The 143,654-nt window shown below is 48.0% G+C and overlaps 4 protein-coding genes across 4 annotated transcripts; 1 reads left to right on the top strand and 3 right to left on the bottom strand.

The window, feature by feature from the left end:
* Positions 1–28,457: 28,457 nt before the first annotated feature.
* On the bottom strand, positions 28,458–68,472 carry REPIN1 (replication initiator 1). Its single transcript, XM_070944816.1, has 12 exons — positions 68,393–68,472; positions 66,016–66,122; positions 61,211–61,325; positions 60,578–60,688; positions 59,698–59,811; positions 57,565–59,122; positions 46,802–46,888; positions 45,773–45,947; positions 43,718–43,972; positions 32,334–32,460; positions 31,962–32,063; positions 28,458–30,979 (listed from the first exon to the last, which is right to left on the bottom strand). The coding sequence occupies exons 3-12, from the start codon at positions 61,239–61,241 to the stop codon at positions 29,541–29,543; spliced, it is 3,999 nt and encodes a 1,332-aa protein (XP_070800917.1). The 5' UTR covers positions 61,242–61,325; positions 66,016–66,122; positions 68,393–68,472; the 3' UTR covers positions 28,458–29,540.
* A 4,379-nt stretch (positions 68,473–72,851) lies between these two features.
* On the top strand, positions 72,852–77,690 carry RARRES2 (retinoic acid receptor responder 2). The gene is given in 5 exon segments (XM_070944591.1): positions 72,852–72,950; positions 72,952–73,164; positions 74,821–74,925; positions 75,996–76,100; positions 76,941–77,690. Coding segments are annotated over 5 exon segments (627 nt in total). The 3' UTR covers positions 77,046–77,690.
* Positions 77,691–79,423: 1,733 nt separating this feature from the next.
* On the bottom strand, positions 79,424–80,212 carry LRRC61 (leucine rich repeat containing 61). Its single transcript, XM_070944589.1, has one exon. It carries the CDS (start codon positions 80,210–80,212, stop codon positions 79,424–79,426), a length of 789 nt encoding a protein of 262 aa, XP_070800690.1.
* Positions 80,213–92,021: 11,809 nt separating this feature from the next.
* ZNF467 (zinc finger protein 467) lies at positions 92,022–103,204 on the bottom strand. The gene is given in 6 exon segments (XM_070944590.1): positions 92,022–94,687; positions 95,141–95,254; positions 99,940–99,955; positions 99,957–100,024; positions 100,154–100,265; positions 103,146–103,204. Coding segments are annotated over 6 exon segments (2,178 nt in total). The 5' UTR covers positions 103,149–103,204; the 3' UTR covers positions 92,022–92,822.
* Between the last annotated feature and the right edge of the window lie 40,450 nt (positions 103,205–143,654).

Below are 143,654 nucleotides of genomic sequence, written 5' to 3'. Positions count from 1 at the left end.
GAAGACAAGGCCAGGGTGCCCGCCTGGATTGTTGCAACTAGTAGCTGAGCCAACAAGACCATGGGAGGAGATTGCAATGGACTTTATAGTAGACCTACCGAGGAGCAGTGGAAATACAGTGATCTGGACTGTAATAGACTTATTCTCCAAACAGGCACACTTCATTCCTTGTAGTGGACTGCCTTCAGCCCGTCAGTTATCCAAACTGTTCCTGAAACACATTTACCGCCTACATGGAGTCCCCAGGAGAATCATTTCCGACAGAGGGGTCCAGTTCACAGCAAAGTTCTGGAGGGAGTTCCTACGATCCATAGGTTCATCCCAAGGGCTCAGCTCAGCATTTCACCCGAGCACCAATGGGGGGGCAGAAAGACTGAACGCTATGATAGAACAGTATTTAAGATGCTACGTCGACTACCAGCAGTCCAATTGGGCAGACCTCCTATCTTTTGCGGAGGTTGCATATAATAATGCTGTCCACAGCAGCACGGGGCTAACCCCGTTCAAAATAGTGAGTGGCATGGATTTTGTTCCCATGCCAGAATACCTGAGGGAGCCCCCTTCCTCAGTCAGTTTGACCGACTGGATGGCAATGTTGAGACAAACTTGGGAAAATGTTAAGAGGGCGCTGGCAAAGGCGGCTCAATCTTATAAGGAACAAGCAGACAAGCACCGAACTCCCCAAAGACCATTTCAGCTGGGAGAGAAAGTTTACCTCTCCACCAAGTACTTGAGACTTAGACTCCCGAGCAGGAAATTGGGCCCAAAATTTATAGGACCATTTCCTATAATAAAAATAATCAACCCCGTTACAGTGCAATTGCAGTTGCCACGGCTTTTGGGGAAAATTCACCCCGTTTTTCACAGTAGCCTTCTAAAACCTGTAGTAGGGTCTACTTTAAGGCCAACGCCACGTGAACCCCCTGGGCCCCTGGTTGTTGGGGGCCAAACGCACTACGAAGTGCAGCGGATTCTTAATTCAAGATGGCACAGGGGGCGCCTTCAGTACTTAATTAAATGGAAGGGTTACCCATTGTCAGAGGCTTCCTGGGTGAAGAGCGCAAACATTCAAGCTGATCGCCTTATAGCAAAATTCCATGCAGACCACCCGGGAAAGCCAGGAGGGGGGGGTGCACAGCCAGGGAGGGGCTGATGAGACTAATCTTGTTGTGTTTTCCCTATGGGATAGGTGATGTCGCAGAAGTGAAGGGAGAGGGGCCGGATGTCAGCGTTCCAAATTAGGCTTTTTTCCAGCGCTGACATAACAAGATGAACTTTTACCTAGTTTTGTATGTTACAGATAGTGTTTCCTGGGAGACGAGGATGGGGGCTACATTCCTGTGAAAAGAACGTGCCGGGATGTAGAGATGGATCTGTATGATGGCCAATGGGACATTGGGGTTGGAGAGCGGAAGAGGAGGGGGTTGGAAGGAGGGGCCAGTTTGGCTGCAATTTGAATCAGAAATGTCGGATATTGCTATTCTTAAAATAAAAATGATTCATTAGACAGTTTGCACTTGAGAATGAAGTTTATTCAAGATAGCACCGAAACCTGACAGGCATATTAAGACCTACCTAGTGGCGATAAAGACGGCAAAGTTTAATTACTTTTCCGCCTCTATTGCGTCATCAGGGAATCGTCCGGCCGCCCTGTTTAGGGTGACCCACTCCCTGCTCCATCCAGGAGTGCGGGAGGATCCCCTGGAAGGCAGGGCGGAGGATTTCGGACAATACCTGTATGACAAAATTGCTCAGATCCGGGGGGATTTGGACTCTGACTGGGTAGATCAGGGCAGGGTGACGAGGAATAGTCTTGAGAATGTTATCTGGGAGGAGTTTGATGCTGTGACTCCCGATGATGTGGACAGGATTTTGGGGAGACTTAGTACGGCCACATGTTTACTGGACCAGTGTCCCTCCTGGTTGGTACTGGCTTCCTGGGAGGTTACACGAGGCTGGCTCCAGGGTGTTATCAACGCTTCGTTGAGTGAGGGTTACTTCCCCGCTGCCTTGAAAGAGGCGGTGGTGAGGCCTCTCCTCAAGAAGCCATCCCTGGATCCGGCAATATTGGCCAACTATCGTCCTGTCTCCAACCTTCGCTTCATGGCGAAGGTTGTTGAGAGTGTGGTCGCGCGACAGTTTCCACAATTCCTGGAGGAAACATCTTATCTAGATCCGTTCCAGTTGGGTTTCAGGTCTGGGCACAGCACGGAAACGGCATTGGTCGCGTTGGTTGATGATCTCTGGAGGGCTCGGGACAGGGGTTGCTCCTCTGTTCTGGTCCTGTTAGACCTCTCAGCGGTTTTTGATACCATCGACCATGGTATCATGCTGCACCGGCTGGAAGAGTTGGGGGTGGGAGGCACCGTATTGCAGTGGTTCTCCTCCTTTCTCTCCAACCTGTCGCAGTTTGTGTTGGCAGGGGGGCAGAGGTCGACCTCGAGGCCTCTCGTCTGTGGAGTGCCGCAGGGATCGGTCCTCTCGCCCCTTCAGTTCAACATTTATGTGAAGCCGCTGGGCGAGATCATCCGTGGCTTCGGGGTGAGATACCATCAGTACGCTGATGACACCCAGCTGTACATCTCCACCCCAGGCCACCCCAACGATGCCCTTGAAGTGATGTCTCAGTGCCTGGAGGCTGTGCGGATCTGGATGGGGAGGAACAGGCTCAAGCTCAACCCTTCCAAGACTGAGTGGCTGTGGCTCCCGGCATCCCGATATAGTCAGTTGACTCCATCACTGACTATTGGGGGCGAGTCCTTGGCCCCCACTGAAAGGGCTTGCAATCTGGGAGTCATCCTGGATATGCAGCTGTCCTTGGAGGAACATCTGATGGCTGTAACCAGGGGGACCTTTTGTCAGGTTCGCCTGATTCGCCAGTTGCGGCCCTTTCTTGATCGGGATTCCCTGTGCACAGTCACTCACGCCCTCGTCACCTCTCGCCTGGACTACGGCAATGCTCTCTACATGGGGCTCCCCTTGAAGAGCACCCGGAGGCTCCAGCTGGTCCAGAACGCAGCAGCGCGGGTAGTGATGGGAGCAGCATGGCGCTCCCATGTAACACTGCTCCTGCGCGAGCTGCACTGGCTCCCGGTGGTCTTCCGGGTGCGCTTCAAGGTGTTGGTTATCACCTTTAAAGCGCTCCATGGCATAGGGCCTAGCTATCTTCGAGACCGCCTGCTGCTACCGACGACCTCCCAGTGACCCGTGTGCTCCCACAGAGAGGGCCTCCTCAGGGTGCCATCAGCCAAACAATGTAGGCTGGTGACCCCCAGGGGGAGAGCCTTCTCTGTGGGGGCACCTACCCTCTGGAATCAGCTGCCCCCAGAGATAAGGAGAATCCAAGACCTCAGTGCCTTCCGCTGTGCCCTTAAAACCCACTTTTTCCAGCAAGCCGGGCTGGCTTAGGAACAATTTTTTAAAAATTTTTAAATGTTTAATTGGTTTGTGGTTTTTTTAAATTTTGGGCCAAATTTATATAGATTTTAATTGTTTTTAATATTTGTATTTCATGTTTTTAATTCTGGCTGTGCACCGCCCTGAGTCCTCAGGGAGAAGGGCGGTATATAAATTGAAAAATAAAATAAAATAAAATAAAAATAAATATTTCCGCAGATTTACCATCAAGCTGAAAGCAATACCAGGGGGAAAGAACTATTTAGCTGATGCCCTATCGCGCATGCCGCAATTTGAGAGCCAAAAAGAGGAGATAACACAAGCCTTAATACCTTATAAACAGACAGGAAAGCAAGGAAGGGACGTATTCCCACTCCCCACAACCTGGGTAGTGGAGTTGAGGAAAAAATTAGCGACAGACAGTTGGTTGAAGACCAATCCCCAGATAGTGACACAGAAAAGAGGACTAATGTGGAAAGGAGATAAATTATATATCCCCGAAGGATTGAGAGATAAGGTGTTACGACAATGCCACGATGTAAAAACAGCAGGGCATTTCGGTTTCGTGAAAACATTGCATCTAGTGAGGAGACAGTTCTGGTGGCCACGTATGCGAAAACAGGTAGAGACATATGTACAAGGCTGTCCCGTCTGTATAAGAGCTAAACCCTTGTCAGGGAAACCGTCTGGTTTATTACAGTCCGTGGCTGAACCACAGAGGCCTTGGGAAGATATAGCCATGGATTTCATAGTCAAATTGCCTCCCAGCAAAGGACACAATGTAATATGGACTATTATTGACCTGTTTTCCAAACAGGCACATTTTGTCCCCTGTAAAGGACTACCGTCCGCACGGCGTCTAGCAAAACTATTTGTCCAACACGTATATCGACTTCATGGCACACCCAAACGTATAATCTCAGACAGAGGTCCCCAATTTACCGCCCGGTTCTGGAGACGTTTCCTAGGACAATTAGGAACAGAACAGGGACTGAGCTCTGCATTTCACCCAAATACCAATGGAGCCGTTGAAAGAGCCAATGCCATGGTAGAAAGGTATCTACGTTCTTATGTGTCATACCAACAAACAGACTGGTACGAACTCTTGCCTTTCACAGGATCAGCATATAATAACACCGTGCACAGCAGTACAGGTTATACACCCTTCCTAGTAGTTTCTGGAAAAGAGTTCCCGGCCATCCCCGATCTAGATGTACAAATAACTAGTTCCCATAGTCCAAAAGAATGGACAGAGAAGGTTAAACAGAGTTGGCCACACATCAAAAATGCATTAGAAAAAGCTTCTGAAGCGTACAAAACCCAAGTAAACAAACGGAGACGAGATAACCTACCCTTCAAAATAGGAGAAAAAGTGTATTTGTCCACAAAATATATCAATCTGCATATGCCCAGTAAAAAATTAGGTCCAAAGTATATAGGTCCCTTTCCCATCACCAAAATAATAAATCCCGTAACGGTATCCTTACAACTACCCCCCTTACTGAAAAGAATACACCCAGTATTCCACAGTAGTCTCCTAAAACCAGCAGCCAAAATAAGAGAGACAGGAACACGTCCAGGGCCCATGGCAGGAAGCTCATACGAAATTAAAAAGATCCTCGATTCTAAGATATATCATGGGAAGCTTAGGTATTTAGTACATTGGAAGGGATACCCTATATCAGAAGCAACATGGGTGAAAACGAAGGATATAGATGCTCCACGATTACTAAAACAATTCCATGAAACATATCCAAACAAACCAGGTGGACACTTTCCCACTTAATGAGAATAACCTAATGTTTTTATGTCCCTACAGGAAGAGACTTGGTGGGGGGGGGGGGGCGCATGTCGAGTGTCAGCCATTCCCTCGACACATGATCCCGGGGACTGTGACAAGCCAGAAGAACAGAGACACGGTGAAGGGGGGTGTTGTAGCGTTTAGCAGGGCACAGTGATATCAGGTGGTGGACGGTATAGGGAATCTGGGGACAGGGTCAATAAAACGATGTCAAAGGAAACAAACGCCCTTCAATACGAGGGACAGTGAGATCCGGAAGTAACTGGCAATCCACAATGAACCTGAAGGAGTAAATGGGCCAAGAGGGGGGGGGTCCCCCTCGTAAAGATGTGCCCACCAGGTTTCCACGCATTCCATCAGCCAAGGGCCCAGGGCAGGGGTGGGGGGGTGGCGGTCGTTATAAAGGAAGGTCTTGATCCGAGGGAGGCCACTGTACCTCAGATAGCCGGATGTGAGTCTCTCCTGGTGAAGTGGGGCCATGGGATGCAGGTGGGCCTGCTGATCGCGTACCTGGCTCCCTGCCACGTGACAGCGACCCTGCCCGAGCTTCTCAACATTATTGCCGGGGGTGGCGGTTGATACCCCCAGACTTTTGGTCATGGGGGATTTCAACCTGCCATCTGCCGGTGAGGTGTCTGGGATGGCTCGGGAGTTTATGGCTTCCATGACAGCCATGGACCTGACACAATTAATTCATGGCCCCACTCATGCGGGAGGACACACTCTGGACTTGGTTTTTATTTATTTATTTATTTATTTTATTTATTTGATTTGTATACCGCCCTACTCCCGAAGGACTCAGGGCGGTGAACAGCCAACTATAAAATACATAAATACACAAAATTTAAAAACCCGATAAAATCAAATTAAACTTTTTGGCCCAGACAAATTAAAATACCCCAATAATTTAAAAACAGATTAAAATTTACATATTTAAAAAGGGAAGAGATCAGGCCAAGCCCGCTTGATGGAATAAAAAGGTCTTCACAGCACGGCGGAAGGAGCGCAGATCCGGGATCCTCCGTATCTCCGGGGGGAGCTCATTCCAGATGGTAGGTGCCCCCACAGAGAAGGCTCTCCCCCTAGGGGCCGCCAGTCGACACTGTTTGGCTGACGGCACCCGGAGGAGTCCCTCTCTATGAGAGCATACTGGCCGGTGGGAGGCTATTGGTGGTAGTAGGTGGTCCCGTAAATAACCAGGCCCTAAGCCATGGAGCGCTTTAAAGGTGGTAACCAAAACCTTGAAGCGCACCCGGAAGACCACCGGGAGCCAGTGCAGCTCGCGCAGGAGAGGTGTTACATGGGAGCGCCATGTCGCTCCCATTACCACCCGCGCGGCCGCACTCTGCGCCAGTTGGAGCCTCCGGGTGCTCCTCAAGGGGAGCCCCATGTAGAGAGCATTACAATAGTCCAGGCGGGAGGTGACGAGGGCATGAGTGACCGTGCGTAACGAGTCCCGATCCAGAAAGGGACGCAACTGGCGAATCAGGCGGACCTGATAAAAAATCCTCCCGGTCACGGCCGTCAAGTGCTCTTCTAAAGACAGCCGTGAATCCAGGAGGACGCCCAAGTTGCGAGCCCTCTCCGTGGGGGCCAATGATTCGCCCCCAATAGTCAGTGATGGCGTCAACTGGCTATATCGGGACGTCGGAAACCACAGCCACTCGGTCTTGGATGGGTTGAGCCTGAGCCTGTTCCTCCCCATCCAGATCCGTACGGCCTCCAGGCACCGGGACATCTCTGGTCAGTGGCGGAGTGGTCTGGATATAGGGGATATAGTTACTGAACCCCTGTCATGGTCGGACCATTCTCTCCTGAGGCTGGACTTTTTGACCGCTGCACCCCACTGCAGGGAGGCGGAACCAACCAGGTGGTTCCGCCCCAGGCGCCTGATGGATCCTGATAGGTTCCAGAGGGAGCTTGGGCCAATTCCTGAAACTCTGGCTCACGACTCGGCTGAAGATCTGGTGACTGCCTGGGATAGGACAGCCACCGGTGCTCTGGACCGAGTCGTGCCTTTGCGGCCTCTGACCCGACGCCGAACCTGCCCGGCCCCTTGGTTTTCCGAGGAGCTGAGGGAGATGAAGCGCTGGAAAAGACGCCTAGAGAGCGGTTGGAGGGCTAGTCACTCCGAATCCGACCGAACACTAGTTAGGTCTCATATTAAGACCTATCTAGTGGCGATAAAAGCGGCAAAGCGTAACCACTTTTCCGCTCTTATTGCATCGGCAGATAACCGCCCAGCCGCCTTGTTTAGGGTGACTCGCTCCCTCCTACATCAGGGAGCGCGGGAAGACCCCTTGGAAGGGCAGGCTGAGGATTTTGCACAGTATCTGCACGATAAAATCGCTCAGATTCGGGAAGGCTTGGACTCTGATTGGGTAGATCCCGGCGGGGTGACTGAGGCTGGTCTTGAGAATTTTACCTGGGATGAGTTCGACCCTGTGACTCCTGAGGACGTGGACAGGATTCTGGGGAGGTTAAACGCAACCACGTTTATTGGACCCATGCCCCTCCTGGCTGGTACTGGCCACCCGGGAGGTAACACGAGGCTGGCTCCAGAGGATTATAAATGCTTCTCTGAGTGAGGGTTTCTTGCCTCCCGCCTTGAAAGAGGCGGTGGTGAGGCCCCTCCTCAAGAAGCCTTCTCTGGACCCGGCCGTTTTGGCAAACTACTGTCCGGTCTCCAACCTTCGCTTTGTTGCGAAGGTTGTGGAGAGTGTGGTTGCGCGACAGCTCCCACAGTACCTGGATGAAACCGTCTATCTAGATCCGTGCCAGGCCTGGGTACAGCATGGAGACGGCATTGGTCGCATTGGTGGATGATCTCTGGAGGGCTCGGGACAGGGGTTGTTCCTCTGTTCTGGTCCTGTTAGACCTCTCAGCGGCTTTTGATACCATCGACCATGGTATCATGCTGCGCCGGCTGGAGGGATTGGGGGTGGGAGGCACCGTGTTGCGGTGGTTCTCCTCCTATCTCTCTGACCGGTCGCAGTCTGTGTTGGCAGGGGGGCAGAGGTCGACCTCGAGGCGCCTTGCTTGCAGGGTGCCGCAAGGGTCGGTCCTCTTGCCGCTCCTGTTCAACATTTATGTGAAGCCGCTGGGTGAGATCATCCGTGGTTTTGGGGTGCTATGCCATCTGTACGCTGATGATACTCAGCTGTAGATCTCCACCCCAGACCACCCCAATGATGCCCTCGAAGTGATGTCCCAGTGTCTGGAGGCCGTGCGGGTCTGGATGGGGAGGAACAGGCTTCGGCTCAACCCTTCCAAGACCGAGTGGCTGTGGATGCCGGCGTCCCGGTATAGCCAGCTGGTGCCATCGCTGGCTATTGGGGGCGAGTCACTGACCCCCACAGAGGGGGCTCGCAACTTGGGCTTCCTCCTGGACACATGGCTGTCTTTAGAAGAGCATATGACGGCCGTGGCCAGGGGGGCTTTTTATCAGGTTTGCCTGATACGCCAGTTGCGCCCCTTTCTGGATCGGGACTCCTTGTGCACAGTCACTCATACCTTGGTCACGTCACGTCACTACTGCAACGCTCTCTACATGGGGCTCCCCCTGAGGAGCACCCGGAGGATCCAGCTGGTGCAGAATGTGGCCGCGTGGGTGATTGTGGGAGCGATGTGGCGCTCCCACGTAACACCTCTCCTGTGCGAGCTGCATTGGCTCCCGGTGGTCTTCCGGGTGCGCTTTAAGGTGTTGGTTCTCATCTTTAAAGCGCTCCATGGCTTAGGGCCAGGGTATTTGCGAGACCGCCTGCTGCTACCGATAACCTCCCACCGGCCAATACGCTCTCACAGAGAGGGCCTCCTCAGGGTGCCGTCGGTCAGGCAATGTCGGCTGGCGGCCCCCAGGGGGAGAGCCTTCTCTGTGGGGGCACCCGCCCTGTGGAATGAGCTGCCTCCTGGAATACGATTGATCCCGGACCTCCGTACCTTCCGTAAAGCCCTGAAGACGTTTTTATTCCATCAAGCCTGCCTAGCCTAAATGGTTTTTAAATTGGGATTTTAAATTTTATGGATTTGGGGGTTTTAAATTGGGAAGCTAGTGATTTAATTCTTTTTAATTATCTTAACTTTTGTATTTGTATGTTTTTTAATTTTGGCTGTTCACCGCCCTGAGTCCCTTCTGGGAGAAGGGCGGTATACAAATTAAATAAATAAATAAATAAATAAATAAATAAATAAATAAATAAATAAATAGCGCGGTCACTTTAAATGCACAATTGAGCAAGGGCGGGGCGCTTGGGGGCGTTCTATAAAGCCAGATAAGCGGAGGAATCGGGCGTCTCCGACTTCGTTTTTCATCAGAAAACTTCAGCGCTTACTGTATGACCACCGTGTAAGCTACGATTAAACCGGATAGCTTCACCTTTGAGTGTGTGCGTGTGGTGTTTGTTCGGCGGAGCACAGGTGGTTCCAGAGGAGGCTGACAACAAGTTCTGGAGCCTGGGGAAGGCTCTGATGGACGCTCTGCATCGGAAACAGAGCTAGAGCCCGGGCCGTCCAACATTTCCCAGCCACCGGAGAGGCAGCTGCCTTTGGAGGCTGAGATGAGTGAAGAGGAACAACAGCTGGGGCCTGTTCCAGACGCACATATGCGCAGAGCAGTTAGGAGAACAACGGAGGACAAGGAGTCAACTCAGGAAGTAAAGCACATGTGGACGCCGAATGGCCCCTCCCTGGCTGGGGAATAAATAGAAGGGGAGTGGTGGTCGTAGGAGACAAGAGTTCGTATTTCTGATGATTTTGCCCATTGTGTTTCGTGCATCAAAAACTGCTTGCCAGAGCTTAATTTGCAGCCTTTCGGCTGGGAGCTCACAGCCTTGAACTTATTGCAAGGAACTGATAAGGTCTGTTGCTGCATTTAACTCCTTGAAGGACTCTTCACCGGACTTTTCGGTGAGTGAATGCCATTAATTCACAAGAGGTAAATAAAGAGGGGCTTTTCGTGACAAGGAGTCTGTTTCTTGCTTCTGCTAAGGCTGGGTCAGAACATGTTCTGAAATTGAAAGAAGCGGGGAAGGGGACTGTTTCCCTCTCGGCTGGATTTGGAGGGTGGGGGTGGGTGAAAGGCCAGCCAGCACAGAGAGGGCTGCCCTACCAATGGTGCATGACCCCCCAAGGCATTTCACACCCTCTGTCCTGTGCCCCATTGGAGCTGCCAGGCAAGCCCCCCCCTCCCCCCCGGATCCAGTCTGCCCACCCATCCATCATCCACGAAGCCGATCCACATTTGACCCTTCTTCCAAATTGAACACTCCTGGCAAATCCCTTGTTTTGGCAGGCTGAGGAACAATCTTTCTCCGTTGTCCTTGAGTTACAACAGTTCACTTAGCGACCGTTAAAAATGACACCTCCCCCCCAAAGTTCTTACAACCCGGTCCCGGAGTTACGCGTTGCACCACCACCACGGTCGTTCGCCTTTACGGCCGACCGCAGAGATGCCACAACATGCCCCCTCTCTATTTCCCCCCTCCCATCCCACCCCACCAAGTCTTCCCTTTCCTCCCGGATCCCACTTGCTCTTCTCCACCCTGTTTCCCATTGCTCGCTTTCCCTTTTCAAAGATCTCCAGAGGAATCTGATCCACGTGGCGGGAAAGTGACCATCTTTTACTCAGATGCTGGTGCCGTCGTTTTCCTTCCCGTTCTTGCCGTTTCTTTTGGCGTCTGAGTATAAGGTTGCCGTGTTTCAGCCACGAGGCAAGCGGAACAACAGGCTTGGTTGGTTCCTGGCCCATGCAGCGGCAGCACCGCAACAGCCTCTTACTGGCTGTTGGGCAGTTGGTTGGAACCAGCAGCTTCAACGGGTGAGTCAACCTGTTCAGGAGTTCTGGAGACTTTCAAAAAGGTAAGTGATTAAGTAAAAGGGTAAAATCAAACAAGGTGGGGAGAAGCAAGTGGAATCCAGGAGGAATGGGACAACTTGCCATCACCAACTCACCGCAGCCATCTCGCTGGAGAACTCACCATGGCCCACTTGCTGGACAACTTGCTATGGGACAATTTAACAATTCTATTTCATGATTGAAAAGAAATCCAAATTATGTTCAGTTTTGTCATTCCCATTTCATTCTGTCCCTCCTTTTGCACCCTTTCTTTAAATCAGGGGTGCCAAACCCAAGGCCCCCTGGGGCCATCCTGGAAAATGTAAGTGGTCAGCCCGTGTCACTTCAACCCAGTTTACCCAATGCAAAGAGGAAACAATCGGGCCAGCGTGACTTCGGCCCAGTCTACCCAAGTGCAAAGAGGAAACATGCCAGCAGTTTGAGGAGTGGCATCAAGCTGGCCACACCCACACAGCCTCCCCTCCCCGAGGTTAACCACAGCCGGACGAGGCCCTCAAATGAAATTTGAGTTTGACACCCCTGCTTTAAATGATTCTATCCAGTTTCTTTGATATTAGGGTAACTCTTGTCCCGCAACGAGTTGTCCTGCGGCAAGTTGGCTGTGTTGAATTGACCACGGCGAATTGTCATGGGCTCGAATCTGGGAGGTTAGCCAAGCAGGCCAAGGGCCTGCAGAGAGCCGGCGGGGCAGGAGGGGGGGAGGGGGAAGCGACTATGGGGACCCCAAGGGATTGTAAGCGAGCATGAGAGAACTCAGTGGGTGCGGCGGAGGCCTTGGGTGGTGGGACTCAGGTGTCCTGTTCCAGCATTAGCCAAACCCCCAATGGTCTTCCCCACCCTGAGATTCCTGATGTGACTTTTACACGATTGTCGAGTGACACCAGCCGGCTCTGACCAAGAGGGAGAACACTCCGTCGGCCTGATCCACCAAAAAGCACCAACGAGGCAATGAACGGAAGGCAAAATACTTTATTCAATGGAGAAAGAGGCTCCAGCCGCTGGGAGGAGGAGGAAGAATTAAGGTGCATCGTCGCCCAAGCACAACCGTTTGCAGCCGGCGCCCCGTGGAGGGGACCCCCCCCCAGTACTTTGCCGCCTCCGTGGAAAGAGGGGGGCGGCTGAATCATCCAGGAGTCTGTCAGTGCAGAGAGAGGCTGTGCAAAGATTTTCAGGAGGGGACGTCCTGGGAGAGTGGGGGCAAGGCCTCGGTAGAGTTGAACAGGAAATAAAACACCCACCCAAAATATCCTTTCACTTGCCGTGAAATTTTCCTTTCTGACGGTAACGCTCCGTTCCCCTAGAAGCGAACGGATACAATTCAGGATTGAGCTGCAGGCCCTGCTGCTCTCGGAACACATACTAAGGACCACGACAGTCCCCAACTGCCTGTTGAACTGGTCCCAGTGACCACCAGTGGCATCCTCTGGGGGCTCCCTTTGGGGGGGCAGGGGACTAGTCCCCGGATGAGACTTGCCCACCCCCCTGAGACAGCAGCCCCGCAGCTGTGACGACTCAAGAGAGAACGCCTCTCTCTCAATATGGCTGGGAGGTGCATCGCACATACGCATGTACTGGTCATCACTATCGCAAGATTTCCTGGGGTGTGAGGGTTGATTCCCTCCTGACAAAAACTGCAGAATTTTGCATATCTCCCTCACCCCAAATTTGACAGGGCGAGGACAGGGTTCCCCCCAATGGGCCACCTGGTGACAGCTGCCCCCAAACTAAGAGAAGAGCCCATTCTCGGCCCCTGTCCTGCTAACCCAGAGGCTGGCCACCTCCTCTCACCAGCCAAATGGCTGGAAGATCAAAGGTCACTGGAGGCATGGGGGGGGGCTTTGCTTCCTCTTGTCCCCCACCCCAGCCAGTAGAGAGAGGGAGAGATGCCAGGCATGGTCCTCACAAATACGCCAAGGGAGAAATGGCTGTGCTAAATTTAACAGGGTTGATCTCTAGTGGTTTGGCCCCTGTACTAATGGCCTTAATGGGGTGTGCCCTCCCTCCCTGAGTGGGGAATGGGTTTATTGATGGCGCAACCATAGGGTGACTTTGGGTGGCCAGAGAGAGAGAGGTTGCCGCTCTCCCGGTGCAGAAATGGAATGGGTTCCCGGGTGAGCCGGGGATGAGGGCGAAGGGGAGAGCATGACGTGGGGACCCCCACATCTGGGCCCAGGGATGGAGGGAGGGGCCTGGATTCTGGGGTGCCACAATTTATAGCAGGGGTGGTCATTTATGGGCCATCGTTATGGTCCCATGGCCAGGATTGACTGGCCAAAATTCAGGTTTGGGGAGGAGGGTGACACAGCAAGGGGGGACCCCAGAAATCGGTTGGCCCCAAGCCTGCCTTGAAGCGGCCACTGGACCAACTCCAAAGAGCCAAAAAAAAATCTCAGGTGGATGACCTCACGTCCCGGGCCCAAAGCCTTACAGAGTGATCACACGTTTCCTCTGGGAAAAACCAACAGGGAAATCCGTATTCCATGGCAGTTTGGTGCAGAAATTCTGCAAGGCGATTTGCTCTGGGGGCTACAGGAATGTTGTGGGTGGCTGGGAGTGCATGAGGGAAGGAGGGAGGAAGATAAAATGAGGGAGGGGGGAACAAAGGAAGAAGAGAGGGAGGGAAGGGATGGGGAGGGAGGGAGGAAAAAGGGGGAGGGAGAGAGGAAGGAAGATGGGAAGGAAAAGGGGGAGGGAGGAAGGGAGGGCAGGAGGGCAGGAAGGAAGGAAGGAAAAGAGTAAAAGTAGAAAGAAAAAGAAAGCAAGAGAGTGAGTGAACCAGAGAGAAAGGAAGGAAGGCAGGAACGGAAAGAGAGGAGAAAAAGAGAAAGGAGGGAAGGAAGCAAAAGAAAAGAGAGAGAAAAAGAGGAAAGGAAGAAAAACAAAAAGGGAAAAAGAGAGGGAGGGAAAAAAAGGAAGGAAAACAGAAAGAGGAGGAAGAGGAGGAAGAGGAAAAAGAGAGAGCGAAGGACAAAGAGCACAGCCCAGCCCTCGTACTGCCCCACCCCACTCCCAGAGCCCCTTCTCTCACCCCTCCACTAGGAGACCTTTGGATATCGCAGCCACGCACCCCAGACAGACCCCCTTGGCAAGGCAGCCCCCTTCTTCCCACTGGGGTGTCCCGGAGCTCAACAACAACAACCCCCCCCTTTGCATGCCAGGAGGTGACACCTCCTTGGTACATCCGCTTCGTCCACGCTTGGATGGCAAAAGCAGCAGGGACCGGTGTGTGTGTGTGTCTTAGTGGTCCCCTGGGTCAGAAATCCAATATGCGGTGACTCCGCCATAGTTCAACAGGTCCAGTTCAACCAGGAGTGCTTGAAAGCCTTTGAAACAGGCCGAACGTGGTAACAATCAACAGGAACAGCAAAACCCGCCAAGCAGTGGGGAGCCCCAAGGCACAACAGCGACAGCCGAGGCCTGGCTGGACAGTGAAGGGAGGCAGAGCAGGGAGGGGTCTTCTCCACAGGCAGAACTCGCAGGGGAAGGGGAGGGGGGTCTTTGGGAACACAGCTCCTCCAAGTTGGGAGTTTCCCTCCCTGCTTCTCCACGGACGCCGATCTTCCAAGAGACCTCTCTTTGCTGGATCCACATCAGTGACGGTACTGTACTGCCACTCCAAGTAGGGAGCGCTCAGGAACTTTTCCGTCGGGCACGGATCTCCAGTGGGTTCCTCCGTTCCTCAGTGGATTCTCACATGATCAAGTGACCCAAAAATGCCGGCATGTTCCAGCTAGTTCCACAATGTAGTTGTCAACTGAAGTATTTATACGGTCCCCAGCATGTCAAGCCGCACGCCTTGGGTTCAAATCCACAGCGAATTACTTCCAAGGAGGCTCGCCGTTGCAAACTCAGAGCCAGCTGATCCAACGGCTATCCCGAGCCTCCTTTCCCTGGGTCCCGGGCTCTTTGGCACAGCTCTAACCCTGCTCTCTCTCGCCAGGTTGGCAGTGCGATTCTACTATGGTTGGCATTCTGTAGATTTGGGAGACACAAGCCAGTTTTCCGTCAGAAAGAGACAAAAACGGAATGCAAAATGTGGAGATGGGGGGATGCAGGACACAATCCAGGACCCGGCGGGAGATTAATGGCTCAAAAAAAAAGAAAAGAAAAAGAAAAAAGAGGTACAAAAATGCAGAAATATGGAAAACACCCTGTGTCTTGTAGTTTTTTGTCAGTTCCAAAGTCCGGATAAGGGACTTGATGGAGAACGTAAAAAGGTCTTTTCCAGTATGTCCCTTGAGTGACCAGATCTGGGATGGGGAGGGGCCTGTACTTTCTCCTTGGCCACCTGCTCTTGGTCCCTTCTCAAGCCCGCTGCCCACCACCGCTCCGAACGCTCAGCCCCTGCAGGACACTCTCTCGTCTTGTCCTCAGCTGAGGGTCTCCCGCTCCCGGTGACTCCGGCGATGGGCCACCAGGTTGCCTTTCTGTGAAAAGTTCTTCCCGCATGTCAGGCACTGGAAGGAGGCGTCCCCCCTGCAGAGCCTTGGCTTCGGGCCTTTGGGGGTCTCCTCCTTGGTTTGCTGGGTCCTCGGGGAGCCAGCAAGGCCGCTTCGGCCTCCCAAGGGTTCCCCGGAACCCCGACGGGCAAAGGCGGCTCGGGTTTGGGGGGGCTTTTCTTGATGTTTGATCCTCAGCCGGCACTGTGTGAAATCTTCCTCGCCCTCCTTGTCGATGTGCACCGCTTGGCCTCCTGGGCTGTCCTGCTGCTGCTGCTGCTGCTGCTGCTCACAGTCTCTTTTTTGGTGAGCAGCGAGCAGCCGTTCTTCCCAGAAGTTCTTCCCACAGACGGGGCAGGCAAAAGGGCGGCGGGCCGGGCCGCTGTGCACCCGTTGGTGGGTGAGCAGGTTCTGCTTGAGGCTGAAGCGTTTCCCGCAGACACTGCAGCCGAAGGGCTTCTCGCCAGTGTGGATGCGCTGGTGGATGATGAGGTTGTGTTTGAGGCTGAAGCCCCGGCCGCACTCAGGACACACGAAGGCCCGTTCGCCGGCATGCTGCTGCTTCTGATGGCGCAGCAGGCCCAGTGGCTGGCTGAAGCTCTCGCCACACATGGTGCATTTATGCTCCTCTTCCTCCATCTGGCTGTGAATGACCAGCCCGTTCTCGTCCCCCGAGCTCTCTTCCCAGGCCGGGAAAGGAAACGGCTTCTCCCCCAGAGGGGAACTCTGGTGGGTCCGCCCCACCACCGGCTCTTGGTCCGCCCCATCCATGGGAAGACCCGTTTCTGCAGAGAAAACAAACAACAGAGCTTCAAAAAGAGGTTGGTAAGAGACACATTGTGACCCTGATTTATGCCAATTCGTTCATTTGCTGCCCGTGTCAAGGTGGCTTGTGAAAAATTAAACCACCATAAAACGACTATACATGATAATAATCTCTTAAGGTCGGGGTATCCCACCTTGGCAACTTTGGAGACTTGGGGACTTGAACGTCAAGCTTTGCGAGCTGGGGAATTCTGAGAGTTGAAGTCCCCAAGTCTTAAAGCTGCCAAGGTTGGACATCCGTGCACTACGGTGGGACCTGGTTCAAACTGCTATTCGTCTCTATTTAATTCTTACTCAGTTTAATTTGATTATCTCTCTCTCTCTCATATCTATTCTCTATCTGTCTCTCTATCCATCCACCCATCTCTATCTTCTATCTGCTAATCTTATACCTCTACTATCTACCTACCTACCTACCTACCTATATAATCTATCATTTGTCTATATATCCATCTATTATCTACGTATATCATCTATCTATCTATCAATCAATCAATCAATCAATCTATCTATCATATCTATCAATCAATCAACCTACCTACCTACCAGTGGTGGGTTGCCCCCAGTTCGGACCAGTTCGCAAGAACCGGTAGTAAAACCGGTGGGAGGCTCCGCCCACTGACGTCATCGTAGTTGATATGCGCATGCGAAAAGCGTGGACAAGCGAAGAGGGCGCGCGGGCATGATGCGAACCGGTAGTAAAGGTAAGTAGAACCCACCCCTGCTACCTACCTATATAATCTATCATCTGTCTATATGTCCATCTATCATCTACCTACCGTACTTTTTGGAGTATAAGACACATTTTTTTGCCCCCAAAAGAGGGTGAAAATTTGGGTGCATCTTGTACACCGAATGTAGCCAAAAACACGAGGCGCGGAGGAGGCAATGGTCTGTGGCAATCCCTGCAGCCTGGAACAGCTGATTGGAGGTATTCTGGGAGCCCTATCCACCTGCCAATCAGCTGCTCGTGCTGAATCAGGCTGCAATAATATGCTGAAGCTGACCTGGCTGTTCAATATTTGCTGCAAGGACTGTCAGAGTTTGCAGCAGCAATCACATCCAGAAAGCACACACAAGTAACTGATTCAGCAAGATTCAATAACTTCTCTTTATATATAACACATGAAGTAAATATACAATACCAAAAGCAGGTTTTCCAACGTGGTAGTAAATACAAGCAAAACACAAGCAGAGGAGTTTCAGTTTCAGATTCAGATATCAGCACAGCATGCAGCTTTGGAACAGTTGAGCTAAGCCACGCCCAGGCTCCTGGCTGTCTCCTTCCATGTTGCTCGCACAGCAAATACTGTTTCAGTTTCCAAACAGCCCTCAACTCTATCACACACTGACAGGAGGCTAGCCAGATGAATATAGTAACAGTTGGAAGGGACCTTGGAGGTCATCTAGTCCAACCCCGTTCACGCAGGAATACCGATGGATGCTGGTATGCAGAGGCAGAATTTTTTTTTTCCTCCCCCAAAACTAAGGTGCGACTTATACTCCAAAAAATACGGTATATCATCTATCTATCTATCTATCTATCTATCTATCTATCTATCTATCTATCTATCTATCATATATCTATATTTCTATCTATCACTATTTGTCTATCTATTTTCTCTTTCTCCATCCATCCATCCCTATGTTCTGTCTGCTAATCTCTCCCATATCTCAGTGACTCGGGGACACTGCAACCGTCATAAATACGAGTCAGTTGCCAAATATGAGTCAGTTGTCAGCTGAATTTTGATCACGTGACCGTGGGGATGCTGCAACAGTCATAAGTATGAAAAATGGTCCAATTGATTGGCCAAAGGATCCCAATTCGAGGAAGAACGTGGCACCCATTTTTGGGATCACACAGGCCCCTCTAAAGAATCCTGCTTGGGGGAAAGAACATGGTGCCCCTCTCCTGGATCACACAGGCCCCCCTAAAGGATCCCACTCTGGGGAAGAACATCACATTGATTTTCTGGATCACCGAGCCGCCCTAAAGGATTCCACTTGGGGAAAACAACATGGCGCCCCTCTCCTGGATCACACAGGCCCCCCTAAAGGATCCCACTTTGGGGAAGTACATGACACCAATTTTCTGGATCACACAGCCCCCTAAAGGAACCCAATTCGGGGAAGAACCTGGCACCCATTTTCTGGATCACCCAGCCCCCTAAAGGATCCCAATTTGGGAAAGAATCTGGCACGTTTCCTGGATCACACAGGCCCCTAAAAGATCCCAATTGAGGGAAGAACATGGCACCCATTTTCTGGATGATACAGACCCCTAAAGGATCCCAATTCGGGGAAGAATGTGGCATCCTTGGTAGTACAGTGGTCTAAAGCACCCTGTTATTAAGACCAGCTGCCTGCAATTACTGCAGGTTCAAATCTCGCCAAGCTCAAGGTTGACTCAGTCTTCCATCCTTTCTAAGGTAGGTAAATTGAGGACCCAGTTGTGGGGGCAATAAGCTGACTTTGTATAAATATACAAAAGGATGAAGGCTATTGCTTAGCACATTGTAAGCCGCCCTGAGTCTCCGGAGAAGGGCGGCATATAAATCAAATTAAAAAAAAAAAAAGGTGGCACCCATTTTCTGGATCACACAGCCTCCCAAAAGATCCAAATTCAGGGAAGAACGTGGCACCCATTTCTGGATCACACAGTCCCCTAAAGGAACCCAATTTGGGAAAGAATCTGGCACGTTTCCTGGATCACACAGCCACCAAAGAATCCCACTTTGGGAAAGTATCTGGCATCCATTTTCTGGATCACCCAGCCCCCTATAAGATCCCAATTCGGGGAAGAATGTGGCATCCATTTCCTGGATCACACAGGCTGCCCAAAAGATCCCAATTCGGGGAAGAACATGGCACGTTTCCTGGATCCCACACAGCCACCCAAAGAATCGCACTTTGGGAAAGAACCTGGCACCCATTTTCTGGATCACCCAGCCACCCAAAGAATCCCAACTCAGGGAAGAACAAAGCACCCTTCTCCTGGATCACACAGCCCCCCCCCCGCCCCCTCCTAAAGGATCCCACCCATTTTCCGGATCACCCAGGCCCCAAAAGCTAATCCTGGGAGGAACCAGCAAGGAAGTAAGCAGAGGGCAGATTGGCAGGCTCTCAATTGGCGTGCACCACACTTGGTTTGCAATTGTTTTTTGGGGGGGAGGCTGGTGGGAGGGGGAGTGCATGGGGTCAGCCACCGCTTTGCCTATGGGGAGCCCCACCCCCCAGCAGGATCCGGCGTCGGGACCCACCCCTAGAGAGCTTGCCACCAAACCCCCTCCTCCCCTCGAGATTGCATCGAAGTCGAGAAGGCGCATCGTGCGCGAAGCTGCCCGGACCGGTTTTTTCGCTCTCTCTGCCCGGGGATTCCGATGACGTCAGCCCTCCCCCCCCTCACCTGGCTCGCTGGAGGCTTCCGGGGCAGGACTACAAACCCCAGCATGCCAAGCAGCGCTTGGAGGGCAGAGAAAAGGTAGGAAGGGGGGGAGGGCTGAAATCTTTTTTTTTTTTTGGCAAAATTGCTTTTGGCAAAATTGCTTGATGGATTGGCAAGGTTGATGGATGGATGGATGGGCAAGGTCTTGGGACCCCCACCCCAAACCTTGCCAATCTAGTCGACTCCCCTTCCTCCTCCCCCAAGGTTACCCCTCCCTCCCCCGCTCGTTGCAAAGCCCCCTCCCCACCCTCCCCAACAGACCCCCTCTTGCAAAGAGGGAGGGTCCCCTCCTCTTCCTCTCCCCCTTTTTTCCTTTTTTTTTTTTTTGCAAGGGGCCGGACCACGTGCCAGCCAGGCCGGAAGGACGGCGTGGGACCCCCACCCCAAACCCCCCACCCGTCTCCACTCACCTGGACCCGTTTCGGGCTCCGTTTCGGGAGCGGGCCGCCCCACGCGGGATTTGCGGCTGTGCATCACGGGTCTGCCTTGCAAGGAGGAGGAGGAGGAGGAAAGGGGAAAGAGCAGAACCCCCTCACCACTCAATTGACCTCCCACCACCACCACCGCTTCCTGCAAGCAGCCGCCTCCTTCGCTTCCACTCTCCCCACGCTGGCCGCGGAAGCCGAGCGGGTGGACCGATGGGGCGGGGCGATCTTCCAAGGGGAGGGGGGTAAAAAGCCCCGCCCCCTTTCTCCACCCCTCACTTTCTCTCTTCCCTGCCCCGCCCTCCCCTTCCCCATGCCGCGTGGCTTCCAGTTCCGCAGGTTCCTCCCCAGCTCTTCCGTCTCCTTTCCTTCGTCAATCAATCGATCGATCGATCAGAAAAGAGCTGGGAGGGACCCGGGAGGTCTTCTAGTCCAGCCCCCTGTTCGAGTTGGAGAGCCTCACAGAATGGTGGAATAATGGAAGGGACCCGGGAGGTCTTCTAGTCCAGCCCCCTGCTCAGACAGGAGACCCGGCCTATACCATTTCATTTTTTTAAAATCAAGTTTTATTGATTCCCCCCCCCCCCACATTCACCCGCATCTTTGTTTGAACAGAGTATTGGCCATTTCTTATCTTATACAATTTTTCAAGTTCAAATACATTTTACTCGATTACAATTTTTGCGAAAATCTTTTTCCCCACTTGGAGCTGAACCCAGAAGGATATTTTTTCTAACACCCCTTTCATTTCTTTCTCCCTTTCTTCTCTTCTATTTTTTTTCTTTTTCCTTCCTCTTCCTTTCTTTTGTGTTGTTGGAAGAAATCTCCTTCTAGGTTCTGCTCCAAGTGGGGAAAAAGACACTGGAAACATGGAGACTGCTTGGAAAGATGGTTTAATGGTGGACAGGATCACATGGCTTGAGTTCCTGAACAGAAAAGGGCGGAATACAGCGAGTCCACGGGTTTTTATGCTCTCTCTGGCTTTACATTTCCTGGGCCCCCGAAAGAGTATCCTGATTGGTTGTCAGACTCCCAGGGGGTGGGGGTCTTAGCTAGCCTTGCTGGTTGATGGTCACATGTGCTTCCCAGGTCACGTGGTGAGTTTTGGTTGCTAGATGGGGCCCATTGTGTTAGTTTCTGTTGCTATTGTGTTGCAAATGTCCTTTGACAAAGGATTGGGTTTCTGCCTCTGGCCCATTGACAAAGGGTGGGGGGCAGGAAGGTGGGAGCTGCTTTGTCTGTAAAATATGCTTCTCCATTTCTCATCCAGGGAAATATAATATTCTGCCTTTTTTCATATTTCCTAAAATATTTCACTCTTCCAGGAAAGGGGTGGGTGCTAACCTCCTACAGTGTTTTAAGATTCTGAGCTCTCCTATTCTGCCCTATATTTCCCATTATTTCTCCTCTCTCTTTCCTTTTTATATTTCCATTGTTAATCCCAGTATGCTTGTTTTGTATTTTAAAATCATAAAATATTTTGTTTTGCCCTTTATTTCCCATTATTTTCCATCTCTTTTCCCTTTCTTGTACTTCCACTGTAAATCCCAGTGTAATCAATGAATCTTTTTAATCTTTTCTATTTGATCCTCTTTTCCTTCCTTGTTTCTTTCCCTTTTTTCTATATTCCCCATTATTAGTCCCACTGTAATCTTGAAGGTTCCCCCTTTTATTATTACAACCTATTTCATTGTTTAATTTTCCATAGTCAGTCTCTTTGTCTTTTTCGTTGTCGATCTCTCCTGTTTTTCATTGGTTATTTCCTTTTCAGCTTCCATGTATTCTAGCTCAGTCTTAGATTCATTAAGTTTCGATTTTCCATGCAAGATTGTAATCATTTCCTTTATTTCCAAGCACATCATCTTCATCATTTCCTTAAATTCCTGCACCATTTTATTCCTTCTGGGTTGATATTGTTCCAGGATTATAATGTGGATATTTAAATCCACATTATAATCCTCCTTTTTTAATAATCAAAGTCTCTGCTTGTAGACACACAAATCCTCCTTAGTTCTCACAGCTTATCATTTTAAAAGTTCAAGGTTTATTTTTTTTTCTCACTGCTTCAAAGTTTTCCCTCAAAACAGAAAGTTTAATGTCATACTCTAATTTCTCGTGGAGATGTCTCTCTACAATCCACAATTCCACTCAGCCGGTTAAAAAATATCCATTTTGTTTGTAATTCAAAAAGGAGAAAAGGAAAGTTTTCCCATTTCTTCTTTAACTTTTATATCCAACCAATCTGTTTATAATCCAATCCAAATCTGAAAAGTCCAAATTCCAATTTAACATTTTCATTCATATTCAAATTTCAATCTTTAGTCGGGCTCTCCTATAGAGCGCTTGTCACTTCCGTATTTTTTCTCTATCAGTTGTCTCCCCACGTCGCTATTTAGCCGCTATTTCCACGCCGGGGTAATTCTAAAATTTTCCAATTTTTCTTTTATTACCTGTGAGTTGGCCAATCACTCACCCGGTACCAGTACTCTGTCCAAATCTTCACTCCTGCACAACGCTTATTCCGGATGCTCTGGCTTCATGGCGATTCGCACTGATCGCCACCCCCCATTGCCCCCCCCCCCCCCCCCGTGACGGTTCGTCTGGCTGGGTTTCGCCAGGCTCATCAGAGCCTGGTATTTTCCCAACCAGTCACGCCGCTCGCTTCCGGAAACTCCCGCCTATACCATGTCAGATGGTAGTTCAATCAATCAGAATAGAGCTGGAAGGGACCCAGGAGGTCTTATAGTCCAGCCCCCTGCTCAGGCAGGAGACCCTGTACCATTCCAGATTCACCAAGTTGGAAGGGACCTTTTAGGTCATGTAGTCCACCACCACCACCCCGTCCAAGCAGGAGACCCTACTACGCCATTTCTGACAAATGGCAGTCCAATCTCTTCTTGAAAGCCTCTTCTACCCCCCCTTTTTTTTTGGTAAAGAGGACTACACCCCCCATGGGCTGTGCCCGCCAGCTGTTCCTGGTTGCAAGAAATCTGGAGTGTGTGTGTCTCGGGGGGGGGGGTCCTTTCCCTCTGAGCTGGAAGAGGATGGGACGGGTCTTCTGGGTTCAGGACTGGGCAGGTGGGTTTGCAAAGCATGCTGCTCCTGCAGCTGGAGGCTCGGGGGAGGTTTTCTCCCGGGATGGGGGGCTGCTTTAGCCCCCTTTCGGGGAACAGTCCCCCTCCCTCTCCCCAAAACGCCCACCCGAGTTCTTGCAGCTCCAGTCTGGAGTGTCTCCCACCGCCCCACCAAATTGGGCGGTGGGCCTGGGTCTCCCCATCTTCCCCCCCACCCGTCCTTTCGCAAGCACCCACCCTACAGCCTTGCCGGGCATCTCTGAGGCATCACGCCTTGGGAAGGACTCCAGGGTCCATGCTTCCCCACCAAGCCCCATCCACTAGCTGCGGGGGGGAGGGAGAGGTTGAGTAAGTGCCGCCGGATCCACAGTGTCAATTCTACCAGGGGTCTGATAAAAAGGACCCTTCCCCAAACCACCCATCGCCCCCGATGCAGCGGGCGCCCGGTTGGGGCTTCTCAGGGCGCCCCTCCCGCAGGATGGGCTGCTCTCCACGTGGTGGAGGGAAGACGGGGGTCTCAGGGAGAGACCCCTCTTCATCCTCCGGGGAGGGGATAGCAGGGGGTTAAATCCCCCCCTTTGAGCACAATGCTGGCAGCGGGTCAGACTAGAAGACCTCCAAGGTCCCGTCTAGCTGTCATTCTGTAAGGGTTTCCTGCTTGAGCAGGGGGTTGGACTAGATGACCTTCAAGGTCCCTTCCAGGACCCTTCTGTTCAGGGGTGGGTTCTAAATTTTTTTACTACCGGTTCTGTGGGCGTGGCTTATTTTGTGGGTGTGGCTTGGAGGTCATGTGACTGGGTGGGCGTGGCTAGCTGGTCATGTGACCGGGTGGCCATGGCTATGTGTATAGGGACTACTCAGAGGGCTGAAAAAAGTCATTTCTGATAGGTTCTCGCACTTTTGACTGGTCCTCACACTTATGACCATCCTCACATTTATGCCGGTGCAGCATTTTTAAGAACCATGTCACTCATTTCACAACTGCTTCTCTTCACCATGGTGATAAGATAGGGCAAAAAACTTAAAATGTGAGGACAGTTGTAAGTTCGAGGACTGGTCAAAAGTGCGAGGACCAGTCAAAAATAACTTTTTCAGCCCTCTGAGTAGTCCATGTGCACAAAAGGACTACCCAGAGGGCTGAAAAAAAGTGATTTCTGACAGGTCCTCGCACTTTTGACTGGTCATCATTTATGCCCATTGTAGCATTCTTAACAACCATGTCACTCATTTCACAACTGCTTCTCTTCACCATGGTGACAAGATAGGGCAAAAACATAAAATGTGAGGACAGTCGTAAGTTCGAGGACTGGTCAAAAGTGCGAGGACCAGTCAAAAATAATTTTTTCAGCCCTCTGAGTAGTCCATATGCATAAAAGGATACAGCAATAGAGAGGGATGAAGGAAGGGAAGGGAAATTAGAGTAGGAGTGAAGGTAAGAGAGGGAGGAAGAGAGGAGGAGAAGGAGAAAGGAAGAGGAAGTAGGGAGAAGAGGAGGGAGGGAAGAGAAAGTAAGAAGGAAAGAAAAGAGAGAGGTGGTAGGTTTGAGGAGAAAGATTGCTGTACAATAAAAAAGATGAAAGGGAAGAAAGGCAACCCCAAACAAATATAAAGATATTAAGATAAAGAATGAATTGTTAAACTTTAAAGAATAAAAGAGAACAAATATGAATAAATAGCAATAATTAGAAACACATGTACAAACATACAATGTATTTTCTTTGAACAGAGTATTTGGCCGGTTCATAAATTTAAACAGTGTTTAGTCATTTCAATTAAATTTAGTTTCTATATTTCCTTTTTGCCATATTTATTCATCTGTTTTTTAAAAAAACCAATATTACCCTTCATCCTCATCTCTAATCTTAATCAAATTCAATTTTTCCCTTCTATATTATACCCCTTCCCATTGTCATCTATTTTTATATCCATCCTCACATTGGTTAATTATGTAATATTACAGTTGTTTAATACAAATTCAACATTTAATATAAATCAGTTATATAACTATCTTTTTTTATATTAATCAATATGAACATGAATATTCCAATTATTTCCATGCCATCCAATTTCTTACAAATCAATTAATTATATTTACCAATAATAATAAACCAAATAATTTCCCCCATATATTCCTCCAAACCACAACTTAACCATTTCTGCTTTCAACACAATATACAATTAATAGTATCTCAATTATTACAATTCCCTAGTTAAATAGAGCTTTTTTTCTTTTGTGTTTTAAAATCTTGAACTCTCTTTTGCCCTAAATTTCCCATTGTTTGCAGTTTTGCACCTACCTTTTTTGGTGAGGAAAAAGAAAAAGAAATCTCTCTCTGCCTCATTTTGTCATGTTGCAGCAAAGACCCTGCTTTACTTTCAGTTTCATTTTTTCAGCATAGCTAGGGGGAAAAGAATCTGCTCCAGCACTCTTTGCAGAGCCCTGCGCAAAACAGCTGAGAGCAAATCAGCTGAGAGGCGGGAGGCCGATTTAATCAACTTGTGCTAATTAACCTATGCTGAAGCTGAAAGGGGCTGGTTTTTTCTATTTTTGCAGGCACCGGTCTACTCATTTTTCTTGTAACACTGATCAGCTGTAGGGTGGCCCTTTGAAGCCCTGCGGCAAGAGTTTAAATAGTTTTTTTCCCTCTAGCCATCAGCTGGGACTCAGGAGGCAGCAATAGATTGGGGGTGGGCGGGGTAAGCGACCGGCGACCGGCCCGGGAACCGGTTCGGGGGCGTGGCCAGCCAATCTTATTACCGGTTCTCCAAACTATTAAAAATTTTTACTACCGGTTCTTGAGAACCGGTGCGAACAGGGAGAAACCCACCACTGCTTCTGTTATTCTGAAATGTTATAGGGTCTCTTGCTCAAGCAGGGGGTCGGACTAGAAGACCTCCAAGGTCCCTTCCAGCTCTGATTTTGTCATCTGGAGGCCTGCTGGCTCTGTTGCAGGGCTCAGGTGTTACTCCTGCGTTACTCCTGGCTTCCATTCTGCGCCTCTGGCGGGTCAGTGCAGGTTTGTTGTGACGCAAACCCTGAACAGTTTGAGAGTTAACCATGTGAGTTAGCTTAACAACAGCATGGATTCACTTAACGACAGTTGCAAAATGGAGCAAAGTTCGCTTAGTGACTGCCTTGCCTTGCGAGGGAAATTGGGGGTCCAGTTGTGGCCGTTAAGTCGAGGACAGTTTGTCTTTCGAGATACCGTAACCCTTTACCTTTCTCGCCACCTTCCTTAAGTGATTCATTGCAGTTGTTAAGTGAGTCACACTGTCATTAAGCGAATCCAGCTTCTCTGTCGACTTTGCCGGTCGGAAGATTGCCAAAGACAATTGCGGGACCCCGGATGCTGCGACTGTCATAACTACGGGTCTGTGGCCAAGCGTCCAAATTTTGATCATGTGACCCCAGGCATGCCATAATGGTCGTTAAGTGAGAAGCAACATACCTAAGCAGACTGTCGTAAGTCGAGGACTGCCTGGGATTCACTTCACCACCCCACCAAACAGGATCATACAGGCTGGTCCTTGATTTACGACAACTGAACCCCAAATTGCTTAGTGACCCAGAGTTGCGCCCCTCTTTTGCCACCATTGTTAAGTGAATTGTGGCTGTCCTTAAGTGAATCAGGTGGGGTTGGGAGGACTTTTGGGAGGAAACAGTAACGAGGGGGCTAGAACCATGGGGGTGGGTCTGCTAAGAAGACCCCACCCCCCAAAAGGAAGGGGTCTAACACCGGAAGCCACTTTTGGTTTGTCACCCGGGGCTCCAGCAAGAATCAGAAGAGTTGGAAGGAGCCTTGGAGGTCATCTAGTCCCCCCATAAATTGTGGGAGTGGGATGTACGCAAGCTTTCCTGGTCCCCAAGGTAGCGAAAAGGGAGGGGGGATGCCCAACGCCGTGCAGCAAAGGGGAAGGCTGGGGGCTCCTTGCTTGAGTAGGGGGCTGGACTAGATGGCCTCCACGGTCCTTTCCATTATTCCATGATTCTGTAAGGGCCTAATACGTGAGCAGGGGGCTGGACTAGATGACCTCCAAAAACCCCTTCCAATTCTGTTATTCTGTGTTCTGTAAAAAGCCTCATCTCCATCTGCTGCACTGCACTCCTAGCACATGCGCAAAGGGGCTCCCCTAATCCTTCCCTCCTCCCGCCCCGGAGATGCAGAGCAACTGTTTTGGCAGGTCGGCTGCAGTGATTGGACACAACTGCCTGCCAATCACCACTCCGAAGGGCGTCACTGGGGTCGCCCGACACTGCCCAAACGAAGGAAACATAAAAGCCTTGTGGCGGTTGTTGTACACTTGCGCCATCAGCATCCCTGGGAAAAAAGACCGGCCAATCCGCAAGCAACAGAAATGCTTTGCCCCTCCAGTTTACTCTCTTTTTAACTCCCGCACTGCCGATGCGGCGCAAAGCCGAAAAAGGGACCAAGGAGAGTAAGAATTGATTGGAAAAGAAAGAAAGAAAGAAAGACTGGGAAACTCTCGAGCACCGAAGCCCAGAATAGAGATGGAAGGGACCTTGAACATCTTCTAGTCCAACCCACCCACCCCCTACTCCGACAGGAGATCCTAGTTTACAGGTAGTCCTCAACTTGCAGCCAACATTTACGTCGCTAAGTGAGGGATGGGTGAAGGGAGTTTTGCCCCCTTTGACGTTCCCTTCATGCAACAGCTGGTCAGTGAATCTCTGCTAGGTAGAATAGAAAAGAGAATATAATAGAATTGAATAGAATTAGAATAAGAATGAGAATAGAATTAAATAAAATAGTAGAATAGGATAGAGTAAATGAGAATATAGAATAGAAGCAAAGTAGAATAGAATGAAATAGCATTAGAATAGAATGAGAAAAAAATAGAATTAAATATAATAGGGTAGTAGAATTAGAATAGAATGAGGCTATAGAAGACAGTAGAATCAGAACAGAATAATTAAATAGGATTAGAATAGAATGAGAAAAGAATTGAGAAGAGAATCAGAATCAGAATAGAATAAAATTAAATAGAATAAAAATAGAATAGAATAGATACTAGAATAGTAGAATTAGAATAGAATATAATTAGAATATTAGAATTAGAAAGAATGAATAGAATAGAACAGAACAGAATAGAATACAGAATAAAACAGAACAGAACATGAATTGTAAGCAAGCGCAGGCCAGGCTTTCAAAAGTAACATCTACCTCTTTATTTATGTTATTTTTTAAAAGAGTATACAGTAGGAAATTGGTGGAAACGCAAACTAACTTGCTGTTTTCCGGCACAGAGCTACCCTCGCGGCTGTCGACCGATGTCGGGAATTGGAAGCAGGCAATCCGGCCTCTTCTCACCTCTTTCCAACAACCCAAATTCTACTCTTTCTATAAATAGAGAAATAACGAGAGCAAGCATGCGGCGCCGCGCAGCCAGCCTTCCTCACGTGCAGGGACTCAAAACGACGCAGCTCTCCAACCAAGAGACCCAGAAGGGTCTCCAGGGGTCTTCGGGGCCTTGGAGACGGACCAGAAGACTCTCCTTGCTCGCCTTTTTAAGCCGTATGTTTTGCCCGTTGTTGTTGGTGTCCCGTAGATCGTGGTGAAACCGAGGTCCCCATACTGATCTCACCGGGGGGGAGGGGCATCATTTGTGGAAACTGCCCTACTCTTTTTTTTTTCCTTTTCCCTCCCTGAGGGACGGCCCTTGGAGACCGGAGAAGGGTTAATGTCGTGAGGGAGGGGATAAGCCAAATCTCTGCCCGCTGTGCACCCCTCTACCTGGGACTCTTTGGGGAACAATTCTGCCTATGGATGTTCACCCCAATTTTGCTCCACCCCTGAAGAGAACAGGACAGCCATCCATCTGGAATCCGATAGGGTCTCCTACTCGGGCAGAGGGTTGGTTTAGAAGACCACTCCAAGGTCCCTTCCAACTCGGTTGTTCTGTATTCTGAATACTTCCCGCACGCCGTGACGTGGCTCCCGAGTTTCTCCCAATGCCAGCAAAATCCTACAAAGCAGTCGTTGTCTCCTTGCCAGCCCCTCCTCAGTTCTCGGAGACCCAAGCCACGGTGCCACAGGTTGGGGTCCCTTTCACACACCCCCAGAAGAAAACTAAGGCACCTTCTGCCAGCCTCCAGGGTGTCAGGGACAGCCCTTGGAGGCAGGAGGGACTTCTCCATAGATTTTGTGGGCACCCTTGTCCAAGGAAAACGTGGAATAGAGGGTGGAGGGAGAGAAGCCGAGACTAGGCGCACAGCTGCAGAAAGACCACCCCCTCCTCTAATTCGGTTGCTGAATCTGTCAGGCTGGGTATCCCGGATGGAGTCCCACCTCCACCTCGGCTCCAGTCATGTTCCTGTGGCTGCGCTGATGTGCCCGCATGTTGGAGCCTTGGCTGAAGACGCGCGGACAGAGCGGGCAGGCGTAAGGCTTCTCACCTGTGTGCAAGCGCTCATGCGAGACTAGGTTTGACTTTTGGGAGAAGCGCTTGGGACAGCGGCTGCAGGCGTACGGCTTCTCCCCAGTGTGGATCCGGATGTGGGCCACCAGGTATGGCTTGCAACGGAATTGCTTTGCGCACACCGGGCAGACGAAGGGACGATCCACCGCTGGCTGGGGCGAGGGTGGAGGAAGGATCCCGGCCAGCTGGGGCAGCGGGGTGGTGCTCCGGGCGCAAGGCAGAAGCACATCGGCAGTGAGGCGGACGGGCTGGAAGGCATCCAGACCTAGAGACTCAGGCGCCGGGTGCTGCTGGCTGGCAAATGCTTCCCCGTTGAAGGCCTCGAGAGGGTGCGGGCTGCCGTGGGCGAGGGGTTCCCGCGAGTGGATTTTCTGGTGGGAGATGAGGTTGGGCTTGTGGCGGAAGCTCTTTCCACACTGGGCGCAGACATACGGCTTCTCGCCGGTGTGGATGTGCTGGTGGGAGGCCAGGTATGCCTTGCTGCCAAAGGACTTGCCGCACTCCTGACACTGGTAACGTCGCTCGCCTGTGTGTACCTGCCGGTGGGCCAGCAGGTTGGGCTTGTGCCGGAAGCTCTTGCCGCACTGCGCACAGGTGTACGGCCGGTCAGTGGCCAGGTGCGCCAACGCCTCTGCCTTAGGCACCGAGCCTGCAATGCCCTCAGCTGCCATGTGGGCCATCTGGTGGGTGACCAGCTCCTCCCAGCCGTGGAAGCTCCACCCGCACTGGTCGCAGATAAACTCCCCGTTGCTCGGCAGGCCAGGTGCCTGGTGGCCGGGTAGCGGCTGCGGCCCATATCCAAGAGCCCAGGGGTTGAAGCTGGCGGCTGGTGGACCCTGCTGATGCAAAGCCATCTCCGGCCAGAAGGGCAGTGTGCCCTCACCCTGGCTACTGGGGAAGGGACTGGCCCCAGTGCCCATCTCGCCTTCCTGGGGCCCAGCCAGCTCTGGGGTGTGCGGGGAGCGTCCGGCTGCCTGGGGGATGACCCGGGGCCACTTATGGACGTGGAGACGCCGGTGGGCAGCCAAGGTGACACGTCCCAGGAAGCTTCTCTGACATTTGGGGCACTTGTAGGGTTTCTCCCGCTTCCGAGGTCTGGGCTTCTGCTCCGGAATGCCCTCTCCTTCGCCCACAGGGGGCCCCTTTCTTCCAGCCTGCAAAACTGGCCGTTTGGGCTTCTTTCTCGGCGTAGAGGGATGGGGGGCGTGGGGCTTCTTCACCTGCTCGGAAGGGCCTTGCAACCCCTCGGTGCTTTTCGCCTCCTGCTCCGGTCTCACAACTGCGAAGAGACAAATTGTACCGGTTGGAGTGGGGGGATTTGAACGCGGGACAGGCTTCGGCACTGGCACCACACACACCCTCCATGGCTGGAGATTCCCCCCCCTCCTCCCCTCTCTGGAGCTGCTTCCAGGATGGGTTTGCACTACAAAATATTCCTGTTGACTTTGGGGAACCCCTCACTCACAAAAGCCAGGGGCGGACATTTCTCCTTGCCTGGGAATTTTTTCCCCTCTTTGGCCACACTGGCTGGCCGGCTTTCTCTTTCTTTCTTTCTTTTTTTCTTTCTTTCTTTCTTTTTCTCTCTCCTTCCTTCCTTCCTTCCTTTTCCTTCCTTTCTCTTCCCTTCTTTCATCTTTTTTCCCTCTATCCTTTCCTGTCTTTCTTTTTCATTCTTTCTCTCTCTCTTTCTTGCTACCTTTCTGTCTTTCCTTTCCTTCCTTCCTCCCTTTCTCTTTCCTTTTTATTTTCTTCCTTTCTATCTCTTCCTTTCTTCTTTCCTTCCTTGCTTGCTTCTTTCCTACCTTCCTTCCTCTTTTCTTTCCTTCCTTTCTCTTCCGTTTCCCTCTCTCTTTTTTCTTCCTTCCTTTCCTTTTCCCTTCTTTCATCTTTCTTGTTTTCTTCCATCCGTCCCTCTTTCTTTCTCTTTCTTTCTCTTTTATTCTTTTTTTCTTTTTCTTTCCCTTTCTTGGTATCTTTCCTTCCTTTCTCTGTCTTTTTTTTCCTTCCTGTCTTTTTTCTTCCCTCCCTCCCTCTTCTCTTTTTATTTCCTTCCTTCCTTCCTTCCCTCTCTCATTATATTTAATATTTTTAAACCACCCCAAAGAGGGAATCTCCCCTAGCAAGCTCCCTCTTTGCCTCTCGGGACCCCGGGAACAATTGACCAGATCCAGGCAGACGGGTACAGAGTCACCACCCAACACCCCAAGCCCATGCAGAGTGGGAGACCCCCAATGCCCTGCCTGGAACCCCCTCCACCTTACCTTGGCACTCCCTGTCTTGCCCTGGAGGTGGCCTGGCACTGATCCGGGACACCTCTCCTCGTGCCAGCTGGGACAGCAGTTCAGGGATGGCCAGTAAGCATTCTGCAAAGGGAAAGAAGGGGATTGGACTAGATGACCTCCAAGCTCCCTTCCAACTCTGTCATTCTGTAAGTGTCTCCTGCTTGAGCAGTGGGTTGGACTAGAAGACCTCCAAGGTCCCTTCCAACTCTATTATTCTCTGTCCCGGTTCCTTGCCCGCTCCTTCTACGGAGCTCAGGCTGAGTGTTGGCACTGGGCATCAAAGGTTCTACCGCTAGAAACCCCCCCCCCCCCCGCCATGGAGAGGTGTTGGGGAAACCCTGCAGGCTTTACCCAGCGAGGAGACCAGTTGGAAGTTCTCGGCCATGACGTCACAATAGAGGTCCTTCTGCCATCCATCCAGCTCTGCCCATTCCTCAGCCGAGAAGCAGATCGCCACATCCATGAAGGCCGCCAACACCTGTCGGGAGGATGGCCAGGTGAGGACGGGAAGGGGCCCCTCTCTGGTTCCATCCCAGCCAGGCGGAGGGAGACCCCCCCCCAAAAGTGCATGGGGGGGGAGAGAATTTCCCTCTTTGTTTTTCTTGTTTCTCTTTCTCCCTCCCTCCCTTCTTTCCTTCCCTCCTTCCTTCTTTCTCCTTCCTTCCTTTTTACTTTCCTTCCTCTGTCCTTTCTTCTCTTTTCCTTCCTTCCTTCTCCCTACCTCTCTTCTCTTTTCCTTCCTTCCCTTTTCCTTCCTTCTCTTCCTCCTTCCTTCCTTCCCCTTTCCTTCCTTGCCTCCCTCTCTCTCTTTTTCTTTCCTCCCTCCCTCCCTCTCTTTCTTTCCTCCCTCCTCCCTTACTTTCCTGAGCCCCACACCAAGGGAAGGACCGGGAAGGGGGTTACTCTTCGAGAGCCCAAAGCCAGCAGGAGGAACCCGGCTGTGCACCCTTCTCCGAGACCCCGCCTGGAAGACAGAAAGCCGAACCCCGCCGCCAGCTTCTTTTCGTGCACGGGTTTCAAACGTGCAACTTTGGCACGGAAACTCTCTTCCAGATGTTTTCCCAGCTGGGACCCTCGGGGGAGGTGGTCTCCTTTGCATCTTCTGCAATTCAGCTGTGCCACCCTCCCCCGGTCCCGGGGTCTCATAAGTGAAGCGCTTGGGTGGGTGAGTGAGTGGGGGGGCGGTTGCCTTGCAAGCCTACCCTTTGCAAGTCCCGGACGGAAAATGCGGGGGGGTGTCCTTTCCTTCCCGCCCCCCACTTCTCAAAAGCCATGCAAGCATTCTTCTGCGCTCCGCCCCGCCGCTCCCGGCCGGCACAGGGAGCGATGGGATCGCGGGTCCTACTACCCACCCGCAAGAGGGAGCAAAGCAATTTTCCTACCCCCACCCCCGTCCCCGTGCAAAAAGGGGAGGGGGCGGCATGCAAGAGAAGGGACTGGGGAGGGGGTCTCAGCCCGGGTCTAAGAGCCGAGCCACCCCAACCCCCGCGCGGGCAGCAGTATGGAGGTGGGATGGGGTCGTTTCTGGGGGTGGGTGGGGGGTTTTCTTTCATCAGAATAAGGGGAGGGGGCAAACCAAGCAGCAGCACCGCCCCCGCAAACAGCAGCGGCAGCGCCGTTCCCACGACTGGAGGAGGAGGGGGCTTGCGGCGTGCAAAGGCGGGGTTGCACCGGTCGGTGGGTGGGTGGGTGAAAGAGAGAGAGAGACCCGGGCCCACTCGGCCTACCTGCGCGGGGGTGCCTCCGGCCATGGCTCTTATTTCCCCGCCCACTCTTCCGCGGGGCGGTCTTGCAAGGATGGAGAAGAGTGCGGCTCCGTATTGCGGACCCCGGGTCGCCGGTCCTGATGGTGCTGCTTGCTTAGCCGGTTGCTCTTTTGTTAGCCTTGCAAGATTTACACTCCGAGGAGGAGGTGGTAACAAACAGCTGCACGCCGGGAAGTGGTTTTTCCACGCCTCCCGGAGCAGGAGGGCGGGGCCAACCCAGACCGACGCCCCCGTACCCACCTTTCTGCCTCCGAAACCAGCCCCCACGCCCAGAGTAGCCTTCCCCCCATGCGCTGCTGCAGACCCCGGCCGTTGCAAGGCAGCGCGAGGATCGGAGTCCCGCGGGGCGGATCGAGGCACCGACCCCCTTGTTTGTACCCCCACCCACCCACCGAAAAGAAACGGTGTGTGTGTGGGGGTGTCTCCCTGGCCCCTCCCCTCTTCTGAGCCCCCCTCCCGGAGCCTGCTTGCTTTTATAAAGCTCTAAATTGGGGAGGGGTGGAGAGAAAGATAGAAGCCCCTCCCTTAGGGAGACCTGGAAGCTTTTCTTAGAGCAAGGGACCCTGCTGGAGGCCCCCCCCATTTCTGCTGAATTCAAGAGAATAGAGTTGGAAGGGACCTTGGAGGTCATCTGTCCAACCCCCTGCTCAGGCAGGAGACCCTTACAGAATTACAGAGCTGGAAGGGACCTTAGAATAACAGAGTTGGACTTCCGGTGGCAGTATCGCAGTGGTGCGGTGGGAAGAGAACGGTCTTTGTTCTCTGATCTCGAATTTTTCACGTTTTGGGGACCCTTCGGGCGCAAAAAGCCTGGAGGGCATTGTGGACTATAGGGGAAGTCTAGAGTGCAGTGAAGTGAAGAAAATAGTACAAGATTACTATGCGGATCTTTATAAACAATAGGAAATACCAAACGACAAAATTGATAATTATTTGCTGGAAGAAGGGATTATACCATTAGAGGAGGAAAAAAGGGAATTGTTAAATAAAGAAATAACATTAGAAGAACTGAGGGGCAATTTCAAGGCTTAAGAATAACAAGACACCAGGGCTGGATGGTCTCCCAGGGGAAGTCTATAAGAAATTGAGTGAAATTATAGAACCAGTGTTATTGGAACTTTGTAATGAAGCATTATATGAAGGGAAAATACCAGAATCGTGGAGGGAGGCATATATCACCTTAATCGTGAAAGAAGGTACAGATAAGAGTCAAATTAGAAATTATAGACCAATATCCCTCTTAAACGCAGATTATAAAATATTTATGAACATAATAGCAGAAAGGCTGAAAAAAGTATTGAACGAGACTATACTAATGTAAATGAAGCGGGCTCTGATAGATGACCACTGGATAACTTTCTATTCACTCTATTCTAAAAAGCAATGCATCCGGTTGGAAAAAGTACAAACTCAGCCAAAATCCTTTTGGTTCCTCTAGGAGGCCTCTAAGTTGTCAGAAGAAAGGAACATTTTAATGACATACAGCTTAAAGGTTGGTTAGGTCAAGGGGATCCACATGAGTTAAAAGTTGTCTATCGTCAGAAGATGATTTGAGTCTATGCTTCAGTAATCTACAAAAAGAATTATAACTGTTTTGCAAAGAAACTCAGTAATTAGGAAATGTCAATTAAAAATGACAAATGTATATGACCATATGAATTGCTGAGTTAACAGAACCCTTTGTCTAGAAGGGTATAAAACCATTGTACCTAATTTCTGTCTTTGTTCAACGCTTCATGTACAGAGCTTTGAACCTATTGCGCAATATATAAATTGTCTCTGATTAATCCAAAAGTTGTGTTTGTCTTATTAAATCCACAACAAGGCAAATTAGACAAATGAAACTGGGAACCAAATTCGAGAATACGATAGAGGCAATTTATAAGTCACAAAAGGCAAGGGTAATAGTAAATGGGGATATTACTAATATATTTCAGATAACTAAAGGGGTACGACAAGGGTGCCCATTGTCACCACTGCTTTTCATTCTAACATTAGAAATATTATTAAATAGAATTAGAGCAAACCAAGATATAAAGGGAATGAAAATTAAAAGAGAAGAGTACAAGGCACAGGCCTTTGCAGAAGATATGGTATTTATTATTGAGGAACCTCTGGAATCTGGCCCCGCCCTAATACGAGAAATAGAAACATATGGGGAAGTATCAGGACTTAAAATTAATAAAGGGAAAACCAAAATGATAGTTAAAAACCTAACAACAACTCAGAAAAATGAATTAGAAAAAGAAATGGACTTACAAATTGTTAAGAAAATTAAATACCTAGGAATATGGTTAACAGCGAGGTGTTCCTTGCTAAAGGAGGATAATTATATTAAGGCAGAACGTAAAGTGAAATTGAATATAAGAGTGAAATAATACGGGGTCAGCCTAGATCAGGGATGGCTAACCTTTTTGCCATCGCGTGCCAAAAGCGGGGGGAGCATGGGGAGGTCACCCACGTGTGTGCCCACACCCATAATTCAATGCACCCCACCCCTGCACATGTGTGCGTGTCCCCCCCGCTTTTAGCACGTGATGGCCCGGTGGGCCCGGTAGGTCTGTTTTTCACCCTCCCCAGGCACCAGACGGTTTCTAGGAGCCTTGGGAGGGCGAAAATGACCTTCCCCACCCCCCTGGAGGCCCTCCGGAGGCCAGAAACAGCCCATTTCCCAACTTCCGGTGGGACCAAAAGGCCCAAAAGGCCCAAAAATCAGCTGGCTGGCACACAGATACATGCTGGAGCTGAGCTACAGCAACGCTCACGTGCCCACTGATATGGCTCCGTGTGCCACCTGTGGCACTCGTGCCATAGGTTCGCCATCACGGGCCTAGATGATCTCTGAAGGGTCCTTTTGATTTCAGAAAGTTGCAGAGTTCAAGAAGTCAAACCGCAGGCAAAGAGACAGTTGCTGGATTCAAAAAGTCAAACTACAAGTATTAGCTAACTTCCTGGTACTATGTTAAAATGCAGAACTAAGTGTTGAGGGTAAAACTGCCCTCTGCAAAGTAGTGCAACGGACCAGACAGCGAATAGATACGATGCTTAGCAAAACACACAGATAGTCACAGACTCTGAACGTTTAAAGAAAAATAAACAGTCTTTACTTGTAGTATAAAAACAAACTTGGCTTCTCAAAACAACTTCTTCAAACAATTCACGGTTTAACACAAAACATAGTTTGCTTACAAATCCAGTTCTCTTCAAACACAGACACAGTTCCTTCAATCAGTTCAACCTTCAATAGCAGGAGCAGGAGCAAGAGAGGAAGCAGAAGTGAACGAACTTCCTACCTTCCTTTATATGTCTGCTTAGCACAGCCAATTAGTCATCTTTGTAGCAGTTAAAGTTACAGAACATAGTTTTCTATATATTATCTACCCAACCGTAGGATAAGCATCCAACACTAAACCACATGGAGCTTCCTGCCTAAAGCAATAGGGGAGGGGGGCTAGCTAAAGAGGCAGATCTAAGATACTTCCTGTTTTTTGTTACTATAAAGATACGTGTCTTAAACAAGGTCTTTGTTCAGAATGTAAAACAGAATGCATGTCTGAATCTTTTGGCCAAAATAAAGCTTTTTCTGATTTCGAAATTCATCTCTTATTTTTCTGCGACATTTTGGCGTGCCAGCCAGGAGATGAAGTGAGATTTCGCTAAGGGATGGAACGGACCAGTCAGTGCCAGGTGACACTTCTTGCCAAACTTCAGGCGCCACTGAGAGTTTTTCTCTGGAAGGAGGCAGACGGCCCCTCTGGGTACTCGATGGCTCCAACCGACCCAAGAACCTTACGAAATCAGAACAAGCTAATAGATAAACGCCGGCTGAGAAAGAAAAAAAAAAGAAGACGCCTGCAGGCAAGTATTGTGGGAATTGTAGGCCCACTCCTTGAGAGTGGAAGAGGGAGCCTGATCACCTCCCTGGGTCCGGGAAACGTCCCTTCCTAACGGAACCGGCGTGTCCTAATGAGACTCTAGAATTGTGTGGGTGGTTAAGCCATTGCAGTTCCTATTGGTGACTGTTGGAAAAGTCCAGCACCGCAGGTCAATGGCAGTGTTTAGAAAATGGGTGGAAAAGAGAGTGTTCCACGAACACCTCTTCAATGTATGTTTAAGAAAGGTCCTTAAAAGAAAAGTGGAGTTCAAACTTGCTCATGAGAGCCCTGGCTAAGTGCAAATGATGTACAGTATAAACAAAAGTCTCTATACATTTTGGATCTTTAAAAATAAGCCAGCGCCTGCTGGGAGATCTGAAATAGATGGAGAAGAGTTTGAGTCTTTAAAAATAGGCCAGCGACTGCTGGGAGATTCAAGCTAGAAAGAGCTAGACAGAGCATCACCAGGGCAGAGACAATCCAGTACTTGAGGAGATGGAACAATGGATGAAACCTTGAGTAAAAAGTGAGAAGTTCACTAAAACAATTAGAAAGAATCCCAAACTGCAAATAGACCTGACTAGTCCTTAAAAAAAAATATTTAGAAGTTGGGGCTGACCAAAAAAGATATGGTTAGTTTATGCTGTTATGTGTGGTAGGAGAAAAGAAATACTGCAGTGTTATAAAGAGTCTGATAATTTACCATTCTTAAAAGAGTCAGAGAACTCTGAAAGAACTAAGAATAGAGAAGAAAATTGTTATTGTTCTTCCCACCCGGGGTTTAGCAGGTAATAAAAAGAAAAGCCTGTCTAAATGGGAAGACTCAGATAATTGAATTGATTAATTTGATATGATTTCTGTTAAAAATTATTTTGTTAAGATCTGTGCATTCCCTTATTCGGCCCGGGAGGTTACACGTGGCTGGATCCAGGCAGTTATTACTGCTTCCTTGGGTGAGGGGAGTTTCCCGGCCACCTTGAAGGAGGCAGTGGTGAGACCCCTCCTTAAGAAACCTGCCTTGGATCCAGCTATTTTGAATAACTTTCGTCCTGTCTCCAACCTTCGCTTTATTGTGAAGGTTGTTGAGGGAGTGGTGGCACATCAGCTCCCGTTGGCCCTGGATGAAACATTATATCTGGACCCGTACCAGTTGGGTTTCAGGCCCGGGTATAGCACGGAGACGGTATTGGTCGCACTGGTGGATGATCTCTGGAGGGCTCGGGACAAGGGACATTCCTCTGTCCTGGTCCTATTAGATCTCTCGGCGGCTTTTGATACCATCGACCATGGTATCCTGCTGCAGCGCCTTGAGGGGTTGGGAGTGGGAGGCACTGTTTTACGGTGGTTCTCCTCCTACCTCTCCGGGCGCTCACAAGCGGTGTTGGCAGGGGGACAGAGGTCTGCCCCGAGGCCCCTTACGTGTGGGGTCCCTCAGGGGTCGGTCCTCTCTCCCCTTCTGTTCAACATTTATATGAAGCCGCTGGGGGAGATCATCCGTGGTTTTGGGGTGGGGTATCATCAGTATGCTGATGATACCCAACTTTTTATATCCACCCCGAATCAGCCCAGTGATGCCCTCAACGTGATGTCCCGGTGCCTGGAAGCGGTGCGGCTCTGGATGGGGAGGAACAGGCTTCAGCTCAACCCCACCAAGACAGAGTGGCTGTGGATACCAGCATCCTGGTTCCAAGGGAATATTCCATCGTTGGTTATAGGGGGTGAGGTGTTGCCCCCTGTTGATAGGGCATGCAACTTAGGCGTCCTCCTGGATTCATGGTTGACTTTTGAAGATCATGTTACGACCGTGACCAGGGGGGCATTTGCCCAGATTCATCTGGTGCGCCAGTTGCACCCCTACCTGGACTGTGATGCCCTACGCACAGTCACCCATGCGCTCGTCACCTCCCCGATCGACTACTGCAATGCTCTCTACATGGGGCTGCCCCTGAAGACCACTCGGAGGCTTCAGCTGGTGCAGAATGCGGCCGCGCGGGTAGTAATGGGAGTGTCCCAACACTCTCATGTTACACCTCTCCTGCGGGACCTGCATTGGCTACCGGTTGCCCTCCGGGTGAGATTCAAGGTGCTGGTAATTACCTATAAAGCCCTACATGGCTTAGGCCCGGGGTATTTGGCGGACCATCTGCGGCCAGCGACAGCTCCCCATCGCCCGGTGCGTTCTCACAGGGAGGGCCTCCTTGGGGTGCCGTCGGCCAGACAATGTCGGCTGGCGACCCCTAGGGAGCGGGCCTTCTCTGTGGGCGCACCTACCCTGTGGAATCAGCTTCCCCTGGAGCTCCGGGTGGCCCCTAACCTTCACTCTTTCTGCCGTGACCTTAAAACATGGTTATTTCGCCTGGCTGGTTTGGACTGAACGGGTTTTAAAGGGGATTTTAACGGTCTTTTTATAATCTTATTGGGTATTTTTAACATTGATTTTGTTTTTATTGTTGTGAGCCGCCCTGAGTCCGTCAGAGATAGGGCAGCATACAAGTTTAAATAATAATTAATAATTCAACTAAAATTTAAGACGGGAATGACTAGTGTGTGTGTCTAAAGTCTTTTGTGTACCTTCAAGGTAACTGCAACTGCCTGATCTCTAGAGATATGAATTTTAAATTGTTAGAAAAGAATTGGGGGTATTGAGAGGAAAAAAAAAACTCACCCAGTTTGGTCTGGCCACCCAGTCGGGGTGACAAACAGAATTTAATTTTTTTTCTTCTCTGTACTTTCAAGATAAACTCAAGTTTATAAGGAAATGTTTTAAGTTCACTAACTACAATACTGATGTGTGGTTGCTGTCCTTCAAACTCCCTTTCTTCTACTTCTGCAATGCCTTTCCTCACCCACAAAGGGGGGAGGGGACCTTGTTCTTATGTCTTTTAGCCCTGCAAGGTTGACTCAGATCTGTAAAAGCAGAACTAGAGAGATTGAGGACTCAACTTTTATTCAGGCATGAAGAATTATCAAAAGTGAAAGATGATTTACAAATAGGACACAAAATAAATATTGAAAATCTTAAAGATAATATGATTATGCAAGCTAAACAGCAATTAGATGATTTGCAAAATGAAATGAACAAGAAAAATTAGAAGCTATGCAATTCGAAAATGATAGCTTAATTAAAAATAATAATAATAATAAATTCAGAATCAACCTACATTAGAAATAGCAAAACTAAAAGATTTACCTACAGTAATTACTATCTCTGAAGAAATGATGCTTCTGGTAAATAACCTCAAGGAAGAGATAGAAGTTCTTAGACAAATTAATAGCTGAAAATGAAAAACTTGTACAACAAGACATCAAAAAAAAAAAAAACTCATTTTCACTTGCTGAAATAAATTTTAATCATAATTACCAAGAACTCCAAGAAAATTATACTTCTCCTTTAAAAGTAAAAATTGGATTAGAAGAAAGCAAGGGCAAGAATAAAACTAAACTCCAGGCTAGCCTCGGAATGCTGTGCTTGTATTGTTCTTGCCTGCTTTCCTATAAACAATAAACTAATTCTGCTCTCAAGCAAGAAAAAAAGGAAGCTCTGCCTTCCAACAATCCTTAAAGGGAAAGGCTTCTTTTTTCCTTCCAACAAGTCATTATAAAGACCCACAATCCTACCTGGCAGGACTTGGAACAGTTGATGACCACTCTCCTTAATGGTGAAGAGAGAGAGAGAGATTAAGTAGTGCCATTGGTAAGATTTTAAAACTCACAGACGGGGGAAACCTCCAGGCTATATTAGACCAATGGTTTCCAAGACAAGACCCACAGTGGGACCCCTATAATGACATGGTTCACCTCCAAGATTATCAGGCATTAATCCTACAAGGTTTAGAACAGGCTGCTAAACCTCCAGTGAACATGTCCATGCCTTCCTTGGTAATACAAAAGACTGAGGAAAACCCTGAAGCTTTCTTTCAAAGGCTTGTTGAGACTTATAAGACATACAGTACACTCCAATCAATCCCCTGGATCCCGAGAATGCCCGCATGTTAGCCCTAGCCTTCATGTCCCAGAGTGCCCCGGACATAAAGCGGAAACTCGAGGCAAGAGGGAGCTTTTTTTTATTTTTATTTTTATTTGATTTATATGCAGCCCTTCTCCGGAGACTCAGGGCGGCTTACAATGTGCTAAGCAATTGGGAATGAGCATTAGTCAATTAATGGAAATAGCACAAAAAGTCTATGTGAATAAAGACAAAGTAGAGGAAAGAAGAAGGAAGTGAGGATGCAACGCAAGGCTGAATTGTTGGCAGTTGCTTTATCAAACAATTCCAAAGCCTGGGAAAGAGACAGGTGTAATTGGTGTAAGGAAAAGGGCCACTGGCAACAAGAATGTCCCAAAAGACTTGAGGTCGAATTAAAAGGAGAACGTGGACCAAATAGAGAAAGAGGACGTGATCAATTGACTCGAGAGGTCAAAATCTATGATTTCAGAGAAGAGGAAGAGGGAGAAGAGTGCGTCCCCGTGGGTTCCAAGGCAGAGGGCAAAGTCGTTTCCAAGAAAGAAAGGAAGCCATAGGCCTGGCTGCAGTAGATGAGAGGCCTGAAGACTGAAGGGGACCAGGGTTCAGTCAAGCCCCCCCTGAATCCTTGGTCTGAATGAAAATAGGGGGAATAATTTAACCTTCTTAGTAGACACAGGGGCATCTAAATCTGTAATTACAAAACTGCTGACTCCCTTTTCTAATGATGTAATAAATTAACCTTAGGCAGCCAACTACCATTTACACCAGCCATGCGATTCAAGGAGTTTTAGAGACAAAGGGCCATTTATGGCTGACAAACCCCAGAAATTACAAGCATCAAGCTCTCCTCACTCAGAAACCACGAGTGACCCTGAAACAAACAAATGCTTTAACCCAGCTACTATTTTGCAAGCATCTGGTCCTGAAATTGAAACAACGTATGCAGGTCAACACAGCAACCAGAGTGGAGCAGACCTTCCCAAGCCTGACTGACCAGCCTGACCAGGACTATAAGAGAAAAGGTGAAAAAGGTGTGCCTTGAAAATCACCTTAAGCGAGTAAATGCATTACCACTAGTATTTTGATCTGTGTGATGTTCTCCAAGTAAAGGAATTAGATTATTTCCTTTTGAAATACTTGAAAATCATAAGGAGACCTAAGCCAGATAGAAACTAAGTGGGTGAATCAGATGGTGGGAGAATTAAATAAGCCAATACAAGAAATCCAACAATATTGTGTGTCCCTTAGCCCACCATTTTTGACCACCTCTAGTTATAATATTCAAATAGTAGTAAGAAATAAATGGGAAAACATGATTGTAAAAATGAAATGAATAACAATTGGAGTATTTGTCTTTGTATTTTTGAAATCTAGACAATGATAAGTTTTTCCTTTTTTTTTAGAAATATGAATAAGTATAAACTGTAACTGTTATGTATGTATCTATTTTGTGCAGGAAATTCAAATGTACAGTGAATCCTGATTGGTTAATGGTCGCCCCTGAAAAGTATATAAAGAGGGCTGTTGCCTGTGTTCCTTTGCTGAAGTCTCACCCTGAATTAAAGAGCTGTTGTTACTAGCCTGCTTGTGCCTCTCGTTATTCCCGTGCTACAACATTGGCGACGAAGGTGGGATCGAGGACACAAGAGGCAACCCAAAAAGAGCTTAGAGTTTTAGCCAGGGTGACTAGCGAACACGGAGACACGGCATGTCTGCCTACGTTCCGCCAAAACCCTTCGACCCGACCCGAGAGAAGTGGGGATCGTATCTGACCAGGTTCGAGTGCTCCCTGGAAGCAAGCGAAATGCAAGGGCTCTCTGCGAACAGAAAAAGGGCTCTGTTCTTAAGCCACTGTGGGCCAGACGTATTCGAGATGGCTGAATCCTTCTGCGAGCCAACCCCAGTCCAGACGGTTCCCTGGGACGTCCTTCAGGCCAACCTGAAAGGCCACTACGCTCCAGTTCCGTCTAAATTCGTTCAGCGCTACGAACTCCGGCAAAGAGTTCAAAAAGAAGGAGAGCCGGTCAGTGCTTATGTGGCTGCGCTTCGAAAAGCCGCAATGCATTGTGACTACAGAGACTTAGACGATGCATTGCTTGAACAACTGATTTGTGGGGTTCGAGATACCCGGTTACAAAGGCGTCTTCTAGCCAAGCCAGACCTAACGCTAGCCGGCGCGCTAGACGAAGCCCGAGCACATGAGGCATCAACAAAAGCTTCGGAAGCGCTGCAGCGTCCCAGCTCAAGCAAGGACGGGCCGAAAATAGCCCCCGTCCACAGAGAAGAGGTGCGAACCAGCACAGAGGAAGAGTCGGACGAGGACGTCTTCCATACCGAAAAGAAATAGAGCGAACAAAGCCGCCGCCACGAGAACTGCCCCAGCTGTGGCGGGGATCACGAGAGACAATCGTGTAAATACAAAGAAGCCATTTGCAGGCGTTGCGACAGGAAAGGCCACCTGGCACGAGTTTGCAGAGCTCAATTTCTGCGTAGTCGAAAGTCACGTGACTACTGCGACCAACCAGAACCAGCTCGTTCAAAACAGCCAATCAAAGATGACGGCGCGAGAAAACGGCACGAACCTCAAAAGCGGGAGACCTACAGCACGAGAATCGGCCAAGCCAGCACAACCGACGATGAGAAAGTCTACACGAAAGTAGAAATCGATGGCAAATCGTGCGAAATGGAGATCGACACCGGGTCTACGTTATCGATCATGTCCTGGTCAACACTCAAGGCACTCCTGCCCAAGCTTCAGAAGAACCAGCTGTACCGTCAGAAAATCCGCCTACTCGACTACCAGGGAAACAGAGTTCCCGTTGAAGGCGTGGGCACATTCCGGGTCACCTACGGCGAGTTCCAGAAAGAGCTGCCCCTGACCGTCGTTAGCAAGTCCCTACCAAGTCTACTGGGCATGAAATGGTTCCGGGCCCTCGGCATGGGCTTCACAGGTGTTCACAGCATCAGCGGATCATCACTCAAAGAAACCCTGCTCCACGAGTTTCGGGACGTTTTCGAAGAGACTCTAGGCAAGTACGTGGGGACCCCTATATCCTTTAATTTAGTCCCCAACGTAGCGCCAATCAGACTGAAAGCAAGACGAGTTCCATTTGCTTTAAAGCCCAAAATCGATGCGGAGCTCGACAAGCTCATTAAGCAAGGGGTGCTCGTTCCCGTAGATCACGCTAAATGGGAAACCCCTATAGTTATGCCAGTCAAGTCGGATGGCTCAATTAGAATTTGCGCTGACTATAAATGTTCGTTAAACAAGGCGTTGCAGCAGAGTGCCTATCCGGTTCCGATAGTCCACCATCTACTACATTCCCTGGGGCCTGGCAAGCTATTCGCAAAACTAGACCTTGCGCAGGCGTACCAGCAACTGCCAGTAGATGACTCTACGGCAGAATCACAGACTATAGTAACTCACAGAGGTGCTTTTAAATGCACCAGGCTTCAGTTTGGGGTCAGCATCGCCCCAGGACTCTTTCAAAGCACAATGGAGCACCTTCTACAAGGCCTCCCAGGTGTCGTCCCGTATTTCAACGATGTTTTGATTAGTGGCCAAAACGAGACTCAGTTAGGCCAGAGAGTTAGACAAGTCCTAACGAGGTTCAGAGAAGTGGGACTTAAACTCAAGCGTACAAAATGCAAGATAGCGGTTCCATCAGTGGAATTCTTAGGCTACAGAATCGACGGCACGGGCATTCACCCCACAGAGAGCAAAGTTAGGGCCATCCGAAGCGCGCCCACCCCCAAATCAAAATCTGAACTGCAGGCCTTCCTGGGCCTTCTCAACTTCTATACGATGTTTCTGAAACACAAAGCCACCATTGCGAAGCCTTTGCACAGGCTCCTTGGAAAAAACGTTCCGTGGGTTTGGGGCAAGCGAGAAGCGGCCGCATTCAACGCAGTAAAGAAACTTTTGTCTGAGGACAGTTTCCTCATCCAATACAATTCCGAACTGCCTCTTGTATTGGTCTGTGACGCTTCCCCCTTTGGCGTAGGCGCTGTTTTAAGCCATAGACTGCCGAACGGGTTAGAGGCGCCCATCGCCCATTACTCTCGCACTTTGTCTAGTGCTGAAAGAAACTATAGCCAGCTAGATAGGGAGGCACTAGCGGCTGTGGCTGGGGTCAAAAAGTTTCACGAGTACTTGTTTGGCCGCACATTTGAACTTGTTACGGACCACCAGCCCCTTTTGGGACTCTTGGCTGGTGATAAACCGACCCCGACTGCTCTTTCCCCCCAGATGACCAGATGGTCCATTTTCTTAGCCGCGTACTCGTACAGACTGCTCCACCGGCCGGGCAAAACCTTAGGACATGCTGACGCCCTCAGCCGATGTCCCTTGCCCGAACTGTTGGACAACCCGACCCCGGAAGCCCCGGTTTTACTGCTTGACATTGTTTCCCCGGGCCCCATTTCTTCTAACGAGGTGGCGAGGGTTTCTGCCAGAGACTCTGTTTTGTGCACTGTAATGGGCTGGGTGACGAGGGGTTGGCCTACCAAGGTGGACGGTGGTGACTTTCAATTGTACTTTAACAAAAAAAATGAACTGTCAATGTTGGGGGGTTGCTTGTTGTGGGGAGACAGGGTGGTCATCCCTTCGCGGTTAAGGCACAGGGTTTTGGAAATGTTGCATGAGGGACACCCTGGTATTGTTCGCATGAAAGGCTTGGCTCGTAGTTATGTTTGGTGGCCACATCTCGACCAAGATGTCACTGAGTGGGTGGGGAAGTGTAGACCCTGCTAGGAGTCCCGCCCAGATCCGCCCATAGCCCCCGTTCGTGAATGGGAAAAACCAAAAGGGCCATGGGGGAGGATTCACATTGATTTCGCTGGCCCGTTCCACGGCCAGAACTTTCTTATTATTGTAGATGCATATTCTAAGTGGCTCGAAATTGCCCTAATGCCATCTACCACTTCTGAGGCCGTAATCAAAGTACTCAGAAAACTATTCGCAACACACGGGTTGCCGGACACCCTGGTATCCGACAATGGGCCCCAATTCACGGCGACTCAATTTGAAGGCTACCTAGCCGAATTAGGCATAAGACATGCATTATCCGCTCCTTTTCATCCGGCTTCTAATGGCCTTGCAGAGAGATTTGTAAGAACGGCCAAAGAAGCTCTGTCCCGGCTCGATGCAGGGGACTGGCAGGCTAGAATAGATGAGTTCTTAGCGGTACAGCACACCACCCCGTGCCCCACCTTGGGCCGCAGCCCAGCCAAGCTCTTAATGGGCTGAAAGCTACGATGCATTCTCGACTGACTGCATCCCAATTACTCCCCCGATAGCTTCAAGGGGGAAGGGGGAGGATTAAGACAATTCCAAATAGGAACACCTGTTTTTGCTAGAAGTTACACCAATGGGCCCTTATGGGTGAAGGGAACCATCGTAGGAATTACCGGCCCAAAGTCATACACAGTCGATATAGGGCATGGTAAAATCTGGAGGAGGCATATCGATCAATTGCGTAAACGTTTACAAAACAAAAACTCATGTCCTAACTTTCAAGGTCTTCCTGACACAGCTACCTCAAGCCCGAGTAAGCCGGAATACTTATCTGGCAACCCTGAGTTCCAGCGCCGCCCCAGCAAGCCGACACTCCCAGCCGGAGATAGCCACACCTCCAGAGAAATCCAGGAGGTTCCATTGGCGGAGCTGGTAGAGACGGGAGGTCCCTCCGACCGGCTCGACGCCTCGCCAACAACTGAACTGCGCAGGTCAACCAGGATTAAGACACACCCTGGTCACCTGCGTGATTTTGTATGTAAATATGTAAATAGATAGGATAAGTGCCTTCTGGGAGTGGAGGGGTGTTATGTATGTATCTATTTTGTGCAGGAAATTCAAATGTACAGTGAATCCTGATTGGTTAATGGTCGCCCCTGAAAAGTATATAAAGAGGGCTGTTGCCTGTGTTCCTTTGCTGAAGTCTCACCCTGAATTAAAGAGCTGTTGTTACTAGCCTGCTTGTGCCTCTCGTTATTCCCGCGCTACAACAGTAACCATTGAAATACCTTAATGGTATATGGTGGTGAAAGTAAAAAGGATTGTTGTAACTTGGATAACAGCAAGAACATTTCTAAATTTAATTAAGGAAATTGTAACGATTGACATATTTTAAAATTTATATTGTGATGAAAGTAGAAATGATTAAATTGTGATTTGGAGGATTGTATGGGTAAAACACTGGAAAGAAAAAAAAGTTTAATGCCTAGGTGGAAGGGCCCGTATACTGTGGTCATGTGTTCCCACTTGCAGTAAAAAAAAGTGTTGAAATCCAAGTCTTGGATTCACTGGACTCGAGTTAAGTCCGCAGCTGAGGAATATTGGGAGGCAGACCAGGCCCAGGCCCAACCCCTAGTAGTACGCTTGAAGAAGCGCCCTCTATAACTGTCCTACCGGCAACGGGCAGGCAACATACGGGGCAGAAGAGGCCTTATTATTATTCACACCGGAAGCTGACCCTCCATGTACGGCTGAAGATTTGGAATGGGAAGTCAAACATATATAGCCATAGCTGTACTATCTCTTATTTTAATAAGTGTGCTTGCTGTTATTGTGATTAGTTGTGATTTGCTGTATATAGTATGCTGGAATCACCTCTTCCCCAAAAAGACAGGTGCTGAATCTAAAATCATTGACTGTGACAAAGAGCAGTACGAAACTCCTGTAGATATTTAAGCTGGGGAGTGAGCTCTCTGTGGAGCTGCTCTAGCTCTAGGAATGTGGATATTGTATTTAACAAATAAGAGGTGGTTCTGTGGGATACCTAAAACTAATATTGCCTTTTCCCAAGTCACATATAACCCTAACCTTCTTCCTGATGTGGTGATTTGTAGATTAAGGGAATTGTGATTGGATAGGTTCTGTGTAGAGGACAATTGTGAGTTTTCTGTGGCTTTGGCTATTATTGGCAAAGGGCCTAATGAGTAATAACACCCTGAACAGTAGTTCCCAATGTTGTGAGAATGCCCGAGTGACCCCCCTTGCCCTTGAGGAAGGATCCAGGGAAGTTGAAAACCCCAAAATATAAAGCAAGAACGGGTCACAAGGTGTGAACTCTTTGGAACAGGTCCACTCCCGCCAACGACGTATCATCAATAGGTGGGGTCGGTACCCTGGACCTAAGCCAACCCCAAGACCTAAAGACAAGCGTTTGACAATCCCAGAACAGAGTGGGGTAGAACAAAGGGAGAATGGGCCCCTGTAACAATTGAGAAAAGGGAACTACATGTTAAGAATACTAGAATTGAGTTAAAGCCTAGTTAATCAGTCTGACCCTACCCTAAGCCAAAAATGCTGGTTCTGTTTGTCTGCTGGTCCTTCATTTTACAATGCTGTTCCAGTTAAGCCAGATCTTTGGGTCAGGACCAGGGCCACAATAGTCCTTGAAAAAGATATTAGATGGAGAACCAAAGTAGCAGTAGCCAAATTGCAAGGAGACTTTTATAACGCCTTCAAAAGGCTGGGGATGAATCTTTTCCCCATTGTTGGCCCTATAGCCGTTGGTGTGGAAATCCTAGGGTCACCCTCCTTGTGTGTAAAGTGACATCAGGAACCAGATATTCCTGTGGGATCCATGAAGGGAGAACAATGTCCATCAGAAATACACTTTGACCCTAGAATGACACTTATGGATGTAAACCTAACTAGTGGCATTTCTCCTTATGCCCACTATTTATTTCAACAGGTCACTTCTCAATACCACCACATGTCTCCATTAGGTCCAACACAGGCTTATGTGTCCTATTTCCCCCTGGAAATACAAGCTCTCATTAAACTAACGAGCCCATGCCTTTTCCATGAACATAGGGGTGTGTGTGTAAGGAAAAATGGAGTTTTCTTCTTATGTGGGAAAAATGTGTAATTGTATTTACCTACAAACTGGACTGGAACATGTACATCTTTCCCCAAAAATAGGTGTTGTCAGTGGAGAACACACTATCCCTGTTCCCCTCATGGGGCATGTTAAAAAAAAGGGTGCCACTCTTGGTCCCACTATTAGCAAACCTGGGGATAGGGATAGCAGTCGAAACAGGTTTAAGAGGACTGAAACACTCCATAATTCAAATTAGGCAATTGTATCAAATTGCTGGAACCTTGGTCAAAGTCCAAGACCAAATAGATTCTTTGGCAGCAGTGGTCTTACAAAACTGGCATAGACCTTTTAACAACTGAAAAGTGGTTTGTAGACATGAATAAGTCAGGACAGGTGTGGTCAGAGAGATTGCCAAGGATTTACAAGACCGGGCATCCAAAATGGGTCAGAAGTTACAAGCGACAGAAATGTGGTTCTCTTAGTTGTCTGGGCCTGGCTGGATTAGACAGATGTTATTCCTGTTGTGACAGGCATGGCTTTTATTCCTTGTTCAGACAACTAGCTAAGAGAGCAGTGAAAGAGATAAGAGTTGAAAATGAGTTGATTTTGATGGAAAGCCTTATAGACCGTAAAATTGACCCTGATCTCCTTGATGAAAATGAAGTTTCTGATGCAGGAACATATGTACAACTCTCAACTGGGTAATTAGAGAAAGTGCTTCAGAGAATAAGATCATATGTATTACTTGTCTTTTCCTTTGCATTACTATGTACTGTATCTTATCCTGAATTGATGTTATGTCAAATGTTATATGCTTGCATTGTTGAATTAAGCTCTGTAATAGGTAAGACTCAATTGTAAACAAGTAAAATAGAGTCTTAAAGGGGGGATAAGGCAGAACGTAAAGTGAAATTGAATATAAGAGTGAAATAATACGGGGTCAGCCTAGATGATCTCTGAAGGGTCCTTTTGACTTCAGAAAGTTGCAGAGTTCAAGAAGTCAAACCGCAGGCAAAGAGACAGTTGCTGGATTCAAAAAGTCAAACTACAAGTATTAGCTAACTTCCTGGTACTATGTTAAAATGCAGAACTAAACCACATGGAGCTTCCTGCCTAAAGCAATAGGGGAGGGGGGCTAGCTAAAGAGGCAGATCTAAGATACTTCCTGTTTTTTGTTACTATAAAGATACGTGTCTTAAACAAGGTCTTTGTTCAGAATGTAAAACAGAATGCATGTCTGAATCTTTTGGCCAAAATAAAGCTTTTTCTGATTTTGAAATTCATCTCTTTTATTTTTCTGCGACAATATGGTTTTGGTCCAAAAAGTTAAGAAGGATTTGGAAAAGTGGGAAACATTACAAATATTGCTTTTAGGTAGGATAGGGACTATTAAGATGAAGATCCTACCTAAATTATTATATTTATTTCAAACAATCCCCATTCCATTAGATAGAAAATTTTTCATGGAACTTAAAAAAATTATTACTAAATTTGTCTGGTCTGGGAAAAAGGCAAGGATAAAATTATGCTTTCTCCAAGACAGTAGAAGTAGGGGTGGTTTTGGTCTCCCGGCGTGGGAACTATACCACAAAGCAGCTACGTTAGTTTGGATAAAGGATTGGGTCAATTTAAGGAATAGAAGAATCTTAACTCTGGAAAGACACGATCTACAAAAGGGGTGGCATGCTTTTATGTGGGACAAAGGGAATAGGATACATTCTTACTTTTACAGACATAAAATAAGAGATGTACTGATACAAATTTGGGAAGATATAAAGAAACATTATATGAAAATTCCCGGTTGGCTATCTACCATGGTAGTTATGATTCACCCCAACACATTAGATATTAGTAAAATGCCTAGATATGCAGAAATCTTAGATAAACAGGGAAAGCTTAAAAGTAACCAGGTATTAAAAGAACAGGGAATATCCATTGATTGGTGGCCATACTTGCAACTACAATCCAGATACAAAAAAGATGTGGAAGAATATGGAATAGATTTGGAACTAAGACAACTAGATAAATTGCTGATTGGCTCCGAAAAAAAAATAATATCCAAATTATACAATTATTTATTAGAATTTGATAGAGCAAAGGTGGTAAAAGAACCGATGATCGCATGGGCTAAAACTATAGGGATTAACATAAACCTAGACGATTGGGAAACTATCTGGAACAAAAATTGTTGTGGCCCGCCAGCGGCCTGCGCGGATTTTGGCTAATCCCGACAAGGAGGCTGGTGTGGTGTCGCGCCAGCAGCCTGTGCTCGAGTCGGACAGCGAGGAGGCTGAAGAGGATGTGGTGCCAGAGGCAGAGACTCAGCCAGGGCCTTCAGAACCTCCAGAGGCTCCTTCAAGTGAAGAGAGTGAAGTGGAGGAGCCTCTTCTCAACGCTCTAGCATGCAGGGCTGCCAAAAGGCAGGAGTGGCTACTCAGGAGGAGGTCTCGAGAGTAAGGCTTGGGGTTAATTGGCCACTCCCTTAGCCTATTTAAGTTCGCACACAAATAGCAAACGCTGCTGGAAATGTTTGGTCCTACGCAGAGCATTTTGAGAGTGAGTTTTTTGTTACAACTTGGTTTCTGGGCTGATTGCCAACCCTTGTCGGTCTTTGTTTAATCTCTGTAATTCGTAGCAGGCTGATAAGGACATGGGTGGTTAAAGCCTGCATTTTGAAAGGGGTCTGTTTGCATTAAACGGACCCGTAGCTGGGGCAGAACAAAAATTATATGTTAACAAAATCGGTGGCCTATAAGGGAAATCAGTATAAAATGCTCTATCGTTGGCACTTAGCTCAGCAAGACTGGCCAAAATGTACCCAAATCTAAGCCCCAAGTGCTGGAAATGCAATCAACATCAAGGTACCACCTTTCATGCCTGGTGGTTATGCCCCGAAGCCAAAAAGTATTGGATCAAAATACGAGATTGGCTACAAGATTTAATAAACTGCCAAATTGAGTTAAATCCGGAAACATTCTTCCTGGGAATATTGAAAACTAAATTTGATAAAAAAATGAGATATCTGATCCTACATATACTAACAGCAGCAAGAATTGCGTTCACGCAATATTGGAAAGAACATAACTTACTACCAGAGGGATTGATTATTCAAAATATATTTGAATGTGCCGAAATGAATAAACTAACTTTAGAATTAAAAGAAAAAGAGGATTTGGAATACTATGCGATTTGGGAAAATTGGTATAGGTGGATAGACAACAGAAACAAAAATAGGTAATATTTATAAGGAAGCTGAGGATGTATATATATAATGTAGATTTTATGTGAATTGTTAATTCAAAGTATATAAAAATGACAGTGTTTGAATATGTATTAGAGTTTTGGAAAAGAAAAACTACAATAAAAATTATGTAAAAAAAAAATAAAGTTGGAAGGAGCCTTGGAGGTCATCTAGTCCAACCCACTGCTCATGCAGGAGACCCTGTAAGTACCATTTGCAGATAAGTGAATGCCTAGTCTCTTCTTAAAAACCTCCAGTGACGGGAGAACCCACAACTTCCAGTGGCGAGCAGTTCCACCGGTTAATCATCCTCACCGTTAGGAAGTTTCTCCTTAATTCCACATTGCTTCTTTCAATTAATTTCCATCAGTTGTTTCTTGTCTTGCCTTATGGTGCTTTGGAAAATAAGTGGACCCCCCTCTTCTTTGGGGCAGCCCCTCAAATACTGGAATATTTCTATTGTGTCACCCCAAGTCCTTCTTTTCATTAAAGGAGGCATATCCGAATCCTGTCACCGTTCTTGGTATGTTTTCATCACCTTAGTTGCTCTTCTCTGCACTTCTTCCAAAAGGTTCGGTGATCCAATCCACTTCCTGCTGGCAATCCAGCTTTTCCTGCTGTTGGGGTCCCGTGCCTTTTGCACCTACCCCCCCTTGCAAGAACACACACCCCACAACTGTAAGAAAGCCTTTATTGCAAATAAACATAGCTCAGAAAATAATAGACATAATAATCATTATAATACATCTGGAATAGGCCCTACAGCCCCGTCTGGGTTAATGGGGCATGAAGTGGCTGACATGTATTTCGGAGGCCATTCGCGGAAGGGGATGCAAGCACGGGTGGCTGGGAAGGATGTGTGGGGGGGGGTCATCTCCTGGCTTTGGTTTCAAGGATGTGGTGTGGGGTTCAGGGGAATAGCAGTCTCTCGTGTCCGGTTTTGGGCCTGACCACCGTCTCCTTCCATCAGCAGCTCTACCTCCATTTGCGGGGACCCCAGACCCACTCGGCAAAAAAAAAAGTCATTTTCAGGGCAAAGTTGCGGGGGGGGGGGAGGAGAGGGAGTGGGTGGGGAAGGAAGTGCCCCTCCCCAATTCTTGCGCCAGATCCTGAGCTCCGAGCAATCTTGATGCGCTGAGGAAGTCCGGCGTGAACGAACGATGTCGGCAGCGATGGGTGTTGTGCATTTCTCCGAAGGGGACATGGTTGGAGGGGGTAACCGCCATGTACAGAGAACACCCCCCCCCCAAATGCTGAGAGGAAAGGGGGGAGGGCTGGGGCACAGACAACAGAAGTGGCAACCCCTGCATGCTGGGGCGCAAGCAACTGACTGGCTGCTCTGGAGGCCGGATCCAGCAAAGACGTCCTTCGGTCCCTCATCCAAAACAGGTCTGATCCCGGAAGCAGAGCTGGGAGATTTGTGCCTGCCAGGCTGACCTCTGACCTCTCCCCAATCCTTCCAACCTTGTCCCACTCCCAAGGATCGAGGGGGACCCACTATCCAGAAGGTGGGTCGCCTCTGAATGGCAACCTCACTTTTTCGGGATGGGAAAAGCGTTGCTGCATCTCCTCACCCCGAAGAACGGGGTGCATCCGGATGACCTTGTGGTGCCCTCATTCCAAATGCGGCTTTTTTACACATCCTGCTTAAGCCTGTCGACCTTAGCCACCAAATCCCTCGGAACCCACTTTTTTTGGGGGGGGAAGGCCATGGTAGTTTTAGCTGGCCACGGTTAAGAGGACAGCGGTTTCCGTGGCTGGGAGCAGCTCCGCGAAGGTGCAAATCAGCAACACGGGGAGGAAAAGGGCTGGGGGAACCCAGGATCCCCCCTTTCAAACATCTTTTCCATCTGACCCACCCTCTCCACCATATACTGGGGGCTAAGCAACCAAATTTCGAGGAGACCCCGCAAGGATTGCCGGACCTTGACGCACGCGCACGCACACGCACACGCCAAAAATTCAGAACCTGTTTCACCTGTTCAACCTGCCTTGGCACCCTGGAAGGAGGAATGTTACCGAAAAGCCTTTGGGAGGGAGGACCCTGCTTGCTTCGGCAAGGAACGTCGTACAATCCCGCCAATGCTGCCCGTACACAACCACTCAGCCGAAAATGACAATGAAGGGCTACAAAGCCATATCTCGCCTGGCCAAAGCAGGAGGGGTCGCTGCACCTGACCTCCCAGCACCCCGAGGAATAAGGGGGACCAGGCAGCTGGTTCTCTCTAGCACAACAGCCACCAAGGTTTGGCCACGGCGGACTGGTTCTGTGTAGGGCGGTTTTCTGCAGACTGGAGGAATGTGGTTTTACGTGCTGCCTGCATCCCACACGTGTGCGGATTGGGCTTCGCTTGCTTGCACAGACTGGTTCCCGGCAGGCTGCGAACTGGTGTCAGTACACGGGCCAGGATTGGGTACCCCTGCTCTAGCAGCAACTTCTGGGCTAGCTACGGAGTTCAACCGTTCCCCAACTTTGTCGCTCGCCTGACTCGCTTTCAACACCAAGAAAACGAAAACTTGAAGCCAGAATTTGGAGGCTCTCCAGCAGCTGGCAGGGCAGGGCTGCCCCCCTTCTGGCCATCTCGGGTCTGGCTGACAGGCAAAGGCCCAACTGCACGTCGGAATGCTGTTTTCCGAGCGCATCAACTCAACAAATGCAAGTCACGGCTCTTTGAGCACAAGAGTCCCAGACGAAGGGGCTTCTGGGTCTCTTGAACTCCTGCCCCACAGGCCTGGTTGTGGGAAAGAGGCCTGCGGTCACGTAGGGGCTTGACTACAGCTTCCCTTGGCTTCAGGGGCTGCCCCTGTGCTGGCAAAACTATCTCCACGCTGTGCATGGCAGGACAGTTCTGCCTGAAACACTTGTCGGGGAAGATGGGGAGCAAGTCGCCCCAGCTCCAACTTACTTGACCTAAAACAAAACTTGGACAATTGTGTTTCTTTTTTGGGGGGGAGGGGGGTTGAGTCCATCTGTTCCTTCGCGATGGGCCAAGCCCTTAACATGCCTCCAGACTGGCACGGCTGCATTTCGCCAGCTTAAAAAACAAACCATGTCCCCCCCCCCCCAACTTCTGGGCGGTTTTAGGTCGGGGTGCATCGCTGAGCAAGGACTTAGTTAGAAGAATGCACCCCTCAAAGCACACCGGGAAAGAGCCACAGAGGAAGGACACTCATGGTTGGAGGGCTGGATTCTTCTTCCAAAGCTGCCGGTGGGAGGCACCTTCCATCACCTGGGCTGCAGACTGCAAGCAGCCCCCTTGTGCCAATGCAGAACCCCCCCCAACCCCCGACCCATGCACAAAGCTGCCACTCTGTGTGCCCATGCACGGATCTGCACACGAGCCACGGGTTCTCCCTCCTCGCATCATTCGCACACTCAACCACATCTGTCGGCATCAACACCTCTGCCCGTTCCCGATAAAATCCGTGCCACCTCTGGGCCTTGAAATCAGCCTAACTCAATGGGCACAGGATGCCCAAGAGAAGCTGGGATAGGGGAGGGGGCCGAGTCCTCCTACCGCCCCACGCTTCTCATCCCTTGCAGACTTCGGTGGGAGGAGGGGAGGCTGTCACTATTCCTCCTTCCTCCCCGTCCTAAGCGGGCTCCCCTTGTATGTTTTGACCGTCTTGGGACACTCCCGTGCGAAAGGAGACACCACCCCTTTCTTTCCAGGAAGGCTTCCCACCTTAAGGCACAGACCCCCCCCCCCCCATAAAAATTCAGCTTTATCCCTTCCAGCCAGGGCTAGGACCCAGCCTCTTGGGTGCCACATGGGGAAGGGGGCAAGTCCAGGGGCGACAGGTCATTCTAAAGTGCTTCTTGTTCATTCTGGCCCCTCTCCTTGTGCGAGGAACCCACCCATCTTTCAGCCCCACCACAGTCCAACCTCTTTGGTGTCGGCTCCCCGCAAGAGTCAGACCTTTCTAGTCCAGCTGTTGGGAGCAGGGGGGGTTCCTTCTGCCTTGCCCCACCCCCAAGACAGCCCCATGTTGCTGGGGGGGGGGAAATGTGGCTTTCCTGACCTGGGGGCTCATTAACTCTCGGAGTTGAGTGCCAGGCAGGGCCCCTCCCCCAATGTTTTTTCCCTATCGGAGGGGCCAAATCCCTCCCCACCCCCCTGAAAAATCCAAGTTCTGCATCACCCCGATGGACATACAGGGAGCATGTCTGCTGGCCTGTTCAGTTTGGCACAAAGCTGGCACTCCCTCGCTGGCAAGAGTTCAGCCGTCTGGTTCACGCGGTGATGCCGGCGCAATGCCAATGGTACATCTCTGGAATGAGTTAATTTCATTTTTCCTTTTGTAAAGAGGAAAAAACTTTTCTTCACAAGAGGGGAAACAGGGTCTCCGGAGTCAGCTTTGCAAAGCCATGATAACAGAGCAGACCCACCATCTTGGGGCTGTGCTGAGAGCCATGTCCGGGTACGAGGCACCCCCTCCAACTAGGGTTCATCGAGGGGTGCCGCCTTCACTCAAGTTTCCGGGGGGGGGGGGCGCTCTTCCATCTTCACTTCCTGTTTGAACTGTTGTCAAGTTCTGGGTCTTTCCTTCTGTTGTTCAGGAGTAGATGAGGGGTGTCCAGGGAAATTCGTGGGGTGGGGGGCCTCGGCGGTAAGACAAGATGGGCACGGTTTTGGTCCTCCTGCCATATGACACATTTTTGGGGGGGGGAGAGTGCCCTTGCTGGAAGGATGGATTGCCTCGAGACAGAAAGAGTCTTGGCCAGGTGGGTTAGATCCAAGGAAGGTCCGTGTGCGTCCCTAGAGCAGGAGGGGGCAGATGGGGGCTTCCCAGTTCAGGATACATGCATAAACCCAGCAGTCCGCCCACAGGACGCTGCCAGGGGAGATCCGAGGGGAGTCCAGCCCCAGCCAATCTGTGCTCACCCCTGGCAGACAAGTTACCGCAAAGAATCGGGAATCGAACAAAGTCTGGGATTAGGGGCGGCTGGGTGTGTCTGATCACCCTGATGGAGCTGAAGAGTGCGTGTTGGGCAGGTGAGGCCTAGCCAGGCGCGGCCGGGGGCATCCCTGTTGCTGGGCTGGAGCTGCCCCAGATGCGGAGGGTGTGGAATGACCAAGGAGGCCCTGCCAGCGTGGCAGAGGCAGTGAAGCATCTCGCTCGGGGCTTCCACTGTGGTGGTGGGCCGGGGGGCAGCCGACAACCCCTTGGACTTGGAGGTGATGGGCGGGGGTTGTCCCATGGGCACGACCGAATGGGCGCTGGAGCTGGGCAGCAACGGTAAGCCCAGCCGGCGTTGACAATGGAGCATCTCCACGTGGGGATCCAGAATGGTGGGTGGAGCGCTCAGCTTCGGGTCCTGCTCTGAGCCGGGGGCCACTCCTTGGAGGTGTGCCGAGGGGCCGGCCATGTGTTGACCAGGGGGAGGGTCCGCAGGAAGACTCTGCCCATGAGGGGCCCTGTGCTGGCTGGAGGGGGCTGGTTGGTGGAGACCAGGGGAAGGGTCTCCGGGCATATCTGGACGGGGGGCCGGAGTGGCTTGCTGCGCAGCCGAAGCGGGGTCCCCCAGGAGGGCTTGTTGTAGCGCAGGGGTGGCCAGGAGGGTGCTAGTCAGTGGATCAGCACCCAGCACCTGCCGATGGGTACGCTGGTGAGCGCGTAGAGCTGACTCCCCCTTGAAGCGTTTGGGGCAGCAGGAGCAGGCATGGGGCCGCTGCTGCGAGTGTGTTCGCTGGTGGGCTGCCAGATTGCCCTTCTGGCTAAAACGCCGCCCGCAGGTGGCGCAGGGGAATGGACGTTCTCCTGAGTGGATACGTCGGTGGGTGATGAGATTGGCCCGTTGGTTGAAGCGCTTCCCACACTCGGTGCAGGGGAAGGGCTTCTCGCCGGTGTGGATGCGCTGGTGGGTGATGAGGTTGGGCCGCTGGCTGAAGCTCTTCCCGCAGACGCTGCAAGGGAAGGGCTTCTCCGTCGAACGGCTTCCGCGCGGCACCAGCACTTTTGGCTCGGGCGCAATCAGCCCCTCTTGAACGGCGTGGGTGCGCTGGTGGGCCGCCAGGTTGGCCTTTTGGCTGAAGCGCTTGCCACAGCGTAGACAGGGGAACGGCCGCTCACCAGTGTGGACCCTCTGGTGGGTCAGCAGGTTGGGGCGTTGGCGGAAGCGCTTGCCGCACTCCAGGCATGGATAGGGCTTCTCACCGGTGTGGATGCGCCCGTGAGTGATCAGGCCCTGCTTCTGCCGGAAGCACTTGCCGCACACCATGCAAGTGAAGGGGCCCGAACCCAGGCTTTGGGAGGGACGTCCGGGGCCACCCAGGCTAGGCTCGCAGGAGGCCGCTTCCTCCTTCTTGACCCGGGGTTGGGGTCTCAGCTGCCCAGGGTTCGGGGCCAGGAACAGACCCGCCCGGGAACTCTCAGGGAAGAGCTGGTAGCGTTCCAAGCTGGCCACAAAGCCCTTCTGTCCTCCCTCTTCTTCCTTGATGGCTTTGCTCCGTCCAGCGGCTGTTCCAGAGCAGACAAAAAGAGGGAGGGGGGGGACACAAAAGAAATGAAATGGAATAGTGCAGGGGTCCCCAACCCCCGGGCCATGGCACACTACCAGCCTTGGCCTATTTGGAATCGGGATGCGCGAGCACCAGGCGAGGGCATATATGGGCACAGCTCTCGCGCAAGCAACAGGCACACCATCCACTCGTTTCCGACTCTGAGACATGACACTCATCTCCGTTTCTCGGCCAAGGGATCCCGCATTGTCTGAAGACGCTTCCATGGGTCACGTAGCTGGTATGGCTATACAGCAAAGGCTCACGGAACGCTGTCACCTTCCCACCAAAGTGGTACCTATTAAACTGGTTGAGCTTTCGTGCTTTTGAACAGCTAGCAGGAGCTGGAGCAGGTAACAGGAACTCACCCCATCTGAGCAGCTCAGGTCTCAAACATAGGCTGTCGGTTTTAGCCGCTTTAACTGCTCGGCCATTCTACCCAAATCTTTGTATGCACGCCAATTGCTTGTGTACTGGAGACAAATTCCTGGTTTTGCTCCACCGTAAAACCAGGCGCTCCCCGGACTTGCCTACCTTGGCAGGTACCTGCACAGAGTTTGCCTTCCTCCAACTTCTGACGGTCGGTGACCCCGAGTTCCTCCCACCGTTCAATCCAAGACAGGCTCTCAGGTTTGAAGAAACGGTAACCTGGGGGGAAGAGATCACAAAAGGAACAGGTGAGCCAGTGAATTCTTCTTCACGGAATTTTCTGGAAGGACAGGAAGAGATGTGCTTTGAAGCGGCTCATCTCCCGGGTACCACCAAGCCCATAAGGCAGCTCTGATTTGGGCCATGTCTGTGAGGTGCGGCTGGGCTGGGGGGGGGGGTGGCCCAAAGTCACCCAGATGGTTTTCATGCCTAAAGTGGGATTAGAACTCCCAGTCTCCTGGTGATTGGCCCAAAGTTACCCGGTTGGCTTTCCTGCCTAAGGCGGGACTAGAACTCCCCGTCACCTGGTGATTGGCCCAAAGTCATCCAGCTCTCTTTCATGCCTAAGGCGGGACTAGAACTCACCATCTCCTGGTTCCTAGGCCAGTACCTTCGCCCCTACAGCAAGCTGGCTCAACTATCAAGCTAACCTTGAATTCAATTCAACCGAAAGAAGGGTGCTGGCATTTTGGGGCAGAATTATAGTATTTATAATAGTAATTATATATTTATTTCCCCTCCTGGTGAACTGAACCAAGATGAGGAAAACTCTCCCAAAGTGTCTTCAGGTCAAGGAAGGCCATCCCACAACTGCCAAACGTTGTGTCGTTTGACACCCCTGAAGGGCCAGGGTTTGTCGTGCACCCGCAACCCGGCCCTACGCACAGAAGTCAGGAAACGAAACCTGAGGAAATAGGTGCAGCCATCCGAACCCTGGCTAGCATGGATGTGTGTGTGTGTATACGGGATCAGCCCGCGGACGTACCTGGACATGGATCGGTGGGAATCCCGCGGGTGGAATCCAGCTGGTCGCCCACGCACGGCTCTCCGACTCGCTCGATCCGAGACAGGAGATCGGGTTTGAGAACCGGATAGCCTGGAAAAGATTTGACATGGCAGGTCAGAACCAGGCAAGACGAACCAGCCCCTACTCCCTGGCAGCTGGCCAAAGGAAAACCCCTCTTTCTTGGGGCTCAGGAGGGAGGGGTGCTTCGTTAACTGGCTGCCCCACCCCAGGAGGAGGAGGAGTAAGGACTGTGGGATACTTGGTGCTCTCTGAACTTGGTGGTTTTGTTTCAGATGTTTTATTACCAAACTAGGTTAACACCATCAGGGCAAGAAAGGAGGGAGGGAGGAGGAGGAAAGATTGTGTGGTCCTTGGTGCTCTCTGAGTTGGGTGGTTTCCTGGCAGACATTTCATTACCAAACTAGGTAACATCATCAGTGCAAGAAAGGAGTGGGGTTTGTGGAGGAGGAAGAGGAAGAGGAGGGGGAGGAAGAAGAAGAGGAGGGGGAGGAGGAGGAAGGGCTGTGGGGTCCTGGGTGCTCTCTGAGCTGGGTGATTTCCTGGCAGACCTTTCATTACCAAACTAGCGAACACTGTCAGGATGGCTCTTACCGAGAGAAGTCACCAGCTCGTAGTTCTCCATCACAACATCCAGAGATGGTGGAAGTTTTCTGAGCTCCTTGGGGAGGAAGAGGAGGAGGAGGAAGACCAGCTCAAGCGTTACGTGCTGGGGAAAAAAAAGCACACACACCTACATCCTTCTGCTCAAACCATTTGGGAGCTAGGAACTAGAAAACCCATCTTGGGACACTGAATCACAGAGTTCAAAGGGACCTCCGAGGTCATCTAGTCCAACCCCCTGCTGGAGCAGGAGACCCTCACAGAAGGATGGAGTTGGAAGGGACCTTGGAGGTCATCTAGTCCAACCCCCTGCTCAAGCAGGAGACCCCATACCAGGAAAATCAATCAATCAATCAATCTATCAATCATCTATCTATCTATCTATCTATCTATCTATCTATCTATCTATCTATCTATCTATCATTTATCTATTATCTACCTACCTACCTATCATCTATCTACCTATCATCTATCTATCCATCTATCCATCCATCATCTATATCTATCTACCCATCTATCTCATCTGTGTGTGTGTGTATGTATGTATGTATGTATGTATGTATGTATGGTGTGTGTGTATACACACACACACACACACATTCTTACTTCTTCGTAGGATTTATGTGTGTTTTTCCTCTAGCCAGGTTTTTCCTACGTAACCAAGGTGGCAGGTGGGGCGGGGGAGAAGCAAGACATGGCTCTCCTTGCCGTCTCTTCCCCACCCTCCCGTTGCCAGGCATGGCAGGGCTCCTGCCCCTTGCTTAGCTACCCGCACCCTTTAGGGATGCAATTTGGGGTGGCAGGTAGGGCGGGTGAGAAGCAGGACACGCGTCTTACCTTTCCAGCTCCGTCGCGTTCCTCGCCGTTGTTTTCAGGGAAACACGCTGTAAAACAAAACCTTCTCGCAAGTTCAAACTCCTCAAACTCGCGCGAAGGTTTTGTTTTACAGCATGTTTCCCTGGACACAATGGCGAGGAATGCGACGGAAATGGAAAGGTAAGACACGTGTCCCGCTTCTCACCCGCCCTGCCACCCCCAAATTGCATCCCTAAAGGGGGTGGGTGGCTAAACGAGGGGCAGGAGCCCTGTCATGCCCGGCGAGGGGGGGAGAAGAAATGGCAAGGGGAGCCACGTCTCGCTCCACCCCCATCCCACCTGCCACCCCTCTTGATAAAGAGACTGCGGGGAAGGGAAGCAGCTGTTGCCATTGGGGTGGGGTGTGTTGGGCCACTCGGCCAACACAAAGAACAGGCCAACACAAAGAACAGGGAGGGGAGGCGACGGCAGCAATGGGACATCCAGTCCCACACTCGCCACCTCCTGCACCCCCAAAATAATAAGACTCCCGATAATAAGGCCAAGCCCTTATTTGGGGGGGGGGTCAAAAGAAAATAAGACTCTGTCTTATCAATCAACCAGAGGATTTGATGTGTAACAAATATTTAATCTCTCTTCAACGGATAGTCCTTGCCTTACGACCATTCGTTTAGGGACCATTCCCAGTTATGATGGGACTGAAGACCATGACCGTTGCAACATCCCCGTGGCGACGTGATCAAAACTTCAGACGTTCAGCATCAGCTTCCAGTTTACGATGGTCGCAGCGTCCCGAGGGAGGGGGGGTAATGGGATCTCATTTTGCGACCGTCTGACAAGCAAAGTCCGTGGGGCAGCCGGGTTCCCTTCACAACTGTGGGACTCACTTAGCAATTGTAGGATTCGCTTAACGACCATGGCAAGAAAGGTCGTTGCATGGGGCAAAACTCACTAAATCAGGGTCCCACTTAACATGTTAGGTAGGCTCCATTATGATCGTAAATCAAGGACTGCCTGCATCACATTTGTCAACTGAAGAGTGACTCACCTAAGTCCTGCAGGATTCACTTAACGACCGTGGCAAGAAATGTCATCCAATGAGGCAAAACTCACTTCACTGAGGTCTCGCTTAATGACAGAAATTGGGGGCTCCGTTGTGGTCGTTAAGTCAAGGACTGCCTGTATAATGCTGGTATTCCAGCTGGGAGAAAGACAGACAACAGATAGAGATAGAGATAGAGATAGATAGAAATAGAGACAGAGACAGACAATATAGATAGATAAGATACATAGAGAGAAGACAGATATACAGGATAGATGGATGGATGGATGCAGAATATAGATACAGGATAGATATAGACAGACACATATATTAGATGACAGATAGATAATAGAGATGATAGATAACATATATATATACACACACATATATATATAATATAGATTTATATTTATATATAAGTATTGTATTGTATTGTATTTTATTGTATTGTGTGTGTATGTATATATATATATATATACCATTTCCCCAAAAATAAGACATCCCTGAAAATTTTTAAACGCAGAGCTGGAAATCAGATAAAACGGCAAGAGGAGCCCCACTTTGCTCCACACACCCCAAAATAATAAGACCTCCCCGAAAATAAGGCCAAGAACTTATTTCGGGGTTCAAAAAAATATAAGACAGGGTCTTATTTTCAGGGAAACACACACACACACACACACATATATATTATATACACGTGTATATACACACACACACGTTATGTGTGTTCATATATGTATATATACATGCGTGCATAGTGTATGTACGTATGTATATATAATTTATATCAAGAATTTATATATATATATTTATATAAATACCTTATATAAATTATATATACATACATATACATGTATAATTTATATATATAAAAATATACAGACACACATACATATGTATATGTATGTATGAATGCATGTACGTATGTATGATGTTGGGTTGATCCCATTACAGGCAGTCCTTAATTTAAGAGCAACAATCGACTCCAAAACAGGACGTTGCTAAGTGAGACATTTGTTAAGTGATTTGTTACGGCCCCATTTTACGATTGTTCTCGCCACGGTTCTTCATTGCATCCAGCTTCACTTTGACTTTGCTGGTCCGACGGTCGCAAAAGGGGATGTTGCGACCATCGTAAATGTGTGTCAGTTTCCAGGCATCTTGACCATGGGCATGCTGCCACGCTCATAAGTGTTCAAAAAACAGTCCTAAGTCCCTTTTTCCAGTGGCGTTGTAAGGTCGAATGGTCACTAAACAAACCGTCGTAAGGCGAGGACCAGCTGAATTAATTAAGACCCCCTTATCTGAACATAGTTACATAGTTTTCTGGTTAAATAAGGATGAGAAAGCTTCTAACTTCATTCTTTAACAGATGTTTAATATTTATACAGACCCCTTATGTTAAGGAGAGGAGAATTGATTTTTTTATTATTATTTTTCTTTTCAGAAAAAGAAAAGCAGATTTTTTTAATACTTAATGTCGGATGTTGGGCTCACATTTTTTCTCTTTTTTTCTTTTTATGTACAAACATTGTTTGCTTTTTTCTTTGCTGTTGTTACTATTGGATATATGGGTTTTTTGTTTCTGTTTGGTGTTTCTGTTTTGTATTTTATTCCTATTGATAAAACTTTTTTATTTATATATACATACACACAAACACACCCACCCAGAGATATACACAGACACACACAGTTTTGTATTTTATTCGTATTGATATATATATATATATATATTATATAATTTATCAATAATAAAATTCTTATATAATATATATATTATATATAATATATATTCTATATTTTATATATAACTGACCTGCTGACCAGGACCTACGAGAAACTCAAAGTCCGAAGAGCTACCATTTTATGTGACCTCACATTCCTACGCAACTGCCGAGACAAAAACGTGATCTCCACATGCTTCCAACTAAAATTCCATTCTAAAACCTCAGCCACCGAAAGGATCCTGAAAAGAACTGAATTAGCCCTAACCAGAAACAAACTCCACAAGAAAAGATTCCTACTAGACCAAACCAACAGAGACCTACTCACTCTTCACCTCAAACTCAGTAACAAAATCCACCCAGCACTCTGGGACAAATCCAAACAACTAGCCCTCTGGAGAGTATTATAAATATACATACACAAACTTGTTTTGTATTTTATTATTGATAAAGCGTATGTGTATATAATTTATCAATAAGAATAAAATTCTTATATATTATATAATATATAATACTGTTTCCCCAAAAATAGGACCCAACCAGAAAATGAGTCCTAGCATGATTTTTCAGGATGCTTGAAATATAAGCCCTACCCTCAGAACAAGCCCGTTAAGATTGTCAGCCAGATGGACATATTTAGCACCGTATTTCCCAAAAATTAAGAGCTAACCAGAAAATAAGCCCTAATGCGTCTTTTGGAGCTAAAGGCAATATAAGAACCCATCTTATTTTCGGGAGAAACACGGTATATATATAATAAATATATACACACAAACTTGTTTTGTATTTTCTTATTGATAAAACATTTATGTATATATATATACATACATACATATACACACATATATACAGATACACACATTTTACATTTTATTTATTGATAAAACATATACATATAGACATTTTGTATTTTTCTTATTGATACATCACACACACACATACATGTTTTATATTCTTATTGATAAAACTACAGTATATATACAGTATATCGTTTTCCCCAAAATAAGACATCCCCTGATAATAAGGCCAATCGGGCTTTTGAGCACATGGCAATAAGGCCAAGCGCTTATTTCATTGAGAGGCCAACATCAAAAAAAATCCTCCTCCTTCCAACTTACCTAGGTAATTTACACGCGCGCACACACAAATAAATAAATAAATAAAAGAGGAAATACTTGAAGCCGGCATAAAAAAACACCCTTCCAACTTACCTGGCTCACTAGGAACTGGTAAGCATTTTTTTCATCCCAGTGTGGAGCGATAATTTTTTGTTTGTTTGTTTAAATCCATTTATTTTGGTTGGCTTTTTGGAAACTCCCTGCATAAACCAGGAAAATATCAAATTTATTTTCGGGACCAAACACTGAAATTGAGGAAGTCTAACAGTGAGGACAATTAATCAGTGGAACTGCTTGCCACCAGAAGTTGTGGGTGCTCTATCACGGGAGGTTTTTTAAAAAGAGACTGGACAGCCACTTGTCTGAAATGGTTTAGGGCCGTGATGGCGAACCTATGGCACGCGTGCCACCTGCATTGCCCTAGCTCAGCTTCAACGTGCATGTGCACGCCGGCCACCTGATTTTCGGGCCTTCCGGGCCCACCGGAAGTCGGGAAACGGGCTGTTTCTGGCCTCCAGAGGGCTTCTGGGGGGGAGGAGAGGAAGAGGAGCCTGGGGAGGGCGAAAAACGGGCCTACTGGGCCATCACATGCCAAAAGCGTGGGAGCGTGGGGAGGTCACACGTGGGCAGCAGGGCGCATTGAATTATAGTTGTGGGCATGTGCGCGCGCAACCCCCCCCCGCCCTCCCCCCACTTTTGGCACTCAACAGCAAAAAGGTTAGCCATCACTGGTTTAGGGTCTCCTGCTTGAGCAGGGGGGTGGACTAGAAGACCTCCGAGGTCCCTTCCAACTCTCCTCTTCTGTTATTCTGCTGAAGCTCAGGGTTCAAACCTGGGTTGAATAGGAGGCAAACCAAGACTCAAGCCCCCCCTCCCCAAGCAAGGAAGGGACCCCCCCCCCAGCTATCCCCGGGCCAGCCGAAGGAGCCTGGTGGCGCAGCAGACTAATAGCCTGTTATTAACATTCAGCTGCCTGCAACTACTGCAAGTTCAAATCTCCCCAGGCTCAAGGTTGACTCAGCCTTCCATCCTTTCTAAGGTAGGTAAACTGAGGACCCAGTTTGTGGGGGCAATAAGGTGACTTTGTATAAATATACAAAAGTATGAAGGCTATTGCTTAACGCATTGTAAGCCGCCCTGAGTCTCCGGAGAAGGGCGGCATATAAATCAAATTAAAAAAAATGTGAATCTCCTCCACCTGTCAACTCCCATTCTTTTTTTCTCCTTCCCTCCTTCTCTCTCATTCCGTTTCATCTTCTCTTTATGTCTCTCTCTCTTTCATTCTCTCTCTCTCTCTCTCTAGTTCTCTTTCCCATTGTCCTTTTTACTCAAGTCTATCTTTCATTCTCTTTCTCATTCTCTCTCTCCTTTCTCCCCCTCATTCTGACTAGCTTTGTGGGTTGGACCAGATGACCTCCAAGGTCCCTTCCAACTCTGTTATTCTATGATTCTCTCTTCTCTTTCTCGCTTTCCCTTTCTCACTCATTCTTTTATTCTGTCTCTTTCTCCTTCTCTTCTTTCTGTCTCATTCTTTCTCCTTCTCTCCCTCTTTTCTTTCTCATTCTGACTTTCTCTCTCTCATTCTACCTTTCTCATTCTTTCTCATTCTGTCTTTCATCCTCTTCTCTCATTCTCCTTTCTCTTTTTCTCTGTCACTCTCATTCTCTCTTTTTGATTCTCTCACTTTCTTTCATCCTTTCTCTTTCATTCTCTCTCCTTTCATTCTCATTCTCTTTCTCAATTCTCTTCTCTTCCATTTTCTCTTTCTCATTCTGCCTCTCCTTCCTTTCTCTCTCATTCTGTTTTTCATCCTTTCTCATTCTCTCTCCTTCATTTTTTCCTCTTTCTCATTCTCTCTTCCATCCTCCTCTTCTTCCCTTCTCTTCCCTTTCTCTTTCATTCCCCCTTTGTGCCTCCCTCCCGCTCTCTTCCTTAATTCCACCCTCTCTCATTTTCTCAATCTCTCCCCCCCCCCCGCCAAACTTCCCCTGGCAAACCCCCCCAACTCCACCCCGTCCACCCACCCCAGCCCACCATAGCTAATGCTCCCCCTCCCCACCAGAAGACCCCGGGGGTGGGGGCAGAGACGTCACTGCAGGGCCAGATCCCCTTCCCCAAAAAGGAGGCCCTATTTCCCTTCTTCCCTTGGGGGAGGGGGAGCAGGAGCACCGCCTCAAATCCAGCCAAGGGGGAAAGCCTTCCCCACCCACCACCCCGCCCTGTTGCGCCCCCTCCCCTTTCAGCTCGCCTTGGGGACGGGGCGAACCTTCCTTCCTTGGCTGGATTTGAGGCGGGGGTCCTGCTCCCCAAAGCCCCCTCCCTCCTCCCCCGCTAGGTCCGACGCTGCTCACCCGTCCAACCGTCGTAGGAAAGCCCGGCCGGGCCTGGCTTTCTCTCCCTCCCGCAACGTGGGACCCCCCCCCACGGACCCCCCCCCACACCGAGACGCCAGCACCCCACCCCCGCTCACCAGGCCGCGCCGTGACCCCTTGACCCGGCGGGCGGGGTCGCCATAGCAACAAGGGCGACGGTCCGGGCCCCGTGGCGGACGCGTCGCGCGTCAGCGACGCATCATCGGGCCGAGACGCTGATCTCACGCGGTGACGTCACACACGCGCCTGCGCTCGCGCTCTCTCGCTGTTCGGGCCGAAGGAGGCGAGGCTCTTTTAAAAAAAAAAAAAAAAAAAAGAAGAAAGAAAAAGACCCGGATGAAGGAACTGGAAGTGACGCGCCGACGTACTTCCTCCCTTCGCCTTTCGCTGCCCGCGCATCGGCCCCTGAAGCCCGGGGGGAGTCAACCGCCACCGCCTCACGTGACGACTGGCGGCGTCTCGCGACATTTTTTTTTTTCGCGGAGCCCGGGTGGGCGTGGCCTGCGGATGACGCATCGCCAGGTTGACAGGCCTGCCCCAGAGGCATTTCTCCCCACCCCTCCCCACGCTCAGCATGACGGGAAAGAGAGTTCTTCGAATAGCAATCGCGGCGAATATCTGTTCTTTGTACATTTGTTTTCAGAGAGAAACAGAGACTTCGTGCCCTCGCACGTCTCGGAAAGAAATCTCGCGAGAACGGCCCGCCGAGTATTTGGGGTTTTTTTGCCCCCCACAAAGCTTTTCCTCGCGCGGTTCTCTGGGAATTGGAGTTCCGCGCTTTGAAGGCCGCAGGCTTCCCAAGCGAGGCTTTTCCGAATCTGGGCCTTGGATTGCAGGCCCCATGGTTCCCTGTCACCTCGATCCGCGGCCATCGAAGCGGGGAATCATGGGCTCTGTAATCCAAAGCCTGCTCCATGTACCTCAGCTCTGCCCTGTTGTGTTTAGTGCGATATTTCTCGATTATAGAACCTTTAAGGGGGTGGGGGTTACCAACTCCCAGAATCCCCCAGTAGTCTGGGGGATTCTGGGAGTTGAAGTCGAATCCATCAGCTGGGGATTCTGGGGGTCAAAGTCAAGTCGAGTTTAAGTCCACCAGCTGGGGATTCTGGGAGTCAAAGCCCATCCATACCAGCTGGGGATTCTGGGAGTCAAAATCCACCCATGCCAGATGTGGATTCTGGGAGTTGAAGTCCACCCACGTGGGACTGGGGAGTCTCAAATTCCATTCAGCTGTGGAATTATGGGAATTGAAGTCCAGTATGCCCCCCCCCCCCGGGATTCTGGGAATTGAAGTCCTCTCTTAAAGTCTGGGGAAAGGGGGGGGAATCCATTTACAGCCTTCCGAGCCTGGATGCGGTCCGTAACCGAACCGCAGCGTCTAACAACGAACCGAGTCCGAAACGGTCCTATTCCCTCCGCCGGGGGCCAATTGGCAATTGGTTGAGAAGGGCAGCTTCGGTGCAACGTCCAACCCTGTTGTGAAGGATCGAGGAAGGACCCAATAACTTACGAAGACACCAGTTTAGATTGAAACAGATCATACCTTTATTTGTGCAGTAAGCGGGCGCAGTCATCGTGGATGGGCTTCCCTGTGACTATCTTCCCTATGTTGCGTGTGCAGGTGGCCTTGTCTGTCTCTGCTTCTACGCTGGTGTTAATGCTGGGGGTGTCAGTGCCTCCTATGTGTAAGTAAGGTAGCCCTTTTCTGACTATGACTTTCCCTATGTCCCCATTGTGTTTGCTCACGAGTGCCTCTCCACCTTTGAATAGTATTTCTGTTCCTGACTCCTTGCTAAGCTTCAGCACTGCTAGGATGTTGGGGGGTATTTCCGGGACTAGCAGCACCCGCTCTATTTTCCCTATCCCTGGAAGAGTCACGTCCCCCTTTCCAGTCACCCGCACTTCACTCTGGTTGGCTACTTTGATTAGAAAGTTCTCCTCTGTGAAAGAGGAGAGTAGTTTTTTGTCATAGGTGGTGTAATTGGTGGCCCCGGAGTCGATGAGCCACATGATGCCACCTTGGCCTAGCCTTGGGGTTTGTGAGTGTCCCCCTATCCCATACATTGAGCCAGTCCTGCTGTCCCTGGAGCTGTCCCTATTCCCCCTTCTGTCCCTTGGGGTTTGGGAGTCCCTGCGCCTATGTCTGTTGTCTGGCGGTCGCCTATCTTGGTATCTGCCCCTGTACTCACGCCTATCTCTCTCTCTAAAGTTTCTAGGGCAATCCCGCTTATAATGGTCTCTGGATCCACAACTATAGCACTCAGTAGGGTCCTGTGGTCCGTCTTGGAATGCTACTCCTTTTGTGTGCCTGGGTTCCCTGCGCGTTGGCTGGCGACTCTTTCTCAGGTTGTCTTCTGCTATTAATTTGTTGGACAGTCTTTCTATGGATAGCTGGCCTAGGCTGTGAGTGTCTAGGTGTGCAATGAATGTGTCCCAGGTGGAGTCTAGGGAATTGATTATCACGCTTTTCATGGTTTGCTCTGACACAATCTCCCCCCTTAGGTGTAGCTCTGCCCTGGCGGCATTTAGCTCCAAAAGGTGTTCTCCCATGGGGACCCTGGGCTTTATTCTGGCTGAATAGAAATCCTTGGAGATCCTAGTTGTGGTGGCTACGCTTTCACTGTAGAAGAGCCTAAACATCTTTTGTGTCAGCTCAGATACAGTTAAATAATGCTCAATAGTGGGGTACATGGGTGGTGAAATGCTGGAAATTAGTAGGTAGAATGCCCTGTGATGCATACAATCCTGCTCAAGTGTCCATGGCTTCTCTGGGGGGTTAGTTAAGGACAACAATACATTTTCCTTTAAGAACACTACCTGGAGTTGTTGGTACCACTCCATCAGATTAGATCCATTCATTCTTAATTTAGGAAAGTCCTTAGCTAAGTTCCCTGCATTAAAGTTCATATTACTTACAGCAGGTGTCTGTCCTTGGTTTTGAATGTGTGGGTATCAGCAGTATGGCAAGGGGATGCTTGTTGGTAATTTAAAAGTCCCTCCTTACGTTTTTTTTTTCTTCTTCTCTTCATAGGCCGTTCTGCGCATGCGCGAAGTTCATTCCGGCCATGGAGTCGTCGGGGAAGGATCTCGCTGCGGCTGCTCCGGTGGAGAGGCCTCTCCTGGTCGCTCCGGCCTCCGCTCTGCCTCCAGTGGTCCAGTGGTGGTCCGGGGACGTCCGAGGAGTCGCTTCCTCGTCGCGGTGGTGTCCTGGTCTTCTCAGGCGTGCTCGTGGCGGCGGTGAGTGCTGGCTCCGTTCCTCGCGTTGTGGCACGTTCGGCTTCGATCGCATGTGTTGTCGGGCCTTCGGGATGCGCGGCGGTGTCGCTGGGCTGTCGTCGGTGTCTGTGTCGCTCGATCGGGTGGCTGGAGGTCTCCTCTCCCTGCTCCTCGTTCCCGTTGCTATCTTGTTCGGCCTTCTATGTACATCTAGTTGTGGCCCAAACGCGGCAGTGAGGGTTTTGATGGCTTCCTCTATCTGCCGGTTGTTTGGGGGCATTGCGGTGTCGGGTCTGGTATCTTCGTCCTTCGAGCTACCCCCTTCCTCGCTGCTTTTGGGGCTGCAAATTTTTCGCGCCGGCCATTTTGAACCCTTAAGTCCGATTGGTCGGTGGTCGGCCATCTTGTCGGGCCACATGGTCAAAGATGGCCGCCGTTCAAAATCCGGCGCGGCATCGATTCCTACGGTCTCGGCGTGGGACTCGATTCTGGTAGGCTCGCTTACTGGGCAGGTGTCTTTCGTCTTCGTCGATTGTTCGCCGCCTTCTTTGGCTGCCTCGCGGTCCCGGATCTTGGTTATGAGGTCTTAGTCGGCTGCAGTCGACCCCAGTAGGCTCAGTATGTCGCGTCTGAGTTGATTGCGGTCTGGGTGATCGATCTCTTCTTCGCTTGGGCTCTCGACCCCCTCTTCTACTTCGGAAGCGGAGATCTTGGGGTCCGCCTTGTCCTTGGGCCTCCCAGATGTTCCCGCCGGGGAATCACCATCCTGGGGGTGTATTTCCTCCATCTATCTTGTGACTGATCTCGTGGGGGGTTTCTTCCTTTCTTCAGCAGATGCTTGTCCCTTGGGCATGTCTTCTCGTTATTGGCCCATTAAACCATCCTCTGCTACCATCTTGTTGTGAAGGATCGAGGAAGGACCCAATAACTTACGAAGACACCAGTTTAGATTGAATCAGATCATTCCTTTATTTACAGATGCTTCTCTTAACAGGTATCAGCAACAACAGCAACTGGAGCGGCTTGGGACGACCTTAAGTACCCTAGAGGCAGAGCTTCAGGTAAGGAGTGCCCAGGGGAAGGGGAGGGGACCAGAGGTATTAACCCTTGGGGTGCCAGGCTGGGGGAAGTGTGTTGAGCAGGTATGACATTTATATGTGACAAACCCCCCCGGGGGGTCGCCTGTCCCGGACACTTGTAGGGGCATCTAACGAAACACCTCTGCAGTCCGCACCCCCAGAATCGGTCACGCGAGGAGTCTCTTTCCCCGAAACGGGCTGAGAGTTTCGGAGAAGCCAGGGGAGATTTCGCAACTTGGGGGAAAAAAAAGTTCCCAGCCCAATGAAGCCGGTGGGCGGGCGTGTCTTTGGCCCACTCCACCACGGGACAACAACAAGGGGGCGTGGGGAGGGAGGCAGGCCATTGACCCACCCCCCTGCCCCAGCTCCAAGGGAGCGGAAGGAGGAGCACAGGCGGACCCGCGCAGAAGTTCACGATGTCCCGTTGGTTGCTGTCGTGCGTGTTGCTAGTCCTGATTGAGGTCGGCCGACCGGCCGCGCTGCAAAACGCGCTGGAGAAAGTCCTGGAGGATTTCCATGGGCGGAACCTGGTCCAGGCGGCCTTCCGAGGGGAGACGGCCAGAGAAGTGGTAGAGGTCAGGCGGCCCGGGAGGAGGGGTGGGCGTCAAGCACGTGTGGGAGAGGGCGGAGGGGCTTCCATGGGAGCAGAGCTTCACCCGGACGCCGTTCCCAGCGGAGACCAAGAAGCTGGTGGGAGTTTAGCACGTGTGGGAATGCTGGGGGGACTTCCCCGCAGGGCGACTCGTCCGAGCGGCGTTCTTCCAAGAAGCTGGTGGTTTAACCCACGTGGGAAGGCCGGAGGATTTCCACGGAGGGAGAGCTGCATCCGGGCTGTGTTCGGAGGAAAAGACCTACAAAAGAGCTGGTGGGAGTTTAGCCCGCGTGGGAATACTGGAAAACTTCCACGTGAGGGGAGGGAGTCTGGTCCGGGCGACGTTCTGTGGGGAGCCCGCAAGGGAGTAGGTAGGAGGTCGGAAGGCGTGGCTGAAGGATTTCCACGGGGGGGAGACCAGGGGAAATCTCGTCCGGGTGGCGCTCCGAGGTGGTGGAGGTCAGCACGTGTGGGAGTGGGCTCTCCGTGTCCCCCTTCCTGGGCTCCTGGTTCTCACCCGCCGAAGGGTTTTCCTCTCTCCCACGCTCCCCAAACCAACCCACGGAGGCATCTCGGGGGTTGCCCTCCTTGGCATCAGGCTTGGGAGTGGGGTGGTGGGGGGACACGCGGCTTGATTGACAGCCCGGGCTGACAGGGGTCTTTGGGTCCAAGCACCGTTTGGAAAGCTGCGCTTCGAGAGAGACACGTGTGGGTTTTGTTTCCCCGGGTTCGCCGGCCACGGCCCCGGGGAAAGTCCCCGCTGGAAAGAAGGGAGAAGGGGGAGGGGAGGGGGAGCGAGTGAGTTGGGCCCCGGAGGCGGGTGTCAGATAGACTGCTGCGGTTTAGGGAAGCTCCATTGCGCTCCAGCTGTTGGCAGCTGCTCCTGTGTTGGGCTTTGACTTAGTTTGGAGGTGCGGAGTTAAACAAGGCAACTTAAACAAAGGGACTTTGGAGGTCATCTAGGCCAGCCCCCTGCTCAAACAGCAGACTCATAGAATGACGAGTTGGAAGGGACCTTGGAGGTTTTCCAATCCAACCCCCTGTTCAAAGCAGGAGACCCTTATAGAATCATAGAATAGCAGGGTTGGAAGGAGCCTTGGAGGTCATCTAGTCCAACCCCCTGCTGGAGCAGGAGACCCTTATAGAATCATAGAATGACAGAGTCAGAAGGGACCTCGGAGTTCATCTAGTCCAACCCCCTGCCCGAGCAGGACACCCTCTACCTAATTCCAGACAAGTCACTGTCGGGTATCTTCTTAAAAACCTCCAGTGTTGGAGCACCCACAACTTCCAGTGGTAAACAGTTCCTCTGGTTAATCGTCCTCAAATGTTAGGAAATTCCTCCTTCATTCCAGGTTGCTTCTCTCCTGGATGAGTTTCCATCTGTCGCTTCTCGTCTGCCTTCCGGTGCTTTGGAAAATAAGGGGAACCCCCCCCTTCTTCTTTGGGGCAGCCCCTCCAAATATTGGAATGCTGCTATTATATCCGCCCCTCCCGAAATACCCCCTTCTCGGTCCTGTGAGGGTCTCTGCCATTTCTTACCTGGTCTTAGCTTTTAATTGAATTTTCATTAGCCTTTAATTACATTTTTGTTCGCTTTTAATTTTAATTGTCCTTTGAACTTTTGTGTTCCTCCCAGGAGTTACCGATGGGCACCTACGTCCAGTTGGAAGTCGACCTCGTCCAGACTGTTTGCAGAAAACATCAGTGGAGGAGCCAGAACTGCCAGATCAAAGCAGGCAGCGTGAGTACACAAACACACACAAACACACATACACACACAAGCACACAAAGGTTACGGACCACCCCCCCCCCCTCCGTTTCCCGGAACCAAATCTTGCAAAACACAACAAGCGACAAAGCCAAAGCCATCGTTTTGCAAGCCAAACCTCAAAAAGACACAGGAAACTCTCCGGGCGTCACAGCCTTGGAAGGGACCTCAGTCATCTAGTCCAACCCGCTGCTTGAGCAGGAGACCCTGATAGAATGACAGAGTTGGAAGGGACCTCGAAGGTCTTCTACTCCTGCCTGAGCAGGAGACCCTCTACTGTTCCAGACAAAGGGTTGTCCAGTCTTTTCTTCAAAACTTCAAGTGATGGAGCAGCCATGACTTCTGGTGGCGGGGAGTTCCACTGGTGAATTGTTCTTCTTGTACAACGGTCTTATTCAAACCATTTTGAGGTCGAATGGACACATTTTTCTTTAGAGTTGTGTTGTAACTTAACCATGATTTGTCTCTCTCCCACCCTTCTTTCTTTCTTTCTCTCTTTCTTTCTCCTTTTTCTTTTTGTCTCTCTCTCTCTCTTCTTTCTTTCTTTCTCTCTCTATTTTTCTTTCTTTTCCTTCCTTCCCTCTTTCTTTTCTTTCTCTTTCTTTTCCTTCTCTTTCTCTCTGTATCTCTTTCTCTGTATTTCTTTCTCTTCCTCTCCCTTTTCTCTCTTCGTTTCCTTTGTCTCCCTCTTTTGCTTTCTTTTTCTTTCTCTTTCTTTCTCATTCTGTATCTCTCTTTTCCTCTTTCTCCTTCTCCTTCTTCCTTTCTCTTTCTCTTTCTCTCCCCTTTCTTTCTTTCTTTCTGTTTCCTTTTTCTTTCTGTGTCATTTTTCTTTCTTTCTCTCTCTTTCTCATTCTGTCTTTCTCTGTCTCTCCTTTTTCTTTTTCTTTTTCTTTCTCTATTCTTTTTCTTTTTTGCTCCCTTTCTCATTCTGTCTTTCTTTCTCTCTCTTTCTCTTTTTTTTCTCGCTCTTTCTCATTCTCTTTCTTTGTTTCTCTTTCTCTCTCGTTTCCTCTTTCTCTCTCTCTCTTTCTCTCCTCCAGACGAGGCAGAAATGCCTGGCTTGCTTCAAGTTTGATGTCGCCAATCCCAGGACCCTCGTCAATAAATCCCTCCGATGCTTATCTGAACACAATCCAGTCTTCCAGGTGGGTCAGAAACCCCCCTTATCCACTCCCAAACACCCGCATCTCTGCTACTCCCCAGGGAGAGGAGACCCCAAAGTCCCTAAATTCCCATGGCGCCATCAGCTAGGCACTGTCGGAGGGCTGGGGTCGGGCCTGAGCCCCCCTTCCCCTGGTGATTGTCGATCACCAAGGTTACAAAAATCTTGGCTTGTTTTCCACCGGATAAGGCTTTGTGGATTTGGAAAGAATTCCCGTTTATGTCATTTGTGGCCGTGCAACAATTCCAAGCTAGATGCTTGCTTGACTCCTCCTTCCCTCTGGCCTGGCTGGCAATGCCAGCACAGCTGGTTGCTCTCTGGATATGTAGATGCCGCGACCGGCCCAATGGGAACCGAACAGAATCACACAATGACAGAGTTGGAAGGGACCTCGGAGGTCTTCTAGTCCAACCCCTGCTCAGGCGGGAGACCCTTACAGAATGACGGAATACCAGACTTGGTTGTCCAAGGTGACTCTGTTATTCCATCACTCTGTAAGGGTCTCCTGCTCAAACAGGGGATTCGACTAGAAGACCTCTGAGGTCCTTCCAACTCTGTCCTTCTATGGTTCCTTAAGGATCTCCTGCTTGAGCAGCGGGTTGGACTGGATGACCTCCGAGAGCCCTTCAACCTCCATCACTCTATAATCCGTTGGGAATGGACCAAGCTCCTCGAGGGGTTCCATCGGCCCCATTGGGAAATGCCAAGGCCATTTCCATGTCATTTGCCACCTCCCCCCACCACAAGCTGGCAAATGTGTGTGTGTGTGGGGGTCTCTTCCCATGTTCCTCCATCTTGGGAGATGCCAGCCCTCCCAACACAGGAAGTGAGAAGGCGGCAAGAAGAGGAATGCCAGGCCATCAAATCGGCCAACGAGGACCAATACCTACCTGGGAAGTTTGCCTTTTCTGTTGGACTTCCTTCCTGATCGTTCCCAGCACACCTGGCCAGGTAGGTGCTTGGCCTTTTTCCATCAACCTCCAAGAGCAACAAGGACCCCACAGTCTTCCTCCTCCTCCTCCCTTGTTGCACTGATGATGTTCTCTAGTTGGGTCATGAAACATCTCCAAGAAAACCACCAAGCTCAAAGAGCAACAAGGACCCCTCAGTTCTCCTCCTCCTCCTCCTCCCTTCTAGCATGGATGATGTTCTCTAGTTGGGTCATGAAACATCTCCAAGAAACTTCCAAGCTCAGAGAGCACCAAGGACCCCACAGTCTTCCTCTTCCTCCTCTTCCTCCTTTCTAGCACTGATGAAGTTCACACACACACACATACATATTATTGAAGGACTCAGCTGAAAATTGTCCAGTTGAGAGAGAGAGATAGACAGACAGACAGACAAATTTTTCCCCCTCTGTTGCCCTCCTGTTATCTCTGGGCTTTTTTGGACTGCTTGCTATCTGGAGAGGATGTTGAAGGTCTCCCCCTCCCCAATACAGAGCTGCACAGACTCGGCTGACTGGCATCTGGCGGGCATCTGGGCATCGTCCCTCTCTGACAGAAGTCCGCCTTCCAGAAACATCAGCCCCCTCGCCTCTCCCCTCCCTCTCAATTCTCCCAATAAAATTGAAAGTCGTGTTTTCATCAGTCCTGTCATTTCTGCTCTGTGGGCGTCCACGGCAGTTCATCATCCCCAGAAGGGTTAGGGGCGTAAGACATCTACAGAGCGTAAAATGTCTATGGAGACTCTCGGTCATTCCAGGTCGCGGTTGTGCCAAAAGCTTCTTTTTCCAAGAGGCAGCTGGACAAGGATTGATACTCCTTGCCGACAAGCTGGTCATTTGCATCCTTTTTAGAGAGCTGTTGAGGCCGCTTGGAGGTTTGTCGGTGTCCTCAAGGTCACCTGAGTAGTGCAAAGTAGTGCAAATCATGCAAGCTGCAGTTCCAAGAAGCTCCACCCCCATTTGTACTACTTGGATGTGACCCCGACAAACCTCCAAGTGGCCTCAATGGCTCTCTAAAATAATGCAGATAACCAGCTGTCTGCAGAGAATATCAATCCTTCCCTTCCGCACCATCCAATCAGAGCTTGGGTTTTGTTTTGTTTTGGGTTTTTTTTTTTTTTTTGCCTTGAAAAGGTTTCCCTTCTCATCCGAGAAGCTTCTTCACTTCTGACTGAAGAACTGAACTGTTAGTCAGACCGGAAGAAGCTTCTCGGATGAGGAGCGAAACCTCGTCAAGAAAAAAGAAACCAAGAACCTCCAGTTGTCTTTTGAAAAAAAGCATGTTTGGGGACAAGGCGCAAGACGTGCCCTCTGCGATTTTGGGGAAAGGGGCCGGTCCTCTACAACCGGGTGGGAGACCAACAATACACAACATAGCAGTGCAGGGCCATGGAGATTGTGGGAACGTCCCAGGGGTAAGATGGGGCTGTGCGAATTCACTTCGGATAGCAAATTCTGGCTTCCTGTTTGCAAATCTGCACACCATCTTTTTGTTACGCGGACACCAAAAAAAAAAGGGAATTGCGAATGTGCCAATGTTTGTTTTTTAATGGGTTGTTGTGTCTCCACTTTGTGAAATTTCTAGCTTGACCCACCCCACCCCACCCCACCCCGAGAAAAGAGCAGAAGCAGCTGCGCCAGCCAGGCCAAGATTCATAATGCTTGCTTAAGGGGGAAAGCTGGGATTAGTCTGGGAGGAAGAATTGTGGTTACCTTGTTAAGCAGCATTGTGGGAGGGGGCTTTTCAGAGCAGGCCCACCTGTGCCCACATACACACAGAGAGAGAGGCCACCATGCTCCCAAACCAAAGTGACCACTGCCCTTGGGGGATAGCATAGATGTCCTTGCAGGTTCCCCCCAATGCAGGCAGGAAGAGCAACGGTTTGGTAAGGGACCTTCTCCCCTTTGGGGGGGGTCAACTCGCCATGGCCAACTCAGCGTGCCCAACATGCCATGGCTTACTCGGCGTGACCAACTCACTGTGGCCAACTAGCCGCAGGACAATTCAACAATACAGTTATTTTTAAGAATTTAAAAATCTGAAAATTATTTTTAATCGTTGGTCTTCCTGTTTTGTTCTGCCCCTTCTTTGGTGGCCTTTTATGAAGCATTCTGTTCCACCATTTCTTCGATATTTGTGTAACTCTTGTCCCAAGGCTAGTTGGCCATGGCGAATTGGTCATGGCCAGTTTGTGTGGTGAGTTGGCCATGGCTGGTTGTGGTGAGTTGGCCATGGCTAGTTGGCCATAGAGAGTTGGCCATGGCAAGTTCATTGTGGTGAGTTGGCCGTGGTGAGTTGGCCATCGTGAGTCATCGTAGAACCCTTCCCCAGCGCATCCGATGCTCAGCAGCCGGCAGCCTCAAAAGAGGTACGAGTTGGCGTCGGGACGCCCTCCACCGAGCGCCCGCTCGGCCTGGCCGATGCTGTGGTCAGCCTGCTTACTCAACTCCCGGCACTCCAGTAAAGCCTCGCTGAACTGCTTGTAGGCTTCCTCCACAATGGAGCTTCTGGCCGGTTCGACCTCCCAGTAGCCCTCTTCCACCCAGGGCTGGGCCCAGCCGGCCATCTCGCCAAGACCCCTGCTGTTGCTGCAACGCTGCAGCAAACAATCCAGATCCTTGCACAGCTGGTAGAGCTCGCTACCCCGTCTGGAGACCCGTTCACCATCGATCACTTTAACCCGCGGGAACATTTCCGCCAGGACTCCTGGGTAGCCGGTGGCTGCGCACAAAGGGTTGCTGAGACGGGCCGGGCCGTTGTGGAAGCGCACGTCCAGATGCCACAACCCGGCCAGGTACTGCAGCTGTTGCGGGTTGCGCAACTGGTTGCCGGATGCATTGAGACTCTGCAGGCTCTCGCAGCCGCTCAGCGGTTCCAGGTTCGAGATACGGTTGGCGGCGACGTTGAGCACGGTCAACGCTTTGAGCGAGGCCAGGGGGCCCAGGTGGGTCAGGCTGTTGCCCAACAGGTCGAGCCACTCCAAGCTGGCACACTCACCGAGGCAGCCCAGTTCCAGAATCCCGAGACCTCTCAGCTTTAACAGCAGGATTGACTCGAGATCGAATTCTCCTGTCCGGCTTTTTAGCAGCTGGACGGTGATCTTGTTGTTGTGGTCCAGATCGTCGCTTTTCTCATTCCGGAAGTCCATTTTGGTTCCTCCGGACAGGTCTCGGAAGCAGTCGTGTTTGGCTTAACCTGCGCTCCTCTTACTCCTCATTTTGCAACCACGGAAGGACTGGTTGGATCTAAGCCATCCCTCCTGCAGGGAATGGAAAGGTGCAAAATCAAAAAGAGACCCGTGTTGGGGGGGGGGGGGAAGACAGCTAGTCCTCTAGTTATGACGGCAACCCAGCCCAAAATTCCTATGCTTTGGCATGACATTGCTCCAGTTACTTTTGCCCTGTTTTATGACCTTTCTTGCCACCATCGTTAAGTGAATCTCAGCAGTTTTTCAAGTTCGTCACACGGTCGTTTAGCGAATCTGGCTTCCCTGTTGATTTTGCTCGGGGATCACATAACCCATGGACATGGCATGCCTAAGGCGGGACTAGAACTCCCAGCCTCCTGGTGATTGGCCCAAAGTCACCCAGTCGGCTTTCATGCCTAAGGCAGGACTAGAACTCCCAGCCTCCTGGTGATTGGCCCAAAGTCACCCAGCTGGCTTTCATGCCTAAGGCGGGACTAGAACTCACTGTCTCCTGGTGATTGACATAAACTGACCCAATGGGCTTTCATGGTTCAGGCTGCCCTCTGTAGCCCACCCTTCTGTCCTGGGGAGGAGTCTCCTGTAAATCCCTGATCCTCAGGGGAAGATGTCCTGCATTTGCCTCATGTGAGGGACCCTGTGATTGAGGCCCCAGAAAGAGGAGGGGACCTTAGAAGCAGCCGGTTCGATACTGAGAAGGGTGGCATATAAGTTTGATAATAAAAATAAAATAAAACAAATAAAATGAAATATAATAATATAATATAATATAATATAATATAATATAAATATATGTAATATAATATAATAAATACATAAGAAAATAAAATAATAAAATAAAATAACACAAAATAATAACAAATAAATAAAAACAAAAATCAAAAAAATGAAAAATTAATAAAATGATAAAAAATAAAATGAAATGAAATAAAAAATAAACCAAATAACAGAAGAAAACATAAAGCCTAAGAAATGAAATAATAAAATAAAAAAGTAAAATCATAACATGAAATGAAAAATGAATAGAATAAAATAAATAAAACAATAAAATCAAATATCAATCAAATAACCATTAAAATAAAAGGAATCAAATCAAATCAATTAAAATAAAACAATAAAGTCAAATATAAATCAAATAACAAAAATAAAAGGAATCAAATCAAAATAAAATAAAACAAAATCAAATAGAAATCAAATAAATAAAAATAAAAATAAGTAATAAAAAAGAATAACAAATAAAAATACAATAAAAAAGAATAAAATCAAATAAATAAGAAAATAAAACAAAACTAAGAGTCCGCTTTCAAAAGACAAGCTGGGGGGGGGGTCCCATAAAACCATCATTGCTCCCATCTTGCACCCCAAATCTCTCTTCGGGATCTTTTCAGGACACGGCCCATGCCTAAGGCACTAGTCCTCAAGCAATACGCTTTTCGGGGGGTCTATGAGCTGTTGCTGTGGATAATCCAGAGTTTGGGGGGGAGCTGCTTGATCTTATGGGAGGGTTGGTGGGGGGGCTGTTTGGGGGGAGGGGCTGGGGGCTGGTCACTTTCTTGTTTCGATGAAGAAAGACACGTAGGCAGGATGATGGTTCACGGGAAGGCCCCTCGGGTGGAAGGCACCTTGATCAAGGCACCTCGGTGTGAGGTACCTTGGGGAAGGCACCCTCATCCCATCCAGAAGGCTTCCTTTTATTGTCATTTTACAACTATCATGGCAAAACATCAACATTTACTTGTCCTGATTGGCTACAGAAAGCTCGTGAACTCCATATGGATCCCTCGTGTTTCCCTCATGTTATTTCCTGTGACAGACAATGCTACGTGTTGGGCCCCCATGCCTGGTATAGCTTGATATAGGGTCTCTGCCAGACATCCTGTTTCTACATTCCTGATAAGATTAGGATTCTGTGGTAACATTGTTTACCCAGTGCGGTTTGCCGACAACTGAGGTCACACCATCCCCACATGTCCTCCTTTTTTATTTAATTTTTTATTTTTTAATATTTTGCAAGCATACATAATTTCAGATTTGGAAGGCTGAATTCTTGCACGAAATATCGCTAATAACCCAGGCAAACATTATATGCAACAGCAACAACAAATTAAAGCAATGATTACTAATATAACGATGGATACTATTTGTCGCACCCATCCAAAATCTGGGAGCCAAGACCATAACCATTCCCATGGGGATTGTGGAATAGTGGAGCCAATTGGATTATCTGCAATCATGTTTTCCATGTGCTCAATTGTAGCTGAAATATTTGCTTTATAATCAGTAATATACATACAACAATGTGAATGAATCAAAGCACATACACCACCCTTGGCTGCTAAAATAATATCTAAAGCATAACTAAATAGGATAATTAACATTTTCATTTTGTAGCGTTCCAGGGATCCAAGGATGTTGATTCCATCCGATTTCATGAAAAGGAATAGCATGTATTAAAAATCCTCTTCTGGCATGTGTGGAACATGCATGCAGATCCAACAATCTGTCCTGTTTACTAATCAAGAGACATTTTGCATATCCCATATATAGGAATTTTGATCCCAAAGACCTTGTTCTGGAATTCCATGTTGCAAAGTCATTGTAGCCACGCAAGGAGGGAAAATACACATAAAAATAATACACATTATAATAGTTACAGAATTAGCATTTAAACAAGCAAAAGCCGCTACTAAAAAGTTCTCTGGTGTTTGCGGTATGTCCTTTTCCTGTAGCTATTTTGTAGATTGAGTATAAAGAGTTTTAATCTGTCCCCAGGTCACTTGATGAGCCTGGCGAGGTGCTCGATCCCGATCCTGCTGAGGGTTCTGCAGGCTGAGTGAGAAGTTTAGGATTGGGTTTTTCAGTCCTTGGTGCCACACCATCCTTCCACGGTTTCACACACCTAGCAGGAATCCACACCAGACCTGTAGGCATAAGCACAGCAGCATATCCCCTTCCCCATGTCAATAAGAGAACAGGTCCATGCCATTCAGGATTAGGCAATAATCTATACATTACCTGTGGCTGAGGATGATTTATTCTACTTCCAAAATGATCATCTACTGGAGTTGATAAATTTGTAATATTAAGATGATTCAGAGTAAACAAAACTTTATTTAACCATTCCTGTTTACCAGGGGGACCTATAGGAATTCCCCGTTTGTTTATGTTTGTCTAAAGCAGACTTTAATGTATAATTCGCATGTTCCACTACGGCTTGCCCTGTAGAATTAAAAATTATGCCCAAAAGATGTTTAATTTGCCATGTGCCACAAAATTCAGCAAAGGAACGACTACAATATGCAAGGCCATTGTCTGTTTCTAATGTAGAAGGTAGGCCCATGACAGCAAATGTTCAAATATAATGATTAACAACATGTTTAGTAGCTTCTCCTTTCTGAGGAGTAGCCCAAATAAAATAAAAAAAAATAGCCAAAGTTGTTTGCTTTAAGACCTCTTGGATTCACCCCAATGGAAAGAGATGGGGTAATTTGAAAACATTGAGGACATTGTTGTATGATTGCTCTAGCATGATCTAAAGGAATGTGAAATTGTTTTGCAAAAGCCTTGGCATTTTGATGAAACATAGAATTACTTTCCCATGGAGTAACAGATAAAACATGCTGCTTCGTTGTCTGCAACAGCATTTCCTTCTGATAACATACCTGGGAAAGACTGATGACTCCTAATATGTGCAATATAAATTTCAGTTGACACACATACTGAAAATCAGAGATCAAATTAAAAACTGTTGAGAAAAAATGTGGAAAGCTAAAATAACAACAGACAATTCTAAACGTTGAGAAGAAACTTTCCAGATGTCCTCATGAGGATCTTTTTAAGCAATCACTCCTCTTGTTCCTCCCCCATCAGAAAATCAAAGAGCTTGTGATAGTGGACAAGGAAAACAATAGATTAATAGAAAATGAGGAAATCATTAAGCAAATAAACCTAGAATCTGTAGACAGATGATATGAAATACAGCCTACATAGTCAATTAAACCACACTAAAGAAATAAATTATTCTGAAAATAAAATTAAAGTCAGATTTTAAGATAGAAAATAGATATTAAGTCAGTTCCATTTCCTCGACAGGCTCAAGTACGCCCCAAGGTTATAATTTCAGCAGTAGCTTAGATAAAAGTGTTGGAATGAAAAAGAAGCCTTTCCCTTTAAGGCAGTGGTTCTCAACCTTCCTAATGCCGCAACCCTTTAATACAGTTCCTCATGTTGTGGTGACCCCCAACCAGGGGCGGGTTCTAAATTTTTTTACTACCAGTTCTGTGGGTGTGGTTTATTTTGTGGGCGTGGCTTGGAGGTTATGTGACTGGGTGGGTGTGGCTAGCTGGTCATGTGACCGGGTGGCCATGGCTATGTGTATAGGGACTACTCAGAGGGCTGAAAAAAGTCATTTCTGACAGGTCCTCGCACTTTTGACTGGTCCTCACACTTATGACCATCCTCACATTTATGCCCGTGCAGCATTCTTAACAATCATGTCACTCATTTCACAACTGCTTCTCTTCACCATGGTGACAAGATAGGGCAAAAACGTAAAATGTGAGGACAGTCGTAAGTTCGAGGACTGGTCAAAAGTGCGAGGACCAGTCAAAAATAACTTTTTCAGCCCTCTGAGTAGTCCATATGCACAAAAGGACTAGCCAGAGGGCTGAAAACAGTGATTTCTGACAGGTCCTCGCACTTTTGACCGGTCTTCGCACTTATGACTGGTCATCATTTATGCCCATTGTAGCATTCTTAACAATGTGTCACTCATTTCACAACTGCTTCTCTTCACCATGGTGACAAGATAGGGCAAAAACGTAAAATGTGAGGACAGTCGTAAGTTCGAAGACTGGTCAAAAGTGCGAGGACCAGTCAGAAATAACTTTTTCAGCCCTCTGAGTAGTCCATATGCATAAAAGGATACAGCAATAGAGAGGGATGAAGGAAGGGAAGGGAAATTAGAGTAGGAGTGAGGGTAAGAGAGGGAGGAAGAGAGGAGGAGAAGGAGAAAGGAAGAGGAAGTAGGGAGGAGAAGAAGAGGGTGAGGAAGAGAAAGTAAGAAGGAAAGAAAAGAGAGAGGTGGTAGGTTTGAGGAGAAAGATTGCTGTACAATAAAAAAGATGAAAGGGAAGAAAGCCAACCCCAAACAAATATAAAGATATTAAGATAAAGAATGAATTGTTAAACTTTAAAGAATAAAAGAGAACAAATATGAATAAATAACAATAATTAGAAACACACATACAAACATACAATGTATTTTCTTTGAACAGAGTATTTGGCCGGTTCATAAATTTAAACAGTGTTTAGTCATTTCAATTAAATTTACAATTTCTATATTTCCTTTTTGCCATATTTATTCCTCATCTATTTTTGTAAAAAAACAATATTACCCTTCATCCTCATCTCTAATCTTAATCAAATTCAATTTTTCCCTTCTATTCTATATTATACCCCTTCCCATTGTCATCTATTTTTATATCCATCCTCACATTGGTTAATTATGTAATATTACAGTTGTTTAATATGAATTCAACATTTTAATATAAACCAATTAGTTATATAACTACCTTTTTTGTATATTAATCAATATGAACATGAATATTCCAATTATTTCCATGCCATCCAATTTCTTACAAATCAATTAATTATATTTACCAATAATAATAAACCACATAATTTCCCCCATATATTCCTCCAAACCACAACTTAACCATTTCTGCTTTCAACACAATATACAATTAATAGTATCTCAATTATTACAATTCCCTAGTTAAATAGAGCTTTTTTTCTTTTGTGTTTTAAAATCTCCTCTTTGTCCCTCAATTTCTCATTTTTTGCACCTACCTTTTTTGATGAGGAAAAAGAAAAGAAATCTGCCTGCCTAATTTTCCAACGTGCAAAGCCAACAGCCTGCTTTACTTTCTCTTTCGTTTTTCAGTATAGCTAGGGGGGAAAAAAACTGCACTCTTTCCAAGCAAGCAAAAGAGCCCTGAGCAAAACAGCTGAGAGCAAATCAGCTGGGGGTCGGGAGCCGATCTAAGCAAGGGCTAATTAGCCTCTGCTGAAGCTCCACGGGCCAATAAAATTACAAAAAAACATCGAACCCTTTGTTAAATTGCTGGCTCCCCCGCCCCTCGCCCACCACTATTTATTGGCAATAAATAGTGGTGCGGAGGGGCGGGGCAAGCCAGCAATTTAACAAAGGGTTCGGCTGCAGCACTGGCTATAGGGCGACCCTTTGAAGCCCCGCGGCAAGAATTTAAACAGTTTTTTTTTCCTCTAGCCATCTGAGGCAGCAATAGATTGGGAGTGGGTGGGGTAAACGAACGGCCGGCGATCCAACAGAGCAGAGAGTGAGGGTGAGTGAAGGCATGGGGGGGGCGAGAGAGGGCTTTGGTGACCCCTGTGAAATGGCCGTTCGACCCCCAAAGGGGTCGCGACCCCCAGGTTGAGAACTGCTGCTTTAAGGAATGAAAAAGAAGCCTTTCCCTTTAAGGATTGCTAGGAGGCAGAGCTTTCCCTTCTTGAATTCAAAACTCCCGGCTGGGAGATTGCTTCAAAATGATTGGAGGTCAGCTGCTTGAGATTAGAACATCAAATCTCTCCCCCGCAGATTTACATGAATGGGGAGAATAACAGGCTTTAATTGAGCTGTGCGCTTGCCATCAAGAGCTGTTACCGTAAGCCATTTGGTGCTGCGTCGAGCTGCTTGAGAGTAGAATCAATCCATTGTTTATAGGAAGTCAGACAAGAAATAAATGCAAGCACAGTGTTTCGAGGCTAGCCTGTTTAAACTGTAAGAGTAACCCTTTTTTATATCCTAAAACATCTTTTGATTTTCTATGTGACCCTTTAAAGTCTTTTAAAATTCTTAATAAATAATTGTTTTATAGTCTACTCTTTGTTTTTCCTAGCCCTTTGTAATTGTTCATTCCCTATAATTATTCAGCTTGCTATTTCTGTGTTTTTCTCCTTTCCTCATGTGTTAAAAATTCTAGTTACTTTGACTTGATTTCTTTTCCTTCTTGGGCGTTTGCTTTTCTTTCCTGTGTCCCATATCTGCTTAAATGTTGCTGACCCCTGTAAATTTTGTCCTTCCTTTGTTGTGTAAAATAAGGTGGCTTCAGCTTCTTAATGACCCATTGATAAAAGTTGGGGCTGAAACTCTGCCTAAGTTTCTGCTTTTCTCATATCTTACAACAACAGTAAAACATTTTTTTTAATGGTAATGAGGCAAATAAAATCATTCAATACAATATACTTTTTGCTGTTCTAAAACTCCTAATATTTTTATGTAGTTTACTAGTAGGAAATATTAAGAAATAACTGACAATCTCTATGAGATTCAATCCACAAATTAAATACTCAAGATGTTATTAATTTTCTCAACTGTAGCACATACTACAGATGAAACTATAATTAAATCTCCTGGCTTTTTTCTTTTAGTCAATAATTCAAATAATAGATTAAGTAAATGCGTAGGTAACAAAAAATATGAGCAGACCCAATTAATATTACCCAGCAATTGTTTCAAATTTACTAAAGAAATAACTTTTGGTAACTTTAAATAAGAAAAAGCCGGAGCAGAAAAAAAAACTTCAACAGTTTATCCTAAGTACAGATAAGAAAGGTGCAGTTGTATTTATTCTAATCAATTTACAATCCATAGACACATAAATCATTTTATGTTTCAGAAAGCCAATTAAGTTATATTTTTAAGCTCCAATTAAAATATCCATACGATGATATACCAAATAAAATTTAGCAATAGATCAAGGTAAGATAAGACCCACTAAACCAGAGCCTCCAAAGTAAATTTAAATTCCACAGACTCCTGAGTGATTAAATCAAGCCCAGCATTATCTGCTGTGACTCTGGAACTGCAGATAAGAGACAGTAGGAGGAGACATGACTATAGGAAAAAACTCTTTTTTGCTCTGTCCCAAACAACATACTGTATTGAAGTCAAAATCATTAGAAAAACTTGCTTCCAATCTTCAGGAATCAAAATATATTCATGGTTTATTCCTTCCACCATCCCAGTAATATAGGTGAAACACAAACCTATCTCTGTGATACCTTTCCTTAGCTCTCTCAAAACTTTATATGGCAAAGGATTCCACTGATATTGATCTTGTCCCTGGGGATTAACCGTCTGTATGACAAGAAAAGCTTGGAGACTCTCTGCTATTTCTACCCCAGTGAGAGTTCCTTTTTGTTGCTCTTCCTGAAACCCTGCTTTGACAGCTGAAAACATCTCCTGTAAAGGAGAAACCAATAAGGGAGCTGTCGGGGAACTAATTTCTACTGGCTGCAACGTAGTTGTAGCCTGCAAAGTTAGCTGAAAATAAGAAGGGGGAGCAGACCCCTGATCAGAAGACAGAGAGAGAGAAGGAGACAGTGCCTTGAGTTTATGAGTCCCCATAACCTCTACTGCTTCCTTACATTTTTGCCACAGCAACAAATGCTTTATTTCTGCTCGTGGCGGTGGGTCTAACTCACTTAACTTAATTCCTGCCATTCCATTACTTTTAAGTATTTTCTGCAGCTTTTTTGCATGAAGCCTCTGCTGAGCTGAGAGTTCCCCCCCCCCCCCCATACTCATGAATTTTTGAGAGCGAAGTTCGCTGTGGTGCACCTGGGCTCGTCCAGCCGAGTAAGCATAGGAGGAATCACGTCGGGGTCACCAGATGTTGTTTCGATGAAGAAAGACGCGTAGGCAGGATGATGGTTCATGGGAAGGCCCCTCGGGTGGAAGGCACCTTGATCAAGGCACCTCGGTGTGAGGTACCTTGGGGAAGGCACCCTCACCCCATCCAGAAGGCTTCCTTTTATTGTCATTTTACAACTATCATGGCAAAACATCAATCAACGTTTACTTGTCCTGATTGGCTACAGAAAGCTCGTGAACTCCATATGGATCCCTTGTGTTTCCCTCATGTTATTTCCTGTGACAGACAATGCTATGTGTTGGGCCCCCATGCCTGGTATATCTTGATATAGGGTCTCTGCCAGACATCCTGTTTCTACATTCCTGATAAGATTAGGATTCTGTGGTAACATTGTTTACCCAGTGCGGTTTGCCGACAACTGAGGTCACACCATCCCCACACTTTCTCCTGGCCTTCCCCACCTTGCAGGGCTGTTGCGGCTGGGAGGGAGTGGGGCAGAGAAAATACCGGCCGCAGGCCTTGCCTTTTTGCACCTGGCAGGATCAAGAGAGCCCTCCCCCCCAAGCCTCCTCCCCACACTGATGGGATGCCAGGGGCCCCGGCAACCGTCCCCAAAACAAACACAGTTGCTAGGTAGGGTCTCCAAGGATGGGGCTGTTGCAGGGAGCCCCCCCCACTGCCATTTAGGGGGGGCTGTGTTCCCGTCTCTCCCTCCCACCGGCAACCCCCCTCCCCCCAAACGGAGGGACGCAGATGCAAACGGGGAGAAAAGGGGGGGGGAACCAGTATCTTTCCTCTGCATCTCTTCCCCGGCATTTCCATGGCAACCCTTTGGCATCTCGAGCATCCTTCCTCCTTCCCTGCCTTCCTGGGGTCTTTGGGGGGGGGGGTTTCAGCCACCCCCCATTCATTTTCTACCAGGCAGACCCTTACCCTCTCGCTTCTCCTCCTCCTCCTCCTCTTCCTCCTCCTCCCTCCGGCTGTTCCGGGCCCCTCCCTGCCCAGAATTGCGGGTTGGGGGAGACCTGGGTGGAAAGGGTGAGGGTCTTTTTAGGGTTTCAACGGGGGGAGGGGAGAAAATCCTTGCCAAATGGAAGGAGGGGGGTCTATTTCTTCTCCCCCCCCCAGCTTGAATTAAACCACAAATCCAGGTATTTGCTGTTCCTGAGGGGGCTCCCAAGGGAGGGGGGGCGTCAGATAAGCCCTTTATTTTGGGGGCTGGGGGGTGGGGTTGGACTAGATGACCTACAAGGTCCCTTCCAACTCATCTGTTCATCTGGGAATGTCAGGATTGTTTTGAAGGTTTCGATGTGTGAGGGGGGAAACATGGGGAGGGGGGACTTTCCCAGGAAGGGCTGAATTGGGGAGGGGCTTAGAGGGGAAGGGTGGAGCTAGCCACACCTCCGACTCCTCCCCCCAGGGTTGATATTGGAGGGGGTGGGAGACCCCGTTGTAGGGCCACAACTTGGGAACCATCTGCCCGGTTTCTCATGGTATGGCTGGCTTAGCCCCCTCCCTCTTTTCCTACAGTCCTCGACTTATGACTGTCCGTGGAGCGACCGTTCGGCACGAACAATGGCCCCAGGGGAAAAAATAGAGAACGTTTTTTCACACGCTTAGGATCCAAATTCAGACACTCAGCCACTTGAACTCATATTTACGACGGTTGCTGCATCCTGGGGGAGGGGGGTCATGTGATTCCCCCCCCTTCGGCAACCGTTCAGGCGAGCCAAAGTCGGGGAGGGGGGTTGTGTGTGTGTCCCAATTTGCTTCACAACCTGGCGACTAACTTGTAACAACAGAAGCAGTTCACTTAACGGTGGTGGCCCAGCGAGGTCATAAAAACAGGGCGGGACTCACGGAGGGAATGTTTGGCGTAGCTTCCGTTGTGGTCATACGTTGAGGACTGGCTGTGGTTCTCCCTTCCAAAGGTGGCTAGTCATTCTGGGTGTTCCTCTTCCAAATGTGGCTAGTCGTTCTAATCCAAGCCATGATTGGATTAAACCTGATTTGTTGAGGAAAGCTACTGGCCAGGTTTTGACCCACTCTTATGGCTGACCAACACAAAGCCTGGGTTCACACGTTAAACCCAGATTCCCTAAACTTAATTCCAAAAACAATAAAGAAACCAGGATTTGGAAGCCGCACCTGGGTTCAAATCACAGCCCGGCAATGATGGACATGTGGGGTGCTTGGGTGGTTTTCTTGCAGACATTTCAGGACCCAGCTAGGGAACATCATCAGTGCCAGAAGGCAATGGAGTTTGAGAGGAGGAGGAGGAAGATTGTGGAGTTCTTGGTGATCTCTGAGCCAGGTGGTTTTCTTGCAGACGTTTCGTGACCCAACTAGGTAACATCATCAGTACTAGAAGGGAGGAGGAGGACGACGACTGTGGGGTTTTTGGTGCTGAGTTTGGCTATTTCCTTGCAGACATTTTATTACCAAATTAAGTAACATCATCAGTGCTAGAAAGGAGAGGGGTTTGTAAGGGGGAGGAGGAGGAGAAGGAAAGGAGGGGGAGGGGAAGGAGGACAACTGTGTGGTCCTTGGTGTTCCCTGAGCTTTGTAGTTTTCTTGCAGACGTTTCATGACCCAACTATGCAACATCGTCACCTTCTAGCCCTGATGACGTTCCCTAGTTGGGTCATGAGACGTCGGCAAGAAGGCAACTCAGCCTGGAGACCCCCCAAGGACGCCCACAGTTCAACCCTGATCTATGTAGACATTTTCTTTTCATATTCAGAGCATTCAGGCTCAGATGGCGCAGAGGAGACTAAAATACACAATATTATTATATTATTTAGTATATAAAACAGACAAAGATAATAGAATTTCACCATTATAGCATCTAGAAGACATATTTGAATGTTTTTCCAGTGTTTTTTTAAGCGCTCTAAAAAGTTGAAAATACTCCAAAATGGTATGAAATATATTTCTTCCTTTATGTTCTTCCTTTATATTTTATATTTCAGTATATTTTGACTTTTAAAGACAAGACCCCCGAGGCACAACACATCAACAAACAACAACAACAAACAACCAGAGGCAGAATTCCATTCTTTTATTGTTTGCATCAAAGAAAAAGATTACAAAACGTACTTTATATTTGCTTTATGACACTACTAAAATGATTTGTCTACTCTTATTTTTCCACACCACCCCCCCAAAAAAGTGTTTCCGTTATTATTTAAAACCTGAAGTCACCCCAATAATGGGTGTTTTGCAACAAAGAAAAAAGAGAGTGAGTGTCAGATGGGAACCCCCCCCTCTTGGTCAGCCGTCTCTGGATCACAGCCCTCCACAAAGCGTGGTGTGTCTTTTGAGACCATGGTTACGAGAGATCGGGTTTGTGTCGTTCACAACTGTCGGAACCTTGAAAGGCAGAGGGAGAACAGGGCTGTCCGAGACTGGCCGTCGGAATAAGTTAGGTGTAAATCAGGTCATTCAATGCGCTAAGGCAGGAGTCCCTAACACAACGGCTGCGGCACGCTACTGAGCCGTGATCTGTTCGCAACCGGGCCACAGCAGCGGCAGGCAAGGGTGTGCACACTATCAGCGCGAGCGTGGAGGTGCGTGTCTGCGACTTGAGGAAAAGGAGTTTGCCGTCCACTCGTGCCATCCACTCGCGCGGAACCATCCTTGACTCCCACGCCGCGCCAGTCCCCAAAGTTGGAAAAGGTGAGGAACTCCGCTCTACGGTCCACAATGTTGCAAATTGCAAGGATGCGCAAAAGTCATTTTTCGCTTGCAGAATCTGTCTTTTTTCCGGGCCCCCAAAATGTTTCCCCTGTAGCCGAATAGCTGCTCGGAATGGACGAAGGGCACCGAAGCGACGAGATGCCCATGGCACAAGGCGGGCAGGATTTAGGGGGCCCTCACTGCCAGGGAGATTCCAGAGCCATGGGTAACAGGAGAGGCGGGCGCTGCTCGGCCGGCTGCAGCAGGGAACTCTGTGGCAAGGCGGTCACCCAACTGGTGGTGCTGGGCAGCGGGGCGCTGGTGTGGGTGCGCTCATGGCGCAAGAGATGGGTCTTGCGGCTGAAGCTGCGGGCGCAGTGGGTGCAGATGTATGGGCGCAGCCCTGTGTGCACTGCCTGGTGACGCACCAGGTTGGTCTTGGAGCTGAAACAGCGGGGACACTGGGTGCAGGCGTGGGGGCGCAGCCCCGTGTGCACAGCCTCGTGGCGGGCGAGGTGCGACTTGCGGCTAAAGGCACGCCCACACAGAGGGCAGGCGAAAGGGCGTTGCCCGGCGTGGGATTTGACATGCGCCAGCAGACTGGCCCGGGTGCTAAAGGCGCGTCCGCACTGCACGCAGGCGTAGGGGCGCTCAGCCGAGTGTTGGTTGCGCCAGTGTCTCTGCAGGTGGCGTTTCTGGGCGAAGCAGCGGCCACACTCATTGCAGGCGAAGGGGCGCTGCCCCGTGTGGCCCCCACACTGGTGGGCGGCCAGCCCGGCACGATGCGCAAAGCTACGCTCGCAGTGAGGACAAGCGTAGGGCAGGAGGCCCATGTGGCCACGCAGATGCGCTGTCAGGTGGCGCTTGTCGCTGAAACCGCGGCCGCACTCTGCACAGGAAAAGGGGCGGCCGCCCTCAGCGTGGAGCCGCTGGTGGGACGCCAGGTTCTTCCGCCAGGCAAAGGCTTTCCCGCAATCGGAGCACAGGAACGGCTTCTCTTCCGGAGGTTGACTGGCCCCTGCGTCCTCCTCTGGTTTCATCTTGCCAACCTGCTCCAGATACGGTGCACCCTCCATGGTCTGCACCCCGCAGAGGGCTCTACAACTTGCAGGATCCAGGAAGGCTTCCCCCAGGGGCCGGTCCTCCCTCTCTGCACCTGGGACCCCACCCTGCTCCGGCTCGGCCTTAAAGAGGAAGGGGCCCTGATCAGGCTCCGTGTGCCCCACACAGGAGGGGAGAAACTTCCCCAGCTCCATCCCAGGCCCATATGGGAAACTAGCTTCTGCACGGTCGCCCTGAACACTGCAGTTCTGTCCCAGGATGGCAAAGGCGGCCAGGTTCTCTCCAGACGGGGGTACGTTCCCCGCTAGGCTTAGCTCCAGGCCGTTCCTGTATGACGGGGTGGCTTGTCCCAACTCCGCAGGGTCTCCAACGCGGGCCGCCTCCTCTTCGTGCAGACGCTGGTGGCGCAGCAGGTGTCGGCGGTGGACGAAGCTGCGGGGGCAGAGCGCACAGGCGTGGGGCCGCTCGCCGGTGTGGGTCAGCTGGTGGCGCACCAGGTGGGTCTTCTTGCGGAAGCTCTTGGGGCAGCGGTCGCAGGGAAAGGGGCGCTCCCCGGTGTGCACCCGCTCGTGCGAACCCAGGTGAATCTTTTGCGAGAAGCGGCGGCCGCAGTGGGTGCAGGCAAAAGGACGCTCACCAGTGTGGACGCGGGCGTGGCGCGTCAGGTGTGCCTTCTTCCCAAAGGCCTTGCCGCACTGCAGGCAGGCAAAGGGGCGCGGGCGGGGGTTCCCGAGGCTGCCGTTGAGCGGCGGCACCTGGTGCTCGCAGCGTGGACAGCCCAGCGGCTTGTCCTCGCTCAACATCTGCCACTGCTGCAGGGCCAATCCAGAAAGGTCTCCCAGCCCGGCTCCTTCCTTGTAATCAGGTCCCGGGACGCGACCTTCTGATTTGCAGGCGCTGGCGAGGGGCAGCCCCGAGAGCAGCGCCTCTGTGCTCAACCCAGCCGGCCACTCTGTGTAGTCCTCGGCTTCCACCTTCACCGTCCGGATGAGCCAGTCGTCTGCGGAAGACAGGATTCAAACGTCAAGAAGGTGCAAAACGGAATCAGACCGAGTGGATTAGAATTGGGAGGAGGGGGAATATGGGATTAAGACCTTCCTGTCAGCCCTGGAGGGACGCGAGGCTGATAGTTCAGCCCGGTGTACCTCGCAGGGCCTGTAACAAAGAGGGATTACCTGCAGTCCCGGTATTGAGGCTGGTCGCAAATCACCGTTCAGCGACTTGCAAAATGGCTGTCTGTGCCCCAGAGATTTGGGGGGGGCAGGAGTATCCCCCAACCAGGGCAGGAAAGAGGTTCACAAACAGGCTGGGACCGACCGATCTCCGGCTCTTCTACAGCCACTGAGGTGAGATACGTGCACCCTGCATATACTCAGAGGCACCCTTCCACAGCATTAACAAGCTGACCTCCCGTCGTATGGGTCCTGGATTCTCAGGTGTGACGCCACCTCACCTGGACAACTCTTGGCTGGGTCCTTTGGGTCTTCTGGCCCACCGGGTCTCTCTGTTGTTTCCTGCAGCTGCTGGTCAGCCTTGATGGCCTGTTCGAAACCGGGATGGCCAGATCCTACCCCAGAAAGCGAAATAAAGATACAAGTAATTAAAATAAAATACTAACAAATAAAATAAGAAATTCAATTAAGTTAAACTGAATTAAATGAAAATAAAGTAAAATAATAAATTAAATTGCCCTTTGGTCAGAAATGGTGGAGGGTCTCAGGCTTGGGCGGGGGGGGGGGGAAAGGGTTGGGCTAGATGACCTACAAGGTCCCTTCCAACTCTGTTAAATTAAATTAAACTGAATTAAATGAAAACCAAGTAAAGTAAAAAAAAAAACCAAAGAAATGAAAATCCATTAAATTGAAAGAAAGTAATAACATAAAAGTAAGAGTAAATTAAAACAAACAAAAAAAATATAAATTGAATTATTTTAATTTAATTCAAGTTAAATTAAAATCATAATTATTCTCAATAAATAATTAAGATAGTACAATGACAAATAATAAATAAAATAAGGTAAAATAAAATAAACTATACTAAAACTAAACAAAAATAATAAAATACAAGAAAAATAAACTACAAAATAAAAATAATAGTAAAAACACATGAAATATTTTAAGTGAAGTGAAAATAACTAAATATGTAAATACATATATTTACATTAATAAAATATATTTAATTATAAATATATTTAATTATGTATATATCATTTATACAAATTTATAAATATATATTTATAAATATATCTATTATTTATAAATGTAAATAGATATATTATTTATAAAGAAATATATGTTATATTTATCAATAAGTGATAATATATATATATATATATATATGATTAAATACAATAAAATATATAATACATATTTAATAAATTATAAATATAATGGTCTAGGATCTCCTGCTTGAGCAGGGGGCTGGACTAGAAGACCTCCAAGGTCCTTTCCAGCTCTATTCTGATTCTAATAAATAAATGAATAATTTGAAAAAATAAAACAAGGTAAAATAAAATAATTTAAATTAAATCAAACTGATTGAAATGAAACTAAAATAATGAAATAAAACAAAAAATAAAAATAAAATAACTTCAAATAAAATAATAAAATATAAAAATGGCTGTGTGTGTATGTTCCAGCATAATTCTGGAATGCCTCGAGCAATTTCAGATGACTTACTCTCTGGAAACAAATATTAGGGGGTAAGAAACCCCTAACACCCCTTGGGGTGAATATAGCGGCCGCGCCACCCGCTGGCCTATTCTGGATGGTGAGGACGACCATTGCCGCCAGATTGGTGCCGGCCCAGGCAGTTACTGCAGCAGCTGGCCATGCACAGCCCCAACGCTGGATGCCGGATTGTGGTTACCGGTGGGCGTGGGCAGCCGGATAGACGGGGTGGGGCCCAAAGACTTATAGTGATTTTGTGTATGATTTTACGTTATAATGTGTATACTGTACGTATACTTTTAAAAGCCTGTAAGGATTGGGATACATAAATACCTGGGCAACGCTGGGTTATCAGCTAGTAATAAAATAAAACCAAAAATTGGCCCAAAGTCACCCAGCTGGCTTTCGTGCCTAAGGCGGGACTAGAACTCCCCGTCTCCTGGTGATTGGCCGGAGGTCATCCAGCTGGCTTTTGTGCCTAAGGCAGGACTAGAACTCCTCGTATCCTGGTGATTGGCCCAAAGTCACCCAGCCGGCTTTCATGCCTAAAGTGGAACTAGAACTCCCTGTCTCCCAGTTTCTAACCGGGTTCCTTAACCACTAGTCAAAACTGGCCTATCTTGACTCGCACCCCGGGCCCGCATGGGAATAAAATGACTTTTGGGGTCAAAAGGGCCCAGGGCAGAGGCGGAGGGTTGGCGGTTATTATTAAAGAAGGACTTGGTCCGAGGGAGACCACTGTGCCACAGATTGCCGGGTGCAAGTCCCTCTTTGTGAGGTGGGGTCAGGGGGTTCAGATAGGCTTGTTGCTAACGTACCTGGCTCCCTGCCGCGTGGCAACGGCCCTACCCGAGCTACTCGACGTGATAGCCACGGTGGCAGTTGATACACCCAGGCTTATGGTCATGGGTGATTTCAACCTGCCGTCCGTTGGTGAAACGTCTGAGATGGCCTGGGAGTTCATGGCTTCCATGACGGCCATGGACCTGACCCAGTTAGTTCATGGCCCCACTCACGGGGGGGACACACACTCTGGACCTGATTTTTGTTTCTGGCCAGTGGTTGGGTGGTCTTCTTATAGGGGATATAGAGATGGAACCCTTGTCATGGACAGATCACTCGCTTCTTCGCCTGGACCTTCGAACCGCTACACCCCGCCGCAGGGAGGCGGAACCAATAAGGTGGGTCCGCCCCAGGCGCCTGATGGATCCTGATAGGTTCCAGACGGAGCTTGGGCCATTTCCTGAGGATCTGGCACATGACTTGGCTGAAGACCTGGTAGCTGCCTGGGATCGGGCGGCTGGTGGGGCTTTAGATCGAGTCGTGCCTTTGCGGCCTCTGACCCGGTGCTGATCCCATGTGGCTCCATGGTTCACCGAGGAGCTGAGGGAGATGAAGCACCGGAAAAGATGCCTGGAGAGCAGTTGGAGTCCCAGTCTCGCTGAATCTGACCGAACACTGGTAAGGTCGCATATTAAGACCTACCTAGTGGCGATAAAGGCGGCAAAGTTTAATTACTTTTCCGCTCTTATTGCGTCATCAGATAACCATCCGGCCGCCCTGTTCAGGGTGACCCACTCCCTGTTACATCCGGGAGTGCGGGAGGACCCCCTGGAAGGCAGGGCCGAGGATTTCGGACAATATCTGTATGACAAAATCGCACAGATTCGGGGGGATTTGGACTCTGACTGGGTAGATTCGGGCAGGGTGGCGAGGAATAGTCTTGAGAATGTTATCTGGGAAGAGTTTGACTCTGTGACCCCTGATGACGTGGACAGGACTTTGGGGAGACTTAATGCAGCCACATGTTTGCTGGACCTGTGTCCCTCCTGGTTAGTATTGGCTTCCCGGGAGGTTACACGAGGTTACTCCAGGGAATTATCAACGCTTCGCTGAGTGAGGGTTACTTCCCCACGGCCTTGAAAGAGGCGGTGGTGAGACCTCTCCTCAAGAAGCCTTCCCTGGACCTGGCAGTATTAGCCAACTACCGTCCCGTCTCCAACCTTCGCTTTGTGGCGAAGGTTGTTGAGAGTGTGGTCGCACGACAGTTTCCACAATACCTGGAGGAAACGTCTTATCTGGATCCATTCCAGTCGGGTTTCAGGCCCGGGTACAGCACAGAAACGGCATTGGTCGCATTGGTAGATGATCTCGGGACAGGGGTTGCTCCTCTGTTCTGGTCCTGTTAGATCTCTCAGCGGCTTTTGATACCATCGACCATGGTATCATGCTGCGCCGGTTCGAAGAGTTGGGGATGGGGGGCACCATGTTACGGTGGTTCTCCTCCTTTCTCTCGGACCGGTCGCAGTTTGTGTTGGCAGGGGGGCAGAGGTCGACCTTGAGACGCCTCATATGTGGGGTGCCTCAGGGGTCGGTCCTCTCGCCCCTTTTGTTCAACATCTATGTGAAGCCGCTGTGTGAGATCATCCGTGGCTTCGGGGTGAAGTACCACCAGTACGCTGATGACACCCAGCTGTACATCTCCACCCCGGGCCACCCCAATGATGCCCTTGAAGTGATGTCCTGGTGCCTGGAGGCCGTGCAGATCTGAATGGGGAGGAACAGGCTCAAGCTCAGGCTCAACCCATCCAAGACTGAGTGGCTGTGGTTTCCGGAATCCCGATATAGTCAGTTGACACCATCACTGACTATTGGGGGTGAGTCTTTGGCCCCCCCAGAGAGGGCTCGCAATTTGTGCGTCCTCCTGGATACGCAGCTGTCCTTGGAGGAACATCTGACGGCTGTAGCCAGGGGGACTTTTTATCAGGTTTGCCTGATCCGCCAGTTGCGGCCCTTCCTAGATCGGGATTCCTTGTGCACAGTCACTCATGCCCTCGTCACCTCTCGCCTGGACTACGGCAATGCTCTCTACATGGGGCTCCCCTTGAAGAGCACCCGGAGGCTCCAACTGGTCCAGAATGCGGCCGCGCAGGTAGTTACGGGAGCTGCATGGCGCTCCCACATAACACCTCTCCTGTGTGAGCTGCACTGGCTCCCAGTGGTCTTCCGGGTGCGCTTCAAGGTGTTGGTTATCACCTTTAAAGCGCTCCATGGCATAGGACCTGGATATCTTCCAGACCGCCTGCTGCTACCAATGGCCTCCCACCGACCTGTGCGCTCCCACAGAGAGGGCCTCCTCAGGGTGCCATTGGCCAAGCAATGTAGACTGGTGGCCCCCAGGGGGAGGGCCTTTTCTGTGGGGGCACCTGCCCTCTGGAATCAGCTGCCCCCAGAGATACGAAGAATCTAAGACCTCAGTGCCTTCCGCCGTGCCCTGAAGACCTTTCTTTTTCAGCAAGCCGGGCTGGCTTAACACATTTTTTAAATGTTTTTAATAGGTTTGTTATTGTTTTTTAATTATGGGGCCAAACGCATATATATCTTTTTAACTGTATTTTAATGTTTGTATTTATGTTTTTACTTTGGCTGTGCACCGCCCTGAGTCCTCCGGGAGAAGGGCCGTATATAAATCTGATAATAAAATAAAATAAAAAATAAAAAAAGATCCTCCCCTCTCTCCCCCTCGTCTTCTGTCCGTCAGCCTCCATCCCCCGTCACCCCAGGATTCGATCTCGGGACCGACCTGTATCAGGCGTCTCCCGCTGCCCCTTTGGCTGGTAAAAGACCCCCATCCTGTGGGGCCGTCTCCGGTTTGGCGAGTGGGGCGCCTGCAAAGGAGAAAGTCCCCGGTGGGCAGGGCCACAAAGGACTCGGGGGGGCGCAAAGCCTTCGAGATGGGGGATCCCCAAAAATTGGGGTTGGGCCCTTCCGGTGAAAGTGGCCAGCTGCCAACTTACCCAGAGCGATTGCGGTGGCGTGATTCTCGTGCATGGCGTTGTCCCGTTCTGTCCAGCCACGCCAGTGCCCGGGCGCCAAACAGAGAGAGGGGTCCTCACCCCGCACTGACACCTGGGAGAAACCAAAAGGCCAAGGCAAAATTAGGGTTCGGTGTGTGCCCCCCCTTTAGGTTAGCCCCCGTCCCAACCCCCACCGGCCAAGACCACCCCTTCTTGCTCTCTGTGCCCCTCTACCCACTTTGGGAGAAGCCAGAGGGCAGAGATGGGAGACCCCCAATTTAGGGCAGGGTGATCAGCCGTGCTCCCAACCTTCGTCTTCTGGTGGAGTGGCCAGACGATCAAGGAAGGAAGGAAGGAAGGAAAGAAGGAAGGGAGGGAGGGAGGGAGGGAGGAAGGAAGCAAGCAAGCAAGCCAGGGAAGGAGGGAGGGAGATAGCAGGAAAAGAAAGGATGGAAAAGAAAGGAAGAAGGAAGAAAAATGAGAAAGGAAGGAAGGAAGGAAGGAAGGAAGGAAGGAAGGAAGGAAGGAAGGAAGAAAGGAAGGAAGGAAGGAAAAAGAGGGAAGAGGGAGGGTGGGAGGGAGGAAGGAAGGGAGAAAAATAAGAAGGCAAAAGAATGAAGGAAGGCTGTGAGAAGAAGGAGGGGAAAGAGGGGGAGATAGGAAAAAAAGGAAGGAAAGAAAGAAATGGAAAGGCAAAAGAAGGAAGAAAAACAAGAAAGGGAAAAAGAAGGCAGGAATGCTTTGAGAGAAAGAAGGAAGGAAGGAAGGAGAGAGAGAAAAGGAAAAGAAAAGGAAAGGAAACAAGAAACGGAAAAAGGAAGACTGAGAGAAGAAAGGAAGGAGCTAGGTAGAAAAGGATGGAAAAGGAAAAAAATGAAGAAGGGAAAAAGAAGGCTGTGAGAAGGAAAGGAAGGAAGGAGAGAAGGAAAGAAAGGGAAAAGGAAGGAAAAAGGAAGAAAAAGGGAAAAGGGAAACAAAGAAGGAAGGCTGTGAGAGAAGGAAGGAAGGAAAGAAGTCAGACAGGCAGGAAATGAATGAATGGAAGGAAGGAACGAAGGGGTACGATCAGCACACCTGTCCAGGTAGATGCACCTGCCCAGCCCAGGAAGAGAGGCCAATACCCAGCCTGCCACTACCCCACCAATGGTCCACAGCGGAGGCTCGGGGGAGGGGGGGTTGGCATGCCAATCTGTTTTTTTTTAAATTTGGCAATTTGTATTTTCGCTTCCTGAATGCAGGAGGTCCTTGATTTACAACCAATTTTCCGTCGCTGAGCAACATACGGACTCTCACTCCCGTTTACGACCTTTCTCGGCTCGAGAAAGCAAATCACTGCAGCGGTTCAAGTTAGCCCGACGGTATATTCAGCGAACCTGGCTTCCGTTTTTTTTTTTAATTTGATTTATATGCCGCCCTTCTCCGGAGACTCAGGGCAGCTTACAATGTGCTCAGCAATAGCCTTCATCCTTTTGTATATTTATACAAAGTCAGCTTGTTGGAATGTGGGTGGTCCTCGAACCTACCACCACCAACGGGAGCCCCGCTTGTCAGCCGCTAAGCCAGGCAGAACACTGCTCCATTGTATGACCTCCCGGTGCTGCCTTCATTCAAACACATCCCTGCAGTTGTCAGTCGTTAAGAGAATCGGGCTTATGCCCCGTTGACTCGGCCCATCGGTTGCAAAAGGCGTGATGCTCCGCTACCGACTCGTATTTACAACAGTTGCATGACACAAACACACACACACACACCCCACTGCGACCCTACGACTGTCGTAAATACAAGTCGGTGAATTTTGGGGATGTGAAGGGTGAAAAAGTCCCTCCCCCCCCCGTGCGGTTCCAACTTGGAACGGTCACTAAACGAATGGTCGTAGGTCCGAGGACTAGCAGTAAAAGCAGCTAGGAGAAGCCAATCTTTCGGCTGCTTGCAAAGACCCCTCCCCTTTTTCTTCCTGTTTAGGGGCAGGAGAGGAGGGGCGTAAGGGGAGGGGGGATACTGGTCTTGCAAGACGAGCCCCCCTCCCCAAATAGCCAGGCTGCTCCTCCCTTTGCCTCCCTCTCCTCACTTCCTGCCTCCTCTCCCCTTCCTCTCGCGCCCCCTCCCCTAAATCCCCACCTCTTCCTGCCCGCTGCCCCCTCCCCAAATGCCGTCTGCCTGCCTTTCCCGCCCGATGGGGAGGGGTCTGCCCGGAGATCGACCCCCCGCCACTTCCCAGGCCTCTGGACATGGACCCCCTCCCCTCAAATCCCAGTCTCACAGGTCTCCTTCGTGGTGGGGGTTTTTCCTTAGGGCTGGGGGTCCTGGAAGGGAGAGGGGTGGCTTTCCCAAAAGGGAAGCCCCCTCCCCTCTGGCGTCTCCTCTGCCAAACTTTGCTGCATCCCTTTTGAGGGGGGGAGGTCCTGGAGGGAGAGGAGGGGGTCCCACAAGCCGATAGGGGGCCCCCCTCCCTAATTGGCACCTCCAACTTCGAGGCGTCGAAGGGAGAGGAGGGGGTCCCACAAGCAATCCCCCCTCCCAGCCCTAATAAAGCCCCCTCCCCATCCAGAAGCGCCCACGGGCGCCCCGAAATGGAGCAAGCCCCTTCCCCAATCCTAACAGAGCCCCCCTCCCCACCCCGCCCCCCAACCCAAACAGGGCCCCCCTCCCCACTCCGCCCCACTTCAGCCCGAATAGAGCAACCCCCCCACCCAGAGGCGCCCGCGGACGCCCAGCGCGGAGCAACCCTCCCCTCCAGTTCCAATAAAGCCCCCTCCCCACCCGGAGGGAGCCCCGATCGGAGCCAAGGAAAGTCGGGCTTGGATCTCCTAGTGGTCTCCCATCCTCGGACCGGTTTGGACCGGACCGAGGAATTCCTCCCCTCCCTCCCTCCATCCACAGGTCCTTCTTTTGGGGTGGGGGGGAGGGTCGGCCTTGGTGGGGGGGTCTACATTGCCCCTTCCCTCTTTCGCGACCCCTCCTCTCCGCGAGCGCGACCCCCCCCCAGCCTTACCATCCAAAGGGGGGGGGAAGAGACAGGGAGTCGCGCTCCCTCCAGGCAGGATCGGCTCCTCTGGGCCAGGAAGACCCCCCTCGACCCCCCACCCGCTGGCTTGGGAGCCCCCCGGCTCAGGCCCGCTTGGAAACGGCTCGGCTGGGCGCAAGGAAGGCCGCGGGACTACAGCGCCCAGAAGGCAGCGGGGCCGGGAGGGGCGGGGCTAGGGGAGGGGGAGGGGAGGGGAGGAAAAGGGAGGGGAAGGGGCGGCGCCCGGCGGGGCTGAGGCTTCCCCGCCCCGCCGGGAAAGAGTGGGGAGTCTCTCCATTCTCCCTCCCCCCCAAAAAAGGGAGAGGAAAGGGAGACCCCTCCCCAAATCTCAAGCCCGGGACCCCCTCCCTATGCCCAAGCTGGGGGGCCATCGCCCCCCACCCCCAAAAGGGAGAGCAAAAGGACCTCCTCCTCTTCCTTCCTTCCCCTTTCTCTTTTTCTTTCTTTCTTTCTTTCTTTCCTTCTTCCCTCCCTCCCTTTTTTCCTTCTTTCTCCTTTCCCTTCTTCTTTATTTTCCTTCCTTCCTTCCTTCCTTCCTTCCTTCCTTCCTTCCTTCCTTCCTTCCTTCCTTCCTTCCTTCCTTCCTTCCTTCCTTCCTTCCTTCCTTCCTTCCCTCCCTCCCTCCCTTCCTTCCTTCTTTGTTTTCCTTCTTTCTTTCCTCCCTGCCTCCCTCTTTCTTTTCCTTTCTCTTTCTCTCTCCTTCCTTTCTCTATTTCTTTATCCTTGCTTCTTTTTTCCTTCTGTAGGAAGAAATATCCTTCTGGGTTCAGCTCCAAGTGGGGAAAAAAACACTGGAAACATGGAGACTGCTTGGAAAGATGGTTTAATGGTGGACAGGATCACATGGCTTGAGTTCCTGAACAGAAAAGGGCAGATACAGTAAATCCTCGGGTTTTTATGCTCTCTCTGGCTCTGCATTTCTTGGGGCCCCGAAAGAGTATCCTTATTGGTTGTCAGACTCCCAGGGGGTGGGGGTCTTAGCTAGCCTTGCTGGCTGATGGTCACATGTGCTTCCCAGGTCACATGTGGTGAGTTTCTGCTGCTATTGTGTAAAGGGCTAATCCTATCTTTGTTGGATCTTTGGCAATTCCTACTATGGCTCTGCCTGAAGGAGGTAGATCTTTGTTATGTAGAATAGACTGGCCCAGGCCTTAATGGTCCATTGACAAAGGGTGGGGGCAGGAAGATGGGAGCTGCTTCAAAATATGCTTATCCATTTCTCATCCAGGGAAATATAATATTCTGCCTTTTTCATATTTCCTAAAATATTTCACTCTTCCAGGAAAGGAGTGGGTGCTAACTTCCTACACTTTCCTTCCTCCCACCCACCTACCTGCCTACCTTCCTCTCTTTCTCCTTCTTTCCTCAGCGAGATGCTGAGTGTGCCTTGGTTTTATGCGCTCTCTGGCTTTGAACTTCCTGGTAAAGTGGACTGATGGGATTAAGTCCCCGCTCATTGTATACATGACATCTCACCTTTGTTGGGCTACCCCGGCAGGACCAAGGAAGTGGGCACGTCATACCCATATATGGTAATCACGTATACATCTGGAAATGAATATACTGACTGAAAAGAATATATAAACCTGTATGTAAAAACCCCTCGGGGTTCAGACTTTGCTTGAGCTATCGCTGCTGAACCTTGTGTAATAAACCTTTCCTTTCGATAAAGAGCTGGTGTGGTCTCTTTTCTGTAACATTTTCTGGCGAGCCAGCCAGGAGTCACCAGGCGATTTTTCGCTCCAGACGACCAGAACCCTGTGGCGGTGGAGGGATCCCTTGCCCAGGTACCTCAGGCGCCACGAAGTCATTTACTTCAGAGGGACGGGACGGTGAGCCATCTGCCGACAAGGGTACATCCAGTCAGTTCAAGGACCCTTTGTGAGTAAAGGAAAGGAAGTCTGAACGAATCCTGATCAGGACATGAGAGGAAGACCTGCCGGCAGATGAGTATGTAATATTGTTGGTTACCTTCTCCATTTGAGAATAGAAGAGGGTGCTTGATCACCACCCTGGACGCGGGACATCATTCCTAAAGAAGTCCGTGTTAAGTTGTGTGGGAAGATAAGCCATTGCATTTCCTATTGGTGACCGTTGGAACGTCCAGCACCGTAGGTCAGTGGCAGTGTCTTAGAAATTCTCTTCTGCACATGCGCAAGATGGCGACTTCCCTGTGATCCCGGTGATCCTGGGGGGGCGATTATGGCTCCAGGGGGCCTTTGGAGGGCTGAATTTCGATCATTGCAGCCCTGGCCCAGCTGGAGGAGTGTCGGGGCTCTCTGTTGAGGGGTCTCCGGCTTCTTAGAGTGTCCTTGAGGCTCGCGGAGACCGTAGGACGGCGAGAGCGGCCCGAAGGAGGAGGGGCGGCGGCAGACTCTCCATGCGAAGTCGGCAGAGCCAGGACGACGGCGTCAGCGCCGCAGCGGTGGCAGTGATGCGGCACCCTCGCCGGGATCCTCGCCAGCCCAATCCGCCCTGGACATGTGCTAGGGGCGGAGGGGGGGGGCGAGGTGAGGGCGGGGAGGCTGGCAGCGGCGGCGGCGATGCTGGCGGCGTGGAAATGGCGGCCGCCGGGACAAGGAAGAAGCCGCCACAGTTTGGTGCGTGGGAGCGTCGGAGAGGTTGGCAGTTGCTCACTTGCTGTGCTGGATCTCCTGGGTGACCGTGGGGCGTTGTTTGGCCCCTTGGTCGTCCCAGAGACCTCCATGACGATTTATGGAGGCTGGGCGAGGCTGGACGAGGCAAGCAGCATGGTTGCAAGGAAGATCTGGGAGGGGTTGGGGAGAGCTGGATTATGACTGAGGGGTTTTCCCCCTGAGGCGTTTGTTGCCTCTGCTCTCCTTTCCACCCCATCCCCCTGAATGTGGTGATGCCATGCTGCGTATGCCCGCTGAACAATCATCTCCGGGTCTAGGTGCCATCTTGACCTCCCCGGAGGTAATGACGGTTATGATCTCTGCTGTTTGAGCCTGTCTGGACTATGTGGACTGACCTGATCCCATTCTTTCCCTCCGTTGAATGGAGGTTACATCTGGGGATTCAAGTCTTAGTGGAGTGGGTCTATAGCTGCTGTCTCAATTCCGGCTTTTTGGACAATCGTGGTTGACCAGCCGCCGTGAGAGGGGGGCTGGGTCACCCTTTGCCGGATCGAAACAGCATTTTTACTCCCGCCATTGCCGTGAGAGGGCACTGAGGTCCCACATGCTCCATTGGAACTCTATGGAAGTCTGGCATTTCACTCCTTCTGACTGTGATAACATCAAATTGGCCCCTGGCTATTGGCCATGGACTATCACCTCCCTTTGATGTTCGATGTATTCGGTGAATGACCTTCGTGCCCTGCGAGATTCCCCCCTCTCGCAGGTCTGGCCCTCTTCGTTATCGAGGGCCTATCTTGATGACGGGCGTTGGAGCCCCGAGAGATGGCATGCGGCAAAGAAGAGTTTGAGGGGTTTTTTAAGTGGGTTTTTTATTGGGTTTTTAACAAAAATTTTAAGGGGTTCGGGGGGGATTAGGGTGGGTTCTGGGGGAAATCCACCGGGTTCAAGACCAGCCTTAGCGAAGGGCTGCGACATTAGGGATGTAGAACCGGAGGTCGGGGAGGGGGTGGGAGTTCGATTTGAAGAGGGCTGTTCCATCAACACTGTGAGTGGGAGGGGCAGATATGGCGGAAGCTGGGGACCATATCATGTTCGGGGAATGCGCACTCGCTATCTTAGAGCGATTGCACACTCCGGTCCCCAATGCTTTTCTTGTTCCCCAGGTTGTCCAGATTCTCAGGGCCAGAGCCTCCGGCTGATGTTATGCAACGCCAGGTCCGTTGTTAATAAAGCCCCCCTCATCCACGATCTTATTCAGGAGGGGGAGGCGGACCTGGCGGGCATTACGGAGACCTGGTTGGGCCAGGAGGGGGGAGTCCCCCTCGTGGATATATGCCCACCAGGCTTCCGTGCATTTCATCAGCCGAGGGCTCAGGGTAGGGGCGGGGGGGGTCGCGGTTATTATAAAGGAAGGTCTGGATCCAAGGGAGACCACTGTTCCACAGATAGCCGGATGTGAGTCCCTCTTTGTGAAGTGGGGTCGTGGAGTACAGATGGGCTTGTTGGTCACGTACCTGGCTCCCTGCCACGTGGCAACGGCCCTGCCCGAGCTGCTTAACGTTATAGCCGAGGTGGCGGTGGACACCCTCAGACTTGTCATCATGGGGGATTTCAACCTGCCATCTGTCGGTGAAACGTCTGAAGTGGCTCGAGAGTTCATGGCTTCCATGACGGCCATGGACCTTACTCAGTTAATTCATGACCCCACTCACACAGGGGGACACACTCTGGACTTAGTTTTTGTCTCTGGTCAGTGGTTGAGTGGCCTTGATATAGGGGATATAGCCATCAAACCCTTGTCATGGACTGACCACTCGCTCCTTCGACTGGACTTTCTAACCGCTGCACCCCGCCGCAGGGAGGCGGGACCGACCAGGTGGTTCCGCCCCAGGCGCCTGATGGACCCTGATAGGTTCCAGATGGAGCTTGGGCCATTTCCTGAGATTCTGGCTCATGACTCGGCTGAGGACCTGGTGGCCGCCTGGGATAGCGCGGCTGCCGGGGCCTTGGACCGAGTCGTGCCTTTGCGGCCTCTGACCCGGCACTGAACTCACCTGGCTCCTTGGTTCTCTGAGGAGCTTAGGGAGATGAAGCGCCGGAAAAGACGCCTGGAGAGTAGTTGGAGGACCAGCCGCTCCGAATCTGACCGAACACTGGTGAGGTCTCATATTAAGACCTACCTAGTGGCGATAAAAGCGGCGAAAACTAGCTATTTTGCCGCTCTTATCGCGTCATCAGATAATCGCCCGGCCGCCCTGTTTAGGGTGACCCGCTCCCTCCTCCATCTGGAAGTGCGGGATGACCCCTTGCAGGGTCGAGCTGAGGATTTTGTGCAGTATCTGTATGACAAAATCGCTCAGATTCGGGAAGGGCTGGCCTCTGACTGGGTATGTCCGGACGGGATGACTGAGGCAAGTCTTGAGAGCGTTATCTGGGGGGAGTTCGATCCTGTGGCTCCCGAGGACATGGACAGGGTCCTGGGACGGCTGAACGCGACCACATGTTTATTGGACCCGTGTCCCTCCTGGTTGGTACTGGCTTCCCGGGAGGTGACACGAGGCTGGCTCCAGAAGATTGTTAACGCTTCTTTGAGTGAGGGGGTCCTGCCGGCCGCTTTGAAAGAAGCGGTTGTGAGGCCCCTCCTCAAGAAGCCCTCTCTGGATCCGGCTGTTTTGGCTAACTATCGTCCAGTCTCCAACCTTCGCTTCGTTGCGAAGGTTGTTGAGAGTGTGGTGGCGCAACAGCTTCCCCGGTACCTGGATGAAGCTGTCTATCTAGACCCGCTCCAGTCCGGCTTCCGGCCTGGGCACAGCACGGAAACGGCATTGGTCGCATTGGTGGATGATCTCTGGAGGGCCCGGGATAGGGGTTGCTCCTCTATCCTGGTCCTGTTAGACCTCTCAGCGGCTTTTGATACCATCGACCATGGTATCATGTTGCACCGGTTGGCGGGGTTGGGGGTGGGAGGCACCGTTCTGCGGTGGTTCTCCTCCTACCTCTCTGACCGGTCGCAATCTGTGTTGACAGGGGGGCAGCGGTCAACCCCGAGGCACCTTGCTTGTGGGGTGCCACAAGGGTCGGTCCTCTCGCCCCTTCTGTTCAACATTTATGTAAAGCCGCTGGGTGAGATCATCCGTGGCTTCGGGGTGGAGTTCCATCAGTACGCTGATGACACCCAGCTGTACATCTCCACCCCAGGCCACCCCAATGATGCCCTTGAAGTGATGTCCCAGTGCCTGGAGGCCGTGCGGGCCTGGATGGGGAGAAACAGGCTCCGACTCAACCCCTCCAAGACCGAGTGGCTGTGGTTTCCGGCGTCCCGATATAGCCAGCTGATGCCATCGCTGGCTATTGGGGGTGAATCACTCGCCCCCACGGAGAGGGCTCGCAACTTGGGCGTCCTCCTGGACGCACGGCTGTCTTTAGAAGATCATTTGGCGGCCGTGGCCAGGGGGGCTTTCTATCAGGTTCGCCTGATACGCCAGTTTGCGCCCCTTTCTAGATCGGGACTCCTTACGCACAGTCACTCAGGCACTTGTCACTTCCCGCCTGGACTACTGCAACGCTCTCTACATGGGGCTCCCCCTGGGGTGCACCCGGAGGCTCCAGCTGGTCCAGAACGCGGCCATGCGGGGGATTATGGGGGCGACGAGGCGCTCCCATGTGACACCTCTCCTGCGCGAGCTGCACTGGCTCCCGGTGGTCTTCCGGGTGCGCTTCAAGGTGTTGGTGACCACCTTTAAAGCGCTCCATGGCTTAGGGCCGGGGTACTTACGAGACCGCCTTCTGCCACCAATAGCCTCCCGCCGGCCAGTACGCTCACACAGAGTAGGCCTCCTCAGGGTGCCGTCCGCCAGACAATGTCGGCTGGCGAACCCCAGGGGGAGAGCCTTCTCTGTGGTGGCGCCCACCCTCTGGAACAACCTCCCCCCAGAGTTACGTACAATAACAGACCTCCGGATTTTTCGTCGGGCCCTGAAAACCCATTTATTTCAACTAGCTGGGCTGGCTTGAGTCAAATTTTAAATTGATTTTAAATTGGAACAGTTTTAATTATGGCCAAGATATTTAATTATTTTAATCAGTTTTTTAGATTTTGTATGTTTTGTATGTATGTCTTGTTTTTACTTTGGCTGTTCACCGCCCTGAGCCCTATATTGGAGAAGGGCGGTATAGAAATTTAAACAAATAAATAAATAAATAAATAAAAATGGGAGGGAAGAGTAGTGTCCCAAGGACGCCGCTCCAATGTATGTTAAATAATTTCCAGCAGGCTTTTAGCGGAGATTATGGGGACCCAAAAGCGGATAAGTTTACTTTGCAGAAGTTATGCAAAGATGAGTGGCCCACCTTCGGCGTAGGGTGGCCTCCGTCGGGGACCTTAGATCTCCGAATAATAGGTTTAGTACAGCAGGCGATTACTGATCCTGACACTGGTCATCCCGATCAATATCAATATATAGACCAGTGGCAAATAGCAGTAGAAAATAACCAAGAGTGGTTAAAAAAAGGCAGGGCTGAGTGGATGCGAATGTGTGTGAGTCGTACACTTGAGAATAGTCTAAGAAAGAAATCCCTGTGTCAGAAAAGATCAAAAACTGTCTTAAGCAGGGGAATGGAGGAAGAAACTAGGCCCCCTCCATATGTGCCACGATATCCGCCCTTGCCTTTACAGGCACAAATGGGAGCTGTGGCAGTTCAATCTGGAGGTCAATCAGTAAAGCCGAAGGAGAAGAAACAAATAAAGGAGAAAAAGGAGCTTTCCTCCTCTGAGTCAGAATCAAAGGAGGACTCCCCAGTGGCCCGACGAACTCATAGTAAGGGCTATCCACCCAATCTAGTTGCCCCATTAAGACAAGTGGGCCAGCAATTTATAGATGCCCAAGGTCAGCCCCATATAGCCTCTATATTTCTTTTTTTTTTTTTTTTTTTTTTTTTTTTTAATCTGGGCCCGTTTCCGGTGATACGAATAGCCTCTATATTTCAATACACTCCTTTCACTACTACGGATCTATTGAACTGGAAACAACATTATGGCTCATTTAATCAAAAACCTAGAGAAGTTGTGGATCTGATTCAAACTATAATGCAGACCCATATGCCCACATGGAATGACATACACCAACTCCTAGGAACCCTTCTCACACCTGAGGACCAAGAAAAATGGAGGGTGGCCAGGGATAAAATCCTGAAGGAAAGATTCCCTAATGATAATGATCAAGCCCATCAAGCCAAGAGACGACATAGGGCTGCCAAAGTCGATCTACATTGGGATCCTAATGCTGCAACTCATAGGACTCGCCTGATGGACTTCCGTGCCCTCACCATAGAAGCGCTGACCAGGGCAGGAAAACCTGTCAATTTTTCAAAACCTGCCACGGTGTTGCAAAAGCCTGATGAAAGCCCGGAAACTTTCTTAGAGCGGCTAATTGAGGCGTACGAGCAGTATGCCCAAATTGACATAAGACAACCACAAAATTTGGCTATGTTGAATGAAAAATTCATTGCCCAAAGTGCTGAAGATATTAGGCGGAAACTACAAAAACAGGAAGGAGCATTGTGAATTAATACCAGTCAGTTAGTAGAAATAGCAAGGAAAGTGTTTGTAAATAGAGACAAGGTAGAGAAGAAGGAGAGAGAGGGACGAATGCAAAGGAAGGCAAAATTACTTGCTGCCGCATTAGGAGGAGTGACTCTTGGACCCAACCAGTGTGCCCTGTGTAAAGAAGAGGGACACTGGGCTTCTGGTGGCACCGCAGGCGCTGACAGATGCTCCTTTCAGACCATCAGCCCCGCGATTTCGTTAAAACCGCCAAGACAGCGCAAATCAGTTGTCTGGCGGCTTGGAAACCTTCCCCTCGGGAGAAGAGAGGAAGGCGAGCAGCCAGACTAAGGTAGAGCTCCCCAAAAGCTCTAGGAGCAATTCTGGGGCTTGGAGGGTGAGAGCTCCCTGGTAGTTCGACTGAGCTCCGAATCCGAGGCTTTTCTGCTTCAAGCAGAACAAGACGCTGCAAACACCCCTGCAATCAACATTCAGACTCAAAATAAGCTTAAAGCAGGCAGAACAAAAACAGGAGTCCTAGCAACTGCAAGTACTGAACTTTAACTCTGTGTCTATACTTCTTCCTTCTAAGACTTCTAAAACGAAAGCAAAAATGGCGCCTGTACTGTAACAGGGTGTGAAAGTGAAAGTTATAGTGAAAGTGATAGTTAACATTGTTAGCGCTTCTAAGGTTTCTAAGGCTGTTTAAGATTATTGGATTCTACACCAAAGAAAGAAAGATTTAAAGTGGAAAGACTACAGTTTGGACTTTAAATAAACTATAATACTTAAAAAAGATTTAAAAACATTTGGACTTATTGATTTGGTTGCTGTAGGAAGTATAAATTGAAAGCTAAAAATGGCTTCTAAGCAAATAAAATCTGGCTTTAAAAGTGCTGGAGGATCGCCAGCACAACCATCAAAACTACAATCTTTGTCCACTTCAAACCCACAAATATTGACTTTGGAAGTTCTACAGGAATCTCTGCAGGACGCTTTGAAGCAACAAACTTCTTTTTTAGAGGGGAAAATTAAGGGAGTGTCTGAAGAAATGGCTGAAATTAAAGAAGTTATACAAATTCGGAATAAAGAAATAAGAGAAGACATAGTAATGGCATTTCAGGGTCTGGCAAAACACATTGAATTGTTGGATGAAAGAGTAGAAGAAATTAATCAGTCCAATTTGAATTTGGAAAATAAAATGGAGGAAGTTCAGACTAAGGTGGATAGGGCAGACGATGAAGTGGTGATGTTACAGTATAGAGCGATGGAATTTGCCCTGCGAGTAAGAGGTTTGAGAGAACACAATCGAGAGAACTTGAGAGAGATCTTTGCAGAGGCTTTTGCAAAGATAACTGGGGAGCAACAAGCAGATCTCTCATTGCAAATTGACAAAATATATCGTGTTAATTCCTGGTTTGCCAGACAGAATCAATTGCCAAGAGACATTGTTATTTACTTTACAACGAGGAGGACCTGAAATGAAATTTTACAAGCTTTCTATAAAAATAAACTTCAAATTGCAGGACAAGAGGTTTTAGTGCTGAAAGAAATTCCCCCAAAAATGTTGAGAAGCAGAAAGGAGTTTGCTTTCTTGGTGGATGAACTTAGAAATCGACAGATTCAGTTTAGATGGGATGTTCCAGCTGGACTGGTGGTGAATTATATGGGAGAAAGGTATCGCCTTAACACAATTTGGAAGGCAAGAGATTTTTATACTAATGTATTAAAGGCTGGATGCCCACCATCTCAGGAAATGAGGAGAAGAAAAGAAGAGCTGGCAATACAGGGACAGAAGGAAAGTAAACAGCCACAAGCTGCAGGAGAGACCTCGCTTATTGAAGAAGATTTATTTCAACTTTTTGGTACTGATCAACCTTTGGAAGTAGCAGAAAAAAGAGAAGAACCACAAGAACAAAGGCAAACCCATGCAGCAGCAAAGCGAAAAGAACAAGATTTAAAGATACAGCAAACTCAAATGAAAGCTCAAGAAGCTACAGAAACAGAAGCGGGGGGGGGGGGCGCAAGGCCGAAGAGAAAGGTGCAGGAGGATCTTCAGCTGGCCCTTTTAAAGCTTCAAGGTGCCAAGAATGGCAACTAAATTTTTGACTTGGAATGTCAATGGTTTAAATTCACCACAAAAGAGAAAGAAAATATTTCATTATCTGAAACAGTTTAAAAATGATGTAATTTGTCTGCAAGAAACACATATTAGAGTGACAGATCAAAAATACTTGATAAATTCAAGATTGGGAACACACTTTGTTGCATCTGCCCCAGAGAAGAAAAATGGTATAGTTATATACCTAAGGACAGATTTAACAGCCAAATTAATTGAGGCAGATGCTCAAGGAAGATATATTGCAATTGAACTTTTAATAGAGGGGAAGAAAACACTTTTAATTGGAGTATATGCTCCCAATCAACAGCAAGAAAAATTCTACAAGTTTTTGCATACCAAAATAATACAATGGGATTATAAATTGTGTATATTAATGGGTGATTGGAATGGAGTACTGGACACTCAAAAGGACAAAAAAGGATTACTTCAAAATATCCAAAAACGTGCAAGACTGCCCAAATCTTTTTTTTGATATGATGGATGATATGGAGTTGAGAGATATTTGGCGAGAACGAAATCTGGGAGAAAAGGATTTTACTTTTTTTTCTGACAGACATCAATCCCTTTCCAGGATTGATTTCATATTGATTACTAATGATTTCTTTTCTAGGGTAAAGAAGACGAAGATATGTTCAAGAATTTTATCTGATCATAGTCCGGTGTGGATGGAATTAGAGCAGGAAAAGGGACCTAGAAGATCTTGGAGGTTAAATGAAAATTTGTTTAGATATGAGGAAAATGTGAAAGAATGTAAAAAACAAATGAAAGAATTTTTTGTTATGAATATGAACAAAGGTACACCTATGGAAATGGTCTGGGATGCAAGTAAAGCATATATGAGAGGAACCTTAATACATTTGAATAATAAATATAGACGTAGACAAGAAAAAAAATGGAGGGATTTAGAAGAGGAAATAAAAATGAAAGAGCAGGCACTCATACTGAATCCAACAGATAAGAAAATAAAGGAAACAATAAATTTGTTACGAGGGCAGTTTAATATGTTGATGGCAGACCAAGTGGCAACTAATTTACAATATGCTAAACATAATACTTTTTGTAATGCAAATAAACCAGGTAGATGGTTAGCCTACTTGTTAAGGAAGAAACAAAAGCTACGTACTATAGAGAAGATAGAATTCAAAGGTAAAGAGGTATATCAACAAAATATGATTAAAAAAGCTTTTTTAGAATTCTATACAAAGTTATATGCTAGTGATACAATTCAAGGTAAAGACTTAGATATTTATAGGAGGAGAATATTCCTGTAATTACACCAGAGCAGAGGGAAGGATTGAACCGACCAATAACTTCAGAGTAAATTATTTTAGTAATTAAACAGTTGAAGGGGGGTAAAGCTCCAGGTACAGATGGATTGACAGCTGTTTATTATAAAAATTTGCAGTTAGAAATGGTAGAACCGCTTAAGGAACTATTTCAGAAGATCCAAGCCGGAGGAGATGTACCCCCTTCTTGGAGAACAGCTTTTATTTCATTGATTCCAAAGGAGGACCAAGATCATAGTCAATCTAAAAATTATAGGCCAATATCACTTTTAAATACTGATATAAGATTTTTGCTAAAATACTAGCAAATAGGTTAATGGTAATTATGCAACAAATGATTCATAATGACCAATCTGGATTTATAAGTGGGAGACAAATGAAAGGTAATGTAAGACAAATTGTAAACTTATTGGAATATCTGGAAAGGAACAACCAAGTCCCTGCAGCGCTTATCTTTTTGGATGCGGAGAAGGCATTTGATCGATTGAATTGGCAATTTTTATTGAAAATAATAGAAAAGATGCAGTTTGGAGAATACTTTACACAATCTATTAGGGCAATATATCAGAGACAAACAGCACAAATAATAATTAATGGTGGTTTAACAGAAACTTTTAAAATTGAAAAAGGAACAAGACAGGGATGCCCTTTATCACCATTATTGTTTATTTTAACTTGGGAACCATTACTGAATAAAATACGAGGGTCAAATAAAATAAAGGGAATTAAAATTAGACATCATGATTATAGATTAAGAGCATTTGCGGATGACTTGGTTGTTACTTTAACCCAACCAGTACAATCAGTTACAGGCTTACTGGATATAATTACCCAATACGGTCAAATGTCTGGATTTAAAATAAATAAAAAACAAAGATAATAGCTAAAAATATGACAGTAAAGCAAAAAGAAGAACTAGAAAGACTAACAGGATTTGAAATAGTAAAAAAGGTTAAATATTTAGGGGTATATATTACAGCCTCAAATGTAAAATTATATAAAAATAATTATGAATTACTATGGCAAAAAATACAGAAAGAGATGGAGAATTGGGGAAAATTACAATTATCTTTGTTGGGAAGAATAGCAGCAATAAAAATGAATGTTTTACCTAGGTTTTTATTTTTGTTTCAAATGATACCAATACTTAAGAAAGATGATAATTTGAGGGAATGGCAGAAGGGTATTAATAAATTTGTTTGGGCAGGGAAAAGACCGAGAATAAAGTTAAAAATAATGCAAGATAAACATGAAAGAGGAGGTCTTAAAATGCCTAATCTAAGGTTATACTATGAAGCAGCTGTCCTAACAATAATTAGTGACTGGATTAATTCAACAGAAGAAAGAATATTGAATATTGAAGAATATGATTTGTTATATTGTTGTAGACAAAATAACGGACTGGGCAAGCTCTTCAATGCAGGAAAGAGTTTATTTGTGCAAGGTTCAAACAGTCCAAAGACAGCTAAGGGTCTGAACGCCGATGGCTTCTTCTGGCCATGTATTTATACAGTTTAAAGGCAAAATTATTACAGAGAGTGATGCATTTCATACGTAGAAGCTACCCTTTAATCTATCTCTAGGAAAGACATAACAGCCCTGTTCACACAGGCTCAGGTTTTCAGCTCCGGAGCTCAAGACATAACAAAAGGAGATAAGAGGCTAGAAGACGCCTCACAAGCAGTAAAGAGGACAGTAAGGGAAACAGTATTTTCTCTCTGAAATCTACATGACATTTGGGGTACAATAAACATTAAACAACAGAATGTATCTGGTTAGGGTCAGTTTGCCCTTTTACAATTCTGTACCTACGTCAAATACCATTTGTCATCTCAGCACCTTGGCACGGGAGAGGCACTTCACTACTAGTCTGGTAGGGAGTGTGTGTTTTCAGGGAAGAATTGTGGCAAGCTGTCATCAGGTAGGAAACCTCATATGTACAGGAAAATGGGAAAGTAAGGTATGGTGGTCAGGAGGTAATGCCACAGAGGGAACTGATAAAAGGGCCCTGTTTAAGGTAAACAGGTTATTTTTTTTTAAAGGGTCCTGATAATCAGGCCCTTGAATGGCTGGCTCCTGATGGACTATACTGGATATGTGGTAAAATGGCATATGGGGATCTACCTAAATCCTGGTGCGGAGCCTGTGTCCTGGGAATAATTGGACCAGGATTCTTTTTGCTTCCCCTTAAAACTCGACAGGTTTTAGGTGTCTCGGTATATGATGAGGTGGGAAACTTAAGACAAAGAAGACATGTAGACACATCTGCAATAGGAGGAGTTAGGGTTGGAGGTAACCAACGTGGTTGGGGAAGTGAAGAATGGCCTGCAGAGTGAATTATTGAGGTTTAGGGACCGGCTACATGGGCGGAAGATGGCATGTATGGCTATCGGACCCCTATATACATTCTGGACCGTTTAATTCGTCTGCAAGCGGTGGTTGAAATCATCACCAACGACACTGTAGAAGGTCTTACTCAATTAGCTAGGGAGAGTGTCAAATCAAGGACATATCTTATGCAGGATAGGTTAGCCTTAGACTATTTGTTAGCCACAGAAGGAGGGGTATGTGGAAAGTTTAATTTGACTAACTGCTGTATAGAAGTTGATGAAAGCGGAAAGGTTATTAAGGAAATAACAGACAAAATGGTTGAAATAGCTCATGTGCCAGTCCAGACTTGGAAAGGTCTTAATTTACAGGATATGTTTTCAGGATGGTGGCCAAAGTTACCTGGCCTGCAGGCCATTTTTGGCCTGGTGGGATTAGTGGCTGCAGGGTGTATTTTTCTCCCATGTATTTTACCTCTGTTTGCTAACACTATTAAAAGTCTATCCTTGCTGGTGGAACGTAAGACAACTGCTCAGGTGATGGCTATGTGGGATTACAAACGGCTCCAGCAGGAAGAGGACCTATGGTGTGACTCGTCTGGATAAACAGATGAGTCACAAAGGGGGGTATGAGCCAGGCTAAGATTCGATATTGGGATAAAACTCAAATATTAGAAATCCAAATCTTTGGTCAAGACAATATGGCTGGCATGCTTACTTATTATATGACAAAAAGGTGGATAAGACCTTTAAAAGCCATATACTAAGGAATGCCTTGTTACGAGTTTGGAAGAAGTATCAATATAAGTTAAATTATAAGATACCTATATGGGCAATACCCAGACATGCGATAGAGAATATAAGTGTAGAACAAAAGCAAGAGGTGATTACCTATAAAGAGCTTCTTAAAATGGAAGGCGGTATTGTCACATGTAAATGCCTTATTCTCTAATATGTAAATAGTATATGAACGGGATATCAGGGGTTAATTTATTCTTCACTTCTTAATGTATTCATATTTCACCACTCCCATACCTAGCTCCACCCATTGTATATATAAGGAGCTGCACACTCTCTCTTCTTCGTTTCTATCTGTGAATATTCAGTGAATATAGAATGCCTTATGTAAATAAAAGAAAATATATTTGAACTCTTAACTCTTATATAACTTATTGAGTCTGATCCTGAAAATATTGTAACAAGCTGGTAGCAGAGGATGGTTTAATTGACTCAATAAAAACTTAAATATGTCTAAGAGAGATAGGCCCAACACCAGGGCATACAGCAAAGAAATGGAAACGGATCAAGAAATAATAGATGAGTCCACAAATGCGATTTCGAGAGAATCCGAAGAATACACAACTGAAGACGAAGAAATAATAAATAAAGATGATGACCGAGAGGAAATTAAAATAGAAAACAACGAACTCAGGTCAGAAATATTAAAACTGTTAAAGAGCCAGAAAAACGATGAAAGCCTCATCGCGAACCTCCAAGACATGTTGAAAAACAGCGGAGCAGCGAGAGAGAAGCACATCGCTACCGAAAAGTCAAAAGACTCCAAAATAGTAAGTGATACGACTACAGAAAAGAACGCTATAAAGAAGAAAAACGGTGATCCCGCGCAAAATTTTGAATGGCAGCCATCTTGGTTTCAACAGACCTCCAGAGTGAGCGAAGCAGAGCCAATCAGAAAACTTGATTCAAAACTTCTGGCGCGAAAGGCACTACTAGATAATGAAAACGAAAAAGAAAAATCAAACACCTCAGAAGAATCAGAATCAGAAAGTGAAGGTGATTCAACAGATACTCAAATAAAGTCAGCAATGAAGACGCTTTTTGCTGCATTTGGACCAAAACTAAAAATTACCAAAAAGTCAACCAGAAAACGAACGAGCAAGCCAACGTCTCAAAATCTACCCGCTCCCATCCTGACGACGAGAGCACCGACGCCTGAACCAAGAGAGCCCTGCAAATACCGTCCCACACCGCAGACCGATGCAAGCACCAACGCTCTCAAGAGAAGAAAAAGAACAAACGCCATCGTCAGAACCCCTAAGATCGAGCCAGAGACCGATTCATCTGAGGAGGAGCTGAACGAGCGAGCCGCAATGACGAGAACCTCTCACGACGACTCCAGGAACGAAATGAGCAACGCGCATGCACGAGACTACGCAGACGGCCCGGGAAGACATGAGTTGCCGAAAGGACCCTGCAGACTCGTCGCGAGCATTCCCACGCCGTTTTGTAATTTCCACCATTTACAAGACCACGGACTACCTCCGGTTGTAAGTAATGGACCTAATAATGTCGGAAACTTGCCCAGTGACTTCCCAAAGCTGAGAATAGATGGCATTAATTTACAAGAATGGTATCAGCAGCTCCAGGTTGTCTTTATGAAAGAAAACTTACTGTTTTTCATCACTAATCCCCCAAAAAGACCTTGGACTTTAAAGTTAGACTGCTTACACCATAGAGCATTTTTCTTATTAATTTCTAGTGTATCTCCTGCCATGTATCACAGCATTAAGCAAAATCTGACTGTCTCAGAAATTATTCAATGCATGTTCAATTTGTTTCACAGTGATAGTGTAGCTACCACCACAAGAATGTCTAAAGATTTCTTTTCTTCTAGGATAAAACCAGGGGTTTCCATAAGTGAACATTTAATATCTTTAAACAAAATAAGAGCTGAACTGCATTTAAGGGGGGAGGTGATTTCAGACCAAACAATGAAAAGTGTTATCATCAACTCACTTGACCCATCATGGAACAATTATATGTCACATTTAGACACAATCAATCTAGGATACTTATCCATAGAAAGTCTATCCAATAAGTTAATAGCTGAAGACAATTCAAGGAAGAGTCGCTCTAATGATCACATAGAACACAAACCATATAGAAAAGTAGCTTTCCAAGAAAGATATAATGAAACATTCAGATGCCACAATTGTGGATCCAGGGAACACAATAGAAGAGATTGTCCCAAAATTACAAAAGAAAGACATAGGTCAGAACACAGAAACAAATACACCTATAGACAGTCTTCCATTGATAGACATAGATATAGAAGCCCACCAAATTACGAAGAGTATAGAGGGGGCAGAGATAATTCAAAGGACAGAAAATCTGGTTCACTAAATGGACTAAACAAGCAAGACAACACTAACATACAGCAAACTGAGGATAATAATTGGCTTATTGATTCTGGAGCAACCAATCATACCACTAACAATAAAAATATATTATCTTCATTTATAGAAGATAAATTTGTAATAAAGGTAGCTAACCAAGAAAAGGTCCAAGTATTAGGTAGAGGGAATGTAACCTTACCTGGTCTAGGAAAAATAGAGGGGGTATTACTGATACCTGAGATACCTCATAACATATTAAGTGCCATAAAACTAAGCAGAGATTCTGATATTAATATTGTGTTTTCAAAAGGAAAAGCAACTTTGGAGAAAAATAAAACAGATATAGGTACAGTAATGATTAAAGGAGGCCTACCTTATTTAATAACTAAGGAGAAATGGTTACACAACATTGATTCAAATATGGAAGATTGTATTGAACCAGATAATGGAAACATTAGCAACAGTGACAACGATGAATGTAAAATAGCTCATGATAACAAAGATGCACATAATGAGAAAAAACCAAAAATAGGTAAGCCAATTCATGATGAGTGTGCTCATGTCTTACATAGGAAGTTAGGACATGCCAGTTTTCCTGTAGTACAGAAAATGACTGAACACGCAGAAGGTGTTAAAATAAAAAATTGTGAAAACTATTTGGAATGCTCAGTATGTAAATCTACAAAACTAAAAACTAGTCCCAGGCCTAGAAAATCAACAAGGTCAACTAACAAAATTTTTGATTTAGTACACATGGACCTGGTTGGTCCACTAACTCCATCAATCATTTATAAAAAACGTTACTTCTTAACTATTGTGGATGACTATAGTCGCTATGGATTTGTTTACACATTAAAACACAAAGATGAAACCTTTCAGAAATTTAAAGAGTTTTACAAACGCGTAGAAACACAACACAATATCAAAATAAAACAAATAATGACAGATAGGGGATGTGAATTCATGTCTAAGGAATTCTCCCAATGGCTGAAGGACAAAGGAATGTTACATTACACATCTAGCCCATTTTCCGCGTTCCAGAACGGAATTGTAGAGAGGAAGAACTCAACATTACAAACCATGATTAGATGCACATTGGAAGATGCTGGCTTAAGCAAACAATTCTGGTCAGAAGCCCTACAATATTCCAATTACACACAAAATAGAACTTGGTCCAGCATTGTAAATAAGACACCATATGAAGTGATGTATAATAGGAAACCAAAATTAGCACACATGCACATATTTGGAGTCACCGCAGACGTACACATACCTAAACAATTAAGAAGAAAGGGAGAAAATGTGTCTAGAAGACTTAGATTTATGGGATATGAAACAGGTACAAAAGGATACAGATTCATTGATAATAATAACAAATTTATAGTTTCCAGAACAGCTGTCTTTCATGAACAAGCCAACTGGTCTAAAATACATCTTAATGAAATATTCCCAAGCAACAACACAGATACAAAATCCCAAGAGAAAAGAACTGTAGAAAAGCAAAATGACAACAAACATAGAAACAAAACTAAAACATGGACAAACAGTCAACACAAAATAAAGACAGATACATTAACAAAAAAGGAAGCAAGATATTTGCATGACAATAATAGTAAACCTGAGAAAACAATTAGAAACACTAGAAACCAAATGCCAAACAAATACAAAGATTATATAATGCATATGGATGGAGAATCTACAACACCTAACACATATGAGGAAGTGTTAAAACTTCCTCCTAAAGAAAAAGAAAAGTGGGAATTAGCAATGGCAAAAGAGATGGAAAGTTTACAAGGATTAAATGTATTTACACCTGCAATTGCACCAAAGGACAAAACAATTATTGGCACTAGGTGGATATATAAAATTAAAAATTTAGAGGGAGGCAATACTCTATACAAGGCTAGATTAGTTGCACAAGGTTATGCACAGAAATATCCAGAGGACTATACTGACACATACTCCCCCACAGTAAGAACTGAAAGTGTCAAAACGGCTCTAGTTGTAGCATCAGCACTCAATCTCGATGTATTCCAGTATGACATACAGACTGCGTATTTACACGCAAAATTAGATAAGGAAATATATGTAAGAGCACCTCACAGTCAATACACAAACAAGAATGAGATTTGGTTATTAAACAAAAGTCTATATGGGTTAAAACAATCTGGTAAACGATGGTATGATTGTTTAGTGAAAGTACTTAAAACTATGGAATTCAATGCTACTACTGCTGATAATTGTTTCTTTGTTAAAAAGGGTAATGATTACATAGAATTTGTATTGATCTATGTGGACGACATTTTATATATAGGTAAACATAAAGAAAGGAGAGAAACATTTGTAACTGTCAGATGTAAATGCCTTATTCTCTATTGTGTAAATATTGTATATATGGGATATCAGGGGTTAACTTATTCTTTGGATTTTAATGTATTCATAATTTACCACTCCCATTCCTGGCTCCACCCCTTGTATATATAAGGAGCCACCCTCACCATTTTCTTTGCTTCTATCTTGAATATTCAGCGAATATAGAATGCCTATTATTATTAAAGAGAAATATATTTAAATCTCTAATTCTTATTATCTTTATTGAGTCTGATCCTGAAAATATTGCAACAAGCTGGTAGCAGAGGATGGTTAATTGACTCAATAAATAATTAAAAATGTCTAAGAAAGATAGGTCCAACACCAGGGCCTACAGCAAGGAAATAGAAACTGAACAAGAGATGATCAACGAATCCACTAACGCGATTTCGAGAGAATCCGAAGAATACACCACTGAAGAAGAAGAACTGATAAATGAAAATAATGACCAGGAAGAAATCGAAATAGAAAATAACGAACTCAGGTCAGAGATATTGAAGATACTAAAAAGCCAGAAGAACGATGAAAGCCTCATCGCGAACCTCCAAGAAATGCTGAAGAACAACGGAGCAGCGAGAGAGAAAAACGTCGTTAAAGAAAAACCCAAAGATCAAAAAACTGTGAGTGAAATGAATACTGAGAAAGTCGTTGTGAAAAAGAAAAGATGTGATCCCGCGCGAAATTTTGAATGGCAGCCATCTTGGTTTCAACGAACTTCAAAAGAGAGTGAAGCAGAGCCAATCAAAACGCTCAGTTCAAAATTTCTGGCGCGAAAAACGCTATCAGACGACGAAAGTGAAAAAGAAGACTCAAACTCTTCAGAAGAACCAGAATCAGAAAGTGAAGACGATTTAACAAAGTCTCAAGTAAAGTCAGCAATAAAAACGCTTTTTGCTGCTTTTGGGCCAAGATTGAAAATTTCCAAGGCACCAACGAAGAAGCAAGAGATCAAACCGACAACTCGAGACCTGCACGCTCCCATCCTGACTTCGAAGGCGACGACACCTGAGCCCAGAGAGCCATGCCGATTCCGTCCTACACCGCAGACCGGATCAAGTGCCAACGCACACGAAAGAAAGAGAAGAGCTGTCGCCACCACCAGAACCCCTAAAACCGAACCAGGGACCGACTCATCTGAAGAGGAGCGGAACGAGAGAGCTGAAATGGAGAGAACCTTCCACGACGACGCCAAGGAAGAAATGAGCAACGCGCATGTGCAAAGCTACGTAGACGGCCCCGAAAGACTTGAACTGGCCAGAGAACCGCGCAGACTCGTTGCGAGCATCCCCATGCCGTTCTGTAATTTCCTGCACTTGCGAGACCACGGACTGCCTCAGGTTGTAAGTAATGGACAAAATAATGTGGGGAAATTACCCAGTGACTTCCCAAAACTTAGAATTGATGGCATTAATTTACAAGAGTGGTATCAACAACTTCAGGTTGTCTTTATGAAAGAAAATTTACTATTCTTTATAACTAGTCCTCCAAGAAGACCTTGGACTTTAAAAATAGATTGTTTACATCATAGAGCATTTTTCATAATAATATCTAGCGTGTCTCCTGCAATGTATCATAGCATCAAATCAAACCTAACTGTGTCAGAAATAATTCAATGCATGTTTAATCTATTTCACAGCGATAGCGTAGCTACAACTACAAGAATGTCTAAGGATTTCTTTTCTTCTAGAGTGAAACCAGGGGTTTCTATAAGTGAGCATTTGATATCTCTAAACAAAATAAGAGCTGAGCTGCAATTGAGGGGGGAAGTGATTTCAGATCAAACAATGAAAAGTGTTATTATCAATTCACTTGATTCATCATGGGATAGCTTTATGTCACACTTAGATACTATTAATTTAGGATATTTAACCATAGAAAGTCTATCTAACAAATTGATAGCAGAAGACAATTCAAGAAAAAATCGTTCCAGTAATCAAACAGAACACAAATCTTTTAGGAAAGTAGCTTTCCAAGAAAAATATAATGAAGCCTTTAGATGCCACAATTGTGGATCCAGGGAACACAGTAGAAGAGACTGTCCCAAAGTCTCAAGGGAGAGACATAGGCCAGAATATAGGAGCAAATACAATTATAGACAGTCTTCCACAGATAGACACAAATATAGAAGCCCACCAAATTACAGAGAAAGTAGAGGGGGTAGAGAAAATTCAAAAGAGAGAAAATCTGGGTCACTAAATGGACTAAACAAACAAGAAAGCACCAAAACACAACAAAATGAGAACAATAATTGGCTTATTGATTCTGGTGCAACCAATCACACCACTAACAACAAAAGTATATTATCTTCATTTACAGAAGATAAGTTTGTGATAAAGGTAGCTAATCAAGAAAAGGTTCAAGTATTAGGCAGAGGAAGTGTGACCTTGCCTGGTTTAGGTAAAATAGAGGGGGTATTATTAATCCCAGAAATACCTCATAACATACTAAGTGCTATAAAACTAAGCAGAGATTCTGACATCAATATAGTTTTCTCAAAGGGGAAAGCAACTTTAGAGAAGGACAAAACAAATATAGGCACTGTGATGATAAAAGGAGGTCTACCCTATCTGATAACAAAAGAAAGATGGTTACATAACATTGATTCAAATATGGAAGATTGTATTGAAGCAGATGATGAAAATGTTAGTAACAGTGACAATGATGAATGTAAAATACCTCATGATCACAAAAATACACACAATGAGAAGAAACCAAAAATAGGTAAACCAATTCATGATGAGTGTGCTCACATCTTACATAGGAAGTTAGGACATGCAAGCTTTCCTGTAGTTCAAAAAATGACTGAACACGCAGAAGGTGTCAAAATAAAAAATTGTGATAATTATTTGGAATGCTCAGTATGTAAATCCACCAAACTAAAAACCAGTCCCAGACCAAAAAAATCTAACAGATCAACTAACAATATTTTTGACTTAGTACATATGGATTTAGTTGGTCCATTAACTCCATCAATTACCTATAGGAAACGTTACTTTCTAACAATAGTGGATGATTATAGTCGCTATGGTTTTGTTTACACATTAAAGCACAAGGATGAAACCTTTCAGAAATTTAAGGAATTCTACAAACGCATAGAAACACAACATAATATCAAAATAAAACAAATTATGACAGATAGGGGATGTGAATTCATGTCTAAAGAATTCTCCCAATGGTTAAAGGATAGGGGAATGCTACATTTCACGTCCAATCCATTTTCTGCGTTTCAAAACGGGATTGTAGAGAGAAAGAATTCCACACTACAAACCATGATTAGATGCACATTAGAGGATGCTGGTTTAGGCAAACAATTCTGGTCAGAAGCCCTACATTATTCAAATTACACTCAAAATAGAACCTGGTCCAGTATTGTGAATAAGACACCGTATGAGGTGATGTACAATAGGAAACCTAAATTAGCACACATGCACATATTTGGAGTCACTGCAGATGTGCACATACCTAAGCAGTTGAGGAGAAAGGGAGAAAACGTATCCAGAAGATTAAGATTTATGGGATATGAAACTGGAACCAAAGGGTACAGATTCATTGATAATAATAACAAATTTATAGTCTCCAGAACAGCTGTGTTCCATGAGCAGGCCAATTGGTCTAAACTGCACCTTAATGAAATATTTCCAAATAAATGCAAAGATGCGATATCTTGCGAGGAAGGGACAATAGAAAATCAAAACATTAACAAAAATAAGAACAAAACCAAAACTTGGACAAATAGTCAGCATAAAATAAAGACAGACACATTAACAAAAAAGGAAGCTAGATATTTGCACGACAACCATAGCAAACCTGAAAGAGCTATTAGAAACAATAGAAATCAAATACCAAGTAAATACAAAGATTACATAATGCATATGAATGGAGAACAAATAACACCTAATACATATGAGGAAGTATTAAAACTCCCTCGTGAAGAAAGAGAAAAATGGGAACTAGCTATGAAAAAAGAGATGGAAAGTTTGCAAGGATTAAATGTATTCACTCCTGCGATCGCACCTAAGGATAAAACAATTATAGGTACCAGGTGGATTTATAAAATTAAGAACCTAGAAGGAGGCAATACTTTATACAAGGCTAGACTAGTTGCACAAGGTTATGCACAAAAATATCCAGAAGACTATACTGATACATACTCCCCCACGGTGAGGACAGAGAGTGTTAAAACAGCTCTAGTAGTAGCATCTGCACTCAATCTCGATGTATTCCAGTATGACATACAGACTGCGTATTTACACGCAAAATTAGATAAGGAAATATATGTAAGAGCACCACATAGTCAATACACTAATAAGAATGAAATTTGGTTATTAAATAAGAGTCTATACGGATTAAAGCAATCTGGCAAGAGATGGTACGATTGCTTGGTAAAAGTACTAAAGACCATGGATTTCAACGCTACCACTGCTGATAACTGTTTCTTTGTAAAAAAGAGTGATGATCACATTGAATTTGTATTAATTTATGTGGATGATATTTTATATATAGGAAAACACAAAGAGAGCAGAGAAATCTTTATAAATAAGTTAAACGAACATTTCTCGTTGAAATCTCTAGGTAAAGTGAATAAATACCTTGGTGTACAAATTAACAAAACTAGAAGGGGATTCAAACTTACTCAGAAAGATAAGATCATTGAACTTCTAAACAAATGTAATTTAAACAATGCCAAAACCTGTGACACTCCTATGCAAACTGATTTCCTTAGAAACACTGATGAGTCTTCCCCTGAATTTAAAGATAATACATTTTACAGATCAGTTATAGGCTCACTCCTTTATATATCTAATTGGACCAGACCAGATATTGCATTACCTCTCAATTTATTGTCAAGATATGTTAGCAAACCAACCATGTATCATTGGGAAGCTGTCAAAAGAATTTTAAGATATTTGAAAAGTACATTAGATTTTTGTTTAGTATTAGAACCTAATAATGACAAAGAACCAAAAATTACCTGTTATGCGGATGCAGATTGGGCTGGTGATACATCATGCAGAAAGAGTACTTCTGGTTATATTTTTCTATTGAATGATTGTCCAGTTTACTGGTACACTGGTAAACAAGAACTGGTAGCCACTTCAACCACAGAAGCGGAATATGTTTGTTTATCCAAAGCTGCAAATAACCTTGTATGGTTCAATGACTTGATCTCAGATGTTTGGAAAAAACCTGCATTACCTTTTGTTGTGCATGAAGATAATAAAGCAGCCATTGAAATATCCAGATCCGATGCCATTGGACAAAGGTCCAGGCATATTGATATAAAATTTAAGCACGTGAGACAATTATCTCAAGATGGGTTCATCAAAGCAATACATTGTGATACTTCTGAACAATTAGCTGACATATTAACGAAGCCTTTACCTTCTAAACAGCACAAATATTTAACTTCTAAATTGTATGTATTATATTGTCCTGAATCTGAATGTAATTGGTGTTGTATAGCGAACCGGCATTTAGAGGGGGATTTGTCAGATGTAAATGCCTTATTCTCTATTGTGTAAATATTGTATATATGGGATATCAGGGGTTAACTTATTCTTTGGATTTTAATGTATTCATAATTTACCACTCCCATTCCTGGCTCCACCCCTTGTATATATAAGGAGCCACCCTCACCATTTTCTTTGCTTCTATCTTGAATATTCAGCGAATATAGAATGCCTATTATTATTAAAGAGAAATATATTTAAATCTCTAATTCTTATTATCTTTATTGAGTCTGATCCTGAAAATATTGCAACAGTAACAAAGTTAAATGAGCATTTCTCATTGAAATCTTTAGGTAAAGTAAATAAGTATCTTGGTGTTCAAATTAGTAAAACTAGAAGGGGATTCAAGCTTTCTCAGAAAGATAAGATCATAGAACTTTTGAACAAATGTAATCTAAATGATGCAAAACCCTGTGACACTCCAATGCAAACTGATTTCCTAAGAAATGCTGATGAATCATCCCCTGAATTCAAAGATAACACGTTCTATAGATCAATCATAGGTTCACTTCTTTACATTTCTAATTGGACAAGACCTGATATCGCTTTACCCCTCAATTTATTGTCCAGACATGTCAGCAAACCAACAATGTATCATTGGGAAGCTGTTAAAAGAATATTAAGATATTTAAAAAATACTTTAGATTTTTGCTTAATGTTAGAACCTAATAATGTCAAGGAACCGAAACTCACATGTTACGCAGATGCAGATTGGGCTGGAGACACTTCATGCAGAAAAAGTACATCTGGTTACTTATTTCTCCTAAACGGTTGTCCAGTTTACTGGTACACTGGCAAACAAGATTTAGTGGCCACTTCAACGACAGAAGCGGAATATGTTTGTTTATCTAAAGCAGCAAATAACCTTGTATGGTTTAATGATCTAATTTCTGATGTTTGGAAAAAACCTGCCCTACCTTTTGTCATGCATGAAGACAATAAAGCAGCCATTGAAATATCTAGATCTGACGCCATTGGACAGAGATCTAGACATATAGACATAAAATTTAAACATGTGAGACAATTATCTCAAGATGGATTTATTAAAGCAGTGCATTGTGAGACATCAGAACAATTAGCTGACATATTGACAAAGCCTTTGCCATCTAAACAACATAAATACTTGACTTCCAAGTTATATGTATTATATTGTTCTGAATCTGAATGTAATAAATGTAGCATATCGAATCGGCATTTAGAGGGGGATTTGTCACATGTAAATGCCTTATTCTCTAATATGTAAATAGTATATGAACGGGATATCAGGGGTTAATTTATTCTTCACTTCTTAATGTATTCATATTTCACCACTCCCATACCTAGCTCCACCCATTGTATATATAAGGAGCTGCACACTCTCTCTTCTTCGCTTCTATCTGTGAATATTCAGTGAATATAGAATGCCTTATGTAAATAAAAGAAAATATATTTGAACTCTTAACTCTTATATAACTTATTGAGTCTGATCCTGAAAATATTGTAACAGGTATATTGCAGTTAAAATCTATAAAGGCATTTAAAGAAGAAAAAATAATTCAAACTTGGTTTCAGTATGGACAGTTGCAAGCTAGATGGAAAGAAGACCAGAGAATTGGTATCATGCAGAAGGAGGAAAATTTGGTAAAACAAATTTATTTATTTATTTATTTATTTATTTATTTATTTATTTATTTATTTATTTATTTATTTATTTAATTTCTATACCGCCCTTCTCCCGAAGGACTCAGGGCAGTGTACAGCCTGATTAAAAGCACAAAGACAGACAAAATTTAAAAATTATTAAAATTATTAAATAATTAGCTCAATTATAAAACCCCCAAATTTAAAATCCCACATTTAAAACCAATTAAAATCTTTACATTGATAGCCTGGCCTGGCGGAACAACAAGGTTTTGAGGGCACAGCGAAATACATGGAGGTCGGAGATCTTACGCATTTCTGGGGGCAGTTCATTCCAAAGGGCAGGGGCTCCCACAGAGAAGGCCCTCCCCCTGGGTGTCACCAGCCGACATAATTTGGCCGATGGCACCCTGAGGAGACCCTCTCTGTGGGAGCAGACTGGCCGGTGGGAGGCTACTGGTGGCAGAAGACGGTCTCGAAGGTACCCAGGTCCAATGCCAAAATTAGAGCTCAAGGTCAAATGCATATAAAAAGATATATAATATATATATAATATACTGATAGAAATAGACTCAGAAACGGAATTAGTTAAGGATTGCATGATAAAATTGGCACAAAACATTCAGGAACCAATAATGATGGAAACTTGGGAAAAAATATGGGTTAGAAATGTAAAATTTATGCAAGCACAAAATTTAAGAGAAAATTTTTACAAAATGTTTTACAGATGGCATTTGGATCCTAAAAAGTTGGCTTGTATGTATCCGAATTTGCAATCTAAGTGTTGGAGATGTGATTGTGATGATGCTACTTATTATCACATATGGTGGACTTGTAAAAAAGTTAAAGCATTTTGGATTAAAATATGGTGGATTATCCAAAATATTCTTAAAAAGATGATAAAGTTTACTCCACAATTGTTTTTGTTGGGTATAATCACAGAATGTACGGTTATAGAGACTAAATTGATTTTAAATTTAATAACTGCAGCTAGACTTTTGGTGGCGCAATACTGGAAGAAGGAAGAATTGCCTACTATTGAAGAATGGACATTAAAAGTGGCAAATTTGGCAGAAATGGTGAAAATTTCAGCATATTTGAAAGATCATTCACAAGAAAGATATATATCGGAATGGAGAAGATGGATTGATTATATTCAAAACAAATATCGAACTAAAAAGTATCAAATAGCTTATGAATGAATAGAAAAGTTAAGAGTATGTATATTTAGTTAAGTAAAAGGCGAGTTAAAGTGTCGAGGGGGGGATAGGAATCTGTAGTTAGTTAGCTTAGTTTAGCATATGATTGTTAATTGTTTTACCCTGTATTTTGTTCTGGGAAGTCGGGGGGGGTAGGGGGGGAAGGAAGGGAGGGGGGAAGGGGAAATATTTGAATTTTTTTTTCTTTTTTGTAAAACTTTTCAATAAAAAAAAAAAAAGAAGAGGGACACTGGCAGTGGGAATGCCCACAGCGATTGGGATCCCAGGGTCGAGGAAGAGGAAGAGGAAGAGGTAGGGCGTTGCCTCCTCCCGCCATAAGAGAAAACGAGCTGAAAGGAAGAGGAAGGGGAGGTTATGGGATAAGAGGACAAGGGAGGCGCCCCCCGGAGAGGGGGGAGATGATCAGATTAGCGGAGATGGACTGGACTGAATGACGGGGACCAGGCTTAGAGGACCAACCCCCAGAGCCCCTGGTTTCAGTAAAGGTGGGAAAAAAGGATACAACTTTCTTGTTGGATACTGGGGCAAGTCAGTCAGTAATTAATAAACCGATAGCCCCCCCCCCTTTCGGGGTCTCAAGTAACAATTCAAGGAGTGTCAGGAACAGTGCTTGGAAGACCTATACTACAGCCTATTTTATGTCAATTAGGTAATACGACTCTCAGCCTTCAGTTTTTATATATGCCAGAATGTCCAATCCCGCTTTTAGGGAGAGACTTACTAAATTAGGGGCGACGGTCACATTCACACCCGATGGTAGTGAGTTAACCTTGAACCATCACCCAGATCACACCTGGTGCCTAATGGTTATTAGAGAGATTCCGAAGTCTGGGAAATGGCAAGAATTTGATGTCCCCTAAGGGGGGAATAGGGAATTAATTAAGCAATTGCAAGGATTGAATACATGTATAGAGGCTATAAGGACATATGTAGGAGAACAAACACCCACCTTTATTAAGTACAAAATGCCATCCCTTTAAACCAGGGGATAGAGTGTGGGTAAAGCACTGGAAAAATGAACCTCTTAAACCTCAATGAAAAGGGCCATATACCGTAGTGATGTGTTCTCCCCTTGCAGTAAAAACCGTGGAATCCAAATCGTGGATCCATTGGACCAGACTGAAAGGCGCTGCCAATAGCGACCCGGTCGAGTGGGAGGTGCAACCCACCGAGAAACCATTGGTCCTTAAGCTCAAACGTAAATGAATTGGAACCATATAAACTTTTCAATTGCAGTAGTAACATTGGTAGTGGTTTAACTTGTCTGCATCCTGAAAAGGACACTCTGTTGAACCTTACCGGCAATAGGTTCCCTGCAAACAGTGTTGAAGAGCTTTGCTGGGTCACACCAGAAGCTGACCCTCTATGCACAGCAGAAGAATGGAACTGGGATTTGTACTCCTAATCATGGTATTAGGGTATTGTGCACGAGGGGAAAGTACTGTAGTGTGTATTGAAAATTTAGGCGAGTGGGGCCCTAGGCGAAGCATTATTTTTAGCGAACTGATAGGGAGGGCAGAGTGTGAGACCAACAACATAATTCGGCTAGACCCAGCATACTGGGAGGATAAGTGGCCCCGACCGTGAGATGACCCGACAACTTTTGATATACATGTCTCAATAATGTGCCTAGAGAAAAGGCCAGGAAATTCGGAAGTTTGTATGAATCTGGGTAGGCTGTTCCAAATTGGTATATGTGTACATGCCTTAATAGACACTGGCCTGCCCCTGTTAAGTCTGGATTGCAGTTTCCCACCTTTCCTTGTTGTAGGGTATGCAATCAGCCCATGGCAATTAAGGAAAGGATGGGCAGGGTTATGCTCAGTCCGGAAACACCTGTCCCTAGTGGCCATTGCTTTACATCAGAATACTCGCAGGATCTGTAGGCGTCGGGAAGCTGTAAAACCCGACTTCTCTGATAATTGTCAACAATGTGTTACCCAGGCGAAGCAAGGTTTGGCCACTGTGACTACGTTAATCTATCACACGCAAGCCCCAAAAGATTGTAAGCCCACGGGAAGGACATGTCAGAGAAATAGAACCATGTATACGTTGTGTATTCTAGGAAGTAAGGAGATCTGTTACAAACCTGAAACTCCAGAAAAGTTGAATGTCACCTTGTATACAGGGTTTGGACAACTTTATGTGAAAAAATAGAGGGCCGGTATGCATATGTGAATCATACCACTGTCCTTAGACAGGGAAGTGAGAAAATAATATTGGAATTTGATGCGTGTACAGCTACAGATAAACCAGGCCAACCAGGTAAAGTGGGATGTGGATCTGACTCTTGGAAAGATGCATACAAAAATAACCATAAATATCTGTGTAGCACTGATACCACCTGGATTACAGCCAGAAATGAGAAGTGGCTACCCTGCACAGGTTCAGTGAAATGTGCAGGATGGGAGTGTGTGTGTGAATATACAGGAGGTGGATACCAGGGGTGTGTGGGACTGGGCAAATTCACAAGAGTCAAAAAGTATGAAGGCTATTGCTTAATGCATTGTAAGCCGCCCTGAGTCTCCGGAGAAGGGCGGCATATAAATCAAATTAAAAAGAAATAAAAATAAAAATAAAAATAAATAAATAAATAAATAAATAAATAAATAAATAAACAGTAACCGGGTTAGGTTAGAAGTACTCAGAACCCATTCACCTTTAAAAGCCTATGGGTTTGGAATTGATTGAACAGGTCAGGATCCTTTGACTTATCTAACCATAATAACAGAGAAGATTCATGAGGGGCAAATTAGAACCTTGGGCTGGTCTGTATATGATAATCTAAGGAAATTGGATAATGACCCACTCTCTATAAGTACAAAGGTTAACAATATGTTTGTAGAAGTGGCGGAAGAAGTGGCTAAAACACTGACAGTAAGGAACTGTTTTGTGTGCGGTGGTACGAATATGGGTGAACAATGGCCGTGGGAAGCCTTGGAAGCAAGCCCTGAAGTTTTCAATAATATGTCTCAGGCAGGGAATATTTCAGCCAGAACTCGCCTTTCTGGTATTGTATGGTGGGGGGCCCGGGGTCGAGGGGGGGCTAAAGCATATCCAGATAAAGTTTCTACCATCAGTACTGTTGGTGGGAGGGGTAGATATGGCGGGAGCAGGGGGCCATATCGTGTTATGGGAGCGTGCACCCGCTATCTACGAGCGGTGGCGCGCTCTGGCCCCCAAAGCTCCACTCGTTCTCCAGGTTGCGCAGACCCTCAGGGCCCTGGTCTTCGGCTGATGTTGTGCAATGCCAGGTCTGTAGTAAATAAAGCCCCCCTCATTTGTGATCTCGTTCAGGAGGGGGGAGCGGACCTGGCAGGTATTACGGAAACCTGGCTGGGCCAAGGGGGGGGTCCCTCTCGTTGAAATGTGCCCACCAGGTTTCCACCCATTCCATCGGCCAAGGTTACAGGGTAGGGGTGGGGGGGTAGCGGTTATCATTAAAGAAGGTCTGAGACCGAGGGAGGCCACTGTTCCTCAGACAGCCGGCTGTGAATCCCTCCTTGTGAGATGGGGTCACGGGGTTCAGATGGGTTTGCTGATCACGTACCTGGCTCCCTGCCACATGGCAGCAGCCCTGCCCGAGCTACTCAACGTCATCGCCGCGGTGGCGGTTGATACCCCTAGGCTTATGGTCATGGGGGATTTTAACCTGCCGTCCGTGGGTGAGGCGTCTGAGGTGGCTCGGGAGTTCATGGCTTCCATGACAGCTATGGACCTGACCCAGTTAATTCATGGCCCTACCCACACGGGGGGAAACATGCTGGATCTGGTTTTTGTCTCTGGACAGTGGTTGAGTGACCTTGAGATAGGGGATATAGTTACTGAGCTCTTGTCATGGTCAGATCACTCTCTCCTTCGTCTCGACCTTCAAACCGCTGCACCCCGCCGCAGGGAGGCGGAGCCGGTAAGAAGACATTCCTTCTTCTGAGCATGTGCGAAGATGGCGGCTCGTAGGTGAAGCTCCGATGCCTCGGAGGAGAAGTAGGGCTTACTGAGGACTTTCGGGGGGCCGAATATCAGCTGTTGGCCCCCGCCCAGCAAGAGGAATGTGTGGGCGGCCTGTCGCGAGCTTTTGAGCTCCCCTGGATGATCGGCGTGGGCGGCTGGAGCCGAAAAACGCCGCGAGGCTATGGCGGTGGTGAACGGGAGGCTGGAGCAAGGTCGGGGCGGCGCCGGGTTGCCTTGGCGTCCCCCCCCAGCGGCGCCCCCCCAGCGGCGCCCTCCCAGTGTTGGCCAGACCGGGGAGGGGTGTGGGGAGACAGCGGCTCGTTGGAGCGTCCCCCCCCGGAAAAGCACCCCGATATGGTTCCCAGCTGTCAGCAGCGGCCGCGACGGTTGGAGCGGCGGCTGCGGCGGCTGGGGATGAAACGACGGCCGCTGGGGCGGTGCTGGGTGGAATGGCGCTATCCTGGCTGTTCTCAGACCGACTTTAGTCTTTTTTACCAGGGTCGGTTATTTACTGCGGAGGGAGGAAGGGAAGAATGCAGTCTAACTGGTTGCTGACTTCTGAAGACTCCTGAAGACCGGGGCTTAAAGGGGATTAGAAGACCCTATGGAGACTGGGGGTTTGGCAAAGTTGGGCGACTGGCCTGCCTCCCCCTGGCCTGTATCCATTTTCCCCTCCCCGCCGCGGCCTGGTTATGGGCGTGGGTGGGGCCGTGGCCATTTGATCTGGACCTTATCTGCACCAGCACTGGACTGCATTGGACTTATTGGACCCCTGACCTGACCTGACTATAATTGACCCCCGGTTTCCGGCTATATCATCAGTCCCAGTCACATTTACAATGCCTTGCTGTGAGGAGAGGCTTAAGCCTGGGTGTGGTCACCGAGGGAGTCACCTTGCTGTTATTGCCACTGAATTAGACCTGTCGATACCAGCCGCCGTGAGAGGGTGGCTTGGTCATTGCTTTTCAGGGCATCGGCTTGAGACTCCTCTCCACTGCCGTGAGAGGACAGTGGAGCCCTGGTTCTGATCCGCGCCAAAATGGTGAACTGTCTCTCCTGGACTTTTAAATGTACCATCATTGAATCCTTAGCCTGACTATTTCCCTAAGCGAACTTGCAGGAATGTATTCACCGGCTGAGCTCTTTGCCTTGCGAGACTCCCCCCTCTCGCAAGCCTGGCCTTCCATGTTATCGAAGGCCTACCTCGATGAAGGGCTTTGGAACCCAGAGAGGTGGCATGTCACGAAGAGGGGGTTGAGGGGTTTTTTAGATAAAGTTTTAGCAAATGTCTTAAGGGGTTCCGGGGGGGGAGGGTTGGATCAGAAGTAAGGCCGTGGGTATGGGGGATAACCCACTAAGGGGAGGGCCAGGTAAGGCTGTGGAGCACGGCATGGGGGGTGGGGGGCCCGGGGTCAAGAGGGGGGATAAAGTTCATCCAGATAAGGTTTTTACCATCAGTACTGTGGGTGGGAGGGGTAGATATGGCGGGAGCAGGGGGCCATATCGTGTTAGGGGAGCGCGCGCCCGCTGTCTTCGAGCGGTGGCGCGCTCCGGCCCCCAAAGCTCCACTCGTTTTCCAGGTGGCGCAGATCCTCAGGGCCCTGGCCTCCGTCTGATGTTATGCAATGCCAGGTCTGTAGTAAATAAAGCCCCCCTCATTTGTGATCTTGTTCAGGAGGGGGGAGCGGACCTGGCAGGTATTACGGAAACCTGGTTGGGCCAAGAGGGGGGGGTCCCTCTTGTTGAAATGTGCCCACCAGGTTTCCACGCATTCCATCAGCCGAGGTTGCAGGGTAGGGGCGGGGGGGGGGTAGCGGTTATTATTAACGAAGGTCTGAGACCGAGGGAGGCCACTGTTCCTCAGACGGCCGGCTGTGAATCCCTCCTTGTGAAATGGGGCCACGGGGTTCAGATGGGTTTGCTGATCACATACCTGGCTCCCTGCCATGTGGCAGCAGCCCTGCCCGAGCTACTCAGTGTCATCGCCACGGTGGCGGTTGAGACCCCTAGGCTTATGGTCATGGGGGATTTCAACTTGCCGTCCGTTGGTGAGGCATCTGAGGTGGCTCGGGAGTTCATGGCTTCCATGACAGCCATGGACCTGACCCAGTTAATTCATGGCCCCACCCACATGGGGGGAAACACTCTGGATCTGGTTTTTGTCTCTGGACAGTGGTTGAGTGATCTCGAGATAGGGGATATAGTCACCGAGCCCTTGTCATGGTCTGATCACTCTCTCCTTCGTCTCGACCTTCGAACCGCTACACCCCGCCGCAGGGAGGCGGAGCCGGTAAGATGGTTCCGCCCCAGGCGCCTGATGGAACCGGATAGGTTCCAGATGGAGCTTGGGCCATTCCCTGAGGCTCTGGCACACGCCTCGACTGGAGACCTAGTGGCCGCCTGGGATAGGGCGGCCGCTGGAGCTCTGGATCGGGTCGTGCCTTTGCGGCCTCTGACCCGGCGCCGATCTCATTTAGCTCCTTGGTTCACTGAGGAGCTGAGGGAGTTGAAGCGCTGGAAAAGACGCCTAGAGAGTAGTTGGAGGGCCAGTCTTTCTGAATCTGACCGGACACTGGTAAGAGCTCATATTAGGAATTACCTAGTGGCGATAAAAGCAGCGAAATGTAGCTATTTTGCTGCTCTTATTGCATCATCAGATAATCGCCCGGCCGCCCTGTTTAGGGTGACCCGCTCCCTGCTCCACCAGGAAGCGCGGGAGGACCCCTTGAAGGGTAGAGCCGAGGATTTTGTCCAATATCTGTATGACAAAATCGCTCAGATTCGGGAAGATCTGGACTCCGACTGGATAGTCTCAGGGGGAGGGACTGGGGCAGGTCTTGAGAATGTTATCTGGGATGAGTTTGATCCTGTGACCCCTGAGGACGTGGACAGGATTCTGGGTAGACTGAACGCGACCACTTGTTTATTGGACCCGTGTCCCTCCTGGTTAGTGCTGGCTTCTCGGGAGGTGACACGAGGCTGGTTCCAGGGGATTATAAATGCTTCGCTGGGTGAGGGTGTCTTTCCTGCCGCCTTGAAAGAGGCGGTGGTGAGGCCTCTCCTCAAGAAGCCTTCCCTGGACCCGGCAATGTTGGTAAATTATCGTCCGGTCTCCAACCTTCGTTTTGTGGCGAAGGTTGTTGAGAGTGTGGTCGCGCAACAGCTTCCCCAGCACCTGGATGAAACGACGTATCTGGATCCGTTCCAGTCGGGCTTCAGGCCCGGGTACAGCATGGAAACGGCATTGGTCGCGTTGGTTGATGATCTCTGGAGGGCTCGGGACAGGGGGTGCTCCTCTGTCCTGGTCCTGTTAGATCTCTCAGCGGCTTTTGATACCATCGACCATGGTATCATGCTGCACCGGTTGGAAGAGTTAGGGGTGGGAGGCACTGTGTTGCGGTGGTTCTCCTCCTTTCTCTCTGACCGGTTGCAGTCTGTGTTGACAGGGGGACAGAGGTCGACCCCGAGGCCCCTCATATGTGGGGTGCCGCAAGGGTCGGTCCTCTCACCTCTCCTGTTCAACATTTATGTGAAGCCGCTGGGCGAGATCATCCGTGGTTTCGGGGTGGAGTACCATCAGTACGCTGATGACACCCAGCTGTACATCTCCACCCCGGATCACCCCAACGATGCCCTTGAAGTGATGTCCCGGTGCCTGGAGGCCGTACGGATCTGGATGGGGAGGAACAGGCTCAGGCTCAACCCATCCAAGACCGAGTGGCTGTGGTTTCCGATGTCCCGATATAGCCAGTTGACGCCATCACTGACTATTGGGGGCGAATCATTGGCCCCCACGGAGAGGGCTCGCAACTTGGGCGTCCTCCTGGATTCACGGCTGTCTTTAGAAGAGCACTTGACGGCTGTGACCGGGAGGATTTTTTATCAGGTCCGCCTGATTCGCCAGTTGCGTCCCTTTCTGGATCGGGACTCGTTACGCACGGTCACTCATGCCCTCGTCACCTCCCGCCTGGACTATTGTAATGCTCTCTACATGGGGCTCCCCTTGAGGAGCACCCGGAGGCTCCAACTGGCGCAGAGTGCGGCCGCGCGGGTGGTAATGGGAGCGACATGGCGCTCCCATGTAACACCTCTCCTGCGTGAGCTGCACTGGCTCCCGGTGGTCTTCCGGGTGCGCTTCAAGGTTTTGGTTACCACCTTTAAAGCGCTCCATGGCTTAGGGCCTGGTTATTTACGGGACCGCCTACTACCACCAATAGCCTCCCACCGGCCAGTACGCTCTCATAGAGAGGGACTCCTCCGGGTGCCGTCAGCCAAACAGTGTCGACTGGCGGCCCCTAGGGGGAGAGCCTTCTCTGTGGGGGCACCTACCATCTGGAATGAGCTCCCCCCGGAGATACGGAGGATCCCGGATCTGCGCTCCTTCCGCCGTGCTGTGAAGACCTTTTTATTCCATCAAGCGGGCTTGGCCTGATCTCTTCCCTTTTTAAATATAAAAATTTTAATCTGTTTTTAAATTATTGGGGTATTTTAACTTGTCTGGGCCAAAAAGTTTAATTTGATTTTATCGGGTTTTTAAATTTTGTGTATTTATGTATTTTATTGTTGGCTGTTCACCGCCCTGAGTCCTTCGGGAGTAGGGCGGTATACAAATCAAATAAATAAATAAATAAATAAATAAATGGTTCCGCCCCAGGCGCCTGATGGAACCGGATAGGTTCCAGATGGAGCTTGGGCCATTTCCTGAGGCTCTGGCACATGCCTCGACTGGAGACCTTGTGGCCGCCTGGGATAGGGCGGCCGCTGGAGCTCTGGATCGGGTCGTGCCTTTGCGGCCTCTGACCCAGTGCCGATCTCACTTGGCTCCTTGGTTCACTGAGGAGCTGAGGGAGTTGAAGTGCCGGAAAAGACTCCTAGAGAGTAGTTGGAGGGCCAGTCTTTCTGAATTGGACAGGACACTGGTAAGATCTCATATTAGGAATTACCTAGTGGCGATAAAAGCAGCGAAATGTAGTTATTTTGCTACTCTTATTGCGTCATCAGATAACCGCCCGGCCACCCTGTTTAGGGTGACCCGCTCCCTGCTCCACCAGGAAGCGCGGGAGGACCCCTTAGAGGGTAGAGCCGAGGATTTTGTTCAGTATCTGTATGAGAAAATCACTCAGATTCGGGAAGATTTGGACTCCGACTGGGTAGTCTCAGGGGGAGGGACTGGGGCAGGTCTTGACAATGTTATCGGGGATGAGTTTGATCCTGTGACCCCTGAGGACGTGGACAGGATTCTGGGCAGACTGAACGTGACCACTTGTTTATTGGACCCATATCCCTCCTGGTTAGTGCTGGCTTCCCGGGAGGTGACATGAGGCTGGCTCCAGGGGATTATAAATGCTTCGTTGGGTGAGGGTGACTTTCCCGCTGCCTTGAAAGAGGCGGTGGTGAGGCCTCTCCTCAAGAAGCCTTCCCTGGACCCGGCAATGTTGGTTAATTATCGTCCGGTCTTCAACCTTCGCTTCGTGGTGAAGGTTGTTGAGAGCGTTGTTGCGCAACAGTTCCCCCAGCACCTGGATGAAATGACATATCTGGATCCGTTCTAGTCGGGCTTCAGGCCCAGGTATAGAACGGAAACGGCATTGGTCACGTTGGTAGATGATCTCTGGAGGGCTTGGGACAGGGGGTGCTCCTCTATCCTGGTCCTGTTAGATCTCTCAGCGGCTTTTGATACCATCGACCATGGTATCATGCTGCACCGGTTGGAAGAGTTAGGGGTGGAGGGCACTGTGTTGCGGTGGTTCTCCTCCTTTCTCTCGGACCGGTCGCAGTCTGTGTTGACAGGGGGGCAGAGGTCGACCCCGAGGCCCCTCATATGTGGGGTGCCGCAAGGGTCGGTCCTCTCGCCTCTCCTGTTCAACATTTATGTGAAGCCGCTGGGCGAGATCATCTGTGGTTTCGGGGTGAAGTACCACCAGTACGCTGATGACACCCAGCTGTACATCTCCACCCCGAACCACCCCAACAATGCCCTTGAAGTGATGTCCTGGTGCCTGGAGGCCGTGCAGATCTGGATGGGGAGGAATAGGCTCAGGCTCAACCCATCCAAGACCGAGTGGCTGTGGTTTCCGACATCCCGATATAGTCAGTTGACGCCATCACTGACTATTGGGGGCGAATCATTGGCCCCCACAGAGAGGGTTCGCAACTTGGGCGTCCTCCTGGATTCACGGCTGTCTTTAGAAGAGCATTTGACGGCCGTGACTGGGAGGATTTTTCATCAGGTTCACCTGATTCGCCAGTTGCATCCCTTTCTGGATCGGGACTCCCTACGCACGGTCACTCATGCCCTCGTCACCTCCCGCCTGGACTATTGTAATGCTCTCTACATGGGGCTCCCCTTGAGGAGCACCCGGAGGCTCCAGCTGGCACAGAGTGTGGCCGTGCGGGTGGTAATGGGAGCGACATGGCGTTCCCATGTAACACCTCTCCTGCGCAAGCTGCACTGGCTCCCGGTGGTCTTCCGGGTGCACTTCAAGGTTTTGGTTACCACCTTTAGAGCGCTCCATGGCTTAGGACCTGGTTATTTACGGGACCGCCTACTGCCACCAATAGCCTCCCACCGGCCGGTATGCTCTCATAGAGAGAGGCTCCTCCGGGTGCCGTCGGCCAAACAATGTCGACTGGCAGCCCCTAGGGGGACAGCCTTCTCTGTGGGGGCACCTACTATCTGGAACGAGCTCCCCCCAGAGATCCGGAGGATCCCGGATCTGTGCACCTTCCACCGTGCTCTTAAGACCTTTTTATCCCACCAGGCGGGCCTGGCCTAATTTTTTCCGTCTTTTTAATTATGCAAATTTTAAATTGGTTTTTAAATGATTAGGGTTTTAATATGTCTTGGGTCAAATTTGTTTAATTTGATTTTACTTTTTTTAAAAATTTTGTATTTATGTGTTTTTACTGTTTGGCTGTTCACCGCCCTGAGTCCTTCGCGAGTAGGGCGGTATATAAATTAAATAAATAAAATAATAATAATAATAATAATAATAATAATAATAATAATAATAATAATAATAATAATCATCATCATCATCATCATCATCATCATCATCATCATCATCATCATCAACTAACCTAGTGGGGCAAAATTGTTTTGTGAGGAATCAAACTGAGCCCGTGGGAGACCTCATCTGTCTAGGATTCTGGGATCAGGAGTATAAAAGCTGGATCTCTCCTGGTAATAAGACAGAGCCCAGTAAATTTAATATACCTTACTTTACTATCTTAATAGTACCTTGGAGGAATGGGTTGCCCTAGACAACATGTACTGGACATGTGGCAACTTGGCATATGAAAAACTACCTTGGAATTGGTCAGGGTCTTGTGTATTAGGATGGATTAAGCCATCCTTCTTCCTTTTGCCTATTCAGTCGAGACAAGTGTTAGGTGTTCCTGTGTATGACATAGTGGGGTTACAGAGACGCAGAAGGGATGTGAATACAGCCTTCTCTAATTTTCCATGTAAAGAGTTGGCAGAATATGAAAAAACCAACACTTGGAACTCTGAGCGAATAGTATGCACATATGGACAGGCCACTTGGGCGGAGGATGGCTCATATGGATATAGAACCCCTATTTATATGTTGAACAGGATTATCAGGTTACAAGCAGTCCTAGACCTGGTCGGTCAAAGGATAGACAAGGCCTTGAACATATTGTCTGAAACCACAGATAAGCTCAGGACAACTGTATATCAAAATAGGTTGGCTCTGGATTACATTTTGGCTAAGGAAGGAGGGGTGTGTGGAAAATTTAACCTCTCTAATTGTTGCTTACAAATTGATGAAACAGGGAAAGTTATTAAGCAATTAACCACTGAAATGAGACAGCTCACCCACAATGCTGATCAGGAATGGAATAGATTCAATTTCAAAGAAATCTTTAGTGGCTGGTTCCCTAAGCTTCCAGGATTACAAGCGATCGTGGCATTAATAGGTTTAATTGCAGCCGGATGTATCATTTTACCATGTGTTCTGCCTGTTTTTGTTAACGTATCAAATAGCTTGTCTTTATTGGCAAAAAGGGAGGCAGTCACCCAGGCAATGGCTATGTGGGAATATCAGAGAATTGCTGACACTGGCAATTATGAAACTCCTCTTGAAAAGTCAGAAGAGTTTCAGAGGGGGGAATAAAGTGGACTGATGGGATTAAGTCCCCGCTCATTGTATACATGACATCTCACCTTTGTTGGGCTACCCTGGCAGGACCAAGGAAGTGGGCATGTCATACCCATATATGGTAATCACGTATACATCCGGAAATGAATATACTGACTGAAAAGAATATATAAACCTGTATGTAAAAACCCCTCGGGGTTCCTCTTTTGGTCTTTACACTAGTGGATTATAATAAAATGAGTAAAAAAATAGTAACAGTGGGAGCAGCAACCACATCTTTTGCATCTCCATCTGGAGGACAACGCCCGGTCCAGACCATGACACAACAAGAGAAAGAGAAAGAGAAAGAGAAAGAAGCGTCACTACAAGCAATTTTGAGTGTAGTTCAGAGGATGGAACAGCAATTACTTAAGACAGATGAGAATGTTCAACGGATGGAACAACAATTAATAAAGACAGATGAAAAAGTGGTTAGCATACAACAGGCAATGTCAAAATTTGAAGGAAGACTACAAGAGCTTGAGAAGAAGGACGACCGAAAGGGGGAAAAAATGAAAGATTTTGACAATAGACTAAGAGAGGTGGAAAGCGAAAGAAGTGCAGTAGTGGAATTGGAAATGGATAGAGCAGAATTCTATCTTAGATTTCAAAATGTGGAGGAAGAGAAA

Source organism: Pituophis catenifer, unplaced genomic scaffold (assembly GCF_029215685.1).
Source record: "Pituophis catenifer annectens isolate HBS135680 unplaced genomic scaffold, rPitCat1.0.hap2 SCAF_5, whole genome shotgun sequence".
In the NCBI taxonomy this organism is placed as follows: domain Eukaryota; kingdom Metazoa; phylum Chordata; class Lepidosauria; order Squamata; family Colubridae; genus Pituophis; species Pituophis catenifer.
This window is presented reverse-complemented; position numbering and strand designations above follow the sequence as displayed.

Coding starts and splice junctions, on each gene's coding strand:
- REPIN1 (XM_070944816.1), bottom strand. CDS start 61,241: ATGGAGAACTACGAGCTGGTGACTTCTCTCG. Junction 46,889..57,564: donor TCGATTCCCGATTCTTTGCG/GTAACTTGTCTG, acceptor TCCCCCTTGAAG/CTATCGGGGGAGTAATTGGG. Junction 45,948..46,801: donor TGGCTGGGCTGCGGCCCAAG/GTGGGGCACGGG, acceptor GTTGTCCAACAG/TTCGGGCAAGGGACATCGGC.
- LRRC61 (XM_070944589.1), bottom strand. CDS start 80,212: ATGGACTTCCGGAATGAGAAAAGCGACGATCTGGACCACAACAACAAG.